The sequence below is a fragment of the Passer domesticus genome, chromosome 5 (genome assembly GCF_036417665.1).
Source record: "Passer domesticus isolate bPasDom1 chromosome 5, bPasDom1.hap1, whole genome shotgun sequence".
Taxonomy (NCBI): domain Eukaryota; kingdom Metazoa; phylum Chordata; class Aves; order Passeriformes; family Passeridae; genus Passer; species Passer domesticus.
Genome location: NC_087478.1, coordinates 6,647,577 through 6,791,755, shown reverse-complemented (window position 1 = coordinate 6,791,755; position 144,179 = coordinate 6,647,577). Strand labels below are relative to the sequence as shown.

At 38.4% G+C, this 144,179-nt stretch overlaps 4 long non-coding RNA genes across 15 annotated transcripts; 3 read left to right on the top strand and 1 right to left on the bottom strand.

The window, feature by feature from the left end:
- The first annotated feature begins 1,222 nt into the window (after positions 1-1,222).
- LOC135301606 (uncharacterized) lies at positions 1,223-9,374 on the top strand. Of its 3 annotated transcripts, XR_010363368.1 has the most exons (4): positions 1,223-1,350; positions 1,769-1,861; positions 2,301-2,421; positions 4,890-9,374. It is a non-coding gene; the product is annotated as an uncharacterized LOC135301606 (long non-coding RNA). The 3 variants fall into 3 exon arrangements; XR_010363369.1 differs by lacking the exon at positions 2,301-2,421; XR_010363370.1 differs by lacking the exons at positions 1,769-1,861; positions 2,301-2,421.
- Positions 9,375-67,186: 57,812 nt separating this feature from the next.
- On the bottom strand, positions 67,187-106,378 carry LOC135301603 (uncharacterized). 2 transcript variants are annotated; one of them, XR_010363364.1, is made up of 5 exons: positions 106,220-106,378; positions 104,949-104,996; positions 104,499-104,636; positions 102,170-102,278; positions 67,187-68,827 (listed from the first exon to the last, which is right to left on the bottom strand). It is a non-coding gene; the product is annotated as an uncharacterized LOC135301603 (long non-coding RNA). The 2 variants fall into 2 exon arrangements; XR_010363365.1 differs by lacking the exon at positions 106,220-106,378 and adding an exon at positions 105,714-106,033.
- Positions 86,360-92,848, top strand: LOC135301605 (uncharacterized). Its single transcript, XR_010363367.1, has 3 exons — positions 86,360-86,425; positions 88,439-88,511; positions 92,564-92,848. It is a non-coding gene; the product is annotated as an uncharacterized LOC135301605 (long non-coding RNA).
- LOC135301602 (uncharacterized) lies at positions 105,714-132,711 on the top strand. 9 transcript variants are annotated; one of them, XR_010363358.1, is made up of 5 exons: positions 117,251-117,691; positions 123,774-123,918; positions 129,886-130,142; positions 130,886-131,058; positions 132,404-132,711. It is a non-coding gene; the product is annotated as an uncharacterized LOC135301602 (long non-coding RNA). The 9 variants fall into 9 exon arrangements; XR_010363360.1 differs by lacking the exons at positions 117,251-117,691; positions 130,886-131,058; positions 132,404-132,711 and adding exons at positions 105,714-105,828; positions 113,690-113,843 and having other exon boundaries at positions 129,886-130,103; XR_010363361.1 differs by lacking the exons at positions 117,251-117,691; positions 130,886-131,058; positions 132,404-132,711 and adding exons at positions 105,715-105,766; positions 113,690-113,843 and having other exon boundaries at positions 129,886-130,103.
- The last annotated feature ends 11,468 nt before the right edge of the window (positions 132,712-144,179 follow it).

Genomic DNA, 144,179 nt, shown 5'->3' with positions numbered 1-144,179 from the left:
TTAATTTGTTCTCAAATAAGGGGGGGAAAATGAGGATGAATTCATATAGAGACAGCTGGCATGAAAATGTATTGCACGGGATGAGGGCTGAAAAAGAAACATAAGCAAGCCACAGCAGAGAACAATGAGCCATCATGGACTGCCAGCCCTGTCAGAAGGACCTCTGGGATCAGGGCAGTTAGGACTGACAGGTTGTCCCCACCTCAGTCCAGTGGTCCTGCTTTCTGACAGTGGCAGAATGACCCTCCTTCTCTCTCCCCTGCATCCCGTGGATGGCCTGATCGTTGTTTCTCTTCTTCCTGGTCACAGGGTTGGACCTCCTCACTGGCAACACTATTCCCTGTCCTCATAAACATTTTTCTTGTGCAGTGCTGAGACAAAACATCCATGCAGAAAGGTCATCAAATACAGCCAGGCTCAGTGGGAGTAAAAGTGAAATATTGCATCAAGGATCTCTGATGGCTTGAATGTACTCACAGCCCCATCAGTCCTGTATTTTAACCCTTTGAAGCAGTGAATTCTTGAAAAAGACAGTGCAAAGAAAGCTGTGTACATACATACTTGCTGATACCTAAAGCAACCTGGTATTTGTACTGATAATGGGAAGTCCATAACCCGTTCCTCAAAGAAATGTTATTTTCAAGGGATTCAACTGCCCCAGGAAACCTAGAAATCCAGTATCTCTACTCTCACCTGTCATTTGCATGTGCTTTCAAAGTCACTTAATATATCCCACCCTCACAAAATGCTTGCAATTGGAGAGGACTTTAATTCAAACACAGCTTTATCATAAGCTTAAAAAAGTGTGCATTGGCAGCACCACTTCATATTCATTGCCTGTGTAAGAACCTGGCCTTGATAGAAATAATTTTCAGGTATCTAAAGTTGAGGGTGATGTTCCTTGAAGGAAAAGGAGAGAAACTATCTTGTCTGCTAGGTAGAGTATAAAACATGGCTTAGATGTTCTCTACCTCTTTCTGAACTATTTTTTTGTTTAGGTCATGCCTGCCACCATGTGTGGATAGTTAGAAGGCAGGAGAAAGTGGTGAAGGTAATCTCACCCCTAAGGAGTTACAGCTGTGCTAATTATCAAGCATTAAGAACAAGCCTGCCCTTAACAAGCCACAACTGGATCCAATTAAGAGGGGTATTATAAAAGAGCAGATTGGGTGGTTGAAATGTGAGATGGAGTTTGTTGGCTGTGTAGAGGAGAAGGAGTTAGTGCTGTGAGGAGCTGCCCCTGAGAAACTACCAAGAAGGTATGAAAGCTGTGCAATAGAATGGCAACAACCATGTTTTAAGCTTCTTGAGAGTTTGCAGAATGAAAGAAAATGTGAGTTCTCAGTCATGGTAGGTGTAACTTTAGTTTCCCCCTACCTGGGTTGCACATAAATACTTTTTTTTTTTAATGGGAGATTGGTTCAGAACTAAAGCTTCTTCAGTAGCTCTTGCTGTTGTGTTTGTTGTTGTTGTTAGAGCTTCAAATTCCTAGTTCTGGTTTGCATTTCAGTTCTTCAGTAGAAGTTTTCTGAAAGCTTATGGTATTTTGATTTGTTCACTTGCTTTCCTAGCTGTATTTTTTATATTTTGTAAAAGCTAGGTTCCCTTTGCCTAACTCTAGGAATTCTCCTAAGGTGTTCAAATTAGTCTTCCTACCATGACTAGTAAGGACATCACAACCCTTGGATCACTTTGTGCATGTGCTATATCTGTGTGCATTGAGGATAGAGGAATTTAAGCTGACTAAATTTGGTGAAACCTTTCCTAGCCTTTAATCTGTAGAACGCACAAGAGAAGCCCAGGTCCCTCCTGAGAGTTTTCTGGGATTCAGCTGGACTTACCTAAAGACAGTGGATCCAAGGCAGCTTTGAATGCATTACTAGTGGCTGCTCTGTGGTTTGCACCAAGCTCTACTCTCACAGCAGAAGTCATCTCCTGTATTTCAGGGTTTGATAATTTGGGATGTTAAATTCAGCAGTTTTATCACAAAGTACAGAGATAGTGTTAATGCATGTCAGTAACTAAACCTCATGAAAAGTAGAGCACAATTCTAGTAGGGATTGAAGAGCACAACAGACTAACATAGACACCACTGCCCATGCTGCAAAATTAAAAAAAAACAGTTTGTAGCTGGGGAAATAGGATCTTTGCACAATGGTCCCTCTTATTCCTTTCAACAATTTCCAAACTTATTGTGCTCATAGGTTTTCCTTCTTTCCTAAAGCACACTTGGAAAAAAAATCTTTTCCATCTTGTTGAACTCCATTTTTTTGCTAGCCATTATTTTCTGTGACCTACAGTGACATGCAGAGCTGACTGGAATGTCAGCTGCTTACATCTCCAGCATCTCTGCAAGATGATCGTGTGTCCATGGTGACACTGTGGCAGAAACATTTTATAAAGCATCAGCATTACCTTCAAGTGAGAATTTCTTAATTTAGCCCATAAGCTTTCTCCTCCAAAACCAATTTTCTCTATTGAGGTAGCAATGATAATCATGCTCTCCTCATCTCTTTGTTAACTCAATAAAAATATTACAAATATTTTCATATTACAGTCTTGCTAATACCTTAAAGGGGGAGGCTGATAGGTAAGAGAAAGCAAATACAGAAAGAAAACACACTCTCTGGGAGAAATATTGAGTCAAGTTATTCCTAACTATATTCTCAGCCTTCATGCTGATGTCCTCAACCAACAGTAGGAAGATGTTTGTGTTCAAGGTGCAGGTACTGTGACATGCTGGCCATTGTATCAGCAAATGTGTAAGCATGTGTTAGGGACCAGACCTAAACACTGGCACAGAGTGAATGCCACTAATCTCTTGTGGGGAAGGTCAGCATTCTGATCCAGTTTGCAATGCATTTTTATTCAGATAACAAAGGGATGCCAAGCAGAAACTTCTGGTAAAGAGAACAGTAGAGACCAGTTTCCTAGAATAATTCTTTTATCTTCCAACTCATTCTCTGTCACCTTCTTTCTCAAATGTCCTTCATATGACCCAAGCAACCCAATTAGTTGTTTGAAGGGACTGAATTTGACCTGTGAGCCACATTCAAGTGTTCTAGAAATTAACAGATGATTTATCCTTGACCTCAGTGTCTCCATCTGCAAAAAACCCCCCAAAGCAATAATATTTAATGAACAGCTAAGTTGCAACTAATTGGTGCTCACTCTGCAGCAGCTTTGCCATCTGGGGACTGGAATTCGTGACTGGGGTTGCTGACAGCAATGTTAGGGAGCTCATAAACTGGGATGGACATCAGGAATAGGAAAGATGTGAGGGACCAGAGGATTGAGGTCTGAGTCTGCCTGTGCAAGGTTGGATCATAGAGAAGTGTAAAATGGAGGGCATGAGTTCATGTCCTGATTGAAAGATGTGGGAAGTGGGAGAAGTTTGAAGCAGGCAGGATCTATTTCACTGCCTGCTGTGGGGAGATGTGAAAAGGACATCAAAGAGTGGAGGAGAAAGCAAGAATATTTGGGTCTCAAACATGTGAAAGAGTTGATATTTGAGCAGTGAGACCAGGAAATTGCATTGTTATCCTGGGGAAGAGGGTCTTGTGAAGGATGCAGGGCGATTGACAAGTTCTTTTGGTATAAGGGAGTATCATGGTAAATATTCAACAACCTGGAAAGTGTTTCAAGTAGAAGGGTGGGGCAGGCCAAGCAATACCTGCAGCATCACATCCTCTGTAGGAGCTGCTCTGTAGGTATAAATAAGTGTGCTCTTGTGAGATGGAAAATCATAAAGGAGCAGAGGAACCTGTGGATCTCAACCACACACAGGATTAAGCCCCTACCTATGCAGCCTGAATCCTGTGAGATAAACATGGAAGCAGAACTCTTTGTTGTCCAGTTGACATAAGAGTAGTTATAAAGCACCAGGTAATCTTGAGATTGGCTATAATGTGGTCAAATTCAATGTGTCAGCTGGTTTGGAATTTTTTCAAGATTTTTGTGATCGTGTGTCACAAAATGAATCATATGAATAGTTTCTTGGTTTTCTATGTTTTTCTTCAAAGTACAAATAGTTGAAGCAGTTCACAGAACAGTAGGATCAGACCTCTGGGACTGGAATCCAAATCTTCCACCAGATGCAGATACAAAGTGATCTCATTTGAGAGACCAGTGAAGCCAGTGTTTCCATTGGCTTCATCAGGAGCTGATCACTGTGTCAGGAAAACTGCCTTCTTAGGCACCTAATGATGGAGATCAGAGTTCAATGACAGAAAAGAACTTTAAAATATTATTGGTTCATTGCATTATAGCAAGCTGACCTCTACAATATTGTTCCCTCAGCTGGTAAAGTGATTTTGTATGGCAGAGACCTCACTGCACAAAACTCATGTGAAAAGCCTTTTAGAAGTGTAACACCCTGCCCAAGGGCATGAACAATTTTATCAACATTTAGTAATTTTTTTTACCTTTTTAACTTTGCATTAATTAGAAGTGAACACGACTATCTGTAAAGCTCCCAAATACAGCACTAAATTCCCCACTTGTTCAAAAATTTAGAAAAATTACCATATGTGTTAGAGGAAGCTCAACGTTTTCTGCTTTTCCAGGCTGCTGAGGCAGCATCCTCTTAGTGTTGATAAAAATTGCTTTGCAAAGGTTGTGCCTCTTTGGATTTATCACTATCAGCATGTGGCAGTGTTTGAGCTTCCAGCTAAAAAAAAAAAAATTCAAATGGAATTTTACAGTACTTGCTTTGGGGCTGGAGCGTAAAACTGCTCTCTTAGCAGCTTCCAAGTCCCAGGAAGCTCAGTCCCTGTGTCTCTTGGCTTTGTCACACCCCCCTATGCATTGCTGCTGATCTTTCCCACTTGCTGTTTACTTATTTTATTGCATGGTTTAGAGGCATGTTTTTATTATTTTTATCTTTTTAGGATTTTGGCTACTCTTAATGACAGGTACTTACAGAAGGGCAAGGACATAAAGTGCAAAACTAATGCATGGCAAGACACCACCATGGAGAGAAAAAAGCTGCTGAAATAAGATTTTGAAGAAATTTTAGTTTCAGAAAAAAATGGCTGGGTCTACATTATCAAGCTGTGAGCCCAGTATGAAGGCAAAGTGATGTTTTAGCACTTGGCATCTACACTGTACACCTGCCTCAGGCTGGCACTGGTGCTGTGGGTTGGATGTCTGATAGCAATTAGGACAAATTAAGTGCTGACATATTATTCTGGTGTAATGATTTCCTAAAGGACTGCAGTTTGCCTGTTAGGAGCCCCATCTGCAATCTGAATCTGTGTCTGCGTGGTGATGATAAGGAGATCCACTGAAGAAGTGCACTGTTGGGCTGAACTGAGGCACTGATGGAAATCACCTGGGAAGGGAGCTAATGTCCTCGGACTGGGTGGAGAACAGCAGTGGGTTTACTGCCACAGCAAAGCACACAGTCGGATCTCAGCAGGTACAAGCCAGTCTCTAATATAAGTATCCTGAAACACATTTGCTGAAGATCTGGTCTGATATTCTGTTTTTAAAAAAATCTTTGCGTACTAGAGTGGACGAGGCATACTAGCATTTGTCTTTTTCTGGTGCCTGTCTGGTTTGACTTAGGGTTTTTAGCACTTTTTAGCACTTCAGTGTCAGGCTGTGTTTTGATTCCCTTGATGAGGTTACGCACAGCATACCTGACCCTGCATTGCCTTCCTGCACCCTTAAAACAAAGATCTTGGAAAGGACTGGAAACCTAAAGGAAAAGTCTCTGAATTCCAAAGCCAATTCAGCCCCATTTCATGGGAAGGGTAAAATGAAGGGTAAATGCTCCACTTCGAAGCTTCTTTTATGTGTTTGAATGAGCAAAGCTGTGAAAGCTCAATCTGTCCTGCACCAGTGATATGAAGAGGTCATGAAAGTAAATCCATTTTAGAGATGAATCAGTTCTGGCAACTGTCCCCAGGCACAGGTCAGCAAACACAGGATGGACAGGCATTCCAGGGCTCTTTGAGGCAATAATTCCTTGAAAAACAGCACTGGGACAATGCTCACTTCCTTGTTGCTTATCTGCTTTGATTGTAGGTAGCTGGCACAGAGTTCAGTTTCACCTTGGCTCTAGGCAAGACAGAACTGCCAGACAATGACAGTTTTCAGATGAGAAGCTTGGGGAAAAAATAATTAAAAAATTATACTTACAGTCCCTCTGAGAGACATCCTCTTTGTGCCAAGCGTTAATACACAGCCAGAACAAGTCTTTTCTTTTTACACATTCCTGCTGGCACTATAAGGCCCCAAAATAAAAGTCTGTTGTGGGGAAAAAAGAGAGAACAGAAGCAGAAAATATGAAAAATTGTCTTGTTTTGTAGGGACACAAAACATTTCTGATCCTTCACTGATCACACTTAGAACTGTAAATAGGAACCTGCTGAAATGGTCAGGTGGAAAAGCTGCTCCATTTAGAGAAAATTCATGAGAACTGAAGAATGTTGATCCCAACATGGGGAAAAAAATGTAGAAAACTAGTCTTTGTGTCAGCTGCCACTGTGAAATTTCTGTCTTCTTGTAGACAGGGCACAAGAGAAGTTAAAGGCTTTGGTGTTTCTTTCATTAGCATTTGTCCTACATTGACCTCAGTGAAAGGCTAAGAACCTGATGTTAATCTAAGCTGTACAGAAATTAATTCTAAATCTGAATTTCAGTGGCAATTAATGCCTTATTTTCCTTCATCAGAACCAAATGCCTGTCAAAACTCAGAAACTCTGAGTTAAGTACATAAGCATAGTATGTAAATAATAAACTTTTGTCTTTTGTGTCTGTTGACTGTGAAGCTCTGGGACAACATATGAGTATTATACCTTCTTCATTCTCAGTTATCAGACACAATCTCAGACTTCCTTTTTGTAGAGACCTTGGTCAAAAATCACACACAGAACCACAACAACAGATTTTTTTTCACATCCACTTGTTGTTATATGCTTCTTTAAGTAAAGTTTTAATGTCTAAAATAGGAGTGATGCTGGGAAGCCAAATTTTTCAAGTTCTAATTGATGTCAGCACCCTTGTCCTCTTTAAGAACTGTGAATGTTGCCTCCTCTTGGATTGTTCAAATGTGTATTTTAGGTTGCTTTTCGTCTTTGGTGAAAAATTCTCTTCAGCTCTTAGACTAATAAATTAGGTAGCTCACAGAGAACTGTCATTCTGAGTTGGGATAATTTTTTTTTTTTGTGCAGCTCATTTCTCTTTAAGCACAGCTGCTGGAGTTCAGTAGAGCAATCTCTAACAAAGTCATCTGAAGAAAAAAACCCAACAATATAGCTGCTAGAAATGTTAGCACTTGGATTAACACACTCAGTTTTAGCTGGAAGAAATCTGGCTAATGGGCTTCAGGACTCTTAGGAAGAGAAAATTGTAAGACAGGAGCATTCTCTAAGAGCAGAAGTCCTTGGTATTGCAAAAGATAGCTAATATTCTTCCTGGCTTTGGAATGGATTTTGAGCTTTCTCTGTTGTGTCACCTCTTGCCTCACTTGCTGACCTAGTCTCATCTGTCCAACCAAGTTTGTAAATAAACATATTTGTCCTTCTCACACAGGAAATTCTAGGACAGACAACTTGTGTCAGTAAATTAAAACATTCCTGCTGAAGCAAAGGAAAAGCTCTTCTAAGTTAAAATAACCTTCTAGCAATAAATTTACTTGCCAGTAGCATGCTTTTGATAACCTAAGTAAATAAATAAATAACAGTGAAAACTTGACCCACACAGATGCAACGTAGCTTAAATTGTAGAAGATATTCAGTGCTTGACAGATCTTGGTGTTACAGGCTGCCTGTTGTCTCTGTTGGCCTCAAAAAGGACCCACCACAAATTCTGCAGTTTCCAGAAATTCATTTGCCTGATCTGTGTCTGTTGCATGTTGTGGCTTCTCCATTTCTCTCCTCACAAGAATTTGTACACCATGTCCTGGTAGACATCCTGTTGTCCACCAGCCAGCAAGTGCTCGTGCAGGGCATATAAATAATCCTAAAACATGAGAAAATTTGAAAGCAGATTAAAACTTTAACACCCTTGTCTGGTTTCTGTGCAAATGAGCTGTGCACAGTCCATTGTAATGATGTCCCAAGGTTCGTTCTAATATCTAAGATACTTTATCTTCAATATAAAAGATGGGCTGTCTGCAGACCATGTACCTTGGGTCTATCTGTGTATCCTGAATATTCAAACCCCTCTCAGCATGAGCCTGAAGTTGCAATCATGCAGCTTTACTCCCTGAAGGAGTTGCCACACAGAGGGTGAAATTCAGGTACCTCACAGTCTGGAGGTTGGGCATTCTATCTGTAGCAGTCATCTAAGCAAATATTCACCAGAGGAAACCTGGTGGAACAAAACATAAGCTAGTTGTCTAGATTCTCCACAGCTAGTAGAGAGAAATAGATTACCTCTTGCTTTAAGGAAGATGTTTAAAACCATTAGCTGTGTCATTCTTTAGAGGTGCTTGTTTCCTTCCCTTGCCTATAAAAATATTCTGAATAATTAACTCTGATACAGATGTTTATTATATAGATGTCTAAAATTAGATAAACTGACTATTGCTATTGCCAGGGCTCATGAACCAGGATGTCAAGGGAACCTTGGTGGTTTTTTTTCATTTGATAACTTGCTCTGAACATGCCATCACCATCATTAAGCCATCCCTGAGAGTCCTCAGGCAGGAACACAATTAGGGACAATATGTCACTTAACCTAAAACCTAATCTCCAAACTGCCTATGCACAGCAGTGCAGCAGCACAACAGTCCTTGAGAGTGGATAAGCTCAAGCACCAACCACCCAGACTTATCCTCTGCCTTTTCCACCCATCTACATAAAGGGAAAGAGATTATTTTCTTGTCCAACAATCCTTCCAAAATTTGCGATCAAGTCTTTGCTGTGCTGTTGAACATCTCTTTGAACTCAGGCAAGTCTGTCAAACCCCCATTCCAAAACATTCAGGGTTTAGCCTCCTGCTGGAGTTAATGACTGCTGGTTGCCTGAGAAGCTTTGAAGGTCAGAGGACTGCTCAAACTCGTGTAATCCTCAGAGCTGTGCGAGAGCAGCGTTCCTCAGAACTCGTGCCATTAGAAATTACTTTACTTCACACCTCTCTGAGTTGTTCTCACACAAATATTTTATGATTTAAGACAAAATACCAGCTATCTAAATGAAAGGAATCAGGCAGGTGTTTAGGTAAAGGCGGAAGAGCGATGCAAATGAGGTGTGATAGACAGTGCACGACATTTTTCGAAGTGTTAGTCTACCAATTAACTGGAGAAATAAAGGCAACCATTATGTAATTTTATGTCAAATATCTCTCAGTTATAAAGAGAAAATGGAGGCTTCTAGAAATACAGGACTTAGTCTCCAAAGAATGGGTCTGTTTGGGATGAGAAATTTGCTTTCAACATCTGCCAGAGGAGTTTCAGATCTCTCACCTCTGCTAGTCCACAAGGCAACAAAACAAAAACATCCACTATCAATTTAAAATGTCTCCACCTGAAACTGTCTTCAGACAATCATTTACAGCTTGTAGCAGTCTTTTATATACATTCCACCCATTCCTATCCCTCTCAGCACACAAGGTCAGCCTCTTTGTAGGAATCTCTCTTCCTTCATGGTGGTTCTAGACTGAGAACATTGTCATTTTTAGAGTATCTGCTGTGGTGAACACCTGGCTTAGCAGGAGTTCTTTTTTTTTTTTTTTTATAATTTGTATTATTAGCACATTCCTGGTTAGCACGAAACCATTACTCACTGTTGCTCTATGGACTGGAGGTACATATTGTAAGACATATTGTTATGCATTTTTTAAAGTCAGCAATGAATTCCATTGGCAGCTAAAAGCAAAAGACTTCAAGGTATTTCTTTTTGGACACTCTTCATATACACTTGCCATTGTATTGATTCCTTCCATCTCCCAAGGAATGTAGTGTAGTTTTGTAAGCATGATCTCTGACTCCTTTCCAGGTCATCACTTTCTATTGGATTTGATTCTTTCCTTAAAGGACAAAATATAAGATATTTTTGGAAAAGAGGGAAATTGTCTTCCAACTATCTGTTGATTTGCTGTGAAAAGTATTCTGCACTTAGCCTGGTTTTATTTCTGATCACAGCAAAGGCATTTAATTATCTTTTGCATATGTCAATCAAATGTTTTACAAATGAGCTACACTATACAGGATGCCCACAAAATGGTATATGTCCGTTGAGTTATTTTTTCACTGTATTAAGGTATATGCAATTGTACCTTGAGCTTTTAGATGATGGTGATATTTTATAAATTAAAACAGTTTAAAAAAATAATTTTTGGAGTATTTGTATGACTTAAAGCTTCCTCATTATCCAGAAATGCTGCAGCAAAAAGCAGTTTTGTAGGAAACCAGAATTATTTAAGTGAGAAGATCAAAGGTTGCACTTGGCCCCTGTGGGTTTATTTGCAAACAGCCTTTGTCCAGCGCTGCTTTTCAAGCCATTGGGTGCTGTCCTGCAGAAATATGGCTTTTTCTCTGCATTCCATATCTTTATATTACAAGGGGATAAAGTGTTCAGGATCTGAAAATGCTTCACAGATAATTAAGTTATTCAGAAAATAATAAACAGCTCCACAGAGGGGAGAATCCACTATTGATGAGTCTCTAACAAGAGCTTTAACACAGAAATATTTGACAGGCTAATGTCACAACACTTCTACATCCCTGGCTATTTACAGGTTTCCTGGGTACTCGGAAGCATTGTGTTCCATTAAGGCAGACTAGATAATTTCCAGTTTTTCTTTTGTTGTCGATGCTTTCTTTTATTTTGAACAGGGTGTCAGACCTCTCTGCATGTCAGTAAAATGAGGAATCTTGCTGTTCAAGGGGGCAGAGATGGAACGAAGGCAATGTTGCTGGTTAGGTTTCTTTCTCTGTGATAGTCCCCTCTTAACAGCAATTTCCTGAAATAGAATTCCATAAATTCTTAATTATTCTACCTATTTTTCTTGGGAAAATAATGAAACAAAAATATCTTATAATATTATTGAATCACATAATTTTTTTTTTAAATAGCTTGCATTATGGAAATGTTTTTAATATGTTCCTTAGTGAAAAGAATGAGAAAACAAAGAATACATGGGCTCTTTTAAATAACCTTTTGTTAACAGGTGTACGATGTGTTGTTACAAGCATGGAAGATATACTTTGTCTCTGTAATGTATGATATTTCACGAGAAATTAAATCTCTGATCCAGTGCAATTTTCATGGAAACCCCATTTCTGAAAGTTATTCTATTTCTTAGGTGTTTAATACCTAAAAGATTCCTCTAACTTGAGTATTTATGTAGGTGACATTTTTGTATCAGAACTTTCTGCAGGCTGTAATGCTTTTTTTCAAACTGTACATTTTTAATCCATTGGAGTGAAATTTGGAATTTTCTTGGCCTTAAATCAATATCTTAATCAACATTTATTTTTGCTCCTGTGGTCAGAGCTAATATTTTACTTCACTGCTATGACAAGCAGCAAAGGGAAGGAATAGAGAGGAGATGTGCATGTACTGAAGTCAGAGCACTTCCATACAAATACAGTTGCTAAAGTTAACATACAAACTGAGCTTTTGTATAGGGGGGAAAAAATTAAAAATTTATATTTATGAGGAGTTTTAAAGAATAGTACTATGACTTTGGTAATATGATATTAAACCTGCATGGAATGCAGCAACATATAGAAATGTATTATAGATCAAGATCTTGTTAATGCATATTAAAAATCAACTAGGTTTTTAAATGCACCATTTTAAGATCACTAATTTGTTCCACTATATTCAGCTGCCAGCATATTCTTCTCAATGCAAGAAATACATATTTTCTTAATTTAAGGGAAAAAATATGCCTCCCTGCATGTGTTGAAATAAGTGAAGGAAAATGTCAGCTGTGTGTGCAGGCAGCCACCTGCAAGCAATAAATATAAAGATACTGTGCACGTAACAGGGGATCAGCTGTGAGCAGCAGTGCACAGACCCTGCTCCAAGGAGGAGCCTGCAGCTCCCCAGAGCCCCCTCTGCCAGGTCCAGGGCAGGGAATTGTGTCAGGTTCCCTGAAAAGCTTCGTTGTCCTGGGAAGTGTGTGCAGATCCCTTCTGTTGTGACAGTTTCTGTCATTTAAATTACCAGAAGGGGTGGGTGTAGGTTGCTCAAAGCAGATTAGTGGCAGATCCGGGATGAAAACTTGGCTCCCCTAAGTCCCAGGAGAGCACCTCAGTTACTCTGAAGCCTCTGCTCCCCACTGCTGCACACAGAGCACAGCTGCTAAAGTGCTGAGGTTTCTCAGTTTTCACTTCTTTTGGCATGGGATGCTCTGAAGTGGCTCGGTATCATGTTTAAGACTGAATTTCCAGGACCAATTCAGAGAGATTGAGATTTCTAAATAATCCTTTCCTTGGAAGTGCCTGTAATTTAAAACTCCCTTAGCATGCTTTTCTCTCATAAAAGAGCCTTTCTGATTCATGTCACTTCTATTTGTGACCTGAGGATTTTGCTGGAATCCTATCTGGTTTTTCTGTGCCATCAATCCTAGAAGTGGTTTTATGAATATGCTCTTGCTCAAGGAGCACTTTGATATATTATCCTGTTTCAATTAGATATCAAAAATACATATGCATTAAGTGCGGATTCAGCAATTACTTGATAGTCTAAATATATAAAAAAATAATAAAAATAATAACTGTACCCAGCAGCAGTTTGATAACGACTTGCAAAAAAAATCTACCTTGTTTACTTCCACATTTGAAGTGATCTGGAAAAATGATGTATTGAGTTTATTTCTTTTCTGTCACCTGAGATGTGTCATCTGACCTTTAGCTGGGGCAGAGAAGTCAGCTGATGCTGGTGTTTCATTGTCTGCCACCTCTGAAGGACCCAACTCTTACCCAGCACAGGTCACAGCATGGTGACTTCAGCTAAGCCTCATGGGGATAAAAGCCTGTCACTCATATATACTGTGGCCTTTGCTTCAAAAACACCAGGATCAAACAAGTTTAAGGATGGCATTAATTTCCAGATGAGCCGGGGAAATTGGGTTGAGAGCTTGGGTTTAACATAATAAATGAGGTCCTTACCATAATCTTTTAACTGGCTAACAAAGAAAAAAAATATTCTGGTTATTCTCAGAAATATCAATGAGCATTTATATAAACTTTAGAATGTGAAATTTGGTGCAAAAATACCAAACAATAGGTTTTGAGGCCAAATATTATAATCTCTAGTCATACAAGTGGGGTTTTTTTCTTGTGAGTATTTCAGTTCTTCTATGATGCTACAGAAGGAATAAAAGGTGCAATTTCTCTTTACTGTGAAATGATATTTGATCCTAATTTTGGTAGGAAAATAAATATTTCCATCCCCAAAGACTATTGTGATACAAACAGCCCAGATGGTAAAGCATCAGTGTCTCTAGTCTACTGCAGATTAAAAATCCTTATATTTTTATTGTGTAAATGTTCTCCTTTCTTCCTAAGTAATAAAGAAGAAAGGAGAGTGTAATCAAACTAGAGAAAGATATGTTTTATTTCCAAATTTTTTACAAGCTTCTCATGTATCATTTAAGCAGACCAAAGATGCTCTTTGTACCTTGGCACATGTCTACCACAGATTAGTAGGAAGGCACCTAAGCATTTTCTGCTAATTTTCATCTCAGAACAAGACAAATGAGGAAATAACACCAGGGACCTGGGGTAGTTAGAAATCATACTGAAAGATTTATTCTTTCAGCATTAATGCTCTATTTATGTCACTATTGAGCTGTTTTAGTAGAGAAGACTCCCATCAGTTCAGCTCTTTGTACTGCACTTTCCTGCATTTCAGACTACAAGATTAGCTGAGACACACAGCACCAATTCAGACTGGTATTTTCCCATTTTCATTCTCTATAGCATGAGATCAAGGCTGTGATCCACCTAGAAGGACTTCTAGTGACCAGTGACAGTAATACATTCAACTGGTGGGTGAGGTTGGCTGTGGACCTGTCAATTCCCATATAGATTTGAATTGCAATTTATTAACAGATGTGAAAGTTGTTTCAAAACTATTGTAATTTATTATTATTACTACAGGCCACTTGTCTATGCAAAATTATCTATTCAAAAGAGCCTTTTAATCATGAGTGGTACATATTTTCATCAAAGTGAACAGTGTACTTATAATTAAATAGAGTAGAAAGCAAAAGACAAGTTCCGAAATGTTATCTTTTTCTGAGGCTCCAGGGGACTAAGGAAATCCTTTCAAAAGCTGACCTTTCAGAAGGAAAGCCCATTTGGGTTTATAGCTATTGCTTATCTCTACATGAGAGATTTATTCAAGTAAGTGCCTGCTCTTGAGATGAGAAGATACTTCACCATTCATTGTTATTCCAGGCACTAAATTGACTGACAGGGCCAGAGCCCACTATTGTAAAAAAGGCATTACTCCAAGGAAGGTTATGAAGGATTAAAAAAACTTCCTTCTAACTACAGATTGCAGTTGAGGAGCTAGTCTGTAAAGATCCCACTAAGAGGGAATTGTTTGGCAGCAGGAATCAAGAGTTCTATCAGTTGAGACCTGCTGATCACCTAATCCATGCTGCTTAATTTCATTTGACCATAAAACATCTTGAAAGCCATGGCCTGGATGTGATGTTGATTTCAACGTGGCATATCAAAAGGATGAGATCTGCTCTGTGAGACTATGGGGATTTAGAGCAGAGACACAAGAAGTTGGCATGGATTTAGCTTTTGCTGTGACCCCTAAGGTAACACTGGTTTTGTTAATGCTCAAGAGCTGTTTTGGCTACACCAGTGGTTATAGAAGAAGGAGAGAGAGTGGGTGGGGTGACATCATCAGAGGAATTTCTCACTCTGTCAAGTCCTTCCTTTTCTTGGTACAGTGGGAGAGAGTCCATGACAGCTTGGTCTGTGTTTATATGGGACTGCCCACGTACCCTCCTGTAACTCAGCACACTGCCAGACCTAACCAGGCAGAATATCCACCAGCAGCAGTGAGTTTTCATATCTCTGTTCAGAAGTTTTAGCTCTTGGATTGTCTCCTCACAAAGGTCTCCATTTACACATTTTGTGATATTGCTGTCTTCCTGTACTTGGCCAGAAAATCTCTTCTACAATCCAAATTTTTTTTTCTTCCCAGAAAGATCTCATCTTTTAAGTTGTTCAATCAGTCAACATTTAAAGACTTTGTGCTCTTTTGGAAAATGCTTATAATATTTAAGATCCAGCTTTTTCCTGAGTATCATAGTAGGGTGTCAAAAACAGGACATTTTTAGAGGCCATAACAGCCTCATTTTTTCAAGAGAATTGTGATTTTTGGCAAATGAATACTTGTTTAAAAATTCCTGTCCTTTATTCTGTTGGATTGGAGAGCTAATTAAACAAGGCTGCTGATTTTGTTTTGGTTGAATTATCTCTAATAACATTTAGTAAACCCCCAGATCAACAGATATTTTTTCTATTATTGTTTTTCTGTTGATCAGAACAATCAAAATAAATAAACAAGCTTCTTACTTGCCATAGCAATTATCTTCTGGCAATCACAAAATCCACATCTCCAGAGGTAACTCTGAGTCAGTCTTACTGAAAAAGAATTTGCATTCAAGAGCTGCTAAGGAAGGGGAAGGGCATATTATTGACTGTCTTTAAACAGAGAAGCATGAGAGAGGACTAACCTCTCATTTATACTTCTTTAACTAGGGGATGATGAAGGGAGAGGGACACAAAAGCAATTAAAAATGAAGGCTTACAAAAGAATTGTTTGTAGTTAATCGAGTTGCTGTGATGCCCTGTTTGGTGTTTTCATTCTTCCTGCAATTTGTTAGGGGAAAATCGTTTGTTGCAGGGAACAGAATTCATTCTGGAAATTGTTTTCTGGCATTCAACACATGAGGTTAAACCACAGCCTCTGATGCAGGCACGGAGGCCTCTTATCTCTACAAAATAACAACATTTATCCAAGCTAGCTGCTTAAAAGCCTTTTAGTAAGGCCACTGATTATCATAGCAAATCAGGCATCTCTACAAAATTAATCATCTCATCCCAGTGTAAATGTCAAAAGTACATTACAGGTGTATCCAAGGAGTGTCCAACAAAGCTGAAAAATGAGAAAGCACTGATGTATGAATCAGTGCTACTAAAAGTGCTTTCAATGCATTCATTACAGAGGAAGGGTCTGATCTGATTGGGGCTGGACAATTTTCTATCCTTGCTCAGATTTGTGGGCTCCAGCTGATATTGTGTTATGGCCAGAAACAGAAGTGATGAATGCAGTTCAGCTCCTTCCTTCCTGTGAATTGTCAATATTAATTTTGAAGCTATTAATTTGCAATTTCCTAATTAAATACAAGTTTAGGAGTTTTGGAAGATGAATGAAAAAGGCATCAAAATTATCTGCAGAGAAAGGGTCAGTTTTGTTTTTAACCCATTTCAGTCCAAGAGAAAGAAAGAAAATAGTGTCCAGGCTCATATGAAAGGTGAATGGGAATTTTTCAGAGCTAATGCACAGAATTTTCAGAGCTAGAGCACAAATGAAACAGACACAGTTATATTTATTAATGCACATTATACCAAGCCAGGGTATATCCACCTCTACTACAAAACTGGCTCATTTGGCCATATGGTGCCTTCATAATTAAGAGCAGGGGGTGAACCTAGGAAATTAACTATCTCTGGTTAAAAAGAATTATGAAAATACATCCCAAGACAATACCAACAGAAAGCTTCTTCCAAAAAAACCAAGCCAAGAAAAAATTTAGAAGAGTTCTACACTGAGCTCAGTGAATTCCATCTAATAATGATGTTATTAAGGTTTACTTTGTGCTGAAAATAGAGGCCAGAAAAGTGAATGGGTGCATGTGGATAATAATTTTTTTCAAAGTACAGTCTCCATCATGTGAAAAGTTGCTGGTCTTTTGCAAGATACTTTACAGAACTGCATACTAATGATAAACAATTAAGAGTTTGTTGCAGTGCCCATCTGGATTTTTAACTAATTTATGTGCTATCCTGACACTCTTTATTATTATATTACCTTCTAAAATCATAATTTAGAAACCCAAAACAAGTCTCCAATGTCTTGAATAGCAGAGCTATTGAAAATTTAATAAAATGAAATGCACATATAATGCAATTTAAAAATCTGTATTGTGTATTAGTGCAACAACTTTTTAGAAGAATATGGAACAGAATCAAACTTAAAATTAGAAATATATTTTCACTAAGTTTCTTACAATTTAAAATAATTTACTCCAGACCATGCAGTTTACAAATATAAATGATTCAGTGACATCTCATTAGAAGACACAGCAGAAATGATTTCTTATTAAGAAAAACTAGCACTGCTGTAAATGAATTCCCTCCTCAAGTTCCCAACCTTGTCTTGAATTAGTCACTACCATTATTGATTTGCAGCTCTACTTTTCCTTAGATTTAGCTTTTCTCTTAATATCATGTTTCTTCCTTCACTTTCATTGACTTTAAACCTGAAAAGAACTCCAAAAATGCTCTGAATGTGCAAAGCAAGTTCTTGACAAAGAAAAGGAGAACGCACAAAGGTGTAACCATCAGTTCAGAGTGTCTCTGACATTGACCTTGTGGAGAAAGACAAAAAGAATTGGAAGGAATCTGGGACCTGTAGAAAATTCAGCTGTCACTGCTGCAGCCATCCCATGCCCTGGTGGACCAGAGGCATTTTTTTGACATCAGAGAAAGGAAGAAAATCTGCAAAACACTTTGATTCTCAAGTGCTGTCATTCAAATAGTGACTCCTGCCTGGGATATTGATTCTGGTTTAACCTAGGAAATGTAAGAATTCTTTTGTTATGTAAGAGCCTGTCTTGTAGCCCCCCGGATTTCTATGCCAGTTTAGGAAATCCATGTACAGCCTTGCTCTAGCTATTTGGTATCTATTATATTGTATATCCAATATAATGCTGGAATTATCTTTACCTTCTTTAAGAACAAAACTGCTTAATAAGAAAAAAGCATTTTTAAGTGATCCTTTTATTTTATTCCTGTCTGCTAGTCTCTCAAATAAAGCAGAATTGTCCCCATGAACCTACATTATAAACTTACATATATATACATATATGTTGCAAAACGCACATGATCCAAATGTTTTAGTGCAAGAAGCAGTCTGCCTTTTGATTTCTGCTTTCCTTAGACAGTCTGCTTTATAACAAGAAATCTTTTCATTGCTTCATTATTACTTGATAGCTTCCTATTATAAAAGCATTATTTAAACAATGGATTTGATGATACCACAGTGAGAATTGTGTTGAGAAGTTTCCATGGAAATGATACACAATCTTAATAGCTGAAATGGCACTGAACTCTGCTTTTGGTCTACTGTAAAATGCCAAAAGCACCTGTGATGACAAGCCTTTAAATCCTTTAAATGATTTTCTATATTATATTTTTATGCCAAGGTTTTCATATTTCTGAGGCTACAAAGACATATGGCAAAGTCCCTCAATAATTATAACTGTGTAATAGCAGGAGCTGTAATTATTGGTTCTGCAGCCAGATTTAATGTTTTTCAGGCAAAAAAACCCCATCTTCTTAAACACAAAATGCCACTTCATTCATTCATGTCTATTTCTAGTGAAACAGAGATCCTACTATGGAAATCTATGTTGGGGCCAAATGAGATGCAATTTTTTTCTGCTGAGCTTTGGTCTTGCTTTCAAGAGAAATGACAGGAAATAGGTTTGCCAGAAGAACACCCCCATATCTAACTCTGCTAAAAACCCCTTTGTGCTCATTAGAAGGGAGAAAAGTTCTAACACCCCCTACAAATATCTTCTTACCCTTGCAAAAAAACCAAACCAAAAAAAAACCAAAAAAAACAAACAAACCAAACCCCCCCAAAAAACCCCCAAAAACAAAACCATAAAAAAAAAAAAAAAAAAAAAAAAAAAACCAAAAAAAAACAAAAAAAAAACCAATTAAAAAAAAACCCCAGTCTATTTTTACTGCCTGATGAAGGGGAAGTTCAAGTGTCTAAGCTAGCAGGTATATCTGCTTATATCTGGTATGTCTTCAGTGTTGATTAAGTGAAACAATCTTTTTTAAACAAACATCTTAATCATGTTCCCATCCTGAATCATGATTCTCCTGATACCATTAGCATGTGCATATGTGTAAATAAATAAATAAATAATGCATGTGTACATTATAAATGAACACATCTTTTGGATCCATTATATTTGACTTAGGCCACTGTTTCAAGTTTCCTTCTGTGACAGTGCTGGTGAGAAGTTTGCATTTTTCTTGCAAAAGAAAAATTTCCCAGTACTCAAAGTAACCCAGGTGCTTCCCCAAAGCAACAATTATCCTTACAATATCAGTAAAGCAGTGAGAGCTGGCACTGCAGCTGTACTTAAAGGCTCTGCTTAATAGACCCCAAAGGCATTGAATCTTCTGATTTCCACCAAAAGCAAGTAACACAGCATTTCTGTAAATAGGACATTCTTTCTATGCCACTGAGTATTTTTCCTATGGTTTGCATGATCACTTGCTAAATCTGTTATGACAGGCTACTTATCTCAGTCCAGAGCTTTAAGATTTTTGGATCATTTCCTCAACTCTAGACATTTTGGTGATTAATCTAGCACACCTAGGAAACATTTTATAGCACATCAGAATAAAAAAATCATGGCAGGTTAATTTCACAAGTCTTGCTTTTGCTTCAAGCCAGTTTCTCATCCTAATTGACCACCTAAGACAGGTACGTGGCTGCTTTGCATCTCCAGAGTGGCACAAAGAAGCCTGGCCCAATATATTTATGTGCCTAAAATAAGTGGCCTAATTTTCAAAGAGACATAACACCAACACCTCCTACCAACAGAAATGAGAGTTGTGGTCTCAGCAGTTTTTAAAATAAAAAATGTATTTGAAACAGAAACTTTTATGCCTGTGTAGGGAGATCTTCATGCAGGTAGCAAGAGCTCAGGTGGAAATAGACTGACATAACTTTTTAAAGGCTATTTTGCATCTATGATTCAGAATACAGGTGGAAACTAATCCAGTTTGCTATTTTATGGCATTTCGCGTTCTCTTGCAGTCGAGTCTGCAAGTTTCAAATTATTGGCTAGGTAGTAAAGATCTGTATTTATCACACCAATAAATCTTTTAGGTAACTCATGCCTTCAAACCAGAGGTGCTAAGAAGCCATGGAAATGCAATTTTTTTTTAGCTGATCTGATTTCTTGGAGCAAAGTTATTTCTTCCCAGTCTGAGTCAGGCCTTTTTCTGTGTGTAGAATGTGTCTGCCTCAGACTTTCAGACTGACCTTTAAAATTTTGGGAGGCAGAGCTGTGTCAGAAATATATTGTACTCTGAGAGCTGTTCATTTCAGCATGCCAGGTTAGAACCTCATTGCAATTTAGGCACAAAGTGGAGCCAGCTGGAAGCACCTCCTGCTGCCACAAACCTGTTGTCTCTCAGGTTCTCACAGGCAAAATTTGCAGAAAATAATGTAATATTCTCCAGCATGGAACATTTTCTTTGTAAGTTCTATTGTTACCTTTTTGTGCCCTGTTGGGAAGCAGTCCCTTTCCAGCTTTCAACCATGTGAAATATCTTACAGCCTGGAAGTAAAAGTATGTGTTTATATAGAGAGATATACCAATGTATCTTGGCTTTTATCTGTGACAAAAAATACGTGGTTTGCGTAACTGTGGTGTCTGTGGAACTTTTATGGTTTTCCCCTCACATCAACACTTGGCAAGTGAATATTTTTACTGTTTTATTTACAGAAATCTGAAACACAGAGAAAGGTATTTAAGACCATAGAAGAAGTGAAAAGAGAAGGAATTAATTACACAGGAGCTGCTGGGTTGCACACTGTTTTTTTCCTTCACTTTCAATTCAGAAGTAGGGGTGCTGATATGAACCCATTGTGAGTGAGACCTAATTTTATTTGAGCTCAAGTACATCTTTTTTATACTGACTTAAGAAAATCAATTTGGTTAAACTTGGTGTTCTATTTTTCCATATCTTAAATCATGAAGTCACATAAAAAGTAAAGATGGAAGGAATGTCTGGGGGTTATTTGGTCCAACCTCTGTCTGGAACTTAAAAATTTCACTGGGAAGAAATACTTCCCTTTCAAAGCCCCATTATCTCCATAATCTTCACCAAAATAGAAAAAAAATAAATGTTTTTTTTTCCTTTAATAGGAAAAAATTAAAATAGCAAAAGTTTAGGAAAAATATAGTAAATGTAAAATTATTTTATATTTCTACTATGAATGCACACAAAAATAAATTCATAGAAGAGGCACACATACCAAGTATAAAGTGTCCCTTTTTCTTAAGAGAAAATTGAGAAAATGGGGAAAATGCTGTTTTTATGCCTAACACTAACTTTTAGAGATCAGTAAAATGTCCTGATCTGCATATCTGTGAATACACAAGCCACATTTTCTAATAGAGAATCATAGTTCAAGTGAAGTACTCAGAAGGGGTCATTTTCCTATACATTTCTATATATTTCTATGAACATAGACCCCTTGAAGTCCACAGAGGCACTGGAAGAGAATTGAAGTGTCAGGAAACTTCCATCTTCCCTACTGTTGTCAAGACAGACATTTGAACTCAAGTGTGAATACCAGTAAATAAAACTTCAGCAAAATTGCCCTTCTTGGAAAAAAAATGATAGGAAACTAATTTTAAATACATAATTCTCTTACAGCATAATTGCTTGTTGCATTTCAGGGAAGTGGGAGGAAAAATCCATGCACTGGATGTGGACTGTATGATGTACATAGAGAAGATGATTGACCTCTTCAACCTTTTCCCTATTTGCAGTGTGCTCTCTCCAGTTTCCTGTCCTCCAGCAGGAGAGATCTTAAGGTGTCATTTTAAATATTAATCCAAAAATTTTGTACAGTCTGAATATTCTTTTACATCTTGATGAGGGAACTGAATAGAGTTCCTACATAGGGTAATAATAGTACCTGATTTTAACCATCAAACCATTGGAAATTCACTGGAAGATAATGCTCAGGTTCAGCCTAAGGGCTCCACATGGCCTCAGGAGAGAAATGGTTCTTGTTGCCCGAAGCTGAGAGATAAAGAGAGGGAAAATGAAAATAACTTTTATGTGCTTTTCGTCTTTGTTGGCTTTTGAGGGCTCCTAGAGGATTAGTTTAGACTGGATGTCTAAATGGAAAAATTCTTGGAGCCAAATGAACTTTGGAGCCTGGCTAACCTTATCAGCATTTACCCCTGGACAGTGCAGTATGGACTCTTCAAGATAGCAGGAGAAGCAGGCTGAAACCTTGGAGGATTCCTTCATATTCCTGAACCCTAGATCAGCTGACTTTACCTGTGTGAAATCCAAATGGGTTTACACAGTACAATCACACACAGATCTCCTTGAGGTCAGTGCCTCAAACTGGAATGAAATTCTTGTTTCCAAACCCCCTGTAGCTGTCTCTAAAAGTGCAGCACCCAGCCCAGAAAGTGCATCCAGCAACTCTCTGTTGTACAGCTGATACATCTGAAGCAAAAATAGAACAAGCAAACAATGGAAAATGCAAAATAATAGAATTTCCCTGTTGAAATTCAATGTGTCATTGTTCGTGCCAGAGGCAAGTAATGTCATATTCAAATAATCAGAGATTTTCATTTGGACACTGAATAGAATATATGACTTTAATTTTGGATTCTGCCTGATTCAAGAGATACTTACATATGCATTTCTACATCTATCATAGAGCTGCAGAGATGCAGAAATTCAGTCCAAGTGCAGGATCAAGAAGTAATTTCTGGGTATGATGCCACAAGTAATTTCCCAAGTAATGCAGAGCAAATAATCACACAAGTTAAGATTTACTCCGCAGGATCAAGGGTTGCTGTATTTAGCTCTAACTCTCATTTGACAGGTCCACTTAATTACCTTTTATTCCATTATTAGATGAGGTGATTTAGTCTGCATAAGTATTAATTTTCAATTTACCATTTAAATAGAGGAACCAACATTATACATTTCAGATTTACTTGTAAAATTATTTTTTGTTTTAAATATGTTTGCATTGAGGGCCTTTTGTTACTTTAATTAGGCAAAGTTAATTCTTTTTTTTTTTTAATACCGTTAGTATGGTAATGGGAAAATATGAAGGGTTTTGAAACGAGGCAGGTTGCTAAATGGAAAGACCCTAACCAGTAATAATTTTAAACAGTTAAATAATGTGTTCTTAAAAGGTCTGTACCTCAAAGTGTTGTAAAAAGGAGGTAAGAAACATTTCACCATTTTAAACAGCCCCCTAAAGTCTTTATAAATAATGATGAAAAGCCTGCTCTCTTTGCTTGTTCTTTTCCCTCCAGGGACCCTATAGCTGTAATCATGTGGAAGTGAACTCTCCTCTATTATGCAAAGCTTGTTTTAGGTACAACGTGAGCACAAGGTGCTCTGGAGAGCTAAGCTGCTGTTGTTGGCCAACCTGTTCTATTTTAAACCCCTCAGTAAATCACTTCCTTCTTTTCTTGATTACTTACTTCAGACAAACCAATTTTGAAACCTACATAGAGTTGTTGTGCCTCTGGGGTTAAGAAGTTGACTTTCTTTAGTTCTCATAAGCTAATGGCCCTTAGTCACTTCTGTTCATAATTCTGAGTTATCTAATTGACTGTTGACTTCCAGTGATGTCTGCCAAATTTAGCTTTTGTGAATTGTCCCATCTGCTGGCTGTGTGCAGAAATAGCCTCACAGCTCTGCTGGATTGTAGGTGGCTGGAATGACTCACCAGTCTTCCTCAGCAGTGCCACAGCAGGCACTGAGGCTCAGAGAGGACCAACAACAGGCAGGGGGAACATCTTTGCTGGGTGAGGAACTGTGAGCCCCACAGGGGCTTGCAGACACTCGTGTGCTTCCACATTACACAGTCCTGTGTGTCTGCTCTCAGCAAGCTTGGCTTAGCTGGGATGGGAGCAGTCAAACAGCACAAGAGGCTGCCTGAGAAGCTGAGCTGTCTCCGTCTTTAGGGATTTGTAAACCCAGGTTAGGCAGGATCATGGAATCAGGGGTGTGGGTTTAGCTGGTACCAGCAGGAGGCAGATGCTGGGAGACCTGGAAGGTCCTTTCCAGCAGGGCTTCCTGCCAGAATCTGACTCCAGTACCTCTCATGTGAGCTCCCAAAGACTGTGGGGAGCTTATTTAGTCTACGTGAAAAGACAAATGTCCCCTTTTTGTTTCACATAGCTATTGCTTACTGCAATGAACTTCTCCAAGGGCAAAAAATAGGTACCCTTAGGTTTGCTTCTGAAAATTCTGTAATTTTACACAGCTAAACCCAGCTTATGCCATTCACTCCTTTTTTACAGAACCACTTTCAACATTTCATCAGCATATGTACTTTCCTTAATCTGTATCAGACAGTCTCTGTATTGAGTTTCAAATGTTGACCCAGTGAAACTGAAATCAGTGGGACAATTTGAAAATAAGGGTCTACCTGACTTGCACATACAAGAATTTTAAACTAGTTCATTACCTTTTGCATGGTTATCAACCAAGATTTAGAAAAATCAATTTTATTAAAAAAACCAGAAAAAACAGAGAGAAATCTTGCCAAATACATTGTCTTCAAATTTTCCAGAATTAAGAATTCCATTAACTCATTAAATTGTACCATGAACTCTGCATCTTGCTTAAAAGTCAGAAAAACAAATTTCACTTTGAAAACTTAATAGAATCCAAATTAACTCAGCTTCATTGTTGCTGAAAGGTATCTTGTTCAAATGCCCAGAGTAAGAAAAAAAATTAAAGAATGAAATATTCTGTATTTCTTGATTTCTTCCTGTTGATATATTATCTGATAAACACTTGTGTCTTACGTTAATGTGTTATAATAATTTCCTTCTTTTTGAACCCTTTAGGGATAGAGGTTTGGAAAAGAAAACAAGTTTAGAATTCAGTCCTACCCTATTTGTAGAAATCTCTTTTAAAACATGGGTCACACTGTAGAAAGAGTTTGGTTGTCACTGCTTTCAATTAAAGCCTAAGGAAAACATCTGTGCTCAGTTAAACTTCAAAGACTTTTGTCTCACTGAGGCTACAACATTTTCATAAGGCTGAAGATAACCCCCCACAAGCAGGCAGCTGGAAAGCAGAGTTTGTATTCTTGATCCATAGGTAGGCTTACAGTGCACTGGTCTGTCAGTGAGCTCAAAATATAAATATCAATCTCTTTAATGTTGGTTTGCTTTCTATAAAGTTAACCAAAATTCATCTATTCTGTTGGATTTCATGGAGATACTATAGTGCTTCATCTCTTCAGGGAAGGGTTTGGTATAAAGATCATGTGATTTAAGTCAAAGATTTTCTGATATTGTGCTTTTTCCTCCAGCTGGACTATGTAAGTAAACATTGACAAATAGAACCCCTATTTTTATGCAGGCCTGAAGATTAACTTATGTCCCTTTAGTACAATACCAAACAAAATTATGAATTAATATGACACATAAAGATCTTTGCTGTTTTCGGGTCAGAAGAGTTACTTGAATAGCTCCATTTTGACTTGCCTGATCTTCAGTGGTTTGAGTTTTGTAACTTCACATTCTAAGAGAATAGAAGATTCCTTTTCACAGTCTTTACCCAATATTGAATTATCTAAGGTGGTTTTTTTCTTTTGCAAATGAATAAACTGACACTGCTGAACATCATCTTTCTAATGTTAGAAATGTCAAACTAAATAACCTCAAAGAGACAAATCCCTTTGCTCTTATCCAGATATTGTGCAATGTCCTTATTAACATTTTGAAGCTCTCAATGTTCAATCAAATACCATGCTCCTGTTCCAAAGCTGATTCATCACCAGACAGCTCAGAACACGAGCTGTCCCTGTGGGTCATGTAAACAGATCCTGTAAAAGCTAAATTCCCCTCATTCTGCCTGGCCCAAAGCAAACAAGCAGCATCTCAAAGGCAGTAGTGTGGAGGTTCTAGGGCAGAGGGATCCCTGACCAGAGCAGGACCACTGCAGTGTGCAGCCTCTGGTTGAGAAGGAAGAGGATTCCTCCTGGTAACAGACGGGTTCCCCCCAATCCTCATGGATTGTTCTGCATCCATACACTATTAGCAGGATGCATCCTTGGGGCCTGTCAGCTGTTATTACAAACTAATCCCCCATTAGCATCTTTATTCAATTGTAAGAATAATAAAAAAACACCAAGAAATCAAGATAGAATAACCACCAAATGAAAAAAATTACTTAACTTCAATTAAAATGAAATAGCATTTGTGAATTTAGACTTAAACTGAGGGGGGAAATTCAATAGACATTTATTTTATTTGGGAACTTCAGGAAGGTAATTAAATGCACTAATTTGTTTTGAGTCTTCCCTGAGGATGTCTAAAAGTCAGGGCATGGTCTGAACTACTGCTATAATCAGATTGATTTAAAAATATTTATATAACTAGCACGTGTTCCAAGAATTCTCATCACAGCATCAACTAGATGGTGGCTTTTGGAAATGTGTCTAGCTTGCAAGACGGTGCAGAATTCTGAGCTGACTGGAATTCTTTACCTTTGCTGATATGAACTCTGGGATTTCTGCTTTCCAATGTTTTGTTCAAGCTTTAGTATCCTGGATATTCAAGAGAGATTGTTAACCTAATAGAATTTGTAGAAAATTGAGAAAAGCTGTCTTTGTTTCTTTAGGACTTATTTACTTGCATAAGTCTTAAAGTTTTGTGTCCAGAAACTGAAGTAAGTTAGTGGTATTAAAACATCTCTCTCTCTCTGTATATAAACAGAGACTCAAGCATATATACGATAAATACAAAAAAAAAAATTATCCTCTATAAAATAATGTGTAATATTATATCTTTAATACTGTCCTGTTATACACAGTTGTACACACAACCTACATGCCTATATATGTGTGTGTAACATAATCTGCTGCCTGGCTTTTTGTCATACCACCTGAGATCAGGTCCATCCAAGGGACATGGAATATAAGGAGCAATTAACAGATTTCCAGGTAATATTAGTCTGTATTGGTTTGGGGTTGGCAGCTGATGGAGTACTGCCCCTTTCATAAGCTCAGCATTTATTTGTGCTGTATGTTTGGTGTGCAGTTGGAATTCATCTCACATTTAAAACTCATACTGGATATTCCAGGCAGCCATCATAGGCTCTTTTAATATTCAAGAGAGATAGAGTAGGGGAAAAAAGGCATGCATTTTTAAGATGTTATTGGCCTTAGATGATTCAGACAAATCAGATACTCATCATGTCTTTATCTCTTCACTAATCATCACTGAAACTTCAGGGTTATTTGCTCAGTGGGTGTCTAAATGAGATGAGCCAGGCCTCCCCTTTTCTTTAATATGGGAGTTGATCCTTCCTGGTTGCTAGTGTAATACTTTATTCAAAACCTTTCCTCTAAACTACAGGAAAAAGGATAAAATAAAAATAATCATCATAGAATTGTACACAGACCATACCCTGTCTGTAATTAGAAACCTAATTTCCATTGATGTGTTATTGGTAATCATTTAGGAAACTTTACCTACATGGGAAGAGGATCTGCAGTGAAGCCGATTTTTTATTCAACATTTTCTGACACCACTCACTCCTCGAGTAGGCTGTCACAACTGTGGTGATGCAGGCTGCCTTCTGTTGATCTCCTTGGTAATTAGTTTTTGAAGGTTAATCCCACTAGGCATTCCCTGTGTCAGCCTGGAGTTTAATGACTTTCTGAGCTTTAAAGCGCCATGTGCTGGAGATAAAATATTGCACAAAGTTTAGGTCTGTCTGATCCTCCAGCACGCTTACCTGATCAAATTCAGATACCCAACCCATCAGGGAAGCACAGATGAGGCATTGCTGTTTTCCTGTCACAGGCTCCCTCCTGGCACACAGACACCCCATGGCATAACCTGTGCATCCAGTGACTTTCTGACACCCATGGAAAGGAACACATATCTATTTATATCTTGGTCAGAGAATATAAATATATGAGAATATATGCCTTTTAATGGAGATCCAGCTCAAAGTTAAACCTTGACTTCCAGTAAGGCCTGAAATTTATGTGGAAATAAAACCCAACTCTTAAAGTACCTGAGCTACAACTATTTGGATGTGGGACTGTAACAGGTGACAAAAATGTTTTCAGGTTCTTATGCTCTTCTGGAAGGGATTTTCTCTTGGCCTTCACTCCAGAGAGGATTTCTGGTCTCATCCAATGTGATGGTACTGATCTGTGTAGGGGTTGTAACTCAAAGCCAAGTAAAGAATAAGGAGCTAATATGATATGCAGTGTACATAAAAAGACCAAAAATAGTCTAGAAACAAGGTGAGGAAGCCTTATAACAGCTGGAATCTAATGCATTCTTGGTGTGCAATAATGTCAAATGAATTGATCTTACATAACTTCAGTCCTATAAAATTTGATAGAATCATAGTTCTGAGTGGAAAAGGAGCCACCAGGATCATCAACTTCAACTCCTGGCCCTTGTCAAGAAACCCAAAAATCACATATTTAGATAAATAGGGTGGATTTCATCTAACTAAAAGTGAATATCCATCCCTCAGAACATCATTCTTCCTTTCTTTCATAGGCATCACTGCAGAAACAGGTATTTTAGGGGAACAGTTCCTCTCTCCTCTAATCTGACATTTAATTGAGATCAGATGAATCATGTCCTTAGTTTTTATACCATCAATGGAGAGAGGAAGGCACCACAGATAGTGAATCATCCTACCTATGCTAGGTGCCTTTTTAAAGATGGGTTATGCTTCATCCTAGAGCTATCTTTGTACCTTTCCCCTAGAGCTATCTTTGTATCTTTCCTGTGTATGAACATTTCCTTGATAACTAGTTTATATATGAGATGCCAGACATAAATAAGTCTTGCACACATTATGCATGTGTTCTTTGAGGGAAAGAAGAAATTCCTCATAAGGAATTTATAAACTGATAAGTTTTCCTTCTGGAGTGAAGTTTGAGCTTAGCTTAGCTAAAGTTATTCTGTGTGGTTAAACATCTTACACTGGTGACACAGAAGGAATATTTGCAAATCCATCCCTTTTCAGGCACAAGCCCCTGCCTGGTGAAGACCAGGGTAGCTGTGCTGGGGCTCAGCTGTTTTCCATTAGGGCTAATGACAACCACTGGGAGATATCTGCAGGATGCACTGGCTCTAAGGGAGATGCAGAGATTTTCTTATCTGTTCCCTTTCATTTATTGTAGCTCTGGAGGAGTTTTCCTGGGTCATTAGTTTTTAAGAAGGGCTGTAATAGGATATAAGAAAAAGAAAATAAAAATAATTTTTAAAAAGAGTACAAAAATATGATAAAAAATAGAAGTAATTTCAAAAGAGCTTCAATTAAAGTTCACGAACCTCATTAAGGTGTATTTTTGCTCTTTGAAACATATTTGTTGAATAAAACACAACATAGACTTTTACTCTGGAAGTAAAAAAATACTTTTATTTCCACAGAAGGAAGATCTATCCCAAATTCTTCTTCCTTCCCTGACCCCAACTAGATTGGTAGCCCTTATTTCATGTAGTCAGGTGAGCAGCCCAGGGCAGGTTCTTCAGTGAATGCCTAGGCTGAACCCCAAGGGAGAGCTCGAGGAGAGATTAAAAGTTGGTCAAGTATCCACAGCCTGGGGAGATTAGAAACCCAAATCCACAGAGAGCATTGGTTTGGAAGCTCCAGATGAGAGAAAATTGAAGCTACATCCCCTGTGCTGACCTTCAGCACAACTATATGATGTGGAAACTAAATGTCTCAAAGGAATACTGTGAAAGTCCTGATGTTGCTGGCATGTGGTCCATGAAGAGCACATGCTGTGAACATTGCACTTTCTCCTCTGCTTGGTCTTCCAAGTCAGGAGCCCTGCTCTACAGGGTGCTGAGAAATTTCAATCAGTGGCAGTCAAGGGTGCACCAAAACATGCCCAAGATATAATCAGGTACAAAAATAGTTTTTATGTAGACTTACAAAAATTGTAAGTCTTGCTGTTTTTGTTGTTGTTGTTGTTGTCGCCAGTGATAGGAAGAAACTTACTTGTGGATTACTAAATTAAGAGGATTACTAAATGAAGATGGTTGCAGAGATGTCTGCACTTTAGCAAAACAGTTTCTCACTATCTGAAGGTCTGAATGCATATCTTGGATCTAAATTCATGACCTGTGTTCTATAGATATGCAGAACCCGTATCTGAATCCTTAAAATAATTATGTCTTTTTTCCCTTGTCATAGGAAGATAGCATAATTTAGGCTGGAAGGGACCTTTAAAGGTCATATAGCACAACTCTGCAGTGAGCAGGGACATCTTCAGCAAGACCAGGTCACTTAGAGCCCTGTTCAATATTTCCAGGTATGGAAACATTCCAACACCTCTCTGGGCAAACCCTGTCAGTGTTTCACCACCTTCTTAGTGAGAAAACTCTTCCCTATAACAATCAACCCTCCTTTAATTTAAAATCATTGCTTCTTTCCCTATCACACCAGGACCTTTCCTGATCTTTGTTATATACTGCTTTTAAGCATGGAAAAGCTGCAAAAAATTGCCCAGAGCTATCCTCTTGTCCAGGTTGAACAGCCTTAATTCCCTCAGCCTTTCCTCACAAGAGAGGTGCTTCATCCCTGTGATCATCCTCATCATCCTCCTCTGGACTCTCTTCACCAGGTCCCTGCCTGACCTTTAAGGTCCCGTCCAACCCCAGCTGATGAATCTGTGATATGAATCTGTGCTGGGTCAAACACAGACCCCTGATGGAGTTGCTGCCCACAGCTCAGTGGACACAACCATCCAGACAATTCCATATTCCTGATCAAATACATATCTCTCCAATTTAGAGATGGATATTTTAGGATCCTTTGTCAAAGGCCTTCCAGAAATCCAGATAGATGACAACCATAGATCTTCCCCTGTCCTCCTTATTGTCTCTACATTTCCACTTCAGAATATTTATTTTCCAGGATTTATGACCCAGTGATGAAAAAATGCACATAATAGCAAAAATCTTATTAATTTAAGTAGGAACAATAACCAAGTAATTTTCTTACCAAACTCAGAAAAATGCTGTCAGCTTTTGTTATGAAAGAGCTTAGAGGATACATTCAAGGTATTACTAATTTTCTAAGCTTTTCTTCAATTGCATCCATTTTGATTTTGAATACCTATTAATTGGATAATTAAAGTTATTCAAAGAAAATACTGTTTAATAAAAAGCCATTTTCTTAAGCAACTGGTATTTTACATTTATCAAAACATATTGTTATTTCATGAATGGTTAAGAGCAACATTCTGAATTAAACTGATGGATAAAAGCCACAGATTTTATGATGCAACTTCTATTGGCTTCAGTTTTGAATTGAATCCAAAGACCTGAAGGAGGAAATGTTGTAATTCAAAATGTCTCTGACTAAACAGTTATGGTTCTGTTTATGATATTAGAAACACTGCCACATGCTTCCAGTCTGTGATATGATCATGTGGGGGAAAATCCACACCAGGGTAGGGGTGGTTTTTCTTTTTTTTTTTTTTAATCCACATATATAATAGGATCAAAATGAAATACAATAAGAGTACATTATTTATCCAAGGTAATCTAGACTATTATAGCAATCCTTTTTTTCCCAGCTGTATATTGAGAAGAGTATACAAAAATATACAAAACTGAGAGATAGAAAAAACAAATGAAGAAACATTTTCAAGTTTATTTCATGTAAAATTCCCAGGTTAAATTCCCAAGAAATTATACATAGTAACCATCTTTGAAAAAAAGAAATAGATTTATTTTCTAGTTTTATGATACACATTTTCAGGAGTTTATTTGATTCAGATAAATATTTTCCACATGCAGTTGTTACAGTTGTCCAATAATGAGATTCAGAACAATGTGTCTGAGCCAGACATGACTATTCTGTCAACTCAGTAGAAGTTATTATCATCTGACTTTCTGCATAAAGACTTGCATAAAGGTTTTATTTCATATTTGTTTCTATCACTTTAAAAGAATACGTGTTTTCAGGTTTTCTGAAATCTGGCTAGCATTAAACCAAAATCCATAAAGAAGTTGAGCCAGTCTCCATCTTACCTTGGTAATCACAAAGAAAAAGAAATCTGATTTCACAGCCAAACTATTCTTCCTACATGTAGGTTGGTTTGTTCCTGAGCATTGTAAGAGTGTACATGATTTCAAATACTTTTTCAGTTTGAATATATTTCCTTTTCCCTCTGTGCCTGAAAAAATACATCCTGCAGGTTAAGTTAATATGGGTTTACGTACATTTGTAAATATTGGCCCTTTGGAATTGAACTGGATATGATGTTTTATGCTTTTTTATCTACAATTTGCTTGCTAATCTGCTGTTCAGAGTGAATTGGAAAGTTTTCCCTTTTCATCTTTAATTTGCAAACTTTTCAGGAAACTCTCTTTTCTTCTAAGCCATATATTGACTTCCTTAAAAACATATATTAGACTAGTTTTCATACTGGTCAAAACTAAAAATTTTCTTTTATTCCATATATTGACATTTTTACATTTATATTAGGCTACCTAAATCAAACTTTAAAATGACATCATTTCCCATGAACCTATATTTAAAAATGCTATTACCTGATCCACTTCAAAAAATCCTGTTGATAAAAGAGAAAGGTCTCACCCAAAGGTCTTGACTTAAAAAATAGCATAGTTTAGTACATATAGCTAAAAGTATGTAACAAAGGAAACAAATTTAAATCTTTCCTTCTTGTGATATTGAGAGTACTAATAAATGAAAATGCTTTGTCTTAATAATCTCTTCCTTGTGGACTATTTAAGTAGAAATTCAATGAAATTTTTATGAGGGAAAAACAAAACCTCATTACAAAGCTTTCATTTTGCCAAATGTGATAACAGTACTCACAAAAGAAAATCCTAGCTCTTTGCTCATACTTTTGTGTGCAGTTAAGATAAAAGTTAAAGTTTCTTTTCCCCTGTAAGCAAAAGTTAAGCACCTGCTACAACTACAGTTTTGGAGCATAGAAAAGATTGCAGCCTTAGGATCTCCATTGTTTCATCTAACTAGAGACATTTAAAAGCTGATAAGCCTAAGCTAATTGTCTAGACTTTCTTTTTAATCTATCAGGAAAGACAGGCATCTCCAAAGCATGATTTGTCCTGCTTATCTCAGAAACATAGGTGCAGAAATCTCATTACCATGGGAGGAGTTGCCTTTTCAGAAATTCCTCTCTTTCCTTTGACTACAAAAGATCTTAAATAGTATGGTCAAATTAAACATGCAGCTTCTAAAACACTCCAGAGAGATGAGGTTATTCTCCGTACCCTTTACATGTGGGACTAAATAATTTTCTAATATGTTAATTCTGCCTTGAAGTTCTGAACTCTATGGGTAAACTGTAGGTTTTGACAGAGGAAAAAGGGAGCCCCGTCTTTGACCTTCAGTTTTGTCTTGAGGTTTGGGCTTCTGAGGAATTTAAGAGAAAAAAGGAAAGCTCTGGGTTCTGGTTTGACATCAAGAAGGGATCTCTTAGGTGAGCCCGTGTGAAGATTCACTGCCAGGTTTTGTTGGACCAAGTCAGAGCGGGACCAGGAAAGTGCTTAGATGGGTGGAAACCTCTCCTGTGAGGAAAGACTGAGAGATTGGGATTGCTCAGCCTAAAAGAGAGAAGGCTCCAGGGTGAGTTACTGCAGCCTTTCAGAGTTCGGAGGGAGCTGGAGGGGGATTTCTACAGGGTATGTGATGGTAGAACAGGGAAATGGCTTTACACTGACAGAGGGTAGGTTTAGATTGGATATTAGGAAAAAAATCTTTAATGTGAGGGTGAGGAGACACTAGAAGATGTTGCCCAGAAAAGCTATAGATGCTCCATCCCTGGAAGTGTTCAAGGCCAGCTTGGATGGAACTTGGAACAACCTGATCTTGTAGAATGTTGGCACAGGGCAGGGGGTTGAAACAAGATAATCTTTCAGGTTCTTTCCAAATCAAAGTATCTTATGGTTCTGTGTTTTGTACAGCCATAGTTCTGACACATATTGAAAATTCAACACAATTAGTAAATCCTTATGCTTCATGTAGTTCTTGGAGGCATAAAAACTGCATGGCAATTACAGTCAGTAAATCTTATTATAAACTGTATCATATGCATGCATTTCAACTATATTGTTCTTCAAAGTTGTATTTTTACTGGCATTTTTTCCCACAATTTTAGTTGGGCATCAGAATCTAAATAAATTGAGCTATAGAACCTTTTCATTTGTTACTATAAGGTCTGAGTCTTGTTAATGGATTCCAGGAGTGGGTAGTATTTTTTTCTTTAATTGGGATTTTTTTCCTCTTTTTAAAAAAAACCCAGCCAACTATGTCAGAAATGTGTGATAAGTGTTTCTATTCCTGAAGCAATTACAATTTGCAAATGAGAATTCATGAAAGCTTTGTTCTTTAGTTATTTCTCAGGCAAAGGGAGAAAATCAACCTTTGAATTAAGTGACATGACATGAGGGTATTTCAAGGGCCCAGTGTTTTATTACTGACTTCTGAGCATGCAAGTTGAAGCAAAATTATCCAGATAAAACTCTTTAATATAAAATGGATAAAGGAATCTAAATCTCTGGAAGCCATAGGCTCTGCCTGCTTAGCACTTTGGGTAGTGTTAGCATCTTCTAACTTTATACATCCATATAGTAGGAATCTCTTTTTCTTTGCTAAGCCTATCTGAAGGTAGGCACCTAATCCAAATCAGATGAGCTATAATTTAGGATTTGTTATTTCTCACCTCTGTTTTTAAAGGGGCTTCAAGTACTTCAGATAGCCTATGTGCTCAGATGAAACCCATCCTACAAGTTGCACAGATGTAACATGGATATCAGGAGAGATAAATGCCACCTTCATTGATCATTTCCAGCTTAGACTAACATAAACTTCATTAGCACATTTTGAATACATTATCATCAGCATTGTGATTCCATTTTCAAGGTTGAAAAGCTCAGAGTTAGCTCAGGGAAGTGGAGGGGTTTGTGCAATGGGGGTAGGCACTGGCAGAACCAGGATTCTGGAGCTCTGCCCAGCTGTGGCATTCAGTGGGCAGCACCCAACAGAGGAAATATGAAAACATCTGAAAAATCTGCCCCAAAGCAATTCTGAAAATGCCATCTGATTCATCTTCAGACATTATTAATTCTAAAGACCTTTTACTCTAGCCTAGCCAGGACTTTGAAATGGAATCCATATATTTGTGTGTATCTGTATATGTAGTGATTTCTTCTTCTCAATAACCTTTACAGTTCCCAGTGTAAAGTACCAGAAACACTTTAATATTAATTAGAAGTTATTTTTTCCATACCTAAACTGAGGAATAGAAAATATGCATTTTATTTGGCTTTTTTTGTTGTTGTTGTTATTTTGGATCATGAATAGCTGAGTATAATAAATATTTTAACTTGTGAGTTCTTAAACAGAGAATTATTAGTAGATGCTGAAGTAATTTGCTTCTGATTTTGAAGCAATTTACTTTCCTATCAAAGGAAATTCATCTCTGCTGGAACAGTACTCTAGGTCCTGGGCAAGGAGATGCAGTTAGCTCCATGAGATCCTCCCTGAGAAAATCCAGCTTGTGTTAAAACTCCAAGTTTGCTGAAAATGAGAAGTGCTCAGATCTGGAGCTCATGCCTGTCATAGCAGAGCAGCAAAACCAAAAGTGAGCTCACTGAAGGCTGAGGAGTGCCATGGGCCTCCCTGCCTGCTTGTGTCACTGCCTGACCCTTCTGGGCATGGATTCCCTGGCAATTGGAAAACTGTCTGACGTGCACAAAAACCTGTTTGGGATCACACTGACAGTGGTGGTACCTCGTGGGGCATGAGTACTTCATAAGGAAAATTCATGAGTAAGAAGAGATTTAGAGCATGACTAAAAGGGAGGGGTCAGCCAGGTGAAATAAAAGGACTTAAGAGATAGGATTGGACATCCTCAGGGATAGGAATTGGATTGATTTTGCATATCCTCATTAATTATTCTGAAAAAATGCAGCAATGCTATATTAATTTTGGCTAACAGCCTGATTTTTGGAGCTATGGTCAGAACAGAAAATCAGTTCACAGGCAAGCAGCTTTGTATTTCCGAAAAACAATGAAGGGAAAATTTGTACATGTAAAAACAGTGTTTTTAAAATTCAGTTTAGCCTAGCTGATCAGAAACTACAGCTAGTTTTCTGATGTGAAGTAAAATCCTGACAAAGAATTCAAGTGTGTTTTGCAGCACAGTGATCATACTTGATGCTGCTCCTCCTCCCATTCCTCTATTCCTTATACTGCTAGTGCCTAAAGAGAGGAATGTGTACAGTTAGTCATTGGTAGAGCAAAAAAATATATGCTGTGAGCTTCTGCACTTATGTGAGGCTGGACTTATGAATTGCAGGTCATGAATTTCACTGAATTTGTTCCTTTGTACATGATCACAGTTTTAATGAAGACTAGTCCTATTTAATTATGAAAAATCCTTACACAAGATCTAGAGCGACTATCCTTAAAGCATTTGAGAAATAAGTAACATTTGCTGTTAAAAATAAGTGCCTTACTTCCAATCTGAAAATATAGGCATGTAACCACCAGCCATCACTTCTCTTTATGCGTAGGACAAAATCATCCCTCAATACTCTGCTAAGTGGATTGGGCAGCAGTGCACATATTCCTATTCTTTAGCAACTCAGAGTTTTAATCAGTTTGATGCTGGTAGTTGCTGTACTTTTAAATTAACAGCTATGTTTCTTTTCTGACTAAAGAGGAAAAGGTTATCATCATCATCATCCTCTCAGGATGAGAAAAAACTCTTTGGAGGTGTGTACTTCTCTCTGCTGATCCCAAAGGGGCCAGGTTTGGATGTCTGATTCCCAAAGGATCAAAGAAGGGCAAATTACTCTAATCTTATTGACACAAACTCTCTTTAACAAGTGATTTTAATGACTTTATCAACCACCTATCAGCTTATTTCATCCTACTCTCCTGACCTTGCAGTCAACACCAAATTTATCAGTTATGAGACTGCATTTAGTTCCTAAACATTTATAAATACCACGAATAATACAGATCAAATAGCTCGTCTCTGAGCAGTCCAACAGAAATAAACCTGTTCAGCATTAACTTGCCATTTATATACTTATTCAGAAGACTCTGTAAAAGTCAGTTCAACAATATCTATTTTCCTTATTGGTTGGTAGTATCTCACTCCTTTAAATCCTTGCTATTCAAGTCCTGAGATCAGTATCAGCCTGACAGTAAGACAAATTTATTATCTCATTTATCCCTTAAAAACAAGGTATAACATGAATATCCCTACAAGATTCTGAACTCCCTTCTATTCAATGGTTATTGAAAATGGAGCACGAACTTTACCAAGAGTTTCTTGATATAACAAACTCTCATGTGCAAGAGTCTGGATTTCCTGGCTGGAAGACTTCTATAACTACTCTTTAACATGGAGTTGAAGAGGAGAGTTGTCTCTAGGAACCTCACCTTTGAGACATCCTTCCAGAAGATGAATGCAATAATCAAGTTCTGACCTTACTAAGGTTGTGCCCAGATGGGCACAGAAAACATGTAAACTTATTAGGGATTTACATATGTATGTTTGATAGTTTGAAAAGTTAATAACGTGCTCAAAAATAATAATAACAGCAGTCTGTGATAATTTTATGCCACTGGCAGCCACAAGGAATTCCTCCAGGACAAGTCAGGGTGTGTGAAACTCCTGCTGCTTGTTGCCTAGACTTCCCACTGTTTTGAACTCCAAAGCTGAGAGACACTGAGCCCTGTTAATTAGCATCTGTAATGACAGTTCTATTTCCATCATTTTGTGACTGTAGAAAGTGTGACTCTTATTCAATTTATTCTCTCTGCTTGATTAGTCATGCCACTAACCCACCCTTAAACCCTTACCAGTTCTTCTCCATTTCACTTCCCTGATTCTTATTTCCATCTTAGGATGAAGAGCAGAACATTCTTTTCCAGAATTTGTACCTCACATAAAACAAATACTGTTCTTCAGACATCATTCCTGCTGGATTTCCCTTTGCAGCCTTAATTAATCTTTGCTACACTTTTGCACCTATTATTAGATAAAATTGCTGAGAAAGAATAATTATATACAACCTGTAATAATCTCCTTAACCTAAAGCAACAAACTGTATATTATACTTGGAACATTCATCTCCTGCTCCATACTAGGGGTTAATGACATATTGACTAAAATCTGTGCTCTCAGGATATTTTCTACTAGAGGGAGAAATTGAGAAAAGTTTTTTATATCTTCAGTTTTAAAAGACAAAAAAAAAAAGAAAAAAAGTGAAGCAGACATCAAGTGAAAGAGGAAGAACATGAGAGGAGGGATGGAGGGAGGAAAGGATGGAGAGTATGTCAGTGTGAATCAAAGCTGGCTGCTGAGCTTGTCAGTGGTTAGTAACCTCTTCTTAATACACTTAACAATTCTTGCTCTTTCCCAGTCTAATATCAATCAGATATCAATGCCTCTCTGCCTCCCAATGACACCCCTGCTGAGTAATCAGGGAATCAAGGAGACAATACAGGAAATTTAGATTCTCCACACAACATTGCCCTGTGGCACACATAAAGAAGCCCTTATTGCTTGGCCTGTGAATGTATTGAAAATATTAATTCCCAGGGCTGTGAGTTTTGCAGTTTTCCAGATAACAGCTAACACTTGCTAAAGAGAGGTGGAGATTTCTAAACCAACATCAACAGAAAAGACTTGAGCAGAGACAAAACTGGCAGAAGGGAAAGAAAGCAGGAATGTAAATTTGAGCCTTAGAGCCATTTGGGACCTAAATAAATACAGGCAAGACACCAAGGCTGAGCTTATGCAGCTCTTTGCTTCCTTGGGTCCCATCTGGGAGCTCTGGCTGCTGGTGTGTGCCATGGTCCTGTGGCAGGGAGCTCCTTCTGTCTCTCACCCATTGGGACAGAACTGGCAAACTCAGGATTTTACCTCTGCAAGAGGCAACGTGGCTTTCAGCTATTCTCAGCACCCCCCAAGAAAAGCAGAAGCAGCTGCTCATCCCAGCATGATGAGGCTCCTGGCTCGCTGTACACTGTACGCCTCTGCAGGGGCATGGGCAGGGTGAATGCAGCTGTTCCTCCCAGCACAGGGAAGAGGAGAAGGGAGGGATGTTGTGTCAGTGTTCAATTCTTTAAAAAATGGGAGTCTGGCACTATCCTACCCTGACATTAGGGCATGAGGGAGAGATGTGTTACAGAGTACAGCAGCCGCTTGCTTTGGTCTAGACAGCAGAGTTACAGTGACAGCAAGAACAATAGGATTTCTTAAGCTGTCACAAACAGCCTATCCTCCTGCTGACCTGATCTTCCTAATTTAAACAGCAATATAGTGTTTCTGCTTTAGGGGCCTTTTGTTTGGTTTTTTTTCTTTTATTTCTCCTTCTCCTAGCCTCACTGGGCTCGCTTGAGCAGACAGGCAGGGAAGGGAGCAATGCTCGTTGACTTGTCATTTTTTCAGCAGCTCTTCAAAACCCTGAGTCAATATTCACTGGAGGATTAGCACCAGAGGAAAGGGCTTGAAAGCCTGTCTCACACTGCATTTTAACAGAGGGAAAGCTCCAAATGAGATTATGTGAATCTCGAAGAGAGCCACTCTCAATCCCAAAATGTCTGACTGCTCAGAAGCCTGGTGGACCAGCCAGAAGCCTCCTGCAGACTCTTCATCCAACAGCAGTTTGTGTCGGTTTTTCTGATGTCCTCTAAAAATCAAATTCCAGTGGCATTCAAAGCCTTGTGTGGGCAAGTCAAGCAATGAATATATAAATCTCAGATGGTTTTATCCTTTGAGCAGCACTGGAAGTTGGATGAATCCTGGCTTAAGCCTTTTATCTCATGCCAAGTTCTTCCCTGTCTGTGAAGCCCATGGTATTTTCTGCCATTTGCACTCAAGTCCTGAAATGAGATTTAAAGTCTGTTCTCTGCTTCTATCCCTTAGCACCATTTTATTTGCAGTTTTAATTCAGATACACATCAATCCTATTAGACACTCTGAATTACGTGTTAATTAAACGTGGCACTCATAAATGGCTGTGCTGAAGTTAGTGGCAAATCTCTTATTGCCTGTAGCAGGAAAGGCTCCAAAGAATTTACAGAGTGCTGTGTTGATTACTTCTGAGAACAAAAAGTGACAAAGGCCAAAACCAACTTTATTCTAGTAGACAAGCATAGATATTGAAATATGTCAGCATTTACCAATAAAATACCAGAGAGCTCAGGTCTGATGACTGAGCCATTGGATGCAAGTGGTTGAACTGAGAAGATTCTGGCATTTGTGTCAGAGCAATCTCTGAATTTGCAGCAAGACAATCTGGTTCAGGATTCAGTTCCCCAGACTTAAATATCTTATTCCATTTTAGACATATTATAAGAGGTCATGTGGCTTCCAGTTGATGATGGAGAGGGTAGATGCCCCAAACACATTGGTGTGTTTCAAATACATAATAAAATGTTTTGAATATTAAATTGTGCTCCTTTGTGCCATGGAAACACACCTTCACTGACCTGCATGAAAAGAGAAGTCAGAGGGAACCAACAGGCCTTTGTCTCAGGGAAGGAAGGAAGGAAGGAAGGAAGGAAGGAAGGAAGGAAGGAAGGAAGGAAGGAAGGAAGGAAGGAAGGAAGGAAGGAAGGAAGGAAGGAAGGAAGGAAGGAAGGAAGGAAGGAAGGAAGGAAGGAAGGAAGGAAGGAAGGAAGGAAGGAAGGAAGGAAGGAAGGAAGGAAGGAAGGAAGGAAGGAAGGAAGGAAGGAAGGAAGGAAGGAAGGAAGGAAGGAAGGAAGGAAGGAAGGAAGGAAGGAAGGAAGGAAGGAAGGAAGGAAGGAAGGAAGGAAGGAAGGAAGGAAGGAAGGAAGGAAGGAAGGAAGGAAGGAAGGAAGGAAGGAAGGAAGGAAGGAAGGAAGGAAGGAAGGAAGGAAGGACAAAAAATTAAGGAGAGCAAAAAGAAACCCAGTGGTGATGGAGGAATAAAAGTTTTCAAGTGTTTAATTGTGTAAGTTGAGATTTTATAGTGAACTCTAGATAAGAAAACAGCTCTGTTTCTAAGGGCTTAAAAGAAATAATAAAACAGTAATTTCAAATTTTTCTACAGGGAAGAAAAAAGAAAGTAACTTCAATAAGAAGTTTTGTAAAAAATTGTGAAGAATGTAATTTAAGTCTGGGAGACTTAAATTACAAAAAAATTAAATTACAAAGCTCAGACATGACAGCTGGATAAGCTCTGTAAGATTGATAGAGCTCCAAGTAAAAGCTGCATAACCCAGAAGCAGAGTTTGGACTAATTCCATGGTAGTCCTGCAGACATCCAAACTACACCTGTATGGCTGGAAGCTCAGACCAGGTGATCCTGATATTTTTCAAACTTCAGAACAGGGAGAACCTCTCAAGACTCCAGGCTGAGGCTGCTGATGCAGCTGTCTGCATGGAATGGTAGAGCTGAAATTTTTGTTTTTCGTACTCTGAAGACAGACTGGACTTGTGAGAGACAGCACCTACTGCTGAGTTTGGATTCATTTGCAGCCTGCTGGGTGAATTGTCCTGTTTCATTTGAAACTTCCCAGAGTCAAGTTATTTCCAATGAAATCTATTAATTTATAATCTATTAATAGATTATACCTTCTAACTTGTACCTTATATTTTGCTAGGAGGTGGTACTGCAGTGCATTTTGGAGAAAGGTAGCTCTACCTGGTGAGGTACCTCTCCATTTTATTTGAGCTCTATGCATTTATAATAGGAAGAAAACTCAACACGCAACTGCATTTTGAAACTGACTGTGAAAATCTTGTTTTACTCCCACTACACATTTGTAGTCAATCTGATTAGAGCTGTAGTTCTGGAAGCCCTGGGTTGTCCAGCATTCACTTTATATTTTCTCAATACTTTTCTCCAGTCTGTCATTCTCCTTTGGGGAAGATTGGTGTTATTCATCATCCCCTCACTTTTTGTTACTGCATGGGATTGAGTTCTCTCCTCTAATTCCCTTTGTCTTTCACTGGAGCTATAGAGAGTGGAGAAGCCAGAGGACATAGTCTGAAGAAAGTCTTTCAATTTGATCAAAGAAATCAGAAGTCAAGCTCAAATTCTCTGAAAGGAAAGTGATACTTGTATCTCTCAAAACCTCACACTCAAGAGGCAGAACTAATTTGCCACTCCTCACTAGAAATTGTCATAGTGGAGAACAGGACCTCAGAGGTAAAACCAGAACCAACTCAAACTGGCTGGATAAGGAGACTTAATTTTTTTTCTGATTCTGTGTAGATCTCTGAGTGAAAGCTAAGTGATTTGTTATGAAGTCCTTTTCTAAGAGTCTTACAATGGTTTGGAAGTCCAAATCTTCCCCTATGGCCTTCTGGGGAATTGCTTTTGGTCGTTTGCTTCTCTCTGTATTAGCAACATCTGACAGAGTGAAGAGCTAGAAGTTCTTAATTTGATTTTCAGAATTTGTTTTTGCTCAATTCCAGTTTTATTCTGCTGTGTGGAAGCAATCTGCAGCCCTGAAGAATCTGCTTTTCTGGCTTGGTCTGGACATATCCCACAGTTTTTATAATCCAGCTTCGTATTAAGTCTTTCTACAGACTCAAATGTCCTAAGCGTGGAAATAATGAGATTTATCGGTCAGTTCCTTCTGAGCCTACAGAAAAGGCAGCTCATATTGCTACTCGGTATTCAATATCCATATGTATTTCTGGAGAAGAAAATGCAGCTTTTACTATTTCTTTAAGACCAAATGGATGGCACTTTTCCTGGGAATCCCCTCAATGGCTCTGAATGTGCTGGTTCCCTGGAGATAGTATCACCCCACACAGTTGTGACTTTGCTGCATGAATCATGTAAAAGTGCACAAAACCAGAGATATGCAATAGTTAAAAACTGTATGTGCTTGCATGAGTTTGTCATGGCGTCTCAACTGGAAGTTTTTCACACATTTCATGATATTACAGCCTAATATAACTTGCAAGGGAGCAAATTTGTTTTAATTCCAGCCCTGACAGGCAGCAGACTACTGCCTAGATTTTTAAAAAATTAACCATTGGTTCCTGTGGATTTCTTTTCTTCAAGTTAGTATTATAACACAAGAAAATAAATAAGTTAATTTTCCAATCAGTCATTCATTACTAAAATGATGATGGCTCATTAAATAATAATCAGCTCATAGGGAGAAGTTTGTTCTTAACTTCCTGTGTCTGCAGCTGGTTTATGCCCTGAAGAAAGGACCTTACAGCTTTATGACTTCCATTCTCTGTAAAATAGCTGTTGCTTTTTCTGGGGAGAACTAATCTTTATCAGGATCCTGTTAATGGCCATGTAAAATTTTGTGCTAGTGAGCTTGAGGGGTTATTATTTGCAATTAAAAAAGGATATTCTTTCTAATGTTTTTTTAAAATTTTTTGGTAGATGAGAGCAATCTCACTACAAAAACATCAGGCTTTATGCTGTGTTAGTCAGAGATAAAGATTTCAGCCCATACATATCTCCCAGCCAGACAAGTCAAGGTTTAATGCTGATTTTCATGTTCCTTCAGCTGACCTTTTAATGTCTTGCACTTTTTTGATCTCCTATTTTTGGAATTTTATTTGAAGATAATCTTTTCCACCTCATTACTTGCACAATCCTCAGAAACATTTGGGGGTAAAGAATAGGTTTATTTGCCAATTAAACTGTTAATTGGTTCCCAGATTATTTTATGTGTCTTTCACAGGCTTGTATCAACTACTTTTGATGCTAACCACCCAACTGAGTCAGGGGGAGGGACTGAATATTGCTGAAACCATCATGCACTCTGAAGCTACCATTTTTAAGATGAGACTGATGAAGTCTCTACATTTTGCGGTGAAACCAAACCCTCAGGCTATAGTGCATGCAGCCCTGGGCACAGGTGGCTCAGGAAGCCATTCCATGGAGACTGTTTCCACGTGGCACCTCAGCAGTGGCTACAGGAGAGGGCCATGCTAAGGACAGGCCATCACCTCTGTGGCCAAGGCCAGCCAGCTCAGGTGTGTTGGGCCAGGTCTTTCTTGGAAAAATAGCCTGCTCCTGTGTGAATCCACTGCAGTCTTCTATTTGATGTTCTGTGAGATGCTAAGCTGCAGTCTTGACCACTTTTATGGGATTCCAGCACAGTTTCCCTTTAATGAGTCCAGTAAAAAATACAAGATTACACATTGAGGGAGAAAGTCTCTATCACTTAATAAACTTTCAGTATTTTGATCAAGACAGAGATGTGGAATGAAGGTCTGGTAACTATGGGAGTTTTCAAATTTAATAGAGTATAATAATAAACTCTACAAATCCATATATAACTTGGTTAATGGAGTAATTACAGAAATTCATTCATAAAAGCAAAAACCCGGATCAAAATTAAGAGCACAAGAGTCAAATTGAAAAGAACAAATCCATTCACAGAAAGATGCTGACTGTTGAAGGTCATTGAATTTTAATCTGATCTGAGTTCAAGATGGCAAACTAAAATATTCATATGTAATTCTGGAATCATTATCACATGCTTCTTTACCTATGGAAATTAGAGCAGCAAAAAATTTTCCAAATCTTCTCTGGCTGAGAAGATTTGGAAATTTTTTTCTTCTCAGCAAATAATGATTCAACAAAACAATAAACTTTCTCACTGTGAGTTTTTGTAAGTCTTGTTTTCCATCAGAAGGAGCAAACAAACAGATCTTAGGGATTTTTTTTTTTCAAAATTGCCAACAGTTTGTTTTGACATTTTCAAAACAAAAAGTGCTGCTTTCTTAAGTCAATACATTTTTTTTTTGTTTGCTAGTCAAAATAGCGTTATATCTGCCATCACTTACAAGTGTAGAAATTTGCAGCTTTTTGGATTGAGTATTGCATAGAAGGCACATGCAATGCCACAGTTTCTGCTCTCAGGGTGTGTTCAGATGGATTTACATTCCAGAATGCATTAGTCTTTAAAAATGTAAGCATAACTTTTCCATTTTTGCACTAACAAGTCTTTCTTAGAAGTCCCTAGCAGTTTGTAGGAAAGAAGGTTAGTCCCCAGTTGAGAGAAGTAGTCATTCTATTAAATAAAAATGGAGTAGGGGGGCTTTGCTACACCAAAGCCTAAACAGGACTGTTCAAGATGAGTATGTCAACACCAGCAGCTGGATCACTCTTCAGTCTCCTGCTTGTCCACACCTTTATCAGCCAGGATTTTTCTCTGCTGCAGATCAGCAAGGCTTTTCCTCAACAAAGCTGGCTCATACACGTATTTGGCTGGGCACAGAAAACACACTGAGTGAAGAATGGTCTCGGAGTGATCAAATCCAGGCTCCATAAATGGTATTCAGAAAGGGCAAAGCCAATTTGTTAGCCATAAAGGGTACAAACAGTTCTGCAGAAAGAGGTCCAGAAAATAAATACTGTTTCTGCTGGAGCAGAGAATTAAGTCAGTAAAGACACACTGGTTAACACCATGATCCTGAAGAGAGCTCTGGACTGGAAGATGCTCATTTACTTGGTTGTGTTGGGTGTCTCATGTCCACTTACTAAGAATTCACTCCATAATTAAGGTTGTGTTGAAAAGTTGTTGCTAAACATCAGTTTCACACAGCACAATATATCAAACTGTCTCCTATGATACCCTTCATTCCCTGGCTAAGGAATACTTCCATTAAAACTCTTTTTTTTTTTTAATGAAATTGCAATTAAACAGTTCATTTGAATTCAAGATTCATCAGGTTCAAGAAGAATGCCAATCACTACTCAAATGAAAGAATCTGGCATAGTATATTCAGTCAGCAAAAATAAGCCAAATTATTAAATGTTCATGTGTAATATAGACCAACTGTTCTGCAAATGCTAATGGCATAACTTCATTTTAATTTTAAATACAGCAGGTACACAGGGGTTAACTCTGATGATTATGTTTGGGTGTTATGCGCATAAATCATATTAGCATATAACAGGATTTGTGGCTGCAACACCCACGCATCAGCTTTTATATTTACTGCAAACACTCTAACAAGGTTTCCATTCCCAAAGTATTCTCCAAGTCTGATTTACTACTCCAGGAACTGTCGTGGGCCCAGGCTGACCTACTGAGTTATAATACAGCACAATGCTTTCTCTGTTCTATCAATGTTCTTATTTCTCATCCAGAGAAGGATTATAGGGACAAAGAACCAGTCTCTCCTAATTGCACCAGCATGGTGCACACTGGGATAATTTTGAGACCACAGCTGCAACTAGAGTTGTAATAAAGGTAAATGATGTACCCTTTAAATATGTGCAATTACAACTTTTTCCCTTGGAACATCTTACCACTAATGGATATACAAGTTACTATGTGAAACGAGTAACAAAAGGAATTGCTGTAACAAGCAAACTCTGTGTATATTTCAAAAAATGCCATTCATGTGTTGAACTATGAGTTCAAACAGCAATGGAATCCATCCTCTTAGGAATGAATGTGCATCACAAGAACAGTACTACTGAATTTTTCCAAAAAATACCTTCTGGACCTAGAAATTATTTATGTGGAGCCCCTTTTTTAAAGCAGTCTAACACGTTTACATACAAAAAAGAATCTGGCCCACACTGAGTGAATGACAGTCTGCTGTGCTGCCCAAGGGGACAGATTGTGCTCAGTGTCTTCTCCAGTGTGCTCACATTTCTACCTGCATCCTCTTATTGCACTCTCCCTCCTGCTTTCTTCCTCAGAATATGTCTTAGAAGTCCGCTACCTATCTTCTCATTGCATTTTATGTTTTCCTTCATTTGATTTCCTTGTGCTTGAGAAAGGAAAAGTAAATATAGAGCTGCAATTGGCTGACCACCTTTCCCTTTACTTTCTGCTAGTCAGAAACATGATTCTAACTTTCTAGGCTGTCTCTAGCTAAAAGAGGAAATAAATAAGCTCTAATTAAATGAGTTACCTTTGTGCTGTCTAACCTTCACACCACATTCACATGAAAGGACTCATAGGAAAGATTTGCTGCACACAAAAAGTCACCAAGAAAGGCTGCACCTATAAAATCATCTTTATTTTTACTAATGTGAACATTTTCAGGCAGAAAGTATAGTGGGAAGGAGTATGTTTGCAAACCAAAGCATTTCTTCCCTTGCACTGAAAGAACAAGAGCTGACTTGTCTCTGATTACTTTTTAACACCCAAAAAAATATGAGAAGAGAGAACTTAAGCACTTTTTTTTTTTTTTTTTTTGTCTCAGAATTCTTTTTTTTACTCCTGAAGCAGTCACAGAGAAGCTGGACACCTCAACTCTATGGATGCAACTCAACTAGGAAAGCAATAATATAGCCACAAGTTGTTTTGGTTATATCATTCTTTAAAGGTTACACTGCCAAAATTTATGTGACTAGAGCTTGTGTAGCTAAAACAATGACATTTAAAATGAACTGATTTGGAGAAGTGTGAGTCCAATTATGGTAAATTCAGCACAGCTTACAAGACACACCTTGTAAACTGGTTTCAAGTTTCAAGTTTCATGCTGGGCACCATTGGACTCCAGGCTGATCTCAGTATTGAATTATGAAATGCCACCTCAGATACTCAGCCACCTCAGTCACCAGTGAGGAGCAATTACACAGAGAGGTGCACTGTAAAATATCTGCATCTTCAGGTATCTATGATTTACTTCTATAATTACCTCTCAACACAGTCCAATGAATGGACTGAACAGAGTAGAGACACCAACTAACCGTGCTAACTCCCCAGTAAAAGTGATACTATTTGTAAACTATTTATATAAAGGATGTCTTTAGGGTATTTATTGTATATTTAGGGTCTAACCAGGTATCTTTTAACTTTGTATAAGGTTTTCTAATATCTTAATATTAACAGACTACAAACTTTGTCATGATAACCACTAATAATTCCAGTACTGAACTCTGGGCATGTGCTCAAAGCCAGGTGTTTTTGGATGCTCATCACCAGTTCAGAGAACTTTGGGAAATTCAGTTCAGCAGTGGATGATTTGTCTGGAGAGAACAATTTTACTGAGAACTAAAAAGGTTATAGATTGATTTTGTAAAATCATTTATTATGGCATGCACCATCCTGAGAGGTGAGCACATTTTATTATTAAAATTGCTGTTCCTTCTTCCTTGCTTTTGTACCCAGCTCTTCACCAAACCAAACTAAATGGGAACTCAAGATCTCATTTCTACTACTTATCTATTTTAATCATTGTGTTTTAGTTTTTAAATTAAACTTTTGGACTACTTGTTTTTCTTGAAAGCCAGACTGTCCTGGAGAGCAGTGTTTCTGTGATTTCTAATAGAACACCTTCCATTACTTTAGGAAAGTAGAGGTTTGGTTTTTGTTTAGTTGGGGTTTTTTTTAAATTTATTGTGGCCTTATATGAAAGATACTTCTGATGACATTTCAAAGTGTTACCTGAATAGAATAATATTTCTACAAAGCATTTACATTGGGACTGCGTTATTAAAAAAGGGATTTCAAGCCCTTTCTCACACACAAGTATCATACTGCACTTTGTAGAAATCTCAAAACTGAATTTGATGACACCTCTTACATCACTTACCATGATAATGCATGACAACTAAGATATGCTGTGTTGCTACTTATATCACCATTCAAACATTAAATAATGAGCCACCAGAGCAACCAACTTGTCACCCAGTGGATATTGCAATGATACTTGAACAATTATTTTATCTAAATCTTGTATTTGAACAAACACCTGTGATGAAAGTTGTTTTACACTGTAACCAATGGAAATTCAGTTCACCCTGCTTTACACAGCCTAAATTTTTCCTCTGCTTTTGGATAAGTGAGTAAACAATTTTGGCTCTTAGAAGACTGTACAGAATCCCACTTTGTACTCACACTCTAAAGAGCTGTGCTTGCTCTATTTGTTAAATAGGTTGTAAATAGTCATGCTGTTCATCAACATGCTTTTTTAAGCATTCCTTTGCAGATAGCTTAATTAAAGTAGCTGAAAACCATCTAATAACAGAGACTACCTTGAGACCAAGGAGCCATTCCTGTTCTTGACTTTGCAAAGTCAAGAATTTATCATGCAGCCTCTGCAAAGGACAAATCCTTTATAAGCCTTGAATAGGATTGGTACAGCCTCTGTCAGCAGCCTCCTCTGTCACGCCAAATACCTTTGGATAGTATCTAGTCTTTTTTTTCCAGATGGTTTTAGGGCACATTTTATATTCAGCAACTACTGCCTGCCTTCTTTTTTCATCATACAGCTACAAATAATATGCAAACAGTCCTGGTTTAACCCCAGCTGGCAACTCAGCCCCACAAAGCTGCTCACTCCAGCCCAGCCCCTGCAGGACCAGGGAGATAATTGGAAAGGTAAGAGTGGGAAAACTCATGGGTGGAGATAAAAACAGTTTAATATGTAGAGAAAAGCAAAGCAAAACAAGGAATTCATTCACCACTTCCCATGGGTAGGCAGGTGTTCAGCCATCATCAGGAAAGCAGGACTCCATCACACATAACAGTGACTTGGGAAGACAAACACCATCATGCTGCATGGTGCTTTCTTCCTGCTTCTTTCCCCAGCCTTGTATTCTGAGTATGACACAGTCTGATGTATTCTGACATGATACAGTCTGGGTATCCCTTAGCTCAGCTGGGGTCAGCTGTCCTGTCTGTGTCCCTTCCCAAATCCTTGTGCAGTCCCAGCCTCCTTGCTGGCGGGTTGGGGTGAGGAGCAGAAAAGGACTTGACTTTGTGAGCCCTGCTCATTAGTAACAAAAACATCCTTCAATTATCAATAGCATTTTCAGCACAAATCCAAACCACAGCCCCATACCAGCTACTGTGAAGAAAATTAACTCTACCACAGCCAAAATCAGCATATGTAAACACTATATGAAACAACTCACAGAGGAGTCCTCAATTGCTGCAGCAGATTTGTTCTTAGATGGGTAACACTAAATCTGTATTAGAATATCTGTACCATCAAATTATGAACAAGGGACTTGCAGGTTAACTTCCCCAACCTCAATTTAAGGACAGAAACCCTAAAAAATCTGCTTCAGGAAGCAATTTGTAAGTCATAAGAGATCCAAACATGGCAAGGATGCCATGCAAACAGTACAAATATTGGCAGGCAGATATGTGTGTCAAATCCCAAAGCACAAATTGTATCTGCTTGGGAAACAGGTAAGGCCCTCCTTTTGGATGTATATTGTATTTATTAAAAAAAGAATTTTTCGTTCTCTCATATTTACAACTGAGCCTGAATAAAGGATTTCGGAATTGTTTAAAACACAGAAGGCACAGCAGCAGCACTGCCTAAAGGAGTTTTTCTTTCCTTCCACCATAGCATTTACTCTTGGTCCTGGGGCATGCCTGCCACCTCTTCAGTTGTCAGGGAATTCATTTGGCTGCAAAGCATTGCATCCACCTGTAATCATTTTTGTACACATGCCAACTTACTTTTTCTAGCTTACAGACAATGTAGATCAGTTCCCCATGGATCCAATGCAATAAACAAACTTAAAAGGAAAAAGCAATAGGGTACTACTGCTTAGAATCAGTACCACAACATCCTGAGTTTCAAGGTACATCATCTCTCTGGAGCGTGTTGTCTATCTGCACTTCTCCACTGAAGTTCACAGGAGCAAGAGAACAGAAACCAGAAAAGAGAACAGCACGAGCTGGGCCACAGAGCTTTTCAGTAAAGAGATCATAAATAAAAGCCCAAGAGTTATTGATCTCTGACACCAACACAAGTGCTGAGATTAATCCTCTGAAGTCTGACTGGAGCATGCCTGGGGCTGTGAGTACCCTTATGGGGGGAAGTCCTACCAGCTGTCTCTTACTCTTCCTTACTTGTGTGGGGTGAATTTCAGAAGTTTGTCACTCTTCAGTCTGTCTCTAAGTGATTCATCAACCAGCACAGTCTGTCTGCTTTCTTGGCTAGTCCAAATAGGGTAACACAGCCCATAATAGAGGCTGTGCTAATATTAACAGTAACAGCAATCAAGTAGGTGAATTTATACCTACTTAAGCACCAAAGTGGGTATACTTTATTTAAGTAAATTAGCTGGTTTTGTAATAGGTGGTCTTCAATCTTATCTGGCACCCTGCTTTGTATCTCTGTAATAATTACATTTGAGGAGTCTCATTAACCCCACCACTTTTGCTGATTTGTATCCTGCTTAGCAAGGAGTCTTGCTCAACCAACATGCATTTGAGAGGTAACACATCTTAGGATTCAGTGCAACATACTGAAGATTATCATCTGTCAAAGGGGTAGAGAGCCTGCAACCAGGCTACCTCCCATGAATGAGAAAAAAAGCTCAGACTTGAAAATAAGCTAGAGAAATTACAAGCAACATTACACAGCAAATCTCAGTCAGTAGACAGAAGAGAGCGGAAAAAAGAGTTATAACATCCAGGTTCGTAGGAGACTCTAAAGGCTCTAAGAATATTTTTATCTGGATATCAAGGGGCAGTGTGAAGACATTTCCTGAAAGCCTATGCTCTTAGACTCACTACTGCAGGAACTAGTGGCTGTAAGAATTGGGATCAGCCAAAAATCTGGAACTCTGCCTAGTGGGATGAACCAGAGAAGATCCAAAAGCCAACATCAGCTAGAAGAGCCAAAGATCCCACTGCTCCCAAGAAAGGGTCTGTGGCCAGGAGATGCCTCAATTCCAGCCTCTTTTCCTTGAAATGGCATCTGCCGGATGTGCTCATGGAAGTCAGACTCCTGGGAAGCTGAGAACACCAGAGTCACAGGTCCATTGTACAAACACATTTCACATATACAGTGGACCTGATGTTGAGGTCAACAAGCTAGACAGCGTTCTATAAGGAGCTCCTAAAAATATATATATTTCAAGATTTTTATTTTTTTTTTAAAAGCCAGGCTCTGTTAGAGTAAAAGTTAGCACAACTAACTCACCAAACTTAAAAATATGTGCAACAGATAAAAGAGGAAAGACTGAAAGAGTATTTGTACAGCCCCACCCTGACTGTAGCTGACTTCTTGTTTTCACTCCTAGTGATGACTGGTTTGGGGTTGGATTTGGTGCAAGACAGGACACATAATTCAAGTGTCTATCTACAGCTGTCATTATATGAGTAGACTATCCAAAATCCATTCTAGCTGATGTAAATCTAGTTAATGTAATCTAATTGGGGCCTAGGGACCATTTCAGATCATAAAAGAAGACACCTAAGACAGGCTTCAGTTATGCAAGCAGAAACATCCATTTATTTCTGTTTTATGTGGAAATGTGCAGGAGTTTTTGTGAGAGCCAGCAGACATAACAGACCTCTGGAAGGACCATGTTCTTCTAGAGCATCAGCTGGAGGTCAGGGAGGCTCCCAGGGGATCTCAAATCTCACTGCTTTCAGTCCTTGCACCTCCTCTGTCATAAACAGACCTGATATTTTCCCCAAAACAAGTCTGATCTTCCATGTCCAGGAGGCTATACTTGGTCAAGTTACATCTTAAAAGATCTGTAATCTCTAGCTGAAAACAGCAAAAACAACCCTGAAGGGAACAAACACATCCCAGCACAACTATGAACCTCTCTAGTTACTTCATACACACAAACATGGTTATTCCCAGTGACACTGAACATGGTTAGTGCCACCGACCTACAATTTTAGTAAAGGGTGCAAAAATCCTTCTAGAGAAGGGAAGGAACGCAAATGCACTTTACCTCCAATTACAAATAAGTTACCTTTTGACCCTATAACCTCTTTTTGTCTTTGACTGGTGTTAAGAGTTTCATGAATTTGTCTAGGTAAAATCAAAGAAATTGAAATGTTAATGAGAAGACACCTCTACAAAAACTGCTCTATCACCAGACTCCTTTCTGGGCATGTTAAATTTAGTATTTTCTGACAAGGCAAAATGTAATTTTTCTCCCAGTCTGGATACAAAGGGAAATCATAAAACTCAACAGCTGTACTCAGGATCAAATAATTGGTTTTCAAAGGAAGCTGGCTGGAGCCAGAAGATACCACATCCTCCAGTAGTTCACAGAAGATTGAAAAAAAGGCTCCAAAAATAAGCAAGGATCTGCTTTTAAGAAATACCAACTAAGAAGACTTTCTGTGCTCAGAGGAAGGAAGGCTGCCCAGGATGAAGGATGAGATACAAAACAGAAGGAAGGAAATATCTTTTACTGTCACAGAGAACCCTTTTCCAGCCCAAAGGCAGCATCCAGAGTGATCTTGTTGCATTAATACATGTGGAGGATCTATAACTTTTTTGCACACCACTATGTCTCTGTCTCTATGCAGTAAATGGCAACTGTGCTTTAGAAGACTTTCTTAATTCACTTTCCAGCATATTATTGAAAGGTTAAATAACATACCAGAGCCCTTTCATCCTTGATGAAATACTATGGCATGTGCAAAATCCACTGAGAGCAGGGGAAGCTGCATTAAATTTTTGGCCTGCTGGGGGAAAAAAGTATACTGCAGAGGGAGAGTGTTAGGTAAATTTTATCCAGGTGGTGATATTTTGCACAGCTTGAAATACTCTTTCATGCACCACTCACGGCTGTAAATAGGAAATTAGACATTTTCTGGCTTTTCAGAAGTTCATTGAGAGATCAGTTTGAAAACTGAAAAGGTGGGAAAAACCTAGGTGCCAAAGTAGAAGGCAATTTATCAAAATTCAGCCTACCACTGTGTCAGTTTTTATCACTCTTTATGCAGTTCTTTGGAAGAATCTCCTTTCTTCTTGTCAATTGTGTTTTGTTGCCCTTCCTCCATTGTTACACTCCCTCTGCAGAAATCTGCTGGCGGAGTCTGGGCCCTAAGGTGCAAATAGATACAGATAACTCTGCCCAGCCACAGCACACTAACATCTCATGCATTCAGCAGACAAATCTTTTCCGTATTCAATGAGCAGGACAAGCACCACGAGTCCCATTTGTGGAGTAAAAAAAACCAAAACCAAACAAACAAAAAAACCAAGCCAAAGTAGAAGTCATAAAAAATATATATGTTACTTTGAAATTTGGAGGTAAGCACCCCATTTAAAAGCCCACATATCTGCATGACAACACGTATAAGAAGCAGCATGACCTCCATTTTCTCTGAGATTGAGGGCGTGGGGTCGTAAATAAAATTATGAGAAGCACTAGAGCCTGCTCCTGCTTCAGTGCACAGAAGAAAAAAATAAAAAAGTAATATAAATAGAGCATGCTTGAGATTTCTTTTTAAAGGATCACCACCAAAAAGTGGCCAGCAGAAGCTTTTTTTTTTTTTAGAACAGAGCACTGCGCTGATTAAATATTAGCTAATTAGCAGGGAATATTTATTTTGTGGCAGGTTGTTGTCTTTAATAAGCAGAATAGCACTCAGGGTTTTCCTTTAGCAGCTTAAAATTTATATTTCATGTATTTTTAGCATTTCCATATTGCTTAATTCCATTTTTAAATGGCATGAAATTCACTTGAAAGTGCAATCTGTCTTTGTGCAGGATCTGTGTCAGCTCTCTGTAGTGTATTGATCTGAAACATGATGGGCTGCAAACCTAACTTATGGGTTTAAACCACAGACTTGTGGCAGGGTTTTTCTGGAAAGCAAAACCCAGCCATTACTCTTGGAAGTATTATTTTCCAAGTATTATACTTGGAGGAATGCAAAGCAAGTGCAGACATTTTCAGACAGGGTTGATAGGTAAACACACTAATCAAATTCTTTTCCTAATCCACCAAGCTGAACCTAAATTGGGTTTCCAGTTCAAAACATGTAGAAAACATCATTCAATAGCTTGGAATAAAGGAAAGTATGTTAATTTCCAGTATGCTATGAAAAAAGGAGACTTAGAGGAGACCTTATCACTCTTTACTGCTATCTGAAAGGAGTGCAATGAGGAGGGTCAGTTTTCTTACCCAGGTAACAAGCACAGGAGAAAATGAACTCAAATTGCACCATGAGAGGTTTATATTGGATAGTCAGAAAGATTTTTTTTACCGAAAGGGTGGTCAGGCATTAGAGCAGGGTGCCCAGGGAAATGGTGGGGTCACCATCCCTGGGCATTTGAAAGATCTGTAGATGTGGCACTTGGGGTCATGGCTTAGTGTTGGGCTTGGCAGCGTCACAAATTCCCCTGGACTCGGTGATCTTTCCAGCCTATTCTATGATCCCATGACTCTGCAGCTCATCCCTTCTGTGGTCTCTGAGCAGAGGGCCCTGTCACGACCTCCTCTTCACACAGACCTGGTCCCACAGTGTTGAGGGCACAGCCCTTTCCCTCCCCCAGTACAGATTTGTCTACTCAGAGCCACTGACATCAACTTTGTTGGTACATTCCAGCAAAGCTGTACAGAAAGATCCAACATTTGCTAAAACATTGAGGTGTGTCTGTCCAGACCTTCTCAGCAGTGAGCTTTCAGAGAAACACAAAATATAGGATTTACTGCATAAGAATTAATTTTTTCACTTTTTAGGCAGAGAACCATCAAAGTGCCTGAAGGGGAAAGACAAGAAAGGAACAGGGTTTGTGCACAACTCCCTCCCATCCACCTGTTCCCCAAAGATATAGCTTTAACTTTATGATTGTTTTCAGTGAATGCAATGACTTCCTGGGTTGTAAGTAACACTCCATGATAGTTTTTATTCCCAGGAATCTCTTCTATTTTCCATCTTCCCTGCTGTGATTCCCACCCATCTTGCCCCTACAGTCACAACCAAAATCTCCCTGGATTTCCTCACCTCATTTGTTCAGTATCTGGCAGGTAAAGAGAAACCTCACACCCACCCCTTTCATTTTATGTGGACAGAAAACAGCTGTGAACAAAAAGGCACCAAGAAAGAACTTTCTCTTGCATTACACTTGCTGTTTCTGAACATCCACAGAGCTTTGAACATCCCAAAGTCTCACGCAACTCCCAGGGCACTGCTGTTATGACTTGCCCAGTCAGTCAAGCCAGAGATACCATTTACATGATTCTAATTTGCTGCTGCCTTTGACTGATGGTGATTTACTGTGCCAAACCTGCAAGAGTCAGGCATCTGATTAGCTAGGTAAGAGCAAAAACCCAGTTAATTCAGGTTTGCCTTAACCTCAGTTATCACTAGCTTTTGTCAGTCTTTTGAGATATGACAACCTTTATTCCTGCAAGGAATGCCTCTGTGTGATCAGCTTCCATGTGGCTTCCATGTTCTTTGACCTGCACTCAGATTTCTTAACTTGTCTGGCCAAGAAAATGAGAAAAAATTCTGCTTTTGGTTTGGAGCACCTCTAATGGCTATTTATGACATTGGCAATGGTGTTTCATATATGTGTGTATATACATATATAGACGTATGTGTATATGTACACAATGCCTGCTTCAAAGGATGCTGTATCACCTGTATATTAAGCATGTTCAGTGATATTCTGTGATTACAGAGTCCTCTGTGCTATCTCTAGATTGCCTATGTTTTTTTTTTTCATAATTCTATTTGCAACATGATTCAATAATTATAAAGAAAAATAACATAGTAGGGGATGGCAAAATACTCGTTCTTGACAAAGCTATCAAAATGAAGGAGGTCTGGCTTTGAATTTGAGGAAAAATGTCAAGGAAAAATATTGTAAGGTTATTTGGTGATGGTTTTTTAACAATTGCAAAGTCTATAATTTAAAATGTATAATTCAACCCAATTTATGAAATCTGTCTGGGGCTCTTTTTTTCAAATGATGTCTGGAAAATAAATTTAAGCCAAAGAAGATGCATTAGAACAAATGTAACTGGAAATTTGAAGTCAATTTCTAAACTGTCCATCTAGATGAATGATTTTTATCAACTTAAAAGATTAACACACCCACATTCCTTCTAGAGAATGAAGTGAGTTAAATTAAGTGTGAATATTTAAGTATGAGCTACTAAATAACTGATTTTAATCTAATGAACATAATGTTCTGCCTACAAAATTCTCCTCCCTCCACCTCCATTTTATAGTCATCCAGAGAGGATATGAAGAAAGTTGTGATACATTTGATACATTTACATTATTCTGACTAAAAAAAAAAAAAAAAAAAAAAAAAAAGAAGGTGGGGAAGAAACAAAGAAAGAAAGAAGAGTTATAAAATGTTTGTTTTTATAGATATAGACCTTCTTTTGACACACATACTGTAAAAAAAAATTGCCCTGGGATTTATGGATCAAATGAAAAATTAAGAGATAGGTTGGAAAACAATCACAGTGATATTTCCATTTATTTCACTTCCCCTTTCTTCCTCCCATCTTGTATCTGTTGTTGAAGAGAACAGATGGTTAAGTAATCAACTAGATGTGAAAATATACAGTGATGTTGCTTCACACATCTGATAACAGCAAATATCCATTTTTCCATCTCTTGGAAAAGGAGATGTGATAGGATTTTTAAATTAGATTCATTTTGTTAGGAGAAAATCTACTTTCTATACATAAGTAATTGAAACTGACCTAATTCATGAATTATGCTAATTCTATTGTACCAACTAAATTTAATGCCTCTCTGTGTAGAGAGTTAAGGTACATTCATCATCTGGACCTCCCCTGCCACAAAGATTGTGTCATCTCCTGTAAATAGATGAAGAAAGGACTGCTGACAACTAACTGGAGTGCCCAGGCTGAAATGCCTCAGAGAAGGTTTCTATGCCTACCTGTCACTTTAGCTGTGAATGTACAAAATTTAGAACCACAAAATCACCAGTGCCAAGCCCAGGGGACCTCTGTGACTGTAGAAATGTCTCGGGTGGCCACATTTCAGCTCCTGGGTTTGCAATAATCCCCAAAGCTGTGAAACCTACAAGCTGCTGAGAGCCTGACAGTGGGCAGCATTAGTCTCTTCTTCACTCATTTACCTCCCTGAGCCCAGGGAAAGAGCCAGTGCTTGTGCTAGGGGTTATTCAGACATACAATTTGATGCTATTTTTTTTTCTGTCATAAAATAGATGAAACCACAGAGTAAGGCTGTCTACATCTTGGTCTACTATTTTTCCTAGGAGTCATTAATTTTTGGGCAATAATCCGAGCAATAATTCAGATGCTATAGGAGAAATGGAGGGGGCTGGTACCCCTTTGATCCATTGCTTTTCATAAGGAGCTATCTGCTGCAGCATGGCTGGGGGGTTTATAACCTCTTTTTCTGAGAGGAATAGAAGCCACTTGTATAACAAAAGAGTTGTCTAACATTCAGATGAAATGGCCAAAAAATGCAGTAAGGTCTGTTTAAACTGAATTACAGAGGGATCAATTCCATTTGTTTGTGATTTCCTTGAGAAGTGAGGGTTCCTGCTTCTTGAGGAAGCTTCCAATCATGACATATCCATGAAAAAGTAAGATCTGCCAACTCCAGCAGTAGTGGTTAACAGTTAAATGATTGGACTCTATGATCTTGGAGGTCTTTTCCAACTTTAAAGTTTCTATAAATTGTAAGAGAAAATAATTACTCAATTGTTTCTTCCTACCTGTTTCTCTCTTGGCCATTTGTTTTCTGTCTGGCACCTTCTGTATCTCAACCTTTTGTTTGGTTGATTCCCATTCACTTCCTCCATGTATAAACAGAATTTTTTTTATACAGCAAATGGCAGTTCAGTGTTTCCCACTGATGCTACCACCATGTCCTTCACACACGTGATGGTCCCTGTGAGTTTCAGCTGGTAGCCAAAGCTATGGCACAGCTCCCTCACACATGACATGCATCCCTTTTTCTCTATTGTCTGCTCTTGACAGCTTGTCAATGGCTCACTCTGTCAAGGGAGACATCACTTCAAAGCACTTTGTTTGCTTGAAGGGAAAATAATGTTGACATGATCAGAAGTAAAGCAATAGGCACAGAAGCTGCCAAGAAATCTCCACATGCTCATACACACATGCACTTTGTTGTTGTTCAGACTCTTTATTTTCCTGGAGGATGTCAAGGGTTTTTTAACAGAATATAAAAAAAATATTGCTCCAGGCAAAGAATAGGCACAGCAATAATGAGAGCTGGCAAGTGGTGATGGCGAAAGGCAACACACTGCACGTCTTTATGAGAAGATTTCTTTTCCTCATCTTTCAAACTGGGAGAGTGTAAGCTGAAGGGCAAGACAAGAAGCACATATGTTTGGAAGAAAACATTTTCCAAGAGCCAGGGCAGAATATGCAGATTCAGAATTTCCTAGAGAGAAGGAAGAGTCGTATACAAACTCCAGCATAGCTTTGATGTGTGGGTTTTTGGCCTGACATTTATCTTTTCTATTCTGTTGGTTCCTCAAAACGACATATGCAAACCCAGAAGGTTTTTAAAGGGAGGACAAACATACATACTCAAGAACAGGACACCATTTATCAAAATTTTAAATATCACAAGCTTTAAGGGAGTCTTGTGATTTGGGGGAACACAAATCCTGTGGTTTAACTTCTTGTGGTGCTTTGACAAGAGTGTCCTTACTCCTTGCAATCTATTCTAGATTTGTTTTCAATAAAAAAAGAGGAGAAATGTGACTGACCTGACCTGCTGGCAGTTTGCAGTGGAACATGGATTAATGGAATCAATACTTTTGTGAATGTATCTGTTTCTTTCTGCCAAGAAGCTACCACAGATTATTGATCTAACTGCCCTCTTCCCTAAATGGGTACAGAATGGATTTTACTTCCAATCCTCCAGCTGAGAGCTGGAGAGGAGAAATATAACCCAATATGTAAACTTGGTAAGATATAGAAAGATATAGAAAGATATTTCAATGGTCTGTCAGTACAAATGGTTTTTGCTGATAAGGGACTTCAGGAAAATGTGGACAATGGAAGATAAAGCCTATGAACATTGTGACATATTAAATTGATGTAATATCGACTTGAAAACTCAGTAAGCCCCATACTCTCTATACTTTTTGATCTAGAAGCTATAAAAACTAGTCAAGAAAACTTGTTGAGTATGTATACTTAATTAATGTGGTTTATATGGACCTAACTATGTTGATATTCTCACATCAGATAAATAGGAGTCAAGAGTAACAGGCACTGAATACATTAATTTTAGGATGTGTTATTTTACCATATTGATGTCTGTTTTCCTCCTGCACCACTGAGGGAAGCTGTGCAAGGAACATCCTCTTACGAACATTTTGTACAAAGCTGTACAGATTCAGAAGCAGTTTAGCTTGTTCAGTGAGCACAAATACCTGTAGATTATCTCCTTTAATTCTGTAAAATTTGGCCAGGTATGTCAAGAACAGCAAGGAAAGGTACTCTGTTGATTGAAGGAAGACTAGGGAAAATGTGGGCCCTCTCCAGAAGGAAATGGAAGTCTTGGTTATTTGGGATATGGAGAAGGCTGAGGCGTTCAATGACTTATTGCCTCAGTGTTCACTGGCAAGTGCTCCAGCCACACTGCCCAAGTTGCAGAAGGCCAAGGCAGGGACTGAGAAAATGAAGAACCAGCTGCTGTAGATCAGCAAAAAGATGTCCAAAGGGCTGGAGCCCCTCTCCAACCACCACAGGCTGAGAGAGTTGTTTTGCCAAGAGAAGTGAAAGGTCCTGGGAGACCTTAGAGCAGCCTTCCAGTTTCTGAAGGGAGCCTACAGGAATGCTGATGAAGGGCTTTTCACAAGTTGACATAGTGATAGGACAAGGGTGATGGCTTTAGGCTGAAATAGGGTTGGTTTAGATTTGATCTTTGGAAGAAATTCTTTACTGTGAGAGTGGTGAGGCACTGAAGCAGGATGCCCAGAGAACTTCCTTTACTGGAAGCGTTCAACACTAGGCTGGATGAGATTTGGAGCAACCTGGTCTAACCAGGTGTCTCTGCCCATGGCAGGAGAGAAGGAATTAAATGATCTTTAAGGTCTCTCCCAATCCAATCGATTCTATGATTCAATGGGAAAAGGATCCTCTCCTCTCCCTATGGCCTCAGCTGAATCCTGGCAGTGGGGAGAGAGGAATGTGAGTGTGGGAGCAGCCAGATGCAGTGCACATAAGGCATGTGTGACATGTGAAATTTGAGCACTGGTATAAATGACAGCAAGATCATAAAGGATGATGAACTGTTTTGATACTACTACCATGTCACTTCTGCATCAAAACTCATGGGTATTATCACATTGTCATTCCTGTTCCTTCTGATTTATCTCACACGTTGCTGCTTTGAAGACGCTGCCAGTTAATTACTGAGGGGTTTATGTAGGAGGAATGCATCTGTGAAAAACAATAGGTTGCTCATTGTTTCCTACAAGGATTTCATGTAGTTCTGAACATGGCAAAAAGATGTCCTCCCTCAGCTCTAGAGCTTCATACAAATCAGTAAGGGGAAAAAAAACCCTGATTTTTTCCTCTTGGTGTGTCAGAGGCAGAGAGGGAAATGTAGCTGGGGAAGTTAACAGGCTGTCCCTCTCCATCAAACTCTACCCTCCATGAATAAAATGCTATTTTGAAATCAAGAAGAAATACCAGATTTTTATCATTTCCTTCATATCATCCTCTCCTATATAGCCTAATTAAACAGTATTTTCTCCAAGAGTAGGTCTCATTCCATTCTTTGTGATTTATGGATATCATAATCTCTTGGCCAATTATGGATCATAGAATCAAGGGATTCATTTAGGTTGGAAAAGCCCTCTGAGATTATCAAGTCCAATTAACCCAGCACTGTTGAGTCCACCACTAAACCACATCCCCAGCTGCCACATCCACACATCTTTTAAATACTTTATTTATATTCTATCTTTTATTTATAAAGTAGATTTTGAAAAGGGACAGTAACTCCACCACTTCCCCAGTCAGCCTGTTTCAGTGCTTGACAACTCTTTGAGTAAAGAAAGTTTTCCTAATATCCAATCTAATCCTCCTCCTAAATGCCATTTCCTCTTGCTGTGCTGGCTGTTACTTGGGAGAAGAGACCCATCCCTCCCTGGCTACAACCTCCTTTCAGGGAACTGCACAGCAAAAGCTTCCTTCCAAACTTCCTTTCGTGCTGAACAGTCTGAACTCCCTCAGCTGCTCATCAGGCTGGTGGTCCAGACCCTTCTCCTGTTCCACTGTCTTTCTCTGGACACATTCCAGCATCTCAATGTCTTTCTTGGAGCAAAGGGCCCAAAACTGACCACAGAATTTCAGGTGCAGCCTCACCAGGGCCATCCAGCCCCACAGCCTTTTGTGTGCCCAAGTGGTGTAGCAGGTCACTCACCATTTTTCCTTAGATTATGAGGGCTTCACTCTGATCCCTGTCCCTGTCTTACAGCTAAGGGGGCTGGGTACCCAAAGAACAACTGGTCTTGTTGGCTGAGACAAAGAAGGCATTAAACACCTCATCCTTTTCCTCATCCTTTGTCACTATGCTTCCCAACACATCCAATGAAGAATGGACAATCTCCTTAGCTCTCCTTTTGCTGGTGATATATGTATAGAAAAATATTTGATAGTCTTTTACAGCAGTAGCCAGATTAAATTCTAATTGGGCTTTCAAACTTCTATATTTCTCGCTGTATAACCTCACAACATCTCTGTAGTCCTTCTGACTTGCCCTTCTTCCAAGGGCCCTAAATTCTCCTATTTTCCCTGAGCTCCAGCCAGCTTGGAACAGCTTGGTCTTCTTCCAAACAAACTCATCCTTAAGGTGTAATTCTTGATAAAAAATAATCTGAATTTAAAAGTTCATGTGTGTTTAGTGAGGGAAGATTGAAAATGCAGTGTGAAAATATGCTAGTTAACACCCTTGAAAAACAGAATATTTAGGTGAAGTGCACAAATTACAGTCCCCATTTCTCACAGATCCTGATAAACAAATCAGATTTTCTGCATGATAGAATCATAGAATCATTCAGATTGGGGAAAAACCTTTAAGATCACTGAGTCCAACCATTAACCCAGCACTGCCAAGTCAGGTAAATCCAACTCCCATTTTCACCTCCTCTGTAATATCCAGGAACAGAAGAGAGGTTGCTGTCTGGCTGGCCACTGATAAATAGCAGTCCCTGAAAGTCATAACAATAAAGCTTTGTGCTGCACACAACCCATCCCTTCCCTTGCCAGCAGCTCTTGATGCTCTAAGTGGTTCATGCTGCTTTGAACCTCAGTGGCTGGAGGTTCATGTGGCCCTTAAAGCAAAGGGCAACCTTATGCCCCAGCTCACATTTTGTGTAACTCTCTGTACTCAGAGGGGATGCCCAGGGCAGGAGCAAGCAGCAAACAGAAAATAAATCTGACAAGCACTGGATGAACTGGACTTTAATGCACTTTAGAGCATCTCATTTTCCCACTATCAACCACAGGCCAATTAAAGCAGCAGCAATACAGAGCATCACTGGTGCCCAGTGACTCTCTGAGGCACGACACAACTGTCCCTCCTGGAGCCTGTGCATTAAGACTCTGTGATCCATTTTTATTTATCTTAGGAAGATTGAGAGAGTGCAGCTGTTGTACTTTAACCCCAGGCAGCAGCACAGCCTCTCACTCCCTCTCCCGCCAGAAGACTGGGGTGAGAATTGAAGGGCAAAAGACAGAGAACCCATGAGCTGAGATAAAGACAGTTTACTAAGGAAAGAAAAATCTGTGAACACAAGGAAAGAAAAACAAGGAATTAAGTCCCCTCTTCTCAGGAGCAGGCAGGTGTTCAGACATCTCCAGGAGAACAAGGCCCTGTGAAGCATAATGATGAGTTGGAAAGACAAACAGCACCACTCCAAATGTCCTCCCATTTCCTCCTTCTTCCCCCCACTTTATTTAGTGAGCACAATGTCATACAGTCTGGAAAATCACTTTGGTCAGTTTGGGTCACTTGTCCTGGCTCTCTCCTCAAAACTTCCCATGCACCCCCAGCCCCCTTGCCAGCACGGCCTTACAAAAAGCTAAAAAGCTTTTGGAGCCAGTGACAAAGTATTTTCTGTGAACCTTTCAGACTAGACTAAATGTCCTAAGTGAAGACATTTTTTCTGTATTAATAACCAGGATTTCACTTGCTGCCATTTTGAACCTGCCTCTTGATACTGTCTTCATGCACTCAGAGTGCATGGCACCATCTTCTTATGGTCCTTCAACCTTATGTTGTGGGAATCTGCACTTGCCTGCCCATTAGTTTTCTGTTCTCCAGGATGCCTAACCTCAACAGACTGAGCAGGCAAATAAAGAGTCCTTGTGTCCAATTCACCTGACATATACAAATATCTGTAGTGCAAAAGTGTCTAATTGTTTTCATGGATGAAAACTGGAGCCTGGGTTGAGCCATTTATACATAGATGTCTACACCAGGCTTGTCTAAAGTTAGGTGAAATGAGTCCTATCCATTGTAGAGAGCGAATGGTCTGGATAGCCTACAGAAGAAATGCAAAAAATTAGGTGCCAGTCTCATTTCAAAAGATGTGAAGTGGGATTTGTCCTGTCTTGCTCCGAAAGTTTTCAATGCATATGTCTAAATTAGAGCTGGTTTTCTGAACTCCTTTACACTCAGTGGACACAAACAGACACTTCTAAAGTGTAATTTGTTGTGCCTCTTTCAGCTGTCAAGAGAAGATGGGAACAGTGACTCTCCATTAGTAGACAAGAAAGGGAATCCAGAAAACTATCACAGGCATGTCTGTGGACAATCTATGTACTTAAAATCAAGACAAATTAATCCCAATGCTGCATTCATCTGTGTCATATTATCCCCAGCATTCTTTTTGAATGTTTTTTGAATGAACATAGTCATAAAATTCCAGCACTGAGGTATCCCATGGTATATATATAAACCTCAGTGAAGACACTGACAGCCTCTGGAAGGGCACAGGTGGGGTTTGGCCTCTAAAGGTTGTTGAAGTAATTGAATGGTTTGCATCCAAGTGCAAACATCCCTGTATGAGGTGCAATTCATTACAGCCATATTAACATTCTGCAGAGACTCAGACAAAGTGACCTGGAGGGTTTTTGTCTTCAGGCCTTGTTACAATACAAATAAGCAGGTGTATCACTTAGACAATTTCACAATTGAAATAGGCCTCTTCATTCCACATGCTGATAATGATGCATTAGCCTTCATCTGTGCCTGAAACAGGTGATGCCACTGGCAATATATGTTAACAAAAAAACCCAAGTTCCAACACACCAAATCGTTGGAGCAGACTAGATTAAATTCAGACTACTAGGAAGAGAAGAGAAGGGGAAAAAAAAAAAAACCAAAACAGGGAATAGATTGTAAACAGAAAGGCAGTGAATATTCACTGGGACTGTAAACCCAAAAATGGAGGAAATTCAGGGATCTATTTCCCTATGTAAGAGCTATTTGCATCCTTGGTTTCCTCTGCCTGCACAGTCATTTCATTGTTACTGCCACAGGCAGAGACTAAATTTTCCATATGAAATGGATATGATAATGCAGCTAAATGATTCACAGACCAGAGTGAGCTAAATTTTAGACATCTCAGAGCATAGGCAGAACTCTAGGACAGATCTAACACAACAGTACAGACATGCCTGCAGATTCTGTGAAAAAAATGGCCAAGACACACCTTAAGCAGCTTGAAGGCTGGCAATTTTGCATGGGCAGTATGTCAGGTTATACCTCATTTTCCCAAAATAGGAGTTTAAGAGTACTGATAGATTTTCAGTCTGAATCTGGAACATTTGTGTCTCTCAAGTAAGTCTTTTAGAGTACCTGTGCTTTGTCAGTACCTACTCTGAAATAGCCAATGTCTCTCACTTTCTGGCTCATGTGCCTGTAAACTGAGGTCAAAACTGAGGGGTTGTAACCAGCTTATAAAGAGATGGGATCCATTGAAAAGAAGGGGATGAAGCAATGAGTTGAGTGCTTGGAAGACATTGTTCTTTCTTCATATATGCGTAGCTCCTCTAAAGGAAATATTTGGCTTTTCTGTGGCTCAGTCTGTTATATTTAACTACTGTTAATAAGCTGAAGGCCTCTTCTGTGCTTTGTGGTTGCAGCTGAGAACAACAAATACCTCCTCTAGATGGTACCACCTTGCATGTAGGAAGGACATGTAGCAAGGGCAAACTAAACATGGAGAAACAGAGGCAGGGCATCAGACTTATTTTTCTTACAAATGTGAATTAGTCAGAAAGAATCTGCTCACCTGCTTTGGAAAGAACAACATTTTAAGGGAAAAATAAGGTCTCAGAACAGTCTTATGATTAAGGCATTAGGTGAGTATTTATAGTAACTAAAGGCTGAGATATAACTGCTGAAGCCTCAGATATGCTGAGGTCGAAACCACAAGACTCCTGTTTTTTTTCTGGAGTAAAACTTCAGTTATACTATTAAAATACACCAAATTTTCTCTGTTTCTTTTCCCTCACATCTTCCCTCTCTATCCTCTACTCACCCTTCTCTCTTTTCCTTTTCCATCCTGCCACTTGTGTCCTGTTGCACTCAGTTCAGCTTTCAATACAGAAAAAGATATTATCCATTAACAAAAGAAGAATTGGTGATATTGAAGTAAAAAAATATCTCCTGACTTGGGGAAATTATAAATTAAAGATGCCAAGGACCTAGAAACACTTTCTTTTTACCCACAAAACCAGCTTTTTAAATGAGTTTTAAATGGTCAAAATAGTCCTCAACACCTTCAGTTAGAGCACCAACTACCATGAGCTGTAAATACAGTAAACCTGTAGCACTGGCATAGGTAAATTTTTCTCTCTATGAAATTCTGGTCTGTCTGCCTGTGGTCCTCTGTCTCATTCATGCACATATTCCAGCTGACAGTTTTTCTGGGTGAATTTATTTAATGACAACTCTTCTACTCACATTAACCACTTAAAGGCTGATTTCTTACAATGCTGTGCAGCAGCACAAGCAGTATTATAAAAGGGAGAGATGAGAAAGAGAATTGGGGCTCAGTATTAACTGGTCCCTATACTGTTCCTAAAACAGTTAACAGGACTTATGGTAATCTACTTACTTGCATTTAGTAAAGAAACTCACACTAAGGAGACAAGCACTGTTGTGGCCTAAACTGGTTATTTAGAGTCTGTGATAATCTGTAATTTCTTGAAATTCACCCCTGTGTTTTATTGAGATGAAGCATTCTGAGGTTTTTGGGGCTTGTATAGAAAATTTATTTATGGTGTCTGGGGTTTTTCACTTCTGGAATACTAAGACAAAATTCTGATCTCTTTGGCATGAGTGTAAACACAGAGTAACTTCACTGACGTCAGCAGTGTAAAAACCATATGCTGCTCCTCCTGGAGCTGGCTTCAGATGAACTGAGAGCTGATGGGCACCATGAGCTTTTTGGGCACAAATGAGACAGAGTCTGTTTGGTAAATCTTTAATGGTTGGACTTTCTCTTGGTAATATTTTATTGTACCATGTTGTAGAGACATACAGACAAAAAACTTGGGGCAACTCTGCCTAGAAATTGGCAGCTTTGCAATGAAGAGACAACAGCATGCTCCAGACATCTTGCAAAATGTAAGGTTAAATAAGAAGGTACAAAACCAGCTGGATAATATGCCATCTTTATACCTTGTTTGATCTTTAATTTCTGACCTAGATTTGGAATGACAACTGGCCAAGCTTCACTTCCATTAGACTTGTTTCAGTCACAGACATTTAACATGCAATAATAAAGAGTGAAATGTTTTCTCAGGGAATTGTTGGATAATCTTACATTCCTACTTTTCCTCAGAACTTTGAAATTCAAGGGGCAAAATGGAGCTAGAAGAAAAGGACTGTAATTTTAAGATAATGAAATGTTTTTTTCATTTGTTATGTTCTAAATCTTTTACTGTATTCACTGCAGTACATTTTGGGCAAAGTAATCTTGAAGTACATACTTAATCACATTTATTTCTGTTCAGCAAGAAAGAAAGAAAGAAAATTAATAGTTATGACAGGTGCTAGTTTGCTCATGGTGGTGTAGATCCACGATCATGCTGTTGAAGAGCATGTTGTGCAGCCTTGCAAAGGCAGTGATTTCCAAAAGCCCTAATCACCCTGAAACACTCTCACAGCTCGTTTCCTCACTCAGATATGGCAGCCTTGTAACTCAAAGCATTTCTCCAGCCAGTGTGTCTACAAATTACTATGATAATGTACCAGATATGCTGCCGTCACACTTCATCACTTCTTATTATGTACAGCATCAGCTACTGAGTTGATGGGTTTATAATCAAATCTCTTGTACACAGCTTGTTTTTGGCAAGATAGAAAAAAAATGCAAGTTTTACACCTGAGCCACATGTTTATGGGTGTAATCTGTGTCCTTATTTTTCTCTAACTGATCTTCTTTAAGTTAATTATTGACTACTTCTGCTAACCCTTATTAAAGAGCTGTGGGTGGCCTGAAAACTGATTTAAATGAGGCAAGAACAAAAGATGAGTATGACTCATAGATTGTAAGTGCTCATCCTTCACACTTGCAGTCTTCAGTCTGATGAGTCTTTCAAACATCTACTCCAAGTCCTTCTCACCCCTTCTGCCTTCACAGCCATCAGTCCACAAAGGATTAAATGATACAAAACACTGTATTCCAAAACTGGAAAAAAGCCTAAGAAATCTGTGGTGTTTCTGAATCAAAGACAATAGAGGATATAACCAATTAGAGTTATCGCAAAATAAAAATCCTTCCTCAGGAAACTCCTAAACATAGCTGGGGAAACATTTCATGCCTTGTTCACTAAGCATCCATCGGTATTACAAAAGGCAAATTATTAAGAGATTTGTGTTATATCTCTTATGTTGTTATCATCAACTTTTTATATTCCTGCAACAGCAGGTGATTCGTATGGTGAACAGAGATCCCCATATAAATAAATGCAAGAAAACCACTAGACAGTCTGTTGGTGGGAAAATCCAGTGAATAACAAGGTTACTGTAAGCAAGTCTCGTTGACCATGATTATGGGACACTTCTCATTTGCACTAAAAGCAGGAGGACTCTTCACTCAGTGTCTTGTCTTCAGCTTTGCCACTCATCTTCTTTCTAAAGGAGGAATGGAATAATTAATGGCAGTTTTATTAAAAAGACAGAAAAGATATTCTTGGCCTTGGGAGACAAACAGCAGGAATTTGGATTTACCATGTAAATCACAGTTATGCATCCTTTCATATCCTCCTGCCTGCATTTTGGGGAATATCAACACATTAAAAATCCATAACTTCCTCTCAGAGACTTCAATTTTTCATTCTGGGTTCACGTCTCTCCAGTAATTTCCCCCCATAAGTTTAATTAGCTTCATGTTGGAGTAATGCAGCATTCACACCTTATCTGTCTTATTTGGGAAGCTATTTCAATGTTTGTGATGTCAGTTAATTTATGATGTAAATATATCTGTGATAAGTTTGTCTATATGATTTTCCACCAGAATCATCATCTAACATAAATATTTCTACTTTATTGCTACTGTTAAATGTTTTCTTCTCATGTCAAAATGTACTTACTTACATGAAGTAATTAATTTCCCTCTCACGTAATTAAATAAGCCAAGCTCTGCTGATTAATCTTTTAAAGTGTCTTTTGTATTTCCCCAATCATTCAAAGAGACTTTGATAGACTCTGCTTGATATGTGATTTACATACATGGTTCTACATAAAATAATCTTAAGGTTTATGCAGTGGACTTAAAATCTCACTTGTTGTAAAAACCCCTCTAATTTGATACATCCAATAGCTGTATTATATCTTTGCATGACCTCACCACCCTAATAATTCATACTTGTCTCAAGAGCAACAGGAATCCTAAAGATATCTAATTTCTTTTGTTGCTACCCGACCACTACAGAACAAATTATTCAATGAATCTCTAAATTAAAGACCTTGCACTGTACATACTTTGTATTTTTCTGGTTAAAAAAAAAAAAAAAACAACAAAAAACAAACTTTCCTTGTATGATGATCCATCCCTTGCCAATAGCCTCCAATTATGTACAGATTTTAGAGCCAACTCCCATGCCAAGGAGGAAGAACGTGCTCTGCCGTGTACACTCAGTAGGTCTAAGGCCAGCCATGGAGGAATAGAATTAATAGCAGCTCTCCACCCACATCTTATTCACACATCCTTCAACTATTCAGAGTATTTGTTCAGTTTGAATTATTTTCAAATTATGCTGCATATGTGTCCTGAATCTTAACAATTAAAGCAAAACAGAGCTCCTGCAGTTGTACTTCAGTGTTATCAGCTTTACTTTTCTGTGGCTCTTCAGCATGTAAAGCCAAAGAGAATGCATTAGCTCATGTCTTTATTTCTGAATGACATCCCAGCATTCAGGAATGAAGGTGTCAGCATAATACCATCAGATTGTGTGCTATTTCTGTGCTGAAGATGCTGGAAAGTGCCAGTCCAAAGCAAAGGTACCCACACAGAAATAGTGGCTTTTTCTATTTGCCTGTGCTGTTGCATTGCAGGTATTGCAAAGGAAAGTCTGACAAATTTAAGGTTACCTTTAACTACAGGATATTTTTAGTAGCTGCTTGAAGATCCACCAGGAGAAAAAATATTGCTACATCAAAACTAAATGTGTGCACCATTCCCCACAAGTAAGAAAAGTCCTTCTTTTTGGTTTAGATTGATTTTATGAGCTGTAAATAACTTAATCACTTCATTTTTTAATCTGTCTTACTGATATATTAAAGCCAATTTTCCTTAATAAAATGTATTTATCAGACCAGGCCTTGTAGGAGAGAGAAATTATACAATAACTTAGAGCAAGAAATTCAAGATGCATAGTTTGATTAAATTCTCATCAAAATCCCAGGGAGTTCATTAGAGTTTAAGAACCTGACTTCTTTAAAAATAAATTCTTGTTAGCTGGCTAGCTAATCTTTTCACTTTGGGGCTGCAGTTTCATGACTGCTTTAACCCAATGCATGGATGAGTTCCTGGGAAAAAGGAGTGGGTCTGCCTCTCCTCCCCTTCTCAGCTGTGTGTTCCCAGAGCTTCCCACAAGGCCAGCTGATTAAAAACACTCATCAAACCACAAAAGTGAATTTTTTTTTCAGCCAAACTTCCAACACCCCAGTCTGACTAACCAAACACATGTCCTGACTTTAGGAAAGTGGGTGACCGAGTGCTGGGCTGAGACCCAGGGGAAAAAGGAAAACTGCTTCCATCAGCAATGCTACAAAACAGCTGCATTGAATGTGAAATTTAGCCCACCCTTATGTCAAACTGCCATATGGTTTGGTCATTTGCAATTTATCATATTACCTTTTAATTAATGTAGGCATTACATCTATCTATCATCATCTATCTAATGCAGGCATCTATCTTACTCTGGAATCTATTTAGGTGTTTTTTATTTCATACAATGCTAAAAGCAGACATAAATTGTAGGGAACTGGTGCTGCAGACAAGAAGTAAAAAAACAAATGTCCCCTTTTGCCTTGAAAACTGAGGATTTACTGCCTAAAGCACTGGTTGGGTTGCCAGTGCTTCAGTGGCAGCCAAAGGTTGTAAGCCAAAGGGATTCTCCCTGAGGACTGATTGTAAATGGCAGAGCTGAGCTCTGGATCATCTGCTTTGGAGCATTTATATGTCAGAAGCAAGACAGAAAACAGAAATCTCAGAGAACTCAGGGAACAAGAAAACCACTCTGAACATACAAATATGCAACAAGGAAACCCCATTTCTAACATAATTTCACTTCTCCATGCAGCAAATTGGAATTGATCCAAAAAGTCTCAGATATTGCTTTAGAAAGATCAAATCTTAACTGTTTACTTCTTATATTGAGATCATATATCCCTTTTTTTTCTTACTGGCCCTTATGTCTCATCTGGTATTCATCGGAGGTCATTTGCTGAGCCTGGATTCCCACTCTTAAATTCTGTACAAATTGCTCTCAGCTGCTTATTGTAAACTGAACTGGTCAATAATGCACCCACTGCTTCCACCCTTCTGGCTGCCCCTTCTCCTGATCTGAAAAGGAGTAGCCACTATTTAAAAATCCCTAGATCTCATTTTATTGTTTGATGGGTTTTCTTTTCTTCATGGAAAGAGGTCTGTGCTGGAATGTCAAAACAAGCAGCAGCAACCCCAATTCCTCATCTGCAGTAATTAAATGTTTTATTCCATATGAGCTGATCTTCCTCATGTTTTCTTTTTGCACCACTTCAGTTCTGTATCTTATTTGAATACAGCTCAGGGCAATATTTTAAAAAATCTTTGTGGAGGAGTTTAAGGTTTAGGTTTTGGTGGGGTTTTTTGGGTTTTTTTGGGTTTTTTTTAAACCAGTATATCTCTTTACCTTTATTAGTTTGCACTGTTTGGATTCAAACTCTTGCACAACGTTTAGCAAAAGTCTACACACTGCTTTCCTTTCAAAGTCTTTTAATCTCACAGTGCTATGGCAAGCAGCATAATGAATCTGCCACAGCAACACTTCAGTTGCTTGACCTTCCAAAAATAAAGATTTTGTTCATTAATTGCAGAGATTTTGCAATTCCTCTTCAGTAGAACTCTCTTTACTATTTTGTCATCCCTGAAAAGGAAAAAATAAGGAAAAAATAAATCAATATCATTTCTAGAGCCATTCACTGGGTAGTCTCAAAGGTTCACTTTCCTTTGGACAGCTACGGGAGGTTCGTGAATCAGGAGTGCAGTCATGTTAAATTGCTGCCATAGTCCAAAGAGAGGAGAGGGGAACATTCCCAAAGAGTAATTGAGAGCTCCAGCTCTTTGGCTTGAGAGGTCTGAATCTCTCTGTCTGAAAAAAAAAAAAAAAAGAAAAAAAAGAAAAAAAAATCCAATCCCAGGAACCCCATGCAGAACCATACCACTGACTTTGCAGAGAGCATTGGGCAGAGAATACTCAGGAAGAAACTGAACAGACTCTCAGCTTCCTCTCTAGGATGATAGAGACTGACATTATAAGCCATATAGTTTAATTCCACCCTATTCATAATTAAAGATACTTCACAGAAACATAAATTCACCCATAGAGATCACCCAAATTAGTTTGCAGGAATGTTTCATACTTATTTTAGCAAGATTGATATATTCATATCTTTTATATAGACTGGAAATTGCTGTCTTACATCCACATTAAACATAAGACACCAGTAAAATTATCTTTACATGAATGCTGGCCAAACATTCAGTGGAACAAGGACTGAACACCACTGAACCAGCAAATATGACAGTACTTGCATATTTTTAGAGATCCCTAATAATCCCTTCACAGATGGAAAAATGTAGTTTTAAAATAGCTCTGTTGCTTGGACAAGCAAGTAACATCAGTAGAGAACAGATGAGTCTACATTTTGCACCTTATACATTTTTTGCCAAATTCACTATTTAATTTAAATATCTATTAAGGATGAAATGAATATTTATTCAAATGAAATGAAGGGAGAAGCAAAGTTCTAGAGAATTCAATGACAAAATTTCTTTTGAGTTACAAGAGGTCAGAATATCATTACTCAACAGATTCTGTTCCTTGAACATTTGCTGTTTCCACTTATTTCTATTACCTAAGTGACACAGGGAGTGACAATTGCTCTTTGTTCCCCTTCTCTCCTAGTGCTACTGGGGTGGACTAGATGATTCAATCAACCATCCACTAGAAATTCTATCCTGGTTCTGAAAGAGCTTAAAAAGGGGATTTAAAGACCAGAAATGTTTCATTGAATAACTCCTAATCAGTTCTAGTTCTTACATCTGACAAGAGTTCAATTTGTCTAAAAGCCTGGGGACCAGTCATGCAGGATGGCTTCAAAACTACACACACAAAGGGACTTGAGTGCCACACAGAGCAGTGGAATGGTCATCTGGACCCCATCTTTTCCATCTGTACCATCATGACAGACACGCTTTGCAACATGAAACATGTTCTATTTATGTCTCCATTCTAGTGTGATCAAAATTTATCTTGTTTTGAGCTAAAGATTGCACCAGATGTCCTCCAGAGGTTTCTTCCAACCTACATAATCCTATTATTCCTGTACACGATTGCTTTTTGTTGTTAATATTTCCTTCTTGCCAAATACAAAAATTGTTTATGTATTTACTAGATTAATAGTAATTGTACTAACATTGAACAATAGCAACTCTGTAATTTTCTGTGTATTCTATTCTTGATCCAGCAGGAAAATCCTGTAATAAACTTGAAGCCAACAAAATCATTCCAAATATTTCCAAGTCTGCTTACACTGAAGATGTTCAGCAGATCATTTATAGCAAATAAGTGATGTTTTAGATATTCAGAAAATATATCTCATTATGTCATTTTATGCTTAATGGCTTTAAAGAATGAAACAAGGATTTGTATTTCTGGTCCCTTGCTGTCTATCTATCTGGATTTTTTTAAGCTCTTTCTTTGCAGCCTTCATTATAATTTCAAAAAAGGTATAAGAAAGTGAGACTTCAGAGACAAAGATGCCATTTACTTTTCATCTGTTGTGCAGCATGGTCTCCAAACAAACTCCCAGTCTGCTGACCTTTGTCAGGAAAGTATGATAAATTGTCAAGATAGTAAAATCCCAGATGTTTTTATGTTGATATCAGCCTCACAGCCACATCACTATTCCCGTAGTTCCTGAGTCAGCCTGACACCTTTACCTTTACCTCAGCTGCTCACCTGGGAGAGCAACATTTAGCCAAGAGAAAAATATGTCAGTTAATAATTTTTGTGTTTCCATTCAAAACATGTAAAGTTAAAGTCCATGACAGCCACTAAAACCAAATTCGACATGGGGTCTGAGGAGTAAAGGAGATTTTACACACTGCCAAAAGTGTGCAAAGCTCTGTCAGGGGAACACAGAGCGGTGACCTGGATCATTGTGGTCTTCAATGTCCTCATGAGGGGAAGCAAAGGGGCAAGTTCTGATCTGTTCTCACTCATAACCAGTGACAGGACTGGAGGAAACAGCATGAAACTGAGTCAGGGAAGGTTTAGTTTGGAAAAAGGTCCTCACCTAGAGGGGGCTTGGGCACTGGAACAGGCTCTCCAGGGAAGTGCTCACAGCACTGAGCCCGGCAGAGTTCACAGAGGATTTGGACAGTGCTCTCAGGCACATGCTGGGATTCCTGGGGTGTCTTGTGCAGGGCCAGTAGTTGGACTTGATGGCCCTGATGTGTCCCTGCCAATTCAGGATGTTCTATGATTTTATGATGTCTGAAGCTATCTTGTTTGCTTTTCATGGTTCATTATTCATTAGTATTTGTACTCTGTTAATCCCTAGATGTTTCAGTTATGTACCAGAATAAACTGCATGTACACAGACATTTCTACATTAAAAAATTTAAGGTTCCTACTCTACAGAAGTCAGAGCTTGAAAAGCTGAATGTTTACCAGAGAAAACTTCCCTTTTATCCTCACTGATACAGCTGGGAGCAGTGCAATATGGGGGAAAGATTTTTCCCTTACTAATTTCCACAGCAGCAGCCACACAGCTGTACAGTGCCACATTCAAGCTCACATCCCTTTTGAGAAAAGATCCTTCACTGTGGTTATTTTGTAGTTATTTCTCTACATGTATATTTGGATAGTTATATATATATGATGCACACTTTGGTGTACTACAGTACAACGTCAGAATTAGATAGTAAGACTTGAATCAAGGCATAAAAAGCATACTGATAGCTCTTACTCATACAAGGACTCACACCTCTTGTATTAATAGTTCACTTTAACAGTACATGACTTAGATGACTTATACGAGTTCATATATTATGTTATCCTGGCAGGTCTACATAAATGGAAAAGAATTTTTGCTGGACTGGAACAGCAGGAAATTTCAAGGAAGTCAAAGGACCCAGCATTATGGCTATGAAATCATATTCAGTCCCTGCATACAATAAAATTCTTAAATTCATCCTATGAGTATTAATAACAATAATAATAATGCCAATCTTCAACAAAACTGAAATAATGGTAGAGTAGCTTCTGATTTACAATGCTGCACTGCTTGAGTAATCATCTTAACTTTTGGGTAACCTCTCATTGCACATAATAGGAACATTACTTTGAAAGATTTAAGTAAGCATAGCATATTACAGAAGGAAGAAATACTTAAATTTTCAAACCACTCTGCACAAGCATTTTGTGCTTTTACAGACAATAGAGCCTGCATTCACAACTCACTGTCACTTCAGCTCAACCCTATAGCCAGTTCCCCAAATTAATCAGAGCTGCACAATGCAAAAGCAGCACAAAATTATTAATTAGAATCACTTGTTGTCAAACAAAAGACACCTTCTCTATGGAGGGAAAGAATGGGAAGGTAACAGGAGGAAAAACAAATCCTGATAACACAAATGAATGGGAGATCTGTCCCACTAGGAAACATTAGCAGGAGCAGCAGAACTGAATAAGCTAGATAAGGCTGATTACAAGTGTTGGTTCAAGCTTTGCTTGATGACCTGCATCCAGAGCAGTTTCTCAGAGGTCTAATAATGTTTGAAGGCAATCTGGAGGCTCCAGGACACTGTGAAGCCTTCTGTCACTCCTGACCATTTCCTCTCATGTAGAATCATGAGAGGTGATTAATCAAAGTTAACCTTTGTATTGTCATTTTCCCCCTCAGTCGAAGAGGAAATTAACCAATTCAAGAAACGTCAGTGGGAGCAGGCACACAAGCAAAGCAAGACCAACTGAGTCCAATTCTTTGAGGAAACCTGGCTTCATGTGTATACCATACCTGTTCAAGACAAAAAGAAAGACTTTAAATAATGTAAAATGTTTTAGATTTGATCACCCCTCTTTTTCCTACTAATTAGTGCCTGTACCATTAGTTGTCCTAGCCCCACCTGTGCTCCAGTCCTCCTCTCCAGTCACCTTTTGGACTCTCCACAATGCCTACACTCTACAAAAAGCATTCAGGCCTGCCTACTCATTTCCTCTCCCTGCAAAATAACCCCAGGTTTGCAATAATTTAGCCTCCCTCTAGTCCCATTCTAACTGGGACTATTGTATAAACTGCAAGGGAAAGAAGAGGAAAGGAGCCAAATCAGGACAGATATTTCCAGAAGATTCTCCCACCTGTTTATAAATCAAACTCACCTCTGTCAGAGATGAAACCCACACAAACTTTTCCCCTCTCTTTCATACTCTGAGTTTGATACTGATTGTGATGCACAAAGGTGAATATTTTACATCTCTGGTAGCCCTGAAAGACAGGATACTTGACTTTAATCTGACATTCCTGTAGAGTATCACGTCTTTCTCCCAAGGAAGCATGCTGTCCTTTGGCATGTGACTCATTGCTTGTTGACTCCAGCAGTGCCATGCCCAGCTGCTCTGAGATGTTTGGTTTTGAATCCCAGTCATGCAGAAGACAAGACCTGGTGAAGTCAGATCTCAGAGAGACCACAAAGAACATAGCAACAATACCACTGCTCTGGGGTTCTATGGTTTTTTTGACTGCAGATCACGTAACATGTCTGATTTGGCTTCAAATGAAAAAGCACAGCTTGTCATGGGAGAAGGGTGCAACTAAACTGCCTGAGATTTTATTCTGCTTTCTACCACCACCTCTTAGTTGCCATTTGCTGATCAGTTTAGAGCACAGTAGCTATACCAATGGCATTCAGAGCATTTCCTGAAGCATATTTGTGTTTTGAGAGTCATCTTTATGGTATTTTGGACGACTTCTAATTTTGTACTGAATGTAGTAAAACCTTGTCCACTACAAGGTGCACATGTTGGTGATGTATCCAAGTAAGCTGTAGTGAACTGTAAGACTAGAACAGGCTCTAAGGAAGAGGTTTCCCAATTTCTGCTCTGTTCCAAAATACTGCAATTTTATTTCAAAACACCATCCTTTGGAAACTGTTTTTACTTAATCTGTAATTTTAAAAGAGCATTGGTTACTTATTCACTGCTCTTCTTTTCTTTATGGGAGAACTGCACTGCTATGTATCAATACCTCACTGAAACTGGAAACTGAGCCTTGGTTTCAGTTTGCAATAGGGAGAATCCTGATATTTCCCTCTCAGACAGGCAGAAGAAGGGAAACTTAAATCTTGAGGGAGTGAGCTCAGAAATCATGAATTCAAGCAGCAGAGTACACTGCAGAGCCTCAAACCCAGCATCAGCCTCAGCTACTGACTCTAAATGAGCTGAAGCCAACTCAGATTTGAATGCAGCATGTCAGGCAAGTATGACCCTGAACCTAAGCCTCTGAAACTCATCAGAGCTCATTAGAAAGGTCATAGTTTTGTGAGTATCTGGCTATTCCCTTCCTGCTTATAACATGTTCTTCTCTGGCTTGAGTGCCCCTACACCACCTTCTACAGTGTGCAATGAAGAGGTGCAGCAATGCAGCAGCATCCAGGCCACAGAAACTTGTTTATCCTCATTCATTAGCATGGCCATACCATTTATAAAGATTGCTTATTGATTTATTGCCTGATGGTGGCAATTTTGCTCACCCTTGAATAAAAGGCTCTACAAGATTTCTCTCAGTCTTAGCTGAGAAAAAACCTTCAACTTGATTGCTTTCCTCTGAATCCTTGGATAGGGTCTAAGGATGGCATAGGAGCCTCACCTAGTAAAAAACCCCTAATGTATGTCTTTGTCAAGCTGGCTGTGACAATGTGCAAGTATTGCACAAAATGGCCTCCTGAACATGTTCAATACTCCTTGGACAGCATTCTTGCTGCCTGCTCTGGTGTCTGTGTTGCTGTGGTTCTTGTGCTTCCTGTCAAAAGAGCTAATTGCATTAAAACTGACATGGAGTTATCTATTCTGCCACAGAATATGGGGAATAATCTTATACCAACCCAAGCCAATTCTGCAAGAATTCATTTCAGTGCTCAGTGTAAAAATATGTGACAATAAATGTCCATTGTTTAGACCTTTCTCATCAATCACAAAGATGCAAAGACTCTGCTCAGTGCCATGAGACCCGAACTGAGCTTTCTCTAGGCGAGTGGATAACTGCAATTAAACTCTGGAGGAAAAGCCCAATGGATTTGAGACAGAAAATTAGCCATAGCTGTTAGCAGCTTTGATGCAGTTGTTAGATGCTTCTTTTGGTTTTTAATATAAGTAGAAAAATCAATCAGCTCAAACACTGTTTTCTGTCTTTAAAGCATTTTAAAATCTTTTCCACTTTCCAAATTAGCAGCATAGACTGAAATACTAAAATAAGTTTCATTCTATAGATCTGGAGCCCTGGTAGTGTACTGCAATGCAGCATTTACCCAAGACCTGTCCAAAATTGAATAGATGAAAGAGACATGCTTAGCACGACAGTGTGTCTTCACACACACATTGACTAACTTGTGTTGGACTTAAAACTACGTGGAATGCTAGACATGAATAAATAAGCAGCAATTTTTTGGGGTTTTTTCATGTTATTGTGAAAATCAGGGTTATTAATATCTTTGTTAAGGCCACAAAAATATGAACTTGTATGAAACTGATATATCCTCTTATTATTCATTCCTAATAAAAAGATATAATACTTTTGCTTTTATATGAAGTTTGTGTTTCTAAGGTTTTCTCTATCATTCTACTTTGATTTCTGGCATGAAAAAGACAGTGTCTTATAATTCAGGTCTCTAAAAACTCAGGCTTTCAGAAAATATCAAATGTGAATCATGAGAACAAGTGACATGTTGGAGACATGAGGCATATGGCATTGTTGAGCAGCTTTTTAAAGTTCTAATATGTGTAATGATACATTGTTTATCTCATCGTATTTTCTAAGGATTTGATAGACATTGGAAATGCAGAATACAGTAAGAGCTACTGTCACCAGCTACAATGGTGATAAATGCTATCATCCTAATCATACATGATTAGCTGATTTTAAAACCGGTCCAGAAGTACTATTTAGTAGGATTTTTATCATTCTTTAAAGCATAAAACCATTAAAAGCTTAATAGCTGCTATTTAACTGGAATGAATGCCATCAAATGGTTCTTCTGCAGCTAGATAAAACTTTGTTTTTCAGTAGATTTACATTTTGAATAATTTTTTGCCATATTGATTGTTGAGTAGCTGCAGTTTTTATGAATGCATTAAAATTAGTGATAACAAGAATCTCTTGGTTAATAACAGCCATGACTTAAAACCTGAATTGTTTACTCTTAAAATTAATAGAATTCAGAAATTATTTTTCAGAGAAAAGGTCTATACTTTAAAGTTCCTAATCACTCAAGCAGTATAATGAATGTTTTTACCTAAATCAGAAATGTGTAAATACAAACATGGTGGAAACTTAAAAGATGTGCTGATTGGCAGGACAACATTGCCATGAAAACAAGTGGTAAATCACCTTTGCAAAAATCATAGAACCTTATTCTGCTGAGGGATAATTAAACATAAACAAGACATTTTGGCTGAAGCATGGGAGTTCACCTGTTGCTACAATCTGCTTCCAAAGGCTCAGCCTGGCCCATTTTAATAAAAGTTCCCTTTATTCAGGAGTGCACCTTTTGGACTACATTTCACTTGAGTATCCTAATAAATTCTCTTCAGATGTAAAGTGCACATGGATGTGATAAACAGTGTAGTAATCATGTCTCCACCAGCTAAGGGAGCACAGCCTTTCCTACACTTTGTGGGATTCTGGAAATTACATGTTCCAGGTTAGAGTTGGTTTCTGACCCAAAAGAAGAGCTATTTTGAGTGGGCCCTTGAGCAACAAGAAGCCTTTGATCATCTCAAACAGGAGACAGCTCATATGGCAGCTCTTGAGCTGGTCCAGACAGAAAAAGCTGTGCAAAATATGCTCTGCAGTGTTCCAAGGGAGCATGGCCTGACCAGGCAAAAAAACATCAGGAGAAACACCAGGTCAGCCATTAGGGTTTTGGAGCTGAGAGAACTGGGGTTCAAAAGCCCATTGCACCCCTGAAAATTGTAAAAGATGTCACTCTTCATTTTTCAAATGTAACAAGAGACACAGAAAAATGGGAACAATGATAAGACAAAGGCTGTTAAGATGAGCTAGCAATAAGTTTCTGATTGAGTCACTCAGGTATTGCTCCACTTCAGGTTAGTGTAACTTGATGAGATAAAGCTTTATTCATATATTTATATGTACATTAAAAATATTAATATATTCAAAGTTATTTATTCATATTACAGGAGCACCAAAATCTCTTAATGAGCCTGGAGCTAGTGTAGCAGGGACTGTGATACAATATTGAAAAAATTATCTCTATTGCAAATAATTTACTGTGGATGAGGGAACTGATTCATTTGAGATTTTAAAGACAACAGTGAGATTGCAAAAGATGCAAGAGCTGGCTAATTATCCTAACAGTACAAGATTTTAACTCCTGGCATCTGGCTTCACTACTCTGACTCAAGGTACAACATCTCTGATCCTTTCCCTGACAGGTGTTTTTCTGTCACCCTCAACTATTCTGTTGTTTCTGAATTACTCTCAGTACCTCACACCACAAAGTGTTCCTGCCCCAGCACCATCACTTCTGCCAAGAGTGATGGGATGTTCTGGGAAGTGAAGGACAGATTTCCAGGTGCTTTAACAAAGGGACCATTGTGGAAGTGTTCCATGATTTCTTGTTAGCTACTTGTCTGAACTTGTCTTCTTTAATTTCCCTTTGACATTTAGAGGGAGAATTATTTGGGGTAGTGCGAGGCAAAAGAAAGAAAAAACCCTGAGAAAAAAGACTGTGGAAAGAACAAAGTGCTGTTAATTCAAAGGCAGCAAGGTTGGAAACAGGGAGAAATCATTGCCCCACAGGATCATGGCTGCAAATACCAATCTCTTCACTACTAAAGAGAACTGTTCAAAACTTTTTTCAGGTAAAACTTCAAAAATGTATTTTCAGCTCCACTGAATATTTCAGGAGAGATTCTATTTCCACAAAAGCCTTTACTTTTTGTTTAAAAAAAAGTTTGGGGAATGTGACATTTCTACTTAAAAAGGCAATTTATTCTTTGGAGGTTTAGTGTGCTTGTTTGTTTATACTGACATTTTCTAATAAAACATAATCCTACTCTGACATCCCAAAGTGCAAATTTAACATAATTTTCATGAACCCTCTTTGTGCTATGAAAAATTCTCCATGTTCTTTTTCAGGTACAAAACCAAAGCATACAGACTTATTAAATATCCTATTACAATAACTTTTGGTTAAGCGATATTTTTATAGATACATAAGAGTTACAGAATGTTGGGTGTTCAGTTGTTTATTCTCTCCCTATGAAGGAGAAAAAATAAATCCATGCAATATTTTAAAAATCTTCTCCAATATTTATTATAAACTTCCAGCACAGGAGACCCAATAATTTATCCAAACATCAGTTACAAAGCTGATGAATTTTCCTGATTTCTATCTTATGACTTTATGTTGGAATTTCTGCCTCAAACATTTTGGTTTGAATTAAGTCAGCATTTCTTGCAACACATACATAGAGTGTGAAAGAAAAAAAAGTCCATCATCGTCTTCATTCCTTTTCATATACCCTTATGTTTCCACCTGATATTGTTTTTACTAAATAAGTAGACTTCTTCCAGCCTTTTGACATAAACTGTGCTTTCTTTTTTGTCTTTTTTCTCTCCTTGAGAGATTGCCCAGTTTATTTACACCTGTCTTGTTTTCAGACTGTGGAATGGTGCACCAGCTGAGGTCTCATCACTGCTTAGTACAGCAAAATAATTACTTCCGTTGTCATGCTGTTAATACAGCCCAGCACGAGATTTGCCTTTTGTGCAACCACATTATCTTGTCGACTCAGATGCAGTTGGTGAGCCATGATGACCTTGGACCTCTCCTCCCATCCTGCTGTTCCTCCAGTTATTCTCCCATTTGTATTTGTGCACTTCAGGTTTCCTGCACAGGCATTACTGTTCACGGCACTTGTGGTTATTGAATTTCATCCTCATGGTTCAAATGCTTGCTGCAATTAACAGCATGGTTATGAATTCTGATCCGTTCCTCCAAAGTACACACAACCCTCCTCACCCAAAAACTTCTGTACGTGTCCTCTGCTCCTTCATCCATGCCACAAACATAAAGATTAACCACGACTAGGACCAAGGCAGTTCTTGGGGGTGCCCTGCAAAACCTACCTTCTTTTTTTGATAGAGAAAGGAATGAAAATCACTCCCTGAGTGCTATTTTTAGTCAGTTGAGCATTGACAGACAGTGGCTATAATATCCAATTTTGCTGGTTTAAAATGTTAAATGTTTAAAAGCTTAATACAGTCAGAACACTTCACATTTTCAGCTTCTCTCCCATATGATAAGCAAGATCATTCATCAGAGAAGGAGCTTAGATAGGTTTGGCATAATTTTTATTTGATACATCCACACTGGACATTTTCAAGTACTGCATGTTGTTCTTGGTCCTTACCTACTGATTGTTTAACAGTCTGTTCTAGTACCTACCACATTCTCAAAGTTAAAATGACAGGTATCTTGATTTTGTAGGTCTTCCTTCTTCATGTGTGAAAGTAGGTACAACATTTTCAGTAAATTCACTTTATTTACCCTAGTAGAGAGGTAGCAACATTTTCAAAATAGGTAAGCACAGCAGGAAACTACACTGTAATTCAGAATTTCATCATAAATGTCACAAAGAGAAGCCAGCATTTGAAAAGCAAAAGACATCTCTGGACCATTTTACAGTGTCTTTACATCACTAATACATCACTAGGAGAGCTCTTGTTCATATCACCTCACCTGAGTTTATTTATATTGCATTAATCCCATTCCTCCCTCTTCTCTTTTTCAAAGATCAGTGAGGATTTCCACCACTTCACAGGCAAGCCCAAAGTGTTTTGTAGCCAAGGGAAGCAGAGGAGCACTGAAGACTGATCCACTTGCATGTTCTCTTTGAACCTGATCCTTCCCTAGCCCACATAAGCATTATTTAAATCCAGCTGCTTTGGGGTTTGTCAGTCTGATCCTCTTTGCACATAAAATGTTTATTGAAACAGGGACTTGAACACTTGCTGCTCTGTTTTTCAAATAAATTTTCAGACAATGAAAATATCTTTGGAAGGCATGTTTGACCCAACACACCCACATACAATTTAAACACCTGCATTGTAATTTGACCCTCATTTTTTTAACTAATGATGGAAAATTGGTGGTTTTACTCATCTCCTTTTTGTTTATCTGACTCATGCCTTAGGAGCAGCATTTCTCTTACTGGTTAGAGAAGGATGAGGCTTGCACATTCAGATATAGAAACTGGGCAAAGATTTTACTAAATGAGGCTAATTATAGCCTTTCTCTCTCCTCTAAGCTAGAAACTCTTACCGGCTTCTCTGACAGAGCAAAATTTTTCATAACTGGTGTGTTCCTTCTGAAACCTGTATTTTTGATCTATGACCATATAATGAGGAAATACCAGTTTAATTTACTTCTGCACATTATTGAAACATAGCTTAAAATAAATTTTTAAAAAATAATCCATATAGAAAATTATACTGTGCATCTGTGAAACAATGTTTTTTATGCTTATAACCATGAAGTCATTAAAGGAATCTGCTCAAGATTGTGGTACCTCAATCTGCTGATTCTTCAATCTGCTGAAGAATGTAGTTTGGTTTTTGGTCTGAAGTCATAAGCATCTAAACCAATCTTGCTCAGATCATCACACCTCCTAAGAATTGCTGCTGAGTTGTCAATAGGACTGGAAAATTTCAGTTCATAATTTAATTTTCAAAATGTTACAAATGACTGACTGAAAATAAAAACAGAAAAAGCAGGGAAACTGAGAACAAAAATCCCATTTTAACATTAACTGTACCTTTTATAAATTTTGTCAGTAAAATAACCCTCTTTAAGTAATTAATTTGTCTATAAGTATAAGAACAATACATCTAATTTCCTAAATTTCAGTTTAAATATTGAAGTACATTGGTCTTGTGCCAGACCATAATATGCTCAGAATGAAGAATATGTAGGAGGTGTTAGGCTTTAACATTATGGCATGGAACTTCACTGATTTTTTCCATAAAAATATTTGACTTAATAGTGAAGGTATTCATACAGTAAATTAAAACCTAAAATTGCAAGGAATAATACTGCTTTAATTGCCTGACAGGATGGGGATTATTTCTTACATTCTCTCCCGCACAGATGAATATAACCTTCCTAAAGAGGAAATCTATTCACTGCTGAATAACAGGACTGTGTTAATATATTGAACTCTAGGAAGCCCCTAAATAATGTAGTATAAAGTATTAGCATTTTTCACCCCTTGAAGATCAAAGCTGAAGGCATTAGTTGTATGATGTAAGATTCATAGGTTATATCTGTGTGACTGCCAAGATGATATTGCAGGACTAAGTCCTACTGGAGTATAAATCTTACAATTAAAAGAAAGGCACTTGGCAGGGAATTTTTGGTGTTTGTTCTTCTCTCACATACTACATTCTGCAAAACAATTCCCAGGGGCAGCTTACCCTTTTTAATCTTGTAACTGAAATGTGAAATTTCTGCTTCTCTCCATAGATGTTAATGCAGCTCTGAAGGAACTGGGCTCTGGAGGAAATCCTTGTGCCCTGGTACACAGCAGTGGTCCAAGAGGTTTCAGTTTGGTATGCCCTCAACGTTTAGGCAAAATTCTTTGAGCTGGTGAATGGACCAGCTGCATTCAGACCTTGAGCAACTGGGTCTGAAAACTGTGTATAAGGTTCAGCTGCTGGAAGGAAATTCTATGTCGTAGGTGCAGATGTTTGAACGGATTACAAAACCTGAGCAAATACTTTTAATTATTTTGTGAATGCAGTGCTCCACAAATGCAGAAGTGCTGTTTCTGGCTGCAACCTGAGGTATCAGTGAATTCAGTGGAGTTCGTCATAGAGGCTGTGATAGTCCTGGGTTTCTGCTCCCTATTCTTAATGCATGGCTGATGTGAGACTCACAGCAGTGCCAACGTGGGTGATATGAGCTTTGGTGGGGGGATGCTGTGTAGGAATTCTTACAGCAGTAATTAATCTATGGATATAAGTGTTAGCAGGCATGGAAGGCTCAAAATGGATGTGTGAGCAAAAAATTAAGGCAGAACCCCAGGCACTTCCCACTCCCTGAGGTTTTTTCAATTAATATGGAAGGTTTTCTGACCTGGAACTTGCAGAGCCGAGGTGCAGTGCAGCCTTTTGGGGACAGCAGGTTCCTCACTCAGGAGAAATGCTCCAGTGAGTACTGTGGATATCCAAGCAAAGTGTTCCAGGACTGAGGTATCCCCAGAGATAATGTATCCCCAAGGAGAGAGAAATTATTAAGGGCCAACCTATATACATCTATAGAAATTTGCTGGAGGGTGGAAAGCATTTATTTGTTTCTGTATTTCTTCCCTGCCCATCATATGGCACATAATCAACCCTACGAAAATAGATTGTTCTAAGTTGTTCTAAAAGCCAATACTCAGTTGTCTCTCTACATGTGACATTATTCCAGTCAGTGACAGTGGAAGGTAATCCCAGCCTTCTGAAATCACAAAAGGCAGCTTTCCCCCACTGATTCTTCTTCCCTCTGCTTCCTTCAATTGCTATAAGCAAATAGCCATCTTAGAGAACACCTGTGCTCTGCAGGTGCCTGGAGCTTCCCTGTGGTATTTGAGCCTCTGAGGGCTGTAACATGCCTGACAGTTTGCTCTGAACAGATTGCCCCAGAGATGGACACAGGAGCACAGACTGCTGCATGGGGTGAGGTGATTCCGTGAGTAGATGGAGGAAGATGTGTTTGTCTTAGGGCCATAACAAGCTGCTGGTCTAAGAATAAAATTCTAGTGAATAACACACCAGGCTTACTAGGAAAAGTTGGTAGATTCAGTATTATTCTCAGCTGGTAAGGAACACTAAGATCTATAATCATGTATGGTAGGTTTGCTAAGAAGATGGTGTCTCTGCAGGGAAAAAAGTGGAATATTTAGAAAATTCAATAGTTTTACCATAAGTGGAAAGAATCTGTGTTTCTCTCTGTTATATTCACTGCTCTGCTGTTTGATCTCATTAACTCAGTGATTTCCAAAGTGGGCTTCTGTGTCATATTTTCAGATGTGTTTTTCATCTTAATTTTCTAGTGAATTTTGGGTATTCCTTGTCAGCGAGTAAAACTGTGAGTGTTCAAGGGTTTCTGAGGGTTTTTTCTATATTATGGCCCTGTTTTGAGCTTTGCTTGGGATGAGGTATCATGTATGTATCTGCTGTTTTGCAAGCCTTAACCACAGAAAACTTGTGATGGAGAAAGTTATACAGGAGAAAAGGCATCAAACTTGCAGCCTGTGTTCAGGCAACTGAAACCAGCCCCTGTCAGTGGACCCCAGAAAGCACAACTCATCTTTTAGAAACTCAGCCAAAAATCAGCCCCAAACATAACAATTGCAGGGCCCATAAAAACTTGGCTCTCTGGTAAATAGTTACATGACAAAGACTAAATTTAGATTGAATGAGTTGTTTAGGGAACAAATTTTTACATATATTTGAAACCTGAAAACTTTCTTTGATTTTGATGCACATTCACAAAGTTACTGACTTTGGGAAGGGAAGTGGGGTGCTGGTCTTGAATAGTTTACCAAAGATCACTCAGGAAAGACTGTCACAGCAGAGAACTGAACCCAAACAATCCATGCTTCAGCTATCAACCCGGTTACAGAACTTCCTGAGCATATCAAAAATCACTGTGAGATAAATAGTCCTTCTACCGCTCCTTGAAAAAAAAAACCTCCTTATATATGAACTGCAGAACAGATAAGGGCAAACTGTGTGGCACTTTAGACAGCACAAACCACCTCCTCTCTCTTTGTTAAGTGTGGTGAACTTCACAATTTTCCCAAAAACATATTGACTTAATTTAAAAAAATTCTCAGTACAAGCATCCACACGTGAGCCAGAGAAAAGCCAAGGAAAATGTAATTTCACTATATATATAAATACAGGGAAATCCAAGTGCATTGAAGCTTGGCTTCAAACTATAGGCAACTGCTTGTCCAATTTCAGCTCAAGTCTTGGCTTTTTACAGGAATTTTGCATGAATGGACTCTGCTCATCAGGGTCATGAATGTGACTGAATTCAGGCCAATCACTGCACCTGGAATTAACGTTCCAGTTCTTCACCTCCACTGACAACTCAACCATAAATTCTAAATTAAGGTCTGGCTGAGGCTCAGTGAAGCATGAGTGGAGATTTTCTCATGTAAATAAGATAGCAGTCAACTCATTTAACAAAATTTCAACAGTAACTGAGCAGCAACCAGCTCATATGCGTCTTTCACTTCGTCTTGTGCTTGATTAAACAGACAAGGGCTTGGCCACATTCTCCCTTATTTTCTCAAGTCCTTACTTGCCCAGTATTATTTGAGGACTGACAATTGTTTCTGTAACCTGTGCTGGACTAATTGTATAGCTTTGTCTAGATCTTTATTGGACAGCTACTAGTTCTGAGTTTTTATTTGCAGTGCATAATGAGGGCTCAGATCCAAAGACATTATATTGTAAAAATAGATAAATTCCTGTTTTAAAATGCTGTCTTGATACTATCGCCCAGCCACTGGGTGGTTGGTTAGTTGGTTTTTAGAGCTTTTTGTGGTTAATTTTTTGATATTGAGTTGAGGGGTTTTTTGGGTGGGGCAGATTTGCTGTTTTGTTTTGCTTTGGGTGCTGTGGTTTCTGGGTCTTTTTTTAGGGCAAACAAGGGCATGTATTGTATTGTTTCTACAGATGTGTATTCCTGTTTTCTGTGGAGTACTGAGTCAGATGTCTAATTAGGGCAAATCATCACTGAACTGCTGATGTAAGTGTATCTACAACAGAATTTATGTCAATTCCTATATTTTGTCTATCCTAGAGACTTTCATGATAAACTCTAGTAGAATGTTCTGTAAAATCATAGACTCACAGAATAATTTGGGTTGGAAGGGATCCTAAAGATCATCTTGTTCAATCCCCTTTGCCATGGGCAGGGACACTTTCCACTAGACCAGACTGCTCCAAGCCCCATCCGACCTGGCCTTGAACAATTCCAGGGATGAGGCATCCACAGCTTCTATGGGCAGCCTGTGCCAAGTCTTCAGCACCCTCATAGTAAATAATTTCTTCCTAATTTCTAATCTAAATATCCCTTCTTGTAGTTTAAAAGCATTCCTCCTTGTCGTGTCACTATCTGACCCTGTGAAACATCCCTCTCCAGCTTTTGAAAAAGCTTTCTTTAAGTACTGAAAGGCCACAAGGAAGCAATTAAACTCTGCATGTTTGTGTCTGTTTGTGCTCATGTATGTGTTTTTACTGCCTAATATTTTGTATCTGTATAAAAAATATTTTCCTAAAGACGTAAAAGTGACATTTGTGGTACAGGACTATATGTAGCGCATTCTGAAATTCAAATTAATTACAAAAGTTTAAAAATCTCCAAGGGGTGTTTGTGCATTTCTTTAGTCCAGTCTGGTTTTCATGTTAATGCTTTGAATCAGCTCAAGAAACTGATACTGAGAGATAGCTGAGAGAAGGGCTAAGCAGACGAGAAAAGAAAAGAACAAAGGCTTCTTAGCTGAAATAGCTAAAAAAAACCCCAAACAATAGTTTGAGTTTATGCTAATGCAGTGTAGCTGTTAGTGTGTTCATCCAGTTTTAAAAGTACCTAAATGTTATGGTCTCTAAAGTAATTTGTAATGGAAAGTGTAACAGTCTTCAATGGCTAGACTAAATTTTTCAGTTCAAAAGAATGTGCCTGTGAGGGAGAGAAATAATGTTACCCTAGTTATATAGCTCAGTAAAGGCTTGATACTTGCACTAAGCATCCAGGTTTTCTAAGCCACATAGGCTGGCAAACACCATCCTTAAATTTAACAAATATAGCTGACCATCACTCTGGAGGAATTTAAGGACCTGTTTATGTCATTTCTTTAGATAGTTGTATTGTAATCACACACAACTCTAGCCATATGCAAAAAATTCAGGAAGTAGAAGAGTATTTATTAAATTAGGTTTCTCTATTGAGAATTAATGATATTGTTTGAAGACTTCTCTACAAAAGAGATTTCTCAGAAGGTTTGAGAGGGTTTTATGAGGTTTTTTTTCACCAAACTGATGTCCAGTAACTCCTCTTCCTGATGAGACTGACCTCTAATCCATTGCTATCATAATTTTTAAACCTAGCAATGCTAGATGAGGCATGTGAATTAAAATGCATCTTTTCTCTCACTACAGATGGATAATGAATTTAAATCATATTACATCAAGAATGAAAACATAATCTATAATTAGGTTTGGATGGCACCTCCTCTTATAAGAATATTTCCCATGTTTTCGCTTACTAATTTAAATGTTTTTAAATTTGACTGTTCAAGGTGACATTTTCTATGCTGGTATCTGCTTCTGGCTGCTTTTTGTAATTATAACCAAGTTTATTCAGCTGTTTCCAAGAATGTAACTAAGGGGGGGAAAAGTTGGTTTTATCTATATTAAAGTTCTGCTAACCTTTGAGAAGATCCAGTGTCCTTACACTGTAGAACAGGAATTAGAGACTTGGCAAGGAAGGACAGTGTTATATCAGCCTTTTTACTGCCCTCATGTTCACCTTGCTAAGGAATAATATTAGTCAGCAAATCCTTGTTGATGGTTCACATCCAGCTCCTCCCTATTCTGTCTATTCAGAGGAAGGACTGGAAAGGAGATGTTTTTTTCTATGCAGTTTTGGAGAGCATGAATTCTGTCTCTCTACACTCACCAATATAGTTCCCCACAGATATCAGGATCAGTGATGTGAATGCAAAGAGGGAGGAGAGTTGGATTATGATACTATAAGGCAGGAAACTTAGCAGAAAAGAGCAGTTCCAGGGTCTGTATGAGGAGAAACTACTGTCACAAAAAATTGGTGGAATTATAGCCTAGAGCTGACTGAGAAGGAGTACTGGGGTATAACACAGGGATGAGCTGGACTGGGAAAAACAATGAGGTGGAAATATCAGCACAACGTCAGTAAGCATGGAAACAGGAGCAGGTGCACAATGAAAAATTATTCTGATTGACTGGGGACTTCCTGCCAAAAATAAGTCTAAAGAGCTGGAATGTGGAACCCTGGAGGACAGACAAGAAACTGGGTGTGAGTACCAAGGGGTCACGTGAAAGAGCTCAGATGCAGCAGGAGAGTAGAAAAGATTGGGTGCATGAAGAGAGAGGGGCAGGGTAAGGATAGTGAGAACAGAAAGAGAGAGAGGTAAGGAGTATTTGGTCAGGAAATCCATCAGAGGAAATGGAAGAATAGCCTAAGAAGAACTACCTGACTTAGATGAATGTTGCAGTGGTGCCAGTCACAAGAGTGTGGTTGGTGAGAGACAGCAATTCACTCTGAGGGCACAGAGATTTCATGCCTGAGAAAGAACTGTAGGACTGTCCATTCCTTGGTACCATTCGGCTTTTTCTGGTTCCTTGGTACCATCAGCTTCAGTGTGGGACAAGATAATGCACTATGGAAGAGTCAAATGTGTCCCTTTTGGGATAGACTTGCAGCAAATCAATGCTTCATTAAAATAACTGTAGTAATGGTGTAAGTAAATCTTTACACAGACATGAACGCTACATAAGATGTTAATTATATTCAAAAGCTAGACCAAGAAATTTGGATTTTTCACAAATAAGACCCTCTTTCAAAATCCTCTTGCTTTTAAAGCACATTTTATACATGGAAAAAATACTCAATATTATCATTACTATAGGCTAAAGACAAGTCCTTAAATTTAATTAATAATTGACCTCTGTTTGAAATATTGCCATGCATATTTGTATTCTTTCAGGACTACACCTTTGTAGCTAAAACTACACTTTTTCCAAAACTGGGTCATGGCTAAAGCAAATATTTTATTAGGAACCTTTACTAAACATATTAAAGTTTGCCACATGGGTAATAACTTAACAAATTTTTACAGTCTGGAAATAGAATGCCTTTTTAAATTTTATTTTCATTTTTTTCAGGTCAGGGAAGAGAAAATCTATATAACTAGTTCATTGAACCTGATGAACTTTTCCAGCATTATTGTTCAGAAATATATTCTGTTGCCTAGGATCCAGTGTCCTTAAAGGGGATGGACAAGGGTCTGCAACAATAAGATGTATATAAATGAATTCCTATGCTACTGTGAGTTCTCAATGTTGTTCTTTGCTCCTATGGTTACACTAGGGAATATAATATGGGGTAGCAAAAGAGCTGAAGCATAGCAAGACCTCATAGATTTCTGAGCATTTGTGCTTCAGGGACGCTAGGAGAGGCAGAATAAATAATAAGAAGCCTTTAGGCATGCCAACTTCTATAAGTATGTCAGCGTGTGCTAGGGGAGGCTATGTGGCTGTGCTGTCAGATATTTCATTCTCAGCTGACCCATGGGGAGATCATTCTGTTCCTAAATTCTACCTCCTGGAAAATCTTTCCTTAAAAGGAAAAATCAAGCAGTGAAATCACTGCAGAGTTCCCAATGCCCTTAGTCATGCCAATAACCTTAAAAACAAAACAAAACTTCAAAACCATTTTTTCCTTTATCTTCCTCCAGCCCCTGTTTACTTCTTTACTGTAATCCATGTGGTGTCTTTAATGGACACCAGGTCTCTTCCTGCAAGTGTTGTAACCTGTGGGTTTTAGACTATGCTTGCATTTCCACCCCTCTTTAAATGAGCACTCCCATGATGCCATTGTTCTTACACAATGGAATAAGAACAGTCTTCCATCCAGATTGGTTTCAGAGTCAGCTCAGTCTTTTTAAAGATGTGGCTCTGTGTCTGTATTCAGCTTACATGGCCAGGTTTGGGTAGATGAGGAGAGGCTACAGCTGCTGAAGTTTCTCCCATGTCCAACAGAGCCAGTGCCAGTGGGCTACAGGAGGGAACCATTGCTGGCCAAGGCCAAGAGCATCGGAGATGGCAGGAACACATCTGGGATAGCTTATTTAAGAAGGAGAAAACAGTTACTGTGAGAATATGTGAGAGGAGCAACTCCGCATACACCAAGGTCAGTGGAGAAGGAGGGGGAGGAGGTTGCCTGGGTGCTGGTGCTGAAATTCCCCTGCAACCTGTGGGGAAGACCATGGAAAAGCAGACTGGTCCTGATGGACTGCACCCTGTGGAAAGGAACCCAGGCTGGAACAGTTCAGGAATAACTGTAGCCCATGGGAAGGACTCACACTGGAGAAGTTCATGTAGAACTGTCTCCCATGGGAGGGACCCCACATTGGAGCAGGGAAAGGACTCCTCTCCTTGAGCAGTGGCAGAAATATGTGGTGAACTGACCATAGCCTTAATTCCTTTTCTCTATATGCCACTGGAGAGAGGAGGTAGAGCCCAGAAATGAGGGAGGTGTCAGGTAAGGGTATTTTTAAGGTTTGTTTTACATCTCATGATCTTGCTCTGTTTTTAGCTGGTAATAACTTCAATAAATATCTCCAAGTCAAATCTGTTTTTGCTCATTGATGGTAGTTCATGAATGATCACTCCTTATCCTTATCTCAATACACAAACTCTTTTTTTTTCTCTCCTCTATCCAGTTGTGATGGGGAGTTACAGAGTGGTTTTGGTGGGTACCAGGCATCCAGTCAGAGCTGAGATGAGTGTCCATGGGCAGTGTTAGATAAGTGTTTGAGCACTGAAGCACTAAAATCATTAGACAGACAGAGAATAGGAGATGGAGGGGCAGCCTCATTGCCCTCTAATCTTCCTGAGGAGGGGAAGTGAGGACGGAGATGCTGATGTCTCCTTTGTGGTATCCAGTGATAGGACATATGAAAATGGTTCAAAGCTGTGTCTGGGGAGGTTTAAACTTTACACTTCCTTACAGAGAGGCTAGTCAAACACTGAAGAGCTTTCCTAGAGAGGTATTTTATGTACCATGCCTGTCAGTGTTTAAGGAGCACTTGGACAGTACACTTAAAAATATGCTTTAACTTTTGAACAACCCTGAAGTGATCAACTAGTTGGACTAGATGATTGATCTAAGTCACTTCCAGTTGGAATTATTCTGTTCCATTCTCTTCTGCCCTAAAGAGCCATGGTCATCAACAGCATTATTTACTTTTTTTTTTTAAAGTCTCTGTGTTTATCTCTGCAGCCAGTATTGTGTATATTTGGAAAAAGGCTTTTCATGAGGTAAGTGACAGGACAGTTAAAGCCAGCCCAACACCTGGCAGTATTTATTGTGAACTGGGTGTTTAGCTGCTCCAGACTGTCAATATATCCACAGAATGTCAGGGCACTCATAGGCTCTATGTATTTTGGGGTTTTTTTCTGTTTATAGAACACAGATTAGAAATTCTGCAGATTTAGAATTTAGCTACCTAACGTTGCACTTATAACCTTGTGTTCTTTTCCTGATTTAACCAAGCTACCTTGCTGTAAACTGTAAAATCTCTGGCAGAGTGATTTTACTTTAGCAGCGTATTCTGGCTAAGCCTACACTCATATTTCTGATTAGCATATACATCATCTATTACTACCTCCAAGAGCAGGAACTACATCTTCCTTTCTGTGTCATTCCATGACAGCTGCCCCAAAGGCATCCCTGATGTATGGCAGGCAACGTATTGCTGAAACACACCCAGATTCTTCGCACAATTTAAAAACAACCCACTGGTCTGCAAGTTCACTTCTCTTTACAAGAGAGTTTCCACAAATGCATTTTTGGATACTGGTTCAAATGCTGGAAAAGAGAAGATAAACCCACTGGGAAGTGAAACTGTGTTGGACAGTGAGCAATGGGTTTTGTACCCAGATCATCAGCTGATCCTGCTGGATCCTGTTGTGCTTGCATGACTGGGTGTGGCTGTATGAATGCTCTTAAAGGCTGACAATGCCAGGATGAGAAATGACCGTGTAATAGTTCAGACCTTTGCTTCAAATCTTTGTTTCATTACTTGTTTGATTAATGCTAAATAACAGACACCCCTAAACAAACAAACAACCCCCAAATAAAATTAAAAATTCAGCAAGCAAAACATCAACACTATCACTCTGACAAGTGATGCTGCTTATGGGACTTATGCCAGTGGACCGTGGACAGGATGCTGACGCACTTGCCAAAATAAGTCCAAGTTACAAACAATAGGCATAAACCTCTGACTTAGATAAAAATATTAGCTTGATTTTTTTTTTCCTTATGTATCCATATGTGATATGTTAAGCACCATTTTTAAAACGACGAGGAGGTGGGTAGTTGCAGCAGACTAGCCTGGACTGCAAATCCTGAGCTTAAGATAAAGCCAACTAAGACCAAACTGCGACACATGGATAAAAAGAACACGGTATTATTAATGCTTATCACTCTTTAGGTCCATACACTTCAATGACAGTTTCAAAAGGATGAACTGATAAAGGATTTCCTGGTAGTTTGACACAGTGTGTGGTGGTTCCAGTAAGCCTCTTGCTGAACAAAGAGCACCAGGGAACTTCTGAAGCCTGAATGGATGACTGACAGTGCTGAGCCTGAGCGGGAAGCATTTTATCCAGGCTTTTGTCATTTTTCTCAACTAACTGCACCAATGCTTAAGCTGCCATCTAAGTGATTGCCTTGTTAGTGAGAGCATGAAGCAAAGACCTAATTGTTTGCAAAGTTTATTATGCTTTCTTCTGTCGTCTTAGGATGTCCAGAAACCAGTTTTCAGAACTATTGGAATTGGAGAAAAGACAGCTCTGCTATTTGGGCTGGATTCAGTACATGTGAGATCTGGAGATTCTATCCCACTGCCCATTCCCACCACTCCCCAAAAGTGTGATGGGGTTCAGAATCCAAAAAATAAAACACATACCAGCTACAAATCATGCAAAAGTGATTTTCCTTCTTGCACTGAATCAAGCAGAAATCTGTAACCCTTGAAGTCCAGAGTGTGATGCAGCAGATCAGGCCTTTCTGTGGCTTTGCCAAGGCTCACATAAATTATATATCCATTCTCCCTGGCAGTCTCTCCCAAGCTCATGCCTTCCTTTCCCTGCAGCTGGAATCTCCCTACAGAAATCAACATCGCGGCACTAAGAAGTGCATATCCAGTAATGATTTGGGAGACAAAAAGATAACTTGACATGAAAAATTTCCAACTGCCTAAGGGGAGCTGAAGGAGGATAGGAATGCTCCCTCCACAGGAGGCTTAGACATCCTGGCAGAAGACAGAGAGAGAAAGGGAGGATAATTAAAATAGTTTCTCTGCAGATTCACTGAATCATGACAATTCATAACTAGAGACACTGTAGGAGGGACAAGAAGATTTACTGGATCAAGGAGCTTCTTATAAAGGAGGAACAAATTAAGAATATTTAGCATGAAAATTAACACTGGAAGCTAAGCTTAATACTGACCCAGATAAAGATAGAAAGCTACTCCCTGACTAAAATAAAATAATTATCAGCAGAGGAAGACTCTTTAATTCTAGCCATCTAGATTTAGTTAAGGAGTAATGATATTTGGAGAGCAAGCAGGAGGGGCAGAACCAGGGCCCAATCAGCCACAAATGCATTAAATAGGGAGAGAAATGTAGGTCATACAGTATTACCAGAGAAAGACAGAAAAACAACATGGCCACTCCAACAGAAGTCCTTTAAGGTGCAGTGAGCACTACATGTGAGACTGATGTACTGGCTTGGACTCAAAGCCATAGCAGTGACGAAATCAGATAACTTTCAGACTGTGTTTGCCAGCTTAACAGCAGCAAAAAGGATTCATGAGCTGACAAAACACTTTCATGGAGATCTGCCCTTTTCTTTAGCAGGACTGTGGTGAAGCCTAGCTCTCACCAGAGCTTTTGGCTCTGACCTCATTGCAGTGCAATCACAAGTGTTGCAGTGAAGAATGCAGAATGCAAGAAACCAGTCCTGAGAGACAATTGCTGATTTTCCCAGTATAGCCTCTCACACTACCACAGCTGTATGACTGCAAAACTTGCCAAAACAAGCATGCCCACAACTCTGGAGTGTTGAGCATACAGGAGAGCCTGGCAAGTGTCTTTGGGAGATTGTTAGAGCCTTGTACATTCCCTTGCTGCCATAACCAGGGCTGTGTCCTTGACAGATCCCCTGGCACTTGTCATTGTATTGTAGGTATGGATGCTATCATGGCACTACACTGAAATAAGCCCACTTGTGCTTATTTAATGATGATTCTCATCAGCAGTCTGTACTGCCTTTTTGGACAAATTATCTCAGAAAATATGCTCTTCCCAAGAACCATGGCAAATACATCCTTTGAAGCTGACAGAAGATAATCATCTCCAATAAGGGGTGAATTTGAAAACATCACAGATAGGAATCAACTTATTCTTTAATGCTTTAAGCAAATGTCATTCATTACAATAAGTTCTGTCTCTAATATCTAGAAGTTTGAGTAAGCTAAATGTTGTCTCTACTCTGTCTTCAAAGGTATCAGATGAGCTGTCTGGCAGTCATGTCCATTACTTGTTTTCACATGCCTAAGACTTGCAGTTTTGCTTGGTGGGCAAATTCTCAATACATCCTTCCTGATTTTTCTATCATAAGTTGATCAAGCAGCTTCAGCTGGCTCAGATATCAGTCATGTGGAGCTGAAACACCTCCCAGTTTTCTCAGCAACTTCTGAGCTTTACACTACCACCAGCTAAGCTACTATTTTAAAACTAGCTTAAGTAAAAACTACATGGTTCTGCAGTGATGAAATGCCCTCTGTCATTTCCTATTAAAAAATGCACGACCCCCTTTCTTCATTGCACATAGTTTTAGCATATACTAGATGTTATTTCCACTCTAATAACACCCAAGGGGTTGAACATATTTATATGTACATATACGTGTTTCCAGCAGCTCTGAATTTTCTTGTAGACTTTCCTCTTTAAGCAAGTCTCTGGTAATTCAGCTGTGAAATTAAAGAAACATGGGACACTGTAGTGAGTTCTACTTTCTTATTACCCTTGTGAAAAAATCTTAATAATATTCAGTTTATGCCTGTCTATATTTAAAAGGAAATGCAAAATGCTACAGCTTCAGATAAAGAGACAAGCTTCTGTAGCTGGTGGTTGGAACAGTTAATTTTCTCTTGAATTAATCCAGAGAAATACCTGCAGCATGTCAGTGAAATGCTCTAACTCTTCTTAGTAAATAGCAGGAACCTGATTGTGCTGCCTCTACTTGTGGTGACTCTGTTTTCCTTGATTTTGGTACTAAAGCATTGTGGAGTAGCCCAACAAATACTCCCAGATTCATCCCACCTAGTTTTAAGGCACCTAAATTAGGAACCTACTTGCCTTAGATATTCTTTATGGTAGTGAAGGTGAAAAGCTAAGCAACCCTAAAGAGTAGGTCACCCTCCAAAAAACCTGCACAAAGGCTGGAACTATCTGGGTTTATAATGGAAATGTCTCATTAGCTATAAACGTAAAAGGAAAAAAAAAATATATCTGACCAATTGTGAATATCGGCTGACCATCATTTGTTGGGCTTCACTGATGTGATCACTGTTTAATTGATCTTGATGTTCAAGAATACATGCTATATTCATCGTTTGAAAAATACAGGTCCCTTTCTAGCTAAAACAACATGGGTTAGCAAAAAGAAAACTAGGGAGTGTTATAGAACAAACTTGAGGGGTTTATACTAGCTGTTAACCTGCTCCTGGGCTGTCCAAACACAGGCAGTTTTATTTAAAGGCTGTAGTGAGTGCAGGTTAAATAGGACTGGGGGGACAGCTTCTACCAGGCTCCTGCTGTTTCACTCTTAGCCTATATTTCTCTCTTTTTTTTTTTTTTTGTTTTTTTGTTTGTTTGTTTGTTTTTGGTTTTTTTTTCCTTGCAGCTAAGTATTTGCAAGCACTAAGTGACCCAAGTTCTGGCTTTAAGCAACAGAGAGAGAAACACCCATTCTATGGGTTGTCTGATATTTCCTGGCTGCTTCATTTCAGAAACAAGATAAATATATCTCTCTGGAGATAAACCTATTCTTCCTCAGACTTTGGACTGCAGAGCTAACTTTGAGGCAAAACAGAAAATTTTGTCACTCTGGGAGTCCTTCTTCTAACCTAAGGGCGAGATGTAGCCCATAGATGAAGACACTGAAATTTTGATGTCCACTACACAGCCATACCTCCCACAATTCCTCTTCTCTACCTGCCAGCTGTTTGCAAGCTTTCAATATACTTGTGCAGTTTCTATTGAATTCACAAATTTAAGCAACTTACCTACACTTTTGTACTCATTTTGACTGGGATAGAGCTAATTTTCATAACAGTGCCCAGCATGGGGCCATGTTTTGGATGCATGTTGAAAATAGTGTTGATAATAGAGAGATTTTTTTTTAGTTGCTGAGCAAGGCTTACATAGAGCCAAGTCCTTTTCTGCTTTTCATACTGTTATGCTGGTTGGAGGGCTGAGGGTGCGTGGGAGGTTGGAAGGAGACACAACTGGGGTACGTGACCCAAACTGACCAAAGGGATTTTCCAGCTCATATACCACCATTAGTATACAAAGCAGAAGGAAGAACAAAGAAATGAGGGAAGTTTGGGGTTCTGGTGTTTGTCTTCCCAAATCACCTGGAGATGGCTGGATACCTGCCTGCTCATAAAAAGTGGTGAATGAATTCCTTATTTCGCTCCAGTTTTGTGGACAGCTTTTCCTTCCCATATTAAGCTGTCTTTATTCAACCCATGAGTTTTCTCTTTTCCCCTTCTGATTCTCTCCCTGTTGCAGCTGGTGGGAGAGGGAGGGAGTGGTTTTGTGGTGCTGAGTTGCTGGCAGGGCTTAGAGAATAACAACTTTTAATAATCCAAACACCAAATGCAATTCATATTGCTTCAAAATAAGCATCTAAGATGATTCAGGTGAGTTGCTCATCTGAACTGCCTACTATTTTTCACTGACTCTAAAGTATAACTCACTCATACTTAGATATTTATCTTTTTAATACCAAAATAAGTGAGGTAAATCCCACTTTCTGGTCTTGAGCCTGTGTTATTCCCTGTATAAGACACTGCTGTTATTGCTCACTTGTGTAACTTCTCAGCAAAAAAGAACAAAGTTGTACCCTGCTATTATTATACATCTGACTTACCAGCTACCTTACTTTGCTACATTGCTCCATTTCCTGTTTGACCTTAACTAATGCAGACAGAACCTGGGAGTTTGTCAGTCATGGGGTACCTTTCACTTGCACTGAGAGAGAAAAATACTTAAAAATTTGTTTAATATCAATTAGTCACTAAGGAGACAGCAATCAAAGTGGTGACACTATTGAATTTATACAGAAAACATTGAAGGTTAGAAAGAGGATGCTTATTCAACGAGTTCCCTCGTTAAGGCAATAATGTACAGCCATGAAATTGTAGGACTATCTCGCTCATGTGGAGTCTACAGCAGTTTGGGGCAGGTCTCATTCCCTTGTACAGCAATGCATCTTGAAACTAATGAAGTGCTATGTCTTTATGAGACTTGTCATGGACAATAAGGCTAATTGCAAAAGGGAGTATTAATGTAATGACTTTACCTTCATGTCAATAAACTATGAAGGAGAATTAGAAAACTTAATGGGATTGCTTTGTTCAGCAAACTTTCTTACTTTTTTTACTTTAATATCTAATAAAGTTCTGAGTGGTGCTGCTTAATACACTGGATTTAGAAGATTTTTTATATATTAAAAATCTTTGGGGTTTTTTTTCTGTCAGAATTTCAAGGAAGTTCTCCCCACCAATCTGCACTTTCATTCTTTGCTCAGATGAGAATAAAGATCAAATATGTTTTTATGTTGGTCCAGTCAAATACAATAACATTGCTGGAGCTAAAATATATAGTTTATTCAAATAATCATGAATTTTCTACTGTATCCTACCAAATTAGCAAACAAAATGTTTTGGTCTGTGATACATGAGAGACGCAACTGGACTGTTGTACATGGAACTGGTTATTAATTATCAATGGAGGTTTCAGCTCCTAATCCCTTATTTCTCTTTGGGGAAAATGCAAGGGAATTTTTCTGAAGTCCTTCTATACTACACAATCTATCCAGCTGGCACTGATATTCACCAGCAGTAAAGCAGCTGACATTATAGTCTTTATCAAGAGGGCGGGTTTTTGATCAAAACTACTCTAATAAACACAAATGTCCACTGCTATTTCTAATTGTTTAAAGAAATGAGAACTAAAGTAACTTTGGGTATTACTGGGAAGACGCGCCACTGGCCCTGCTTATTCAGCCTCTTGGGAGAGAATTAGACAATAAAGCAGTATCTTCAACAAAAAGCTTAAAAAATTAAATCTGAAAATAAAGCTATCATTACATTGATATGGAAACTGCAAGCAAAGTACACTCAAGAGAGAAAACATAAAACTATCAACAACATTTTAACTGCTCAAACAGTATAGGCCATAGCAAAGAGTGACTGTGGTTTGAAGGACAACTTTATGGATTTTCTAAGGTTCATTGCCCCCAAGATATGGCAGAAATGGAAGACTAAAACAAATAAAGAAAAACATTTTAAAAGGCAGTTATGATTATTAAAATAATGAAAAAACTATCTGTACAAAGCAGTATCATTTTTGGCTATTCACATTTCAATAGATGACAAATAAAAGATGTGATGGATAATAAAGAGAGGAATGTGGATGTGTCATACAGTTTTAAGGCAAGTTTTATATTGAGAAGAAGAAAGTGGTTTATTAGTCAAGTAATTAATCTGTGCAAGTCATTGTCACAAGTTAAAATTGACCTAAGACTTACAGAAGGATTTGAAAAAGCTCAGGTATTTCTGTGAATAATAAAACTTTCATCTTCTCATCAGAGAGACTGTATAACGTACAAAACCTCTCAAATCACTGATGCTGTCCATGCTGGGCACATCAGATTAGATTGGATTTTCTAACTTCATATGGAAGTTCCATTGGGCCTTTATGCCATCTAACTCATTGCAGTCTGACCTTGGTACAGCAGAAGGTCATGGAGCTGATCATCATATGGGACAACCAGCATGGACTTCTGAAAGGCAGGTGCTGCTTGACTAATCTGATCTCCTTCTATGCCAGGGTGATCCACTTGGAGAATGAGGGAAGACATTGGATGTCATTTACCTAGGCCTTAGTAAAGCCTTGCACTCCATTTCCCACAGCATTCTCCTGGAGAAACTGGCTTCCCATGATGTGGATGGGTGCACTGTTTGCTGGGTAAGAAAAAAGAGTTGGGGCCAGGCCTGTTTTATATCTTCATCAATTATCTGGATGTGGGGATTGAGTGCTCCCTCAATGAGTTTGTACATGAAAAGTTAGGTGGGAGTTTTGACCTGCTGGTGGGTAGGAAGACGGATCTGGAAAGGCTGGCATAAAGGACAAAGGCAATTTTTATGAGGTGCAATAAGGCAAACAAACACAACCAGCCCCATGCAGAGCTGCACTGGCTGGCAAACTTCCTGGTAGAAAAGGACCCTAAGGGTGTTCATTGACAGTGACTGAACATAAAACAGCAATGTGCTCAATTTACCTTAAATTGGGCCAAAAAGGTTTAGCTGGATACTAGGAGACATTTCTTCACTGCAAGGGTTGTCAAGCACTGGAACAGGCTACCCAGAGCAGCAGCGGAGTCATCATCTCTGGAGGGAATTAAAAGATATGCAGTTGTGGCACTTGGGGATGTAGTGATCTTAGCAGTGCTGGGTTCATGGCTTGACTCTATGATCTTATTCGTCATTGTTACCATGCATTAACCTGAACTAATACACTCCTGCTATGCTCTGTTTTATCATTGGGATCATTCTGACAGCATCTAGCCTATTCTTCTTTTTCAATTCATTGAGTTTTAAGTTGCCAGGAGTTTTCAACTTTCCTATAAATCAGTGTTCATCTGTAGCTAAAGACATAAATATCTATAAACTTCTGAATAACACTGTATTAGGATTTACAACATGTCTTCTTCCCCCTCCATAGCATTTTTGTTTCCTGATATTGCTTCCTCCTATCTATTGATTGTCTTAAAAATGAATTATGGAAAATTAAATTTAAATTCTTTCCCTATGGTCCTGAAGCTCTGTGTTAGAGAAACACGTGTGTCTCCAGTGTTATAGTGAGAGGGACTCCTGGAGGTGTCCTGGGAACCCTGACAAGTGCTGAGTGAGATTAACCCAAGACTGTTCTCCTCTAGCCTCTCAAAGGATATCCAGCCTCAAAAGACTTAGGACCCTTTGTGCCTAAGTACTCAAGTAGGAGTGGTGAGTCATTTCCCTGCTCTTTTAAGGGTTAAAAAAAATTCTTTTACTCTACAAAAAATTCAGGCCAGTTTTTTTTTTTTTTTTCCTTCTTGGTCTACACAGATGAAGGTCATAGATGTGAAACCATTTTCTCTGTGTACTATTCTTTTGCTCATATTTCCTATATCTGTGCAAAATCTAATGGAGTGTTTCAAGTCTAGAAAGATATAAAATCACAGTTTCAAACTGCACATGACAAATTTGGGTTGAAATAACCAAAGCTTTCTCAAGTCTACTTGCAAACTGGGTGCTACAATGGAAAGTTTTGAATAAGCTTAATAAAAGCTGATGCCTGCAGCCCTGCCTAGAATAAGCACATAGAGAAGTTGCATTGAAAAAACCAGCATGTTAATAACCATGAAATTCTCTTTAGCCTTTAAAAGAACAAATCTCCAACTCTGAGTATAAAACCCACTGTTGGAAAAAATTCCCATAACTTTCTCCTTAGGAGGGTGACATGTAGGAAGATAAGGATGGAGAGAACAATAATGTGGGGAGTACAAAATGAGGGTCTGAACGCCGATCTGCAGGGGAACACAAGCAAACTGTGAGGTTATTTAAGTTTTCAAAAGTCAATTAGCAGTTGATGGAGAGATAAATTTAAACAGGCATAAATCTATTTCTTTGGTTGATAAAAGAAGATTATACATATGGAATTCTTAAAACTACAGGGGAATAGACAGTGTATAAGAGTAAAGTTTCTTTCCAACTTCATTAACACAGAACTGGTTTCTCTATTCATGATCTTCTGATGCTTTCATCTAGTGCAGTTAATAGTAATTACATAATCGTTATTCTTTTTGACCAGAAGGGACTCTTATTATAAGAGTGTAGAAAGCTGCTTTCATTCTTCTACTAAGCTTTTAAAATTTTTCTGGTTTTCTTTCACTATGTTAACTGTAAATTTTTCCTTGTTGCTATCAATTATTACTTCAAACAATATTTTTGAGGGTTTTTTTTAGCCAGCCTTTTAGCAAGGTTAAACTTTAAAGTTGGCATAGCATATACAACTATGTCATGCTCACTGCTTTGCAGGGAGGGCCAATCATGAAGGCAACTTACATGTATTCGATACAAAAGATTTTTCTTTTATGTGAGCCCTGCCAATTTTGTGACAAAAAATTAAAAGGCTTCCATACAATTTTTCTTCAGAGATAAGTACAAACATACATATTATCCATTGTCTATGTACCTCCCAAACTGGTTTCCTGCAGTTTAGATGCCATCTTGCAAACAAATTTAGCTTTGTGTCTTTGAAATATGTTTCCTCCTGGGTTTGTTAGAAAACAGAATAGTCAACATTCAAGATCATGTATCACTGAGTTTCTGAGGATTAAAAAAAAAAAAAAGTCCTAATAGAAATTGTGTCTTTCTCTCTTATAATGACAATTTTATCCTTCTCAAATAGAAACTCCCATCTAATTTCAATTTTTTCAGTTGAAGCATTGACTAGGTTGTTGTGTGACTATTGTAACAAATCTCAACAGTTATAATTTTCAGTTCTTCCTTTGCTGCATTACTCTTTGCATAGGTCATTTTTCTCCTCTTTTGTTTCATTGTTTTTACCTTGTCAAATATATCTGTGGTATCATAAATTTGAGTTGGAGCAACATTTTGCTTCTGCCAGTTTGATTGTTGGTTCAGTGTATTCCTGGCTGCCCAAGAAAACTTGATCCAGATTTCCAGCTCAGGTCTCCTCAAGTTCTGAATGGAGAGAAGAATTGTGTTATGAGGCTTATTCCTGCTTATACTGATTTTTTTTTAAAATTTGTGAGGTTTCTCCTACAACCTGTCAACCTGTTCCATGTTGTTTCTCCTACAACATGGAAAAACCATTTTGTTCCATGTTTTTTGTGAGTTATAAAAATATCTTTTTCTATAAACCTGCAACCAAACTATTTCTTTACTAGCCTGCATTAGGAGACTTGACTGTTTTTGCCTCAGAACACTATCTGTATCCCAGTCATGAAGTATCAGCATTTTTGGCAATTCTCACTTCCAGTTCCATAGCATCACCTGGATTCATGCTCTCCAGTTCTTCAGACAGTCTCCAATCAATGCCACCTGCAAAATTGCAAAGATCATGATAGCTCATTAATGACAGTACTGAACAGGAACAGACTCAAAACTGGTCCTTAAGGGACAACATTAAATTCATCCTTCAGTTTCAACACTGCATCATTACACATAATTTTCAAAGCATGTTTCCCTATGCTATGCACTAAATTACTTTCTTATATTTTTCCTTCCTCTATTTTTTATTAATTACTGTGGAAGACTGTCAAATAGTTTGCTCTTGAAGCTGAGGTATGTAATGTAGGACATTCTCCATACATCTTCTTACTCTAAAACAGACAAAATTAGGTTTAATTTGGTATTATTTATGCATATTTAGTTGATGGCTGTTATTCTGTTGATGACTTTCAGGTGAATGTGATTATTTGTTTAACTTTTCCTTCCAGGAACTGATTTCCATAAACTTTGAACTCAACAGGTTGAAAGCTTCTTGCAAAGATTTGCAAATAGTGCCATGATTACTCTGTTTCCTTTTATAATCACTGTTTATCGGAGTACTTCAACACTACCATACTTTTTTCTTTTCCCACATGGAGAGCAGAAAGCACAAAGAATGAACAAAGAACACGTCATCAATATGACTGGACACTACTCTAGATGTGTCTACAGAGATTTCTCCTAGGCTACTGCAGAGGAAAGAAGGGCTTTTAATGAATTGATTCCTCTTCAGCCAAAAAAGAAACTCTGGAACTTCCAGTGGCCTACCTGAGATCATCTAGGCTGGGAGCATTTACCTCTGGCACAGGCTTTTCCATTAGGTCAACATTGGAAGAAGCTAAGAGATGATTCTCCAAACTCTAAGCCTAGATTTCTCTTAATGGTAATACTCCCATCCCAGGGAATATTTTCTTTCTCTTTTTATTTATTTCCCCTCCCTCCAATCAAGAGGGCAGCTCCCAGGGACTAAGGGCTCCACAAGGTCGTGACACATGCCCCAAGGACAGGCCCAGCACGCTGGCAGGTCACCAGCAGGACTGGCAGCCATGCCGCACAGGTAGAGACCCAGGGCCTGGCTACAGGAGGGTCATGGTGCCCACACTCCCACTAAGTGGCTTCGCTCTGTCCTCAGAAAGCAGGGGCAAGGCCAGACAGTTTCTCCACCTGTGTGTTTTTGGCGACCCCTCTGTGGCTGCACAGAGCTTCTCTTTCCCTCCTGGGAAGTCTAAGCTACACTGCTCTATTTCTAAATGGGGACTAAAGCACAATCTCACTTGCTCGCTCACACCAGCTGAGGGGAAGACGGGAGGGGAACGTAGTCCCAGAAGAGGGCCAAGGTCTGTGCTGTCAGTGTGCTGGGGAGCCATCAGTGCTGCTGAGTGGGAGAGGAAAGCCCCAGACCTGACCCTGCGCTGTGGGAAGAGTACAGGGGCCTGGACACTCTGAGGGACTTCAGGGGTGGCACAGGGACAGCAGCTGTGACACACCCAAGTACAGGGGTCATGCTGGCCAGAGGCCAGCAGCAGGCAGAAAGCTGCCATGGCTGGGGAAAAGCCCTGGCCTGCTTACAAGGTGGGCTGGGGGCCATTTCCTCCCTCATGTGTGGGGACAGGGGCTCTCACCTTCCTTTTCGGGTTGTTCCTCTCTCTGGGCAGCCAAAGGAGCACAATGGCAAAAGGCCAACAAAGCAAAGACCCAGCCCTGCACACAGGGAGGTCACCCAGCTCAAAGCCAGCCCTGGCACTGAGAAGGTGCCCTAGGTATGCCAGGGGTGTCTCTTGCCCAGAGGGCCTCTCATGTCCCTTCTTCAGCTCCAAGCTGCTCCTCTTCTTGGTCCCTCTTGCCTCTCTGTCCCACAGCTGCTGCCAATGGACAGCAGCACATTCAGGCCCCAGTGACCTGTTATGCCCTCAGCATCACTTGGGGCACCCACTTCTCCCTCAGTGCTCATTCTGGTCCCTACAGATTACCTCAGATTTTCCTTCCAAAATGCTTAATTGCATAGAGATTACCTCAGATTTTCCCCTCGCAAACAAACACCTTGCAGTCCTGTAACGGCACAGGTCCATCCATTTTTTACCATAAATTCCCTGGTTTTGAATTTTCAATTGTCCACAACTATTTCTCCCCAAGGTGACATTTCTTATCATTCTTTCATTCTCACCCGACAGGTTTCCAATCCCTGTTTTGCATATCTATTTCAGACATGCATCACAGTTTTACTTTTTTTCCTGCCATGTCTTCCCCATTATCCTGTCTTGTTTTCTCCCCATAGCATTCAAGTAACCTTCTTCCAGCTTGCTCTGTCATTTCCTATGAATATCTCGAATCACACCTAAAGCTTTACTTTTTTCCCCTCGTGGAAATAAAATACTTTACCCTTCTGGATGCTCTCTGGACAAGCTCAGTTAGGGAACAGGCTCGTAGCAGGGGCACTTTGACTCTCAGTCTGTGTGACTGCCTGTAGCACTCACAGGTGACCCCAGAACCATAATTACAGTGTTCTGCCATTCCCAGGACAAGAGATCTCAGGCAACATCTTCAGGACATTTAATGACTAAATAGGTATCCATTAGTGATACGTTTTTGGGTTTTTTTAAAGGCTGTAAATGTAAACCCTTTTTTTACAGTTTTGGTACATGAAGAGAAACAGCATCCATCTGAAGCAAAGGCTACCACCCTCTTCCCCCTGATAATCTTTAGCCTTCACTCCAGACTTCAGGAAAGTTAGAGACAGGTTTACCATCGTGCTTTGAAGGCTTTTTGTACCTTGAGAGCAGTGTTTAACAGCCTCACCTCTAGGATGGCTCTCTGCCCAGAGAAACTGCCAGAGAGCCGAGCCCCATGGAGACAAAGGCGCATGACAAACCCTCACAGAGCTTCAGAGCTGCTGGAAGAGGAGAATCTGATCCACTGACTTGTTCCCAAAATAGCACCTGGTGGGAGGTGACTGACTGGCTAATACCTGTGGTGTTTCCATTACCGATTGAGATCAAGTCTGTTGCCAGGAATCCTGGGGTGGTTTCCTTGACAACCAGAAGAAATGCACAACTGAGATGCACATGACTTTTCAGGTGGTATTTTAACTCCTCTGAAACAATGAGCTGCCCTACCAGAACTCATATAAATAAAACCAAGGTGTACAGTCAAATGGTGAACAGCATTTATGTTCAAGGGCAAATTTGAGCTGAGCCTGAAATCTCCCATGAAACAAACCCTCAAGAGAGCAAGCAGCCTGGAAATATTTCTCCTATCCAATAGGTCAGACATCTTGCAAGATTATCTACTTTGTTATTTTTAGCCTTTATATTAGACATTTCAAGAGATGGAAGGTATTTCCACTAGAGCGATAGATATATCTAACATTGAATTAATTGGAATGTCCCTATTAAATCCAAAGCCTTCAAATTTCAAAGTTGATTGCAGACAATGCACTGTTCATCAGAAACACTAGGGGCATTTCCTGAAATCAGAACATACTTTGAAATTGTTTTAACAAGACAGTGTAAATTTTAAGCCAGAGCATACAACATTAATAGGACTAACAGTATCTTTTTACTCATTGTTTGTATGCAGACATGGCCACAAATTTTCTATGGACAAATTCACTGAAAAAGTTCATATTTTTGTGAACTCAAGTTGTACTGATAAACAGTTTAGGCCCAATTATGGCCAATATTTTTCAACAAAGGATTCCATTTTAAAATATTGAAATGTATTATATAAGGATTTAAAAAGGAAAAGTTCTTTTAGGTTTTGTAGTTTTGGCATTTTGTTTGACAAATTGCCTACTCTTTAAGGGAAAAAAACCAACCAAACAAAAAAAAACAAACCAAAAATAATTTTTAAAATAAAATAAAATAATAAAAAAAAAAATAAAATAAAATAAATAAAATAAAATAAAATAAAATAAAATAAAATAAAATAAAATAAAATAAAATAAAATAAAGAGTACCCCAAAATATATCATGTACAATAGATTGACAAGTAGTGTTAAGACCAAAAATATATTAGGGATTTTTTTGCCTTTTGTTTTTAGCCCTTTTAGATGAAGAACCAAAATGTTACTATTCCAGTTGAACACAAGGTTTTATTTTTCCTTTTAGTAAATAGTGAGAAATATGCATTCTCCTTCTTTATGCTTGGAAGGAATAATCATATGTGAGGAAAGTAAGGAGAAATTGAAGGGGATGCCATGGTTCAAATAAGCAAAGTAGAAGGAGTAAAGAAGGGACTTATCGAAGGTGACAAGCCAGATGACAAATGTAAATGTTTTTGAACTCTATCTGCTGACATCAGGAGGCTGAATTCACTCACTTTCCTGTTAATATTGATGGATGACAATCACTGGAGAAGCACTGAGGTCCAGAAATAATTTTTTTTGAGTTATGCATCTGGGGTATAGTATCCCAGATAAAATGTTGGCTGGCAGATCATAAGAAATTTCAGAAAACTTCCCTAAATTTTACTTGTGGCTCAGAGACTGAGCTGCTGGAAGAGGAATGTAATAAAGTGTTACTGTGGCAAAAAATATCTATAGAATACAAAGGATGTTGCATAAGGAAATAAATCATCCCAGTCTGTCATCTGTGGGAGTCAGGCAAAAAATATCTCAAAAGGAGTGAGAGTGGAAGCAAACCAGGTAATATAGAACAATGTGCACTATTAAAATAATCAGGAAAAGCGGGGTTAACCTGGACATTTTAAATGAGGACAGTGCATGCAACTGAATGAATCATTAGTAGAGATTTAGGTGCTTTTCTAAAACAGATTACATTCATAATAAATAGACTTGAGCAGAGAATTTTAAAACCATATTAGTGGTAAAGGTTGATGCTTGGGGCCACATTAGCTCAGCATCAAGCTCTGATCTGTCATAGATCAATGAAATGTAGCAAGCCTGAATTGCTGATTCAATTTAGTATTCATTTACTTTCAGAGCAGAACATAAATAGTAAGGAAGAAAATGTGAAACATGATCTCTGAGACCAAGATCATTTTCTATGAGAAACTTAGCATGCATGCAAGCATTCATCTTGTGAGGATTTAGGGAGCCAAGTACTGAAAGAGACCAAGCAGTTTTGAAGCTGAATCTGCCCCAGTGCCCCAAAGGCCTTTTACCCCTAAAGTTGAAAGAAATTTTGTCTTCCTCTGCAGCAGAGGCTGAGCACAACCAGGCTGAGTATATAAGTGAAAATGAACCTCTGCAGAGTGGCAGTGAAAGACCTCAGCAAATATGTAGTGATTGTAATATATGATTTAAAATCATAGAGTCACAGAATATCGCAAGTTGGAGGGAACCCTTAAGGATCACTGACTACAACTCCCTGTTCCTTGCAAAACTACTTAAAAATAAACCGTATGATAAGTGTTGTCCAGACCCTCCTGGAGCTCTGACCAGGTTGATGTATGACCACTTCCCTGCGCAGCTTCTTCCAAGGAATGACCACCTCTCCATGCAGAAGCTTTTCCCCATGTCCCATCTGAACTTCCTCTGATGCATCTGATTTCATTTCATCATGTCCTGGCACTGGTCACCAGAGGGAGGAGATCAGCCCTTGGGGAATGGTGCAGCCTTCTCTTTTCCAAGCTGAACAAAGCAAGGTACCTCAGATGCTCCTTAAAGTCTTGCCCTCGAGGCTTTTCACCGTGTTGATTCCCCTCCTTTAGAAGCTTTCCTTTAACATCCTTCTTACACCAAGGCACCCAAACCTGCACACAGCACTCAAGTCGTGGTCACATTAGTGCAGAGTAGAGGGGCACAATCATCTCCATCAACCAGCCAGTGGTGGATGCTGTGCTGGATGAACCCCAGTATTGTATTTGTGGGGACCCTCATGGCAGGAAGGAATGATGAATTGAACTCCATGTTCTCAGAAAGCTAATTTATTATTTTATGATATTATATTTTATTAAAGAATACTAAACTATACTATACTAAAGAATACAGAAAGGATACTTACAGAATGTTAAAAAGATAAAAATGAAAATTCATGGCTGTCTCCAGAGTCCCGACACAGGTTGGAATTGATTGTCCAATGTGTGAAAACAACTCACACCAAAACCCAATGAAACAATCATGTGGATAAACAATCTCCAAACACATTCCACATGTGAGCACAACATAGGAGAAGCAAATGAGATAAGATTGTTTTCCTTTTTCTCTGAGGCTTCTCAGCTTTCCAGGAGAAAAATCCTGGGTGAAGGAATTTTTCAGAAAATGTGCATGTGATACTGCAGGATAAGGTTGGCACTTTTTATTAGTCATTTGTTAGTCAATTTGCCATCTGCCCAAATCTTCATCTTCCTTTCCATGGTGCTGCTTTTCAGACTTTCATACCCCAGTTGTGTGTATAACCAGGATTGTCCCATCCCAGGTGGACAATCCAAAACGTACTCATGTTAAATTTCATGCAGCTCTTTATTGCCCAGCTCTGTAGCATATCCAGATCTCATGGCTGAATGAGATAAGGTCCAGTCTGCATAACATTGTGAAAGAAGAAAGAGGAATACATTGTTTCTTTTCATGGCTTCAAAATGTTTCCATAGAACTTAATAAGGCTAGCTGACATGTCTTCAATAAATTCAAAAAGATTGATTAATTTTTCATTTATATTCAGCTGCAGTTATTTCATATATTAAATCAAATCCCGAATCTAAAGTCAAGACATATAAGTGTGGTGCCCCAGCTCACCACAGAATCACAGAACACCTTTTGTTAAGGGATCCTTCCTGTAATGCACATGCTGCAACACCCCAGCTTTTTTGCCATGGCAACATCAATCTGCCAAATGTGATCTGATGCTGGTGGTGGGACAAAACAACAGCCTAAAGCAGCATTAGAACTTCTCCAAATGTTTTGAAACATTTTCTAAAAAAGTGGTTTAAATTGTACCCTGGTCTTACAAAAGTAATCCTGGGACGCTTTTACCTGAGTCAACCCCTGCAGCCACCAGTCTTTGAAGGCAGAGTTATACTGAACTCTTCCTACTTCTCTATTGAGTCTTGACATTCTGTTACTGGACAAAATATCATCTCTTTATCCCACCTCTTTTACCACATATGACCCTGTGATGCACAAATGCTCCTCTTTCAAATACCCCTATGCATTTTTAAAGATTTTCTTTTCCAAAATAGTAGTGCTATCTGTTCATACAAATAACAACTGACAAGAAAATGTCATCAATCATTGATATATCCTCTGAAGTTTAGGTTTGCTTTCAAACTCTTTCTACTCCACTTCTTATTTTGTTGTGGAAATAAACAGCTTTAGATTAGAGTTGCATAGCTGATAGAGTGTATTTATACTTAGCAACTGTCTGTAGAAATAAAGATTAGCATCAAGGCTATATTGGTTTTCCTGTCAGGATGCTGTTCTTTTGAAGCTATACTGTAGCCAGCAAATTCATATTTACCTACAGATTTAACACTGCCAATGCAGATAAGAATATACTAACAGTTGGGGTAGGGAAAAAAGATTAGTTTCTTTCATGACCAATTTTGCAGTAATCCTATCTCTGTCAAAACAATTTGAGAGGGGAGTCCTACAGTGAAAAGATACAGTTACTGAGAAACATGCAGAAACAAGAATTTATTCTGCTATTTTTTCATTCAGGTTAATATCTTTAAATGGAAAGTTTAAATTTTCTATAATGCAAAAACGTTTTGTCTCTGTCCATGCATGCATACATTTTTGCTTGATTGTGGGTATGGCTGCACATGTGTGAATGGTTGTATAAGTATATATGTATGTATGTGTGCATTCCTGCAAGTTTATATATATTTTTACTAGAATGTATTTTAATACAAACTAAATAATACAATTTATATTCTTCATCTCTAGGTTTGTCCTGGCATTTCTTTGTAACTTCAGTCTGTAAAGGCTTTAGTATTTACCAGCATTCTCTTATTTTTATGCATTATGCCTGTTTAGGATTTGACCTAAATTGCTGAATCCCATGGGAGAGCAGTTGGACAAAGGTTGTCCCTGTCTGCAGTGTTTGGAGAGGAACATACTGATATGTTTACAGAGAGAAGAGTAGGACAGTCTTGATATTGAAAAATATTCTTGGCAGTGATTCACTATTAAAGCTGCATAGTAATTGCTATGATTGTGGTAGTCAACTATTGATTACAATATTTACTATGCATGGTAGCAAAATGAAAAGATATGCCTAACTGGCAATATGTGCTTTTCTATAATGACAATCATAACAGCTACTTTAAAAAATTACACTGTAGAAAAAGCACAGTAGTAAGGGTATATACAGAGGTTGGGATTTTTTTTTGCTGCCAATTCCTTCTCTAGCTGCTTGGGCAGTGGCTTGAAAAGGTCACTAATTTCTCTGAGCTTGCCAAAAAGGGAATTTTTTGTGTATTTTCAAAAGCAGAAATTAACAGCATAAATTCTAATTGTGGTGAGGCTTTTTCATGAAAACTCTATGTGTGTCATATTCTGGTGGTGATAGTTCTCAAAACATGAAACTGTGTAGGGGACTGGGTGCTGTGTATTCAGTCATTGGAGCTGTCTCTTCTGCCAGACATAGATATTCTGTTTTGCATCTGTCATATGCTTTCCAGAATCTTTTTTTTTTTTAAATTTGAATTATCTTTGTCATTAAGACCAAGTTGATTTGGTGTTGTTCTGTTCCTGGACAATACATCTATTATATATTAAGCTAAATATATGTCTTACAAATGGAACTGAATTTTAATATTGATGATTCTTCTCATTTTCCTCATAGGGAATCGTTTTCCAAACATTCTCAAACTGGTTCCAAGGCATAAACTCTCCAAGGCTCTCAAATGCACCCAGGATGACACTGCTTCAGAGCAGAATTCTGGCGCTTTATGGTGAACCATATCTGAAAGTCTTTGCTGAACTGACTAGCTGCACTGGTAAGATTTGACTTGGTTATTGTTGTGCCAGTCCTGAAACTGCAGCTCCTACCTGTTCCTGCAAAACTTCAGTAGGAAATATCCACAAGTCTTTTGCATTGTTGTATGCTCAAAACCACCATGATCTGGATCAGAGGAGTGTACAGCCACACTCTTGTCCAGAACATGAAAGAGGACAGTGACATGCACTAGTGAGTGTTATTTTTGATCCACAATGCATGAATTTGTGCAGTTATATGATAGCTTACACACCTATTAAAGACAGCCCCAGAGAAGCAATTGCTAATGCACCTGAGATGTTTTTATGTACATAAAAGTGACAACTCTGCTGTAAAAAAAAATTATGCAGTAAACTTTCAACCCATGTACAACTGGGATGTGGACACCTGTGATTCTAAATCAGAGGTGCCAGGTGAATTTCAGGGATTCATACCAAACAGTGTTGCAGAAGAACTCAGCCTATTCAACTAAATAGAGCTTCCTGTAAAGATAAGATCTGGAAGGTTGAAACAAAGACCTTCTGGAAAGTGAGCAACTAAAAAAGTCAGTGATAAGCTCAAGAAACTGCAATCACAGTCTGTTGATGGGCGTTTTTTGAGAGCTAGAAGTCATCAAAGTTAAACTCAGTGATCCTTTCTGTCTAAAGGTTTATGTCAGTATTTGGGAAGTGCTGATTTAATGGCACCAAAACTGTGAATTTCTCACATATCTGAGGGTTTTTTTATACTGAAAATAGAGAAAAACTGAATCAGTAGACTAAATAATCCTTTCTTTTCAAAATGGTGATTTTAATTCAAAAGTGTATTTTAAAATGTCCATTTGTTTGCCTTTTCTTAAAGGTTATGGCTTCATCATAGAACAAAATAATCCTTGTTTTTGATGAAACTAAATGGCTATATGTCATTTTTAGTTTCACTAGTAAGCATTAAAATTAAAATTAGTGGGTGTTTTTTTCAAAACCTCTCTTAATTTCATCCATATCAGATTCTAGATGAGCTGTCCTGCAGTTCACAGAATTTAAATAATAAAATGAATCTACTTAAGGTGATACTGCTCTCTAGAAAATAAAGAGCATGTTATCCATTAGTAGTTTTTTCATTAGTGTTAGGAATATTTGATGTGATAATCCACCATTGAAATTTTCTGTATTGGGAAAATAATCAATAAAACTTCAGTGTGTTTCATTTTAAAGGAAAATTGTGTTAATCTAGAAACAGCTGGTAATGATGGAGAGAGATTTTTGACCTTGATAAGGTCAAAATGGAAAAAAAATCTCCATTATTTATGTGAATACGTGATAAAGGCAGAGAATTGGAAAGATTTGTATTTCACTCCAGCAGATACCACAGATGCCTGCAATTATGGGTAAATGTCTGTGCTTTGTAGCAGGTTCATTCAATGTCAGCTCTCAGCATTCCCTGTGATTGGCAAAATGGGAGCCTTCAGAAACACAGAGATTTTCTGATTGTGTGGGTGTCTTGAGCTCCTTAAAAAGATGACAGAAAAGAATAATTTAATATGGAAAAAACTTCCAGATCATCAAGTCCAGCTGTATACTTAACAATGTCCTCAAGTGCCACATCTATGCATCTTTTAAACAGCTCCAGGGAAGAGGGTTCTGTAACTTCCCTGGGCATTCTGATCCAGTTCCTGATGATCCTTGTGGCGAATAATTTTTTTCCTAATTTTCAAACTTAATCTCCCCTAATGCAACTTGAGGTCATATCCCCTTGTCCTATTACTTGTTAGTTACTGGAAGAGACCTACCTCCAACTCACAACAACCTCTTTTCAGGAAGAAGTATCCCAGGATGACTTCTGTGGCACTTCTCTACAATTTAAAATACTCTTTTGGGAAAGATTTCAGAACATTTGGAGAAGTCCAAATGCTTCTCTGTGCTGGTGTTTTGTCTGACTGCCAGCATCTGATCACACTCGGCAGCTTCATGTGCCTGTGGAAAAAACTGCAGCATTGTGGTGCATGTGTTATAGGAAGAATTCCTCAATATGACCACACTTATGTTGTACCACACTTATGGTTTAAATTCAGCATCTGTTATAATATAAATATAACTGTAGCTGCATATAAATGGAATATTATTCAGTCTTTCATAGCTTTATGAAATACATGCTGAATTACATTTTTAATGAATCACATCAGTTTAAATGTCTGAACAAGGTCACGAGCTGCATCTTGGAGTTATTTACTACTGTCTTTTGACTGCAAGGAGGGATTAAATAGTCATTTATTCAGTTAACTGCACAAATGTGTCTAGTGACATGGTAGGAATTCTGGAGAATCCAAGATGTCTGTGAGGGACCAATATACGACACCAAATCTTCAGGAAAGTTTGCTTTTTTGGACTGGCAGCTAGAGATAGCATGGATTTGTGAGGGCTCTTCAACTGACACTGTATTCCTCTTTTCAGATATATGAGTGAAGACCTAGATGACTAGCTCAGAAGAGAGAACCTATGCACTTTTTGTTTTCATCTGTACAGTTGGGAAAAAATTTTGGCTTACATACAGGAGTGTTGTGAAGACAGTTACTAAAATGTATTTCCCCTCTCATGCTTCCTTTATATCTCTCAAAGTTGGCAGAGTTTTGTACACAGAAATCAGTGCTATTTATGAGTAGCCCAGCCACAGAGCTGATCAACCAAAGGAAAGGAGATATGGCTGCACAGTCTATGTAGTTTCTAGATTTGCCTTAAGTTGCAGTAAGTTCTGCAAGGGGACTATTATGGAGAGTTCAATATCAACACTGACATTCAGAGCTCTTGGATTTGTGAATCTGATAAGTTACTTGAAAAACACTCTGATTTTTTTCAGTAAGTACTTGAGAACTGATTCAACATGAAAGCTTCTAACATCACCTCTATTCCTGATTTTCCAAATTAAAAACTTGATGTGAAGAAGAGTCACAGCTTTATTGAAGAAAATCTCTTTAGAAGGAGAGATTGTTCCCCTTTTCCTTGATAATTAGAGTAAATTACTTGGGAATAGATTATTTGGAATTTTTACGTCTTCTCTTCAATGAGCTTCAGAACTTGAATGCTTTAAATCCTCACCATAAAGCACCCCTTGATGCTGTTTTAACCAAAACAGTTTATTCACTCTATTTTTAAATAAAAGAGGAACACTTATGTTCTAGTCTATTCTTAGGCTTAAATAGCAGAAAATTGATTGCACAGAAGACAACCAAACTCTTTTTCCAAAAGACAGAGAAAACCAAGCATAGTATTTTCTAGTATCTCTGCAGGATGTGTCTCACATTCACACATGGATAAACACACTGTGAATAAAATGGAAAAAATATATGTCTGATGAACCCTGCCTTTTTTTACATATGCTAAACTATCATGTGAGAAGCAGGATTCATCATCTCATGACTAGGATCCAAATTCAGTAGGCAATATATAAATGTCAACATGTGGTCTGAGTGTATAAACTCCAGCTATTTCCAGAGCTGCTCAAGAGTTCAGTGCAGTTGCCAGGTCAACACTTGGTGTTAGTATTGTTTGAAGTGTTCTACAGTATACAAGGACTGGGAGATCATGGGATAAATCAGACCTCAAGAAGTCTCTGTTCCAACTTTCTCTTTATCTATGAGGTCATAGAGTCATCTACAGGGTGGGGAGCTTTTAGGTTTCTCTGGGTTATTTTTCTCACTGAGTTTTGAAAAACTCCACAAATGGAGACTACACCACCTGCCAGTAACTTGTCTCACTGTTGGCTGTCCTGATTAGAGAGGAAAATTTTATTGATAACCCATCTGAACCTTGCTCCCATTCAGCTGGCCCACACAACATAGGAACTGTAGGAAAACCATGTTCTCAAGAACACCTGGTAAGAGGTCACCCAAAAAATTCTGCTGCCCCATGGACTGTCCTGGTTAGAGCTTGTCCATCTATGACAGAAGCTCAGACACTTACACCACACCTAGAAATGTAGGGGTGGAATTCCATGACCCAAAATTAATTGCCCCAAATAGTTGCTTATAAAAATGGAAGAGTTCTGGTATTATTTAAGTCTGATGGAGCATTTGCCTGTTTCTTGTAGAAGCCTGAATGATCTAGGATATCTCAAAGGACAGTAACAGCCTAAGTATAGGTAACTGAAATCAGATGATGTAGAATACCCAAAGAGATTCATTTGGTATCTTTCTTCATACTAGTTGAAGGGAGTTCTGTATTATTTCATCTTTGACAGTCTATCACATATTAGTTCTTTATTAGACTCACAGGCTTCCCATATGCAGACATCAGCCTGTAAAAGTGATTTTTCCAAGAATTCTCAAGAATAAGAGAAACATTAGGAAGTTTAAACCCAAACTTATTTACCAGTATCTTTTAGTCACATAGGAGAGGAACATTTGCATGCAGCTGAGAACGACCATTGAAAACACTGAAATAATTCCAAGGCTTTCAATTAGAATATGGTCCTAAATGATTAGATTTTAATTCTTCCATCACACAGATGGATAATGTATGAAAATGTTAAAAAAGGGTATCCAGGAAGGTGAATTGAACTACTCTTTTTTTTCTTTTTTTTTTAACAGAAATAAATCTTTTATTTGCAAGTCACAAATATCTTCTCTATTCACTTCTAGAGATTAAGTACTATAAATGCCAATTTATTTTTCACTGTGAGGTTTGTCTTTGGAGTAATGGAAAATAATTTTCCTTTTCTTTAATGAATAAATCATTGTGGGAGGCTCTGCATGATAGTTTGATCCTGCATAGCTATTTCTTCTGATTATTAGCAGAGTTTTACATTTAAATTCCTGAAACATTATTAACTCATAATCATTTGCTTTCAGACCTTTCTTGTAACTTTGCTCTTTCATTAATTCCTTTTCACTGAGGTAATAGGGAATTACTTTGTTTAATGATTCTCTAAAGATCCAAGAAAGCTAAATATCAGAAAAAGGCAATTTTATTTCACAAATAATATTGCATTCACCAATATAATTAAATTGTAATGTTTCCTTCAGTAGGCCATGTCCCTAGCAATGGGGTATGCAACACCCTGATCCAGAGGCAATTTTGGCAAAATGAGCTTGTCCTTTCCCAGAGCTAAGTATCAGTCAGTGGAAAATTATCAAATAGTTTACTCTGAGAGAATATTTAATATTACAAGAAAAAGAGAGAACTTCTTTGGAGCAAAATTCCCCTTGAGTTCTTCTCCCACAGTCAGTTAAGATATTTAATCCCTTAAAGGTGAAAAGCTCATGGCTTGGCCACTCTGAGGTGAGAGTCCCCAACCCACCCCTCCTGTGACTGAGCCTTCAGGCTGTCCACAGCCCCCGAGCCCTGCAGTGGGCTCTGTGTGTGCCCAAGCCTGGCCCAGGGTGCCAGTGGCAAAGAAGTCAGCCCTGCAATAGAAATGTGACTGGCCAAAGCAGTGTGGTAAAGCATGGTTTAACAGGAGAGGTTTAACACACACTGCAGTAGATCTCCCAGTGCTCCTTTCCAGCCTCACACAGGTGGAATTATCCTTGGGAGTGAGCTTCTCTGTATGCCCTTCTCACTCCAGACTCTGTGTCCTTGAAGCTTTTACAGATATACCCAAAGGTATTTCTCCCATCCTAGTCCACTCACCATAAACTCCTTTGTTTTGATACTCAGGGTTTTGCAATAGTTGATATCCTCCTTTGATTGTAGGGCAGCCTCAGGAAAGGAAAGTTTTCTCAAATTGTCTTCCCCCTAATCAAAAGCTTTCTTGTTCTCTGTCAAAGAGTTCAAGTTTTGTCATTGTTTCTCCTCTCCTTCTCTGTACTTTTATAATTTTTTTTTAAATTGAAGTAGTTGAAAATCCTTCCAAACAAAACCAAGAAAAAACTTGGGTTTGCATAGTAAAAGCATGTGAGCTTACTCAGGGTTATATTTTGCCCTGAAATTAACAGAGATCTCCTTGGACTTCTGCATGTATATCAAAGTTCAGGTAAATGAATGCATATTAAATCTGTGATAAGAAATACACAGCCATGCAAATGGAGGAACAAATGAACTTGAAATTTTGGTATCTATTCCCTGCTCTATGGATCCACAGGCAGAAGCACTTGCAGTTTAGAATATCTGTGGTTGATAACTGTGGCCTCCATATTTATGAGCAATCTGAGAAAGATGAGGATGTGCTGCTGTAGCACTCCAGCCTATACCAGCAGCACAGCACTTCTTCCAGTGGAAAAAAATATTTCCCAAATCACAGCTAAGCCAAACAGCTTGAACTGGCAAATAGTAAGTATTTTATAGGAACCTCGGGGTACGGTATACATGTAGTGTCATAACCAGTCCAAGGATGTTCTGCTTGCATACAGTTTATTTCTATTTCCTGCAGCTTTTATAGTGAAGTTTCCAAGCTGTGCATAAGCAGCAGTATAATAGGTTCCCTATTTATTTCTCCTCCAGGAATGATGTGTGTATTTACTTGCTCATATTCCTTCTATTTCTCTCAGCAGCTTTGCTAGAAAACAAGGATTCTGTAATAATTTTCCTTGTCCATCTGTTTATTTTAGCAAGGAAGTTTGATATTTTTTCTTTTATCAACTGATCATTTTTCTTTATTTTGCTCTGACATTTTGCTTCCCTTCTTCATGACAAGAGTATAACAGACTGAGAAAAGGTATCAGGGATGTCTTCTGTGTGTCCTTTATTAGCAAAATGTCCCAGTATAGGAAGAAGGATGTTCTTATGGACTTTAATTCAGATAATTGGATCCAATATTTGGTTCTGCTAAATGACTCTTATCAGTGTTCAGAGCCAAGTTTGGAAATGTGAAGCTGCTGTAGATAGACCCAAACCCTCAAAATTCCTCGGAAAGGCTGTCAGTTCACATTATACTGTCCAAGGCCAGGCTCTGAATGCTGTAATATCCTGATAAAGTTGCTGCTCATTCTGATCCCTAAAGAGGAACTAAACTCCATGGTCATTCTCATGTGTTTTCAAGATTACTCAGAGGACCCTTTTATTTTTTTAAGAGCCCTAGAATCCTGTCAGCCAAAGAGGGTCACTTCTTTCACTCTCTTTCAGTTATTTACCTTCTAAATTTTTTGTTTCTGACTACCTCAGTAAGTAGCTTCAAAGTCTATAAACAGAAATGTGAATAAAATAATCAAACTGTCAAATGTTGGAGGGCATTCAAAGTTAGTGAATCTTGGGTTTTTTCTCTCTGCATTTCACTGAAGTCTCTATGGAGGTAAAACCCCAGACTTTAATCTCATTTGTAGTCTTGTCACCCCCCAGCTCTAGATGAGGCACACATTATTTGAGCCTCCTTTCACATTTAATTCTTTCTCAGTTAGAAGGGTATTCAGCGTGGTCAGTTACAGGGATAAGGACAAGAAAAGAATCTGAGTAGAAGTGGAAGTAGGTGAGATAATGAGGCACTATTTAATCCTTCAATATCATCTTTCAAGAGTAAACAACAATTTTTCTTATATTCTGAGATGGAAATGAAGCCACACTATGGCCTCTGGGTAGTTTTTTTTTATTTGTAATAGTCAATATAAGTTCAACCAACCAGCAGTACATCCATCTTGAGCTTTTACTTGTGATTTCATCTGAGCAAAAAACATCTTGAAAAATTTCAAGGCAAGCAACCAGCCAAAACTTTCTCCCCTTTCCAAACAGATTGGAAGCACAGCTTCTGACAAGTCACTCTTTTCACCCTTCTTTCCATTACTTTCTAAAACAAGCTTTTCACAAAGGAGAAAGGCTTGCTACAAAAATGAGGGTGTAATGTGTATTGGATGTCTTTGAATACAAGTATGACAACAGTATTGTGGGTTTTATTGATTTTTGAGTTGTTAGTAAATACTTCTGAATAAACAAAATTTTCTTGCATTTTGGAAAAAGAATACTGTTATGGCTCAGTTAGTCACTTAAAAAAGAAATCAAATGAAAAGAAAGTAAATGTAGTAAATGTGACTGTGCAATTTCCTGGAAAGAGGGACGAATTGGAACCTGAGAGATCTGTAAGTGATATTTCTGGATGCTGTTATACACCTTTGACAAAAAGGGCTTCATTCCTGTGCTCACAGAATCTTCTGGAGCTGGCCCATGAGAATCTGATGAAAGCAGCCTCTTTTCTCACTTGCTAGGCCAATGCATGAAACCCTTGGGAGGTTTGAGGGAAAAGAGAAAATAATGTCTCTTTTGCAATTCCTCTGAGTTCTTGGGAAGCATTTCTGTAGACTTCTTCACAACAGACTTTTGGATCCTGGAATCCATCTCTTTTCCATGAGCCCTAAGCCATATGTCTAAGCTGCAGAGGAGAGGAAGAATTTCAGACACTCCACTATATTAAGCAGCTTTACAGTCAGCTCTCAGGGCTATCTGCTACACTGCATGGATCACTCTGCAGCGGCTAAAACTTTCCAGGCACTGGGACCTTTCCTAAATTCAATGTAAATCCACCTGCCTTGTGTTTCTTCTTGGCCAGATGTGCACTGCCAGGGCACATAGCTAGTAGGAGTCATGAGGATGTTGCTGGAAATTGGGCCAGAAAAACTTGAGCTAAGGTGCCTACCATGGGAGTTCCAGCTTCCATTTTGGGAACCAGACAGAGAAAAATAAATGTCTAGGCACTTCAGTCATTTATTAAAGCAAGGTGAAAGACTCTGAAGTGAAAGTTGCTAGAGAATTGTAGTTCGAAGTGTAAGACATCCTTCAAAGATGTAGATTTTTTTTTCCTATCAGTAATAATTCATCCAAATGAAGATCTCTTTTAAGTCCTCTGCAGCTATTTCATGGCTTCTCAGCTGCAAAAACAGGCAGCATATCAAAACCAGCACTATTTTGAAAACTGACAGTTAGAAAAAATGATGAAAGATAATGTAGTAGCAGCAATGAGTCAGATTAATATGGACAACATGGGGAACATTCCACCTACGCAGGGAGCAGTGCCTGATATCAGAGGGCTCTTTCATCTATGATAACAAGACCCAGTGGCAGAGAGCCAAACCTTCAAACTAGAAATGAGATGCAATTTTTTATCAGAAACACACTTAACCATTTGAACCATTTACTAATAGACATAGTATGTATGTCTTCCTCCACAGCCTTTAGACAACAGGTGATTGTCACCCAAAATGAGAATCAAGTGAGTTTGCAATGAACTGAAACTTATATGGGTGATTAAAACACCTCCTGGGTAAAATCTAGCCTTGAGTTATGAAGATGATCAAATTGATAACAGCCTTAAAAATTAATTTCTCTAGAAGTGAAGAAGAAGCTAAAGGAAATTTGTGCTTTGGGATGCCTGACTTCAGTCTGATTATTTTTTGGTGAATTTTAAGAGCCTGAGTATTGTAGAAAACCTACACTGTTCTAGAGTTAAGTGATTTTTCATAAAAACACAACTGTTAAGTGTTTGAATTGCAATATTCTGGATGGACCATATTTCTTCTCAGGAAACATTGTTTTTAAAGTATATGCTTGTGTTAGACAGTGATTCCATTTTTTTTCCTGTGCAAAACATTTCTTCCTCTATTCTCAAGTCTTGTTTATTAACAACAAATCCTGAATCTTTGGACTCTTGCCCAGGTATTCACAACAGATAATAAATTAAAACATTTTTTTACCTATGAGAAGACAGATAATAAATTAAAACTTTTTTTACCTATGAGAAAAAATCAACCACCTCTTTGAGATGAACAACAAGAACTAAATCAATCTCTATTTCTGTGGTGGTGGATAAATTACTGTATCTGAAACACATAACTGAACCAAGTTTCATAACCTAGATTTGTAAAAGGCACTAAAAGACCTAGATTTAGCAATGAATAATAAACTAAAACTTTTCTTACTCCAATTAATATTAAAACATGTCTTTTCTTCTGTTACATGACCATTTTATATTGATCATATCTTCTTAGTGGTCTTTCAAGGATGTCCTCACATCATTTGTGTTCAAATTTGTCCAATAGACCATGAATAACTGACTCTTTTATGGATGTTGTTTGCTGCTGGAAAAAACTTGCTAATTGGAAAACTGCTGCACATTAAGTCCTTCCTAAGCAGATTGATCAGGGAGGTGTCACCTCATACTTTGCCACGGACTCTAACACAGACGTAAGTATTGAAGCTACTTCAATATCCAGGCACTGTATAATTTAATCACACTCAAAAGATTTCCATAATTGTATCCACAAACATTACTGCAAGATCAGCTTTCTGCTCCACAAGTTTCAATTAGGATGTGCAACACACCAATGCATTAAAAAAAAACCAAAAACACAAATAGAATGCTGCTATTCCTCTCATCTTCAAAAGCTTTTTCTACAAATATTAAGCAAGTGAGCACTGCCACTTCTCACTTTCTAAGTAGTTTGTTTTATAATGTTCCTCTCTCCTGCACTTCATGTCATCCTTGTAATTTCTTGCATTTTGCTAAAGGCACAAGGAGAACAGAATTTTACCGGAGATTGCTAATGAAATATGGAGCCATTCACTGCTAAACTACACATAAAATATCTGGCCTAGATTGTTCACAGAGCAAAGATGTATCTCCTGTCTGCTGGCTGTTCAGAAAGCTGTTTGAAAATCACAGTTTCAGTCTTCTTCCTACCAAGTCAGGGAAATTAACTGACTGAGACACAGGCAAATTAAAGACGTTTTCAGAAGTGAATGGCCAAACATCTGAAAACCAAATTGTTTTCTGAATAGTGACATTGGATCAAGGTGCTAAAATTTTGATATCTCAGTCTGAAAAATGTGGACTAAAAATCTCAATTGTTATGATATCTTGGCAAGTCTTGGAAAAATGGAAATGGAAAGGAGTCAAAAAAATTACAGAAGACTTCAAAATATTTTAAACATGTTTAAAGCTAGATTCCCGATTTTCATGTACTTGTTTGAGACATAATCAATTCAAACTCCAAATTAATGAGACGTGCTTATTAGTTCATTCTGTTTAATATGTTATTCTCGTTATGGTTTTGTCAATTATGGACTTGAATAGAAATTTGAAAGAATAAAACAAGAGAATGAACAAAGTCCAGTATTAGTGCATTAAAAGAAAGCATGATTTGTGGAAGGTACATGAAAGACAAATTCTTAATTTCTACCTGTCATTTACTAAGATCAGTTAGATTTAATCCACCTGAGTCCCTTCTCTAGCTGGAGAGAACCTTAAAGGCATCTGGTTCCAACACCCAGCCATAGGCAGGGATAGCAGCCACTACACAAGGTTCCTCAGAGCCCCATCCCAGCTCCATCCAAGGGATATCCTGTAGGGACTATGGTGGGGCACTGTGCCAGCTCAGCTGGGCAAGAATCTGAACAACCTGATCTAACTTTGCAATTCGCTCTGCTTGAGCATTGGACTACAAATCTGCCAGAGATCCTTCCTAACTGGAGTGCTTCAAGGAAGCTAAATACTGACAATTCACAACCAGCACCTGATTAACTGACGTTCTCTGCTCTTTTTGTTAGACTCTTCCTGCAGCTACTTTCATGGCTAACTTCAATGTATTCTTCAAATTATCATTTTCCTGCTGTTGCTTTATCAACAGCAAAACCTAGATGCCTAAACCAGGTTTCTTTGAATAATGAATTATGCACCTTGAATGACAGGTGACAGTGTTGTTATGTTACACAGCTGTCTGGTATCACCAGGGAAGGAGATTAATTGTTAATGGGGCTGTAGGTTTTCCAGCCATTATTATCAAGCAACTTTTTCCAACAGGTGATTCCCCATCCATTTTCACTGTATAAAACTTGGTCAATAAAAGTTACATGGGGATATATGGCTTGACCTTTCCAGCAGGAATCCATGAAAAGATTTTTCTAACTTTCAAATAAGTAATGTTCACATATGGGAAATAAGGACAATATAATCCAGCTGTAAGAAAAATTGACAAGGGTTTAAGTGCCTGATTAAAATCCAGGGAGAATTTTAGTAACTGCAGTAGGTATTGGATCATGGCTGTGCTCAGGAAAAAAGATAATTTTTGCCATAATCCGCATTTAGAACACATTTCTTGAGAGCTGTTTTATAATGAAGGTGGGCCATTCCCTGAATGTTGACACTGTTGAGTAACAATCCTTCCAGCTCAGTGGGCAGCTTCACTGAAGACCATGATCATGAAGACACTTTTGCAGCAGACTGTAGGACTGGGAGGAGATGATGAGGTGGTAACATTCCACACTGTATCCTCCACAAGCATGAAAGTACCAGGAACAGAATATTGTCTGACTTCCAATGATTTTAAACTTAACTTTCAGGGCACCACAAAACTTCACTGTTATATTCAGATTTAATATTTGCTCTGATTAAGTCTCTTAATATTTCATTTGGTATTTTAAAAAGCAGTGTCTGTGATTTTACAAACAATGGTTGCTCACGTGAAAATGTACAGATTTTCCTCTCTGCTTTTCTATAGAACACTTGAATAAAACAAGCTATAGGAAAAATGTTGGAGGCCACCTATCTCATAAGTTTTGTCCTGGTGATTTGAAAGCAAAACCTTTTGCTTAGTGGTTTCACTGTTATCTCCCTCCTTTTTTCTCTTTTATTTCAAGTTTTGCTGCTATAATCTGATCTTCAATCCCTTGTTTTAGGAAATGTCAGCCCAAAAAATCATTTTGAAACAAGAATAATATGAGTATCTGCAATATGAAACTTCTTTGTATATGTTCATAAAACCAGAAAGAAGACAAAAAAAGAAAGTACTTTGTCTTTTTCTTTATTAACCCAGTCTTTTGGGTTAATAACCAGTCTCAAACAAATACTTACTTTTTTTAGACTTTAGAAATTTTTTTTAAGTGCAATCATTTTAGACAGTATTAGAAATATAAAGCCCCAATTCATTATCTGTGACGATATGATAAATTCTTTGCATTCATTGCCCAGTGTTTAAAATAGAAAATGTTAGACAGAGCTGGTGGCAGCTTAAACACAGATATCTTCTAGCAGTGCAATTATTAAGAAAAATTTATCAATTAGAATAGTTTGCTAACATAGAACCATTAGATAACATATTTTCTCTTTCATTTATGAGCATATGGTGAAGGTTTCTTCTTGTCTTGGCATGAGGATATTTCTGTTGAAGAAAAATGGGATTGACATTTTATTTTTACACCAAGTTAAATTTCCTTGTAGGATAATTATTTATGAAATATGATATGTAAGTTGATGCATGATCTCTGGAAGAGGTTACTAAAGAAGGAATAAAATTGATGTCTTTAGCTGTAGTACATAAAATATACACTCAGGAGTGCTATAAAGAAAATTTTCTGGTTGCCAGTATAGGAGCTGATGTGATAGCTGCTCTGCTGGGTGATATTGCTGGGATTTAACTAGTACCTCTACAGAGAAAATATCAGTTGTTATAGCTATAAAGCTCTGCTACGAACAGCTCTCCTCCTGATGGAATGAGTAGAGCGGGAGGAATTTGTAATATGCGCTTTCTATAAATGTAACTTCTATTATCTCTATGATATTACTCCTGTTGATATGGAAATCACATTAATGTGGGTGGTAGGCCACTGGGAATTATTGCCCTGCTACTCAGACTTAAATCTTGTTGCAATTCTAAACTGCTCAAACTGGGTTGAAAGGTGACACTGCCAAAAGCTGATGCAAAGATGCTGGGCTGGCACCAGTGCCAGGCTTCCCCTTCCCAAAACCATCTCTTTCTGTGCTAGGCAGCAATATATCTTCATCTCATCCAAACTTCTTCCTATCTCAAATATTGATGATTCATCACATTATTCCTTTATAGAGGCAACGGTCTGTGGCCAAAATACACCCTCTGGTATGAATAAATGAGGAGAGAAGAATCCAGCACAATTTTAGTGATTTCTCAAGTACATTTGCATTTAATTATTAAATAATCACTGTATTTAAACTGTCTGACCCAACTGAATGACATTTAGTGTCCAGACATCCATGTGGGCTTTCCCTGCTAGACAAAAAAGGCTGAAAACCCCAGTAGGATTCACTGGAATGTATATTCCCCATATCTTGAATAAGTAGAATAGATTTCTTTTCCAATTTTCTAATAGTTCCTAGAAATTGTAGGCTCTAGAACTGTTAGTATGATAATAATCATCTCTTCAGTACGATGTAAGAAGATGCTTATTTTAACTGCTCCCACATACAAGACTTGGAATGAGTATTTTTGATGCAGAAAACCACTGCAGAATCCACTGATTCTTTTTCTGCTATTATCCCTACATATTTTAAATATCTTCTGTAGTTCCAATTCTTCTGCTGTAGGAAATTATCTGTATTCCCTATACATTGATGCATTTTTTCATTTACCTCAACTGAAAAAGTATCTTGATTGAATACATCAGTTCACCAGATAGTCTTGATCATTGTGTCTGACTGCTCTACTTCATCATTTTTCACCATTCATCTATTCTTTGTGCCAGTCACATAGTTTATTGACAGTGTTGATATATTTGCTATGAAATCATTGGCAAAAACATTTCCAGATTTCCAAGGCGATTTTTCCCATTCGGAAAACCTATAATGAAAATTCTCCATTAATAAAATCTTCTTATTTGTTATCCTTAATTTGTCAATTATACCATTCATCAGCTCATCCTTGGTAATTCACAGTGCAATATTTTCAATTAGAATGTCACAAGGTTCTAAATACTTATAAAATTTTAAGTAATTAATGTAATAATTAATAATTACATTAATAGCTCTAAGTTATTAATGTAATGACTAATAATTACCTGAATATTTCAGGTACTTTTGGCACCCAAAAATTAATTTCATCAAAAATATTTCCCTTTTTTTTTTTGAGCAACCATAAAGTACACTGGCATTACTTAAATTTGAAGCTTTTAATTTTCAGTAATCAAATTGCATTCTTTTCCTTTGGCCTAGAAACATGCGAATTATTTTCATGACATGTCCCTTTTGAATACTTGTTATAGATTGTTGCAATTCTTCTGAGCTTCTTCTGAGTTCTCCTCACAATTTGTCAAAATGTTCATCAAAAGTTTGGGCTGTGATGTACAAGTCATCTAGGTTACACAAATTCTTCATTGCTTATCCTCAGTGGATGATGTGTAAACTGAAAGGTACTTTATCATTGTGTTGGACAAGTACATTATTCTTGCCTGTTTACAGTTGTGAAACAGAAATATTTATTGGCTGCTTCTGTTTTCTATTTGTGATAGTTAACTGTATCATCTCATTCTACAAATTGCCCTGCATCATCTCTCATGGCACATCCAATCTACCTCAGAAACGCTTCTGTGGAGTAAGGAAAATGTTCCCTCTTGCTCTTGAGTCTTCCATCTGGAAAAGTGCTACTGAGCTTAGTGCAGGGTCTCATAAAAAATCCCAAAGAACATCCAACAAATCCAAACAAGGACCTGTTTTGATGTTGCTAACTCTGGGTGTTAATACATCTGATCATCTTTGCTCTCTTGCTGTGCTTTTCTTTGCAGAGTATTTTTTTTCCTCAGAGATTCAGCTGTAGAGGTGACATCATGAAAGCTTCCTTGGGATACATTGTGCCTTTGTATTAAGACTTCTCAGTAGCCTTTGTCATATTTCAAGATTCTCTACTCCCAAAAGCAAAGTTATCTTTAAAGGTTTCTTGCAAAAAAGTTACCGAGGAAACAGCTCATAAAAGTCTTTGTCCAGATAAGCTCAAAATTCATAGATATTTTCTTCTTACTTTGTTTTCTTGCAATACATGTAACTTGTGTATAAAATCCATTTTGTCTTAAACACTATTAAACTTTATAAAGATAGTTTTATCTAAACTGCAAACAGAATGGAGCAGCAGTGATAAGACTGTTAGCTCCTGTGTATCCATATAGTAAAAAACATTGCTGAGCTCATGTACAAGCAGAGCTGGAGAGATCAAGTAATTTGTCTGAAGTCACATGTGAAAGTGCATTTGAAAGGCAGGACATGAACTATAAGATTTCTCTCCCTCAGCCCAGAATGTTTTCCACAAGGTCCTTGGGGGGGGGGGGGGGGGGGGGGTGTTTGTTGTCTGATTGGTTTTTTTGTTCTTGTTGTTGCTCTTGTCATTTTGGGGGTTTTGTTTGTTTTTGTTACAGATGTTGAGATTCTTTGAAAATATTCATCCTTATGGACAAAAAATGTCATTCTTCGTGAAAGAAATGGAAAGAAAATACGAAGGGGACGTCACAGGGGCAAAATCATCCACTGGATTTTTTGAACCCAGCTGTAATCCAAGAAGAAATTGCACAGAAAAAACAAGTATTCATTTACATTAGAAAAAAAAAAAAAAGACCGTTTTAAAATCCAAAATCAAGTTGCAAGGATCAGACTGAAGCACATCTCTCCTCAAAGGGTCAGCAGCTGTAATATTTATCTGGAGACCATTAGTTTTCTTCTGAGAATGAACTGAGGACCAGCAGCTGTAGAGCTAGATTTTCTCCCTCTTATGCTCTTTAAGTGTAACTATTAAAAAAGAAACACAAAAAAAATCTAAGAAACTGATAGCAAAGTTTACAAAGACCCTCTAACTGTTTATTTTGAAGCTGTTTTCTCATGAAGCAAAAGGAGTGTGAAAGAGAGAGGGAACATTTTATGCTGGGGGAAGAAATACAATGTTGATTCAATTTATTTCCATACGAAGGCAATGTTGGAAGGCTCCACTAAGTTGCCTGGCACTAGCTGGCAGAAAAAAATAAATGAAAGCACAGCTTTAAGAACAGAGCTTTATTTACTGATGCCCATAAATGGAGCAGAGATGGAAAGTGTTCAAGATTGCTGACTGGCTGACTGTCACAACTGATTGTTTTTCACATCAAGTGTTCCACACATTGATACACACACCCTGCCAAGACACAGGCTGCATCTTTTGGAGTCAAAACTCTATAGAGGCACAAAGCACACATTGCTAGCACAATGCATAGTCATGAGTTTAGGTGCATCATTTAGATTAAATTGTTTTTCATACCCAAAGGGCTGTTGTGTTTCTATGGAGGTTTGCTACCTGACAAATTAGAGTTTACTCTCTAATATATGATGACAGTGCTATATGACTGCTTCAATAAGTTTTGCCCAGAAATGTCATTCCTGTTTTGATAGGCACTGATGGAAGTTGATCTCAAGATTTGAACAAATACTAAAGGAAAGGCTTAGAAAACAAGTGATGATAAAGGCACAGTTTGGGAATATCAGTAGAGCAAACATGCTGTCTGCTGCTTTTGATGGTTGCAAGCACAACTTCAGTGTTTGCAGTAAACTAGTGACAATTTCAGGTATGAATTCAGAAGCATAGAATCAATTCCTTGCTATATTTCTATGCTAGTTATATCACCTGAAGCAATAATTAATCCATCAAAATTCATTATTTTCCCCCTAAATCTCTGTTAGTTAATTATGGTTTACAATATAGCACACACTCATCCATAACAATAACCCTTTATATAATAACCCTTACAAACAAAACAAAGATAACTATGTGAATCTTCTCTTGGGTAAGAGTAAAGCCCACATCATCAGATCTCTTAAAAGTTTTATGACTAGTTCAAGATGTGAATGCTCAAATCAAAATATCTTGCCATGATTTAATGTTCTGAGTTTAGATGCTCCTTGGTTTATGAAGATTTCTTGGTTGCTATTTGATTACTCTGAAATTAAAACATACGAGTTAGTGGATGACTTCTAGTATCTAAACAATAAAACCTTGAACAATTATAAATCTTAATAGCAGGATTTTAGTACCCACTGTAAACAGTGAATCTACAAAAAATGAGGGGTTTTATTTGCTCTCCTCTACTTATTATGCTTCTCTCACTGTCAGGTTTGATTTTCTCATCATACAAATGGAAAACAAGCTTTCCCTCACAGCCACTCACTCAGAGCCACTTTGGTTTCTGACAGGGGGTCTTTCTTTCTGACACAACACCAGTGACAACAGAGGTTGTGTTAGCCAAACTGTGACCTAATCTCCCTTTCAATTCTACCATTGTTCTCAAAATGTGATCTCAGTGACACCAGGATAAATGTCTGTCAGATTTTTTGTCCTGAAGGATGTAAGAGTGAGAGAGCAAGACCTGAAACTTCTGCTGTTGCAGAATTGGAGTTCAGGGTTTATTTTAGCCAGCTGACTTTCATTAATCTGGCTGTAATTTTTCATCCACCATTTCCACATTCAAAATTGAGGGGATTTCATAAATAGTATTAATATTAATATTATTGTTATTTCTTCCACTTTTTTTTTAATTCTTGAACGCATGCATTTAAAGCATTTTCTCCTCCCCTCCTCTCTCCCTTTTCTAAGCTCTGTCGGGACCTAGAGCCATTCCCCTTTCTCCTTTCTATATCTTGATAAATACACAAACATACTGTTATGCAATAAAGAATGTCCCCTTAAAAATAGATACTGTGAAGGTATCTGGTGAAGATTGCTGCTGGGTAATGGATAGAAATCACTGGTATCACAATTACCATTGCTACCTATTGTGAATAGCTTCTTACACTATGAATCACCTCCACAGCTTTTCTTTCTCATTCCTCTTAAAAGTCTCTGGTATGTTGATATCTTTCTAGGAATTAAATGCTTAGAACAGACCAGAAACCATTTCAAATGTATCATTTCAGGAGGGCATGAAGGATAAAAATGAAGAACATGTAGATCTACAACTAAGAGGAAATATGACTTTGAGACTGGGTACCGTTCATGTGCTGCTGGGGGGAAACAGATCACAGTGGACACCCACACACCATATGCTGTCTACCATCATTCACAAGGGCTTCCAGACACCTCCCACCACCCAAGGTATTTGTCTCAGGTTCCTTTCCACTCTTGATGCATTAATGCTGCCACTTTGTGGATTAAACTTTTTCTCAGACACTCCTCCGACCTGCTGTGATTTGTTCCTTGCTTGTCTTTACTTCTTCACTTTACTCAATCCCCTCAACTGCCACGTTCTTAAAATAAGACAGAAACACAGTCATGTGCTCAATGGAAAATCTTCTTCAAGATTCTGGAGGTTCAAAGAAGAGTTTTAACATTCATGGAAATTCAGCCAATATCCACTGAAAAATAAGTACTTCAAACCTTCAAGTTCCAGCACTGTTTCTGCACCATCTAGAAATGTGAAAACTCTCTCCTCATTTAATGAGTAGCAAAACAGCACCAGCCTTACCTAGGTCAGGGAAACATACAAAAAAACCCCATAGTACCATTAGAAATCAGGCTGCTCCACTGTAGAAGAGGTATAAAATTCTCTGCATGCAATCATGAGCAGTTCTGCCTCCAGGACTGGTATATCAAAATAATTCTAAATGGGCACCATAAAAACATTAGAGAATACAAACTAAATTTTGTGTGTTTTTCTTTCTCAGGGGAAACATCAGCATTAATAAGCATTGGAAATCTGATTGATGTGAAAGTGGTTTAAAATAAAGGTCATTAATACCCTCAATGCTTAGGCCAGGCTAAGGAAACCTCAGGGTAGGCAGAAATGTCTACAACTGCCTTCTTTAAAATGCCTTTTAAAAAATACAGTAATTCTTTGGCTAAGCAAATTTTGGTTTCATTAGTGACTGAGACAAATATCATCTGGAAACTAGAACAAGAAACTAGGAATAACTCAAGAGAAAGTCAATTCCATGACCCTGAGATTAACTCAGTTGGTGAGAGCATGGTGATAAAAACACCATTCATGGATTCAATCCCCATATGGGCAGTTCACTTAAGAGTTGGACTTGATGATCCCCATGGGTGCCTTCCAACTCAGAGTATTTTGTGATTATGTTTAACCATGGTTAATTATTATTCATTCATCAAATCAATACTGGACAGACCATTGAACGAAATATGAGTCAAAGTCATTTGATAACTTCCTAACTGAAGAGACCACAACAAACATTTTGACAGTTTAGGACCAGGTCACAATTATTTTAATTGATAATCTAATCTGCTACTACCACGCACATTCCAGGTGCCCACTCAGATCAGGGTGTGATGAATTCCAGCTGGATGCTGCTGGTTTGTTTCAGCGTCTTTCCATTCACATTCATCAACAGTCTCCTTAGTAAAGACCCTCACCAAGGGTGCAGGCTCTCTGCAGTGACATGAAAGAATCCGTGGAAGCAGTAAAGGTGATCTGAGTCATTGTGAAACATCACAGATAAGCCTGGATTTCCCATTCCTAGGTGTTAGGAAGTACAGGTGATGGCATTTGGATTTTGACCTTCAGTTTCTTAAGTTTCAATGACCTAAAATGAGATTCAAGCCTTGTGATTCTCAAATCAATTCAGAAAATGGGATTTGAGCATGTCTGAAGTTTTTTTCTCACCATTTTTATCCCAACAAATTTGATTTAGAGCCTGAAAAATACCGTGTGCACTTTAATTTGCATGTGTCATTCTACTTTGCATTGCTGAGTAGTGACGGCAGCTTTCCACTCAGAACTTTTGCATTTCATCCTTTGATTGCTCAGGCTGCTTACAAGAGCCAAGACTATCTTTTTAAAGTCCAGTAAAGATTTATGTAATGTCTTCTCCTTCATAGCAAAGAAATTTGTCAATTGTTGTTATTATATTTCCTCTCTAAGGACTTCTAAGTATTGGGTACTCGCTCTGATACAAACTTGGGATCTGTTGCTAGCATCAAACAATTATGAATAAATAAAAACATAATTAAAATTATACATAAAGTAATAATGATAAAAAATAAGAAATATAGTAAAATAAATAATACAAATTATAGTGATAAAATATTTTGTATTATTTTATTAATCTCAATCAAATTAAATACAAATTTTTATGTAGTTCAAATTTGACACTTATTCCTCTCATTCCAGGCTGCCAAGAAGCTTATTCTGAATGTCATCCAGTTGATTAATTCCTTGGAAAAATGGTTCAGCTGATAGGAAACCAATAACAGCATCAAAGGAAATTTGTCCCATGAACAGAAAATTTGATCAGATGTACTACTGGTCTTAAGACCTTGGCAACCAAGCTGGATTATGACTGAAATCTTGTATCTAAGTAAGGACTGTGAATGCAGCTTCAGATTTTACATGCTTCAGTTTTGATGTTTAATATGAGCTGCCTGGAAATGGATTTATTTACTGTAATATAGAATTTTCTGAAAGTCAGGATCTTTTAGAAGGCAAAACTGTCTGCCAAACTTCCAAATTTCAAAATTCTAAAAACTGTCTGTCTTCCATTACCAGAGTATGTCTTTCTGCTTTTAAATCAATCATTTTTGCACAGATCTTCTAGAAAAACATTCAGAAGGAAACTTCTCCTAACATCTTCAGAAGCAGAGATATTACATGGAGGTGGGAATTTATGGCATTTTGGCATTTAAAGAAATAAAACACATTGTTTTCCTCTCCTGGTCAGATGCTTGAGCACAATGAAACACACCAAAGGTTAAATGTGCCTCCAGAGAAAGGAGGAAAAGGAGAGGTTCAAAAGCCAGAGAGAGAAAAGGAAAAAGAAAACACATTTCTCGTCTTAATGACATGAAAATGAATCACACATTTTAAAATCCAGCAGTCCCTTTTTGATTCTTGGCTGCAGTTTTCTGGTAACACTTCTATCAGTCACATTCATTTGAAGCATGTGGCTACACGTATTGGAGATACGAAGACACAGTTTCTGCATTTGCAATTTCCCATCTTCAAAGTGCTTTTCATTTTTGTGATAAATCTGGAGAAAACCCTGTGATGTGTGAAAGATATTTCTCTCTTTTCTCTTTTTTGTTTTTTTGGGTTTTTTTTTAATTCATCACTGTTATTTTCTATAGTTTCTCCCCTAGCCAGGATGCTAATATTTATTCGCTTCAAGGATATCTTTCAAGCCTAATGAAGCCGACTCCAGTATCATTTCCAGTTAAACCTTAATTAAATGCAAATACCAACCATTACACTTCAGCAAAAGGGGAAAACTCATGTAAACATTGAAACACAAAAGCTTCTGTTCTTCACTCTTAAACATGAATGGAACTGGACAATATATAATAGGACCCAAGAACTAAATTAGCATAATACTGAGTCACCCCTATTGACCTCCATTGGTTTCAAATACAATTCACTTTCGAGTACTCATTAGTCTAAAGAGATAATTGCAGGGAGAAGAAAAAAGACCATATGAAAAAATATTATTTATGTGCAAGAGACCCCTGAGGCAGCCTAAGAAAACCAAAAAGTAGAACGATGGTTTAATGTCAGAAACACGCAAAAACCTAAACAGGACAGTGTGTGGGCAAATCAATGTTAGTTGCACACATTCATTTATATATATATAAATAAAAATGGAAATATAAAAACTCTTCTAAATTATTATGGGAAAGCAGAAATGTCAGTTTTGGTATTTTAAAGTTCTTCCTCTTCATACTATTTCCCACATATATAAAGTACCAGTACATGTGCTTGAAGCACTGCTGTGGCAGACTGGCAAATAATTGACCATGTAATGACTTCATACCTGGACCACATCCAGAATCTCAATAAAAAAGCCCTTGAAATGAAGACTTATCCAAGTCAGTGGTGCTTCACAGCAGTATGTGAAGGCATTTCATCTGTGAAATAGTACCTTCAGATGACAAAATACAGAGTGATCTGAGTAGACTGGAGGTTTGGTTTGAAATCAACGAATTAAACTTAACAAAAGCATTTGAAAGAAGGAAATCTAGCAATGAATTAAAAAAAGGTTCAGCTATAAACTATTGTAATATCTGATACATATTAAGGAGGAAAATATATATACGCATATATACATCAAATCAGATACATGTTAAGGAGGAAAATCTTATATTATTTTTAAAAAGGCATATTGCTATGTGACGTTATTAAAGACTTGACTATAAAATAAACATGGGGGCATTTAATCTGTAGGAGTGTGACAAAGATTGAGATAATAGATAATATAAAGAAAGTCCAAAGGTGACTGGAAAACAATAAGAGGTGTAGGAGCCCATACTAAAAAAACTGGATTTATTTAATCTAGAAAAGATTAAACAAAGATATGGTTCTAATATTCCAGTAGTTTTTGGGGTTTTTTATACTAACACCACAGAAGAATAATCAATTGTTCAGACAGTTCAATAGTGGTCAAACAAGAAGTAATTTTCTTAATTTTCAGAAACAAAGATTTAGGTTAGATACTAAGGAAAGATTCCTAACTAAGTATAAGGAAGCAGTACAACAAGTTGCCTAGACGAGCTGCAGAATTAGTTTTCTCTGAGATTACAAATCAAATATCTGTTAGAGGTGGCCTCAGTACATATTACTTGCCTTTTTCAGAGCAGGGTGTAGGATTAGGAGGCTAATTAAAATCCTTCCCAGATGTACTTTTAGAAGATTTATGATACATGAGATCATGGGCTCTGATATATATACCCTTTTTCTAAAGACGTGTATGAAAAATTGCCACCCTTAACTAATTTCTTTTTTCATTAAACAAGCATCTATTGCTTATAGTTGAAGAAAAAAATTAACTTACTTCTTATGCTCCAAGAAGTGTTACTCAAACTTCAGCTGGATTTGGCTTCCTTTCTGGTGGAGGTCAATTGTGCAAAGTTGCCAGCTGTTGGCCAGCTCCCAGTAAAACAAATGACAAACCCTGCTTGGTGTGTTAGAACATAAAGTAGATATCAAAATTAGCATGAACAGAGATTTTTCAAATTGCCTCAGATACAAAACACCCTGAGAGAAGTCAGATGCCACTGTAAATCAACAGGAAGCTACAAACTAAGGCAGTATTTTTCCTACCCATTAAGTTCATCTTGCAAAGGAATCCTGCTTTGTGCCATCCAACAGTGATGCCTGAATATGTGGGAAGATATTGCAGGATATTGCAGTTCACAGAGATGAGAGAAGCAAGTGATTTCTGCTGCTCTGGTTGGAAATCAGGTTATTGCCACAATGATCTCATTTCCCTTGAGTAGAAGATGGAGGCTGAAGAGGAGAATGGGATTCCTGATCCCAAATCAGGCTCTTGTCTTGAGCCCCTTTGCTCCATGTGTACACCCCAGGCAGAGAATACATGAGCATCTCAAGAGCCAAACAATGTAACCTTAAAACAGCAAGACAAAGGAAAATACATAGCATAAACTTGGGGGAGGGGGGTATAGGAGGAGGGGTGTGTCTCAAGCAAGACCGACATTTTCAAATTTCAATTTCTGACGCAGTCCTGGTTTGGGTAAAGTTCTTATAAAAATGCCTCAGGCTGGCAAGAATATGGAAGAATCTGACTCTACAAAAAAAAAGGTTAGCTATATAATTTTAAAATTTAAAAAACTCTCTGTCTGTTATACATCTCCTCTGACCTGTTTTCACTAATGGTTTCCTGTTACAGCCCAATATTTTACTGTCATGTGGCTAGGTCTGTGACACAGGTGGGAGCTGAAGGAGAAGTGCCCTGAAATGGGATGGGTCCTGCTCATGGTAACCTCCCCAAAGCCTGCCATAGGCTTTTCCTGATCACCTTGGAGCATGAGGGACTCCCTGAGCCTTGGCAGCCAGGCATGACCTCCAGGAGGAGCAAGGGTGCTCTGAGCACCTGGAATGTGGCTCTAGAAGGAAATATATCAAGCATCAGATACTGGAGATCAGTAATGGACTGATCTGCCATTCCCATCCTCCAGTATTTTGGTGACTCTTTCTCTGATGTGACCAAACCCCACTGGTGTAGCGCTTCCATACCATTCACACAGGACAGGGCTCAGGTACAAACTGCCCTTCAGCACCTCACCAGTGCTATGGATCTCATATGGAATTGCTCCTAGGACAGTTGGGAGAGCACAAACAGACCATTATATCAATCATTACTCACAGCTCCTGCCATGTGGGTGGCACTCAGTTCATACCTGCTCACCAGGATTAGGAACTCAGGTAGATTCATCTTTTGGGTTTTTATTCATAGACACTATTTCAGGACCTAGCTGTAACCAGCTGCTCTGTAGGACCTGTAGGACCATGAAATTCATGACCCACACCCTCAAAACTTCTCAGTGCCCCATCCCACAACTATTAAGGAAGATTTCTGACCCAGGAATTCCACACATTGTGCTACATACCCAGCACAAGCACAATCATTTTACAGTGTGCAGTCACTGAGGTGAGTTTGGGGAAGTGCTGATGTGCAGAGAAGTATCCATTCTTTTTTAACATCCACCTTGAATGCTGACAGCAGCAATCAGCAGCATAATTCATGTGCTGCCTCTTCTGAAGAATATATACAAATGAACCCAGAATAGAAAGTGCACTGTTAGACTCCTCTATGGAAAATGTTTGTTAAATATGGTGAGGGCTTGAAGAGAGTTGTCTCTGTCCCTTCACCTCTCTTTACTCTGCATTTTGCACTCTGAGAAGAGAAATTATGTCATCTGTTAATAAAGATAATTCCATCACTAAGGAATTGCCTTAAGGCACTAGGTCAGGTTCTGTAGCATTTCATCTCTGGGACAAATACCAATGTAAATGGATGTGGAAGTGGTGTTATATTTCACAGAAAGAGAAGGAAAAAAATTAAACCTGAACAGAATATATGTGGTTTTATTCTGGCTTTAACTTCTAGAATAGCATGAGTGAATTTTAGACATTTTCAATTGGTGTATCCAAACTTACTGCAAGATTATTGGAATTACCAATGCTTGAAGTGAGCTATGGATCAGGTCAATTTGGTAACCAATACACTGAAACTGGAACAATTTATCTTGGCTCTCATTAGAGAAAAGTGTGAACTCAGAGATCCATAGAAGTGATAGTTCTTTCATGCTGTGTTAATTGCAAAACACCTAATAGTTCACCACTGGAAATCCATAACACATTGTAGGAGTGAATGTTTCTACAGAGGGGTTTTGCTTTGCCACTCACAGTAAAAAATGAAGTCAGGGAGTTAAGGGGGAAGAAAACCCCTCTGTATTTGCATTCAGAACTTCTCTTTATGTTTTCATAAAGGCAACTATTTTTCAAGACAACGCCACTGCATTTTTAATAGAAAAAATGCCAAATTTTATGACAGTAGCAGAGAAAGGATATAAATTTGTTTGTGTTTTGCACCTGATGTTATCATATCAGTGCTGGGCCCTGTCCTAGGCTATTCTCCAAGTCAAAACTAACCACTGCCTTCCACTTTCCCTGGGCATGACCAAGTCACTCTCTGACCCATGGGACTGAGCCTACTTGGCCTTTCATAGTCAAGACTTTTCTACCAAGCCTGTCAGGATTTTTTCATTAGTCAGCAGAGATGGACACCCCTCTTGAAGGCAACTCATACCTGTGTAAAACGGATGACTAGAAGACAGAATATTAATTTATCTGTGGAGGTATTTCTCCCACTCTGTACTCAACATAGAGAGCCAAGAGGATGGCTTTAATTTAGTCACCTGAATTCCAAGGAGATGAAGTTAGATTAGGTGAATCCCATGTTTAATCTTTGTCAGGAGTTTCATTTCCTGCAGATAGTTCCATTATCTGTCAGATAATGGAGGTTGAATCTAGAGATGAACGTTTTCTTTCAGTGGGACTTGTAGGAGTGAGCTTTTCACAATTATTTTAGTCAGAACTATTTTTTTCCTTTGTTTATGTGTTCTAGAAAAAAAAAATAGGTCTCACAATAGAAGATCTACACCATTTCCATGCATTTCTTTTAGCTCATTATTTCAGCTTTTTTTTTTTTAACTCAATACTCTTTAGCTTATTTCTGTAAGGAAATCCTTATTAGCCAAGAGGTAATCAAAAGCTTGAAGATATGGCTTAGACAATGAGCTATATAGCATCTGAAAACTGCACCACAAAAACTATCTTTGACAACTATCAAATAACTTCTCTGTCCATAGTCCTCAGTGGGAAACAGTTTTAAAAAGAAACTTCCTGATGGTGCTTTTCGTCATAAAAGAGCTGTGGTTGGTAAAGCTAAATAAGCTTAAATTTTCTTGAAATTACAGTGAGCCTCTGCACTCAAGTTTAATCACAGAAAACAAGATTTTGGACAAAGTTTTAAGCCACCTTGTCACATTTCTTCTGTGTTACTTGGAAAACAAAAAAGCAATATGGCATTTTTGTTCATCACTGAAGTGTGTCGCTGAGGTCAAGGAAAATAGTTCCTTTCTGGTGAGCGACAGCTGGTGTGCAGGCTGGAGCTGGGAGGGTAATGGGTAAAGAGCAGGAAAAACTGGCAGTCAGCATGGACTGCAGGGCTGTGGGCTGCTGGGAGCCACTTCTTCCCATCACCAGAGTACTCTGTAGCAGTCAGCTGGGGAAGGATGATGGGCTGGTGCTGCATCTTTTGGGTCCTGCCTACTCCTTTGTCCAATAAAAATCTCTCAAATGCGTGTGTCTGAGAAAATGAGAGCAAAATTTCATTAATTATTTCAAAGTCATAGACACTGATGTCTCAGGGAAAACAGTCAGTGTGAGAATGGGTGCAGCCAGAACAAAAAAGTTTCCAGAGGTGGGAAGGAGGAGATTTAGAGCACAATATATTTTTGGGTCTAGGATACATCACAGCTTCTTGCTTTCTGTGATGCCAGTGCTGCAAAGAGGGAGAGGGAAGAAATTGCAGAGGAGTTGTTTTCTTGTTTGCCCTCCTCACATTTGGAGAGGGATTTGGGTTTGCTGAAGATACAATTTCTCCTTCACCTTTTGCTGTTTCCAAATAATGGGTGTAGCTCTTCTGTTCCTCATTTTAGTGTTGTGTTTAGAATATACTGTTCACAGGATACTGCTTGTCAGTGTGTATATGTAAAGAAGAGATAATTTTGGAGGAAATCAATCTCCTTTTTCTAGAATTTGTTTTCTTCCAAAAACTAGTCTGAGCAACAAAGCACTTGTTCTGCCAGGGTACTGCCAGTTCTTTAATTTTCTGTGCATTTCTGTGCTGATAGAGAAAAGATTTCTGCTAGTGCTTAACCTGGTGCTGGGATTGGGGATTCTGTAGATATTTTAACCCTTGTTCCTTAATAGTCTAATTCCAAACAATGTAGAATGAGATATATCCTTTCATGACTTTGTACATATATTACAATGTTGACTGTCTTCAGGCAATATACATATACAAATGCACACGTATATTTACACGTGTAGAACCTCAGACCCAAAAGTAGTCAGGCTTGATGGCATTGCTCATTCTTGGGCTGCACCACAGACCTAAACTTGTTGCTGTGTTTTCACTCTCTGGGATTTGACATGAGTGAGCCACTGTTTGTAGGGGTGAGAAAAAATGTCCTCCTCATCCAACTTTGTTTTTCTTGGGTTTCTTATTCCTCACCCTCACCCTGTCCTGGCACAGGACAGAAGCAGCAATCCAGGCTCTCTTTCCAGCTGCTGTGTTGTGTGCAGTGATTACACAGCGTGTAACTAAGCTTCAGGAGTGAAATCCAAGTGGGCGTCAAGAAGGCCAAAAAGAGGAGGATGGGTTTGCGTGGTTGAACTTAACCTTTTTTCTCTCAAATATTGGGATGATCTCTTCCTTATAATAGAAGAATGAGAAGGAAAACTTCTCAAAAGCATGCAAACAGCTTTTGCTGTTTTTTCCAACCTGATAGCTTTACAGGTGCCACAGGCAGAAGTGAAACACACAACAGTGGAGTTGCAGGATTTTTATTTTAAACCTTGTGCAGACTTGTCTTACATGTCTCCTTCTTTCCAAGAAGAGATTCTAACTTATTCTGAGCTTACCTGCTCACGCACAAATAAATGTATGACATGAGAAAGACTGAGGGTGGATTTGAATGACTAATGCTTTGGGAAGTGTGAACACTGCTCTGCTTCTCACAGACACTAGAAAGCTGGCACCCTGCATCTTCCTAACATGACTCACAGTGGAGTGTGAAAAGAAAGGTTTTATACAGGTTCACCCATTAGAATCAAGGTGTTCAAGCAGTAAATTAGCTGCTGCACACATCAGTTCCTGATGGAACTAAGGAGCTGACATCCCTCTGCTAGCAGGTACCCTGACATGCTCATCCAGTAGCTGCTGAACCACAGAGGGTAAGTGCCTGCTCTCAGTGGAGTCAGAGGCAAACCTCACACTGGGAGTTATCCTGCCCCTCTTGAAATACACGAGAATAAAAAGGTGACAGCAAAATTGTAGAGGGTGAACCTCTGCTGCCAACTCAAGGCTGCATCAAAAAGCCATTTGGCCCTTTTGAGTGTGTTCAAAGAGTTGTCAAGTCCCACAAAAAGGTTTTTTGTTTCCACACTCAGTCTAGCATTTATTTTGCCAAGCAATACATCAAGGCATGGACCTGTAACAGGCAATGTCTGTGGTCAGTGGCTAATCTTCTCCTGCTGATAACTGAGGTGAGCATCAAATTCAGCAGAGATGCCCAAGGTGGGCAGTGAAATAACATTAACTGCTGCAAAAGCAGGTCATTGGTGAGATGAGGCAACATAATTACTGCATTGTGAATTAACCTGACAGGCCTGAATAGGAAACCTGTAATCATTAAGGAATTAGACTGGACTCAATATGCATCAGTACACAGGAATTTGTAAAAAAAAATCATTACAGACAAAACTTCAATAATTAAGCAAATATTCTGATTAAAATCTATAAATCTGGAGGTGGAATGAAAAACCAGTTTACTAGGTTCACTAGAAGTCTCTCTCAGTTTTGAGCTATTTATCTAGATCATGCTGGGTGTTTTGGTGTAATTCAGCAAGGATGAGCTTTCTTCTCTCTATTTAGCCTCCAACTGCACTCTCCTGAGACCTCCCAAGACCACTCACACCTGCCTCTGTCTCTGCAGAAGGTCTCAGCAGTAGCTATTTCTGTGAGACTTCCCACTACAATCCAAATGTATGGGGCAGCGAAGCAGTGATAAACAAGATTATCTCCACCATATGGCATCAGACACATTACTCCTCTAAACCACATTAATGCGCTGACTGTGAGACTCTTGCAGTCATAACTCCATCTCTGGAATGCTTCTGTGTTTGTGGACAGCTCAGCACTATGGCAGCTGGTTGAGTTGGCTGACTCCATCATGCTCTCTATGCTGTCAGTGCAGACTGTCCTTGCAAAGCATTCAGATATCTGTCTCCAGCCTAAGAGTTTTGTTGGCAAGAAGGATGCCCAGGAAAAATGAATAATTAATAAGAAAAACATCCACAAATATGCTGGCTAGGTATCAGAAATGGGTCTACCCCCAAAATTCAAACTATTTTCCTCAAGTGAAAAGAAAAAAAGGTTTTGTCAGAAATATTCCAGCAGTGCCTTTTGGGAAGTGACTCCATCATTCCTCTTGGTACATTTCTGCTCTGCAAAAAATCTCTTTAGAGCAAACTGATTCCTGTGAGGGATCATAAACCCATTCCCTTGAGGACTGTGCATCATGGGAGCTGAGGTTAGCAATGCAGTCATCTGAATATAAAGACATATAGAAGAACGGTACCTGCATTCACACATCATC